Source organism: Medicago sativa, chromosome 3 (assembly GCF_051527215.1).
Source record: "Medicago sativa cultivar Bolivia chromosome 3, Bolivia_mono, whole genome shotgun sequence".
NCBI lineage: Eukaryota > Viridiplantae > Streptophyta > Magnoliopsida > Fabales > Fabaceae > Medicago > Medicago sativa.
This window is the reverse complement of record NC_140751.1, coordinates 13,687,391-13,831,569: the sequence shown is the minus strand read 5'-3', so window position 1 is coordinate 13,831,569 and position 144,179 is coordinate 13,687,391. Positions and strand designations below refer to the sequence as shown.

The window sequence follows — 144,179 nt, the reverse complement described above, 5'->3', positions numbered from 1 at the left end:
ATGCTTTAATTTAGATTCTTAAATACATTATAGGTGCTCCAGGAAAGGTCTTATTTATGATGATAAAGGACATACAATTATAGACAGAACAAACTCTATGAACTAAGAATTTCTATGATATGAACTTAAGAAAAAATTCTTAAGTGTTCTATGAGCTTTTGAATTTGATAGAGTAAGGACACATGTAAAAATAAGACAGTCTTGTTTTCATTTTTCAAGTCTTCAGCTCCTTATATATGCAAGAATTTGAGAGACGTCGCAGAAATGCTAGCGTATTAAGAGTCGCTGAGAAGTTTCAATTCAAAGATGTTGAATTGTTGCTTGATATGGTTAATGTCTGTGGAAGAGACATTCGAAATCCATTGTTGTAAACAGAATTATCAGCTTCATTCCTTTTGTCCTTGAATTTGACTAAGCACGTGATTCAGAAGAACACAAACTGTACTACTGAAAGTGACCCTTCCACGAAGAGGACAAACCTGACTAGGCTTCTGGGTCCCTTAGAGTCTGATGATCCAGAGTTTGGTCTTTACTAGCTTCTAAGTGCCTTCCTCTCTTCTGATTCAGCGCGTTTACTTCTGGTTGACCTTTCTTCAGATCTTCTACTAAGGGTCTGTTTGGTAAGACAAAAAAAGAGCTTATAGCGAATAACGAATGACGTATAAGCTCGTTTGACCAAAAAAGCTCTGTTTGGTAATGTTTTTTCACCACGAGCTTATAACTTATTTCACGAGCTTATAAGCTATTTTTCAGACGCTATTCCAAGTAAGGTTTGAACTTATAGCTTATAACTTATTATCTTTTGTTCCTTTTTTACCCTTATTATTTTATCTAAAATTCATATTTACCCTTTATAATTTATTATACTTTAAAACTAAAAGAACACTACTGTACGACGTATTTTTTTATATCTCAAGTATGCATGCTTCTCTTTAGCACTCGTTGAATACATTGCAGTGCAACAACGCCATTTCATTTCATGTAATGACACATACAATTTTTTATATTTCTAACTTATGAAAAAAGTTCCATTTTTAGGAGTATATGGCATATACTGCCTACTTATTATTTTATTTTTTTTAACACTTTTTATTTTAATCTTATTGATGATTATTTCTTACATTGTTTATAGAAAAAAATTATACTTTGATCATTCATAAATTATAAAAATTGAATAAAATAAACTTAAAATAATTTTTTAGAGAAAATATATATTGGTTATGTTAATAAATTTAAATGACTAAACATCTTAAATATTAATTGGTCTAGATTGTATTATAAACTCTTAAAAAAATTATTATGAATAAAAAATGTCCTTTTATGTAAATTTATCATTATCAGCTAGTCGAACCACTAATTTCACCAAACATTTTAGTTAGCTTATCAGCTATCAGTCAACAGTTATCAGCTATAAGCTATCAGTCATCAATCATCAGCTATCAGCTATAAGCTATAAGCTATCAGCTATCCGATATTTTTATTAAACAGAGCCTAAGTCTTCTAACTTCTCTTGTGTTTCTTATGCTCGTATATATGTTCAAACCTTATCAAATTTTAATCTATGGTCATGCATTCTTGAACATATATCAGCATATCCAATTGTTCTTTAATACTTTGTTATCATTAAAACTTTAGATGCATTGTACAAAGCCAATTTTGTTCCAACACACCAATTGATAGGTGATCCACTTATGAGTATTGTGTACTTGTTCGAGGAAACCGGGTATCCTGGAAGAGTTAGAAACAAAAATGTAGTTGAAAGATCAAAACCTGAGGCAGAATATAGGGTTGTGACACTAGTAACATGTGAACTCATTTGGTTGAAGCAGTTACTCAAGGAACTTCAATTTGAGTCTTTGAAGAAGCACGACCAATGACGTTTATATGTGATAATCAAGATGCGTAGCATATTGCCTCAAATCCAGTGTTCCATGCGAGGACTAGACATATTGAGATAGACTGTCACTTTGTTAGAGAGAAGATTGAATCATGGGACATCGTCACAAGTTTTTGTCAATTCAAATGATCAGTTGGCAGATGTTTTCACAAAATATATTCGATGTCCAAGAATAAGTTATATATTTGACAAGCTTGGCACATTTGACTTATATGTTCCAGCTTGAGGGGGAGTGTTAATATTTAAATAAATAGTAGATACTTATATTTACGCTGTAAATACATTCTACCTTACTCTCTAAGTTACTTAGCATAGAATATTATTTAGAATATTTTTTCTGTAATTATATTCTAGCTTAGTCTCTAAGCTACTTAACTCCTATATAATAAATCTTCTAACTATAATAAATTATTAAACAATTACAATATAAAATAAAAATCTTGAACAAATTATTATGCCAAAACAAGGCTATTTAATATTCAATTTTATATTCTAAAGTCATGAAACTAATATTAAAATGTTCAAAGTTGACGTCCTCGTGAGCTTAGCTCAGTTGGTTGGACAATGCATACAATATGCAAGGTCCGGGGTTCAAACCTCAACCACTACCAAAAAAAAAAATGTTCAAAGTTGACTATGATTGATTTTTGAAGTTATAAAGAAAGGCTTTAGTGTTGCTCATAGTTAGTGATCATAACTTTGAACCTTAATCATGGTTGATTTTAGTGACTATTTTGCACTGCTTCTTATATTGCTAGCTTCAATTCTCTTACTAAGAGTGATCTTCACCACCAAGTTCCACCAAAAATCACTCCTTCCACCAAGCCCTCGTGCCTTACCCGTTCTAGGACACCTTTACCTTCTAACCAAGCTCCCTCACCAAGCATTTCACAACATCTCATCACATTATGGCCCTTTGGTCTACCTTCTGTTTGGTTCCAAACCTTGTGTTCTTGTTTCTTCCCCTGAGATGGCAAAACAATGCCTCAAAACAAACGAAACTTGTTTCTTAAACCGACCAAAACAAACCAATTTGGAATACATCACATATGGTTCATCAGATTTTGCCATGGCTCCTTATGGAACTTATTGGAAATTCATGAAGAAGCTTTGCATGACCGAACTTCTCGGTGGACGCATACTTCACCAATACCTTCCTATTAGAGCTGAAGAAATATTGTTGTTCTTAAAGGGTATGAAGGAAAAAGCTGACTTGAGAAAAGAGGTTAATGTAGGGGAAGAACTTACTATGCTTTCTAATAACATCATAACAAGGATGGCTTTGAAAAGAAGGTGTAGTGATGTTGAAGGTGAAGGACACCAATTGATTGAGCTTGTGAAAGAAATGGCTGTGTTAGGTGGTAAGTTCAATTTGGGAGATATGTTATGGTTTGTTAGGAAGCTTGATTTGCAAGGGTTTGGTAAAAGGCTAGAGAATCTTAGAAGTAGATATGATGTTATAATGGAAAGGATCATGAAGGAACATGAAGATACAAAGAAGAAAAACAAGAAGGAAATAAATAGTAATGGAATTGAATCAGTGAGTGATTTGCTTGATATTTTACTTGATATCTATGCTGATGAAAACTCAGAGGTTAGATTAACCAGAGAAAATATCAAGGCCTTCATCATGGTAATTAATAATTATTTTATTTGTTCAAATTTTCTATTTATTAATTATTCAAATTTTTTACTCTCTCTATTCCTTTTTATTTATCATTTTTGTATGTAGAAGATTTTTTTTTATTTATTTGTTGTTTTTAAAGATCAGTATAATATGTCCCCTTGAACATAATTCAGTTGACAGGGACAATCCATTGTTAAATACAGGGGTTAGGGTTCGTACCCCAGACACACCACTTATTCACTTTAAAAAAGTGAATTCTAGCCACTAGATTACTTGATAAAAAAAATAGTATATATTAATGTTTTGTCAATAATATCTATAACAAATGTTTATGATATTATAGGAAATAAAGAAATAATTATATAAAACATGCATAACAAATTTATTGATTTCATTGTATTAACAAATGTTTGATACTAATTAGTGATGTAATTTGTAGAACATATTTGGTGCTGGAACTGAGTCATCAGCATCTACAATAGAATGGGCATTGGCTGAACTAATAAACCATAGAGATATGATGGAAAAAGCAAGGCAAGAGATTGATTCAATAGTTGGTAAGAAAAGGTTGGTGGAGGAATCAGATATTCCAAACTTACCATATATTCAATCAATAGTAAAAGAAACATTGAGGCTTCACCCAACTGGGCCTTTAATTGTGAGACAATCAACTGAAGATTGTAATATTGGTGGATATTATATTCCAGCAAAGACAACATTGTTTGTTAATTTATGGGCAATTGGTAGGGACTCAAATTATTGGGAAAATCCACTTGAGTTTCAACCACAAAGGTTTATAAATGAAGTGGGACAAAGTCCTTTGAATCTAAAGGGGCAGAATGTTGAATTGTTATCTTTTGGAGCTGGTAGAAGAAGCTGTCCAGGTTCTTCACTAGCTTTGCATATTGTTCATACAACACTGGCTGCCATGATTCAGTGTTTTGATTGGAAGGTTGGTGAAGATGGTAATGGAATTGTTGATATGGAGGAAGGGCCAGGATTGACCCTTCCTAGGGCACATCCGTTGGTATGTATACCTACGGTTAGGCTCCATCTTTTTAAGACATTTTGATTAATGTCAGACATATTCTCTGCAATGGTCCACCACATCCAATAAAATTTCGATGGTTGTATCATGATTGTATCTCGATTTAACCATTGAGATACGATGGATTAACCCTAGTCTGTATGGGATGTGAGTTTGATTTATGTTTGGTTTGTGTGCATAGGATGTGAGTTTGATTTATGTTTGGTTTATGCATTCAGTTCCTTTAGTCCCTTTACTTATTTAATGAATGTAAAAAGATAAATAAGTATTAATGAATGTAAAAAGATAAATAAGAAAAACATCTCTACTCTCTTGTGTGCAAAATTAGAATGAGATGTTTTTGTGAGGAAGTTCATGTTTGTATAGATTTTAGGGAAAATTGCACTAACCTCCCGAGTTTTCACTAAATAACATAGAGACCCCCGCTAGTTTTAAATAAAGCAATTGCCTCCCTTGGATTAACACCGTTAGTTATCTATCATTAGAAAAGAAATACAAATGACATTTCAGACTTGTTCTTTTATTCTCCTTATATGCTAATTCCAACCATGTCTAGCTTTATGCTTTCTCATGAAATCAACATCGATTCCTTGTTCTTTTGGATGTATACTTTTATGGCTTTTCCACTGTAACCTGCAACTTTCCTTGCTCATTTCCTATTGTGGTTAAATATATTTTTGGTCCTTATACAATTGGGGCTTTTTAAGTTTAGTCCTTACTTAATTTTAATAGTTCTTTTAGTCCCTAATTTTTTTTCTACACTCAGTATTAGTCCCTCCTCAATTCAAATTTGTTTAATTTATGCTTAAACTCTTGATTTTTTGAAGACGTGTTAAAAATATTACTAAAAGCTCCTCTGCAAAAAATTGTCGTAAAATTTTATTTCTATGTCCAGATTTTATTAATTTTATCTTTAACTTTTACTGTTTTAAAAAATTCATTAATTCGTTTCATGTTAAAAAATTCTAAATTTTAGTAAATGAACCTTTCATAGTGTTCTAAACGTGTCTCAAAAAAATTGTTCAAAAATTTAAGAGTTTAAGGATAATTAAACAAACTTTGTTGTAACAAGGACTAAAATCAGAAGTAATTTCTTTTTTTTGTAGGGACTAAAAAACCTATTAAAATTAAATAAGGACTAAACTTAGATGTTCCCAATTTTATAGGGACCAAAAACATATTTAACCCTTACTATTATCGCGGCCTTTATTTTATACATAATAGCTTTACATCATGTTGTTGGCTATAGTTTCGTAAAATGGATTATCACAAGCATGAACACTTCTCGGATTAGGTGTGTCTCGGTGTCGGATACGTGTTGTGGCCGACACCGACACTTGTAATCACACAAAATTATGTAATTTTTTCTGCTTGTCGGTGTCCGTGTCGTGTCCCGTGTCTGTTCCGTATCCGTGCTTCATATCACTGGTAAGTATCTTGAACTTGACTAATTGGCGAGACAAACTACAATGGTCAAATAATTTGTAGTTTTTAGTAGCAATTTACATTAGCGAGACAATGATTTTGGGCATGAATCTCCACTTAAAACAATTTACAAACCATCACTCCAATCTTGTTCCTATGACGTTACTCATTAATTTTTGAGAAAGCCACAATTGAACTTTCACAACAACACGCTCTTCATAAAAACGAAAACACGTCTTCCCAAACACAATATTGACAATGGATTCCCAACTCAATAAGGGAATTGAAATATAATAAAATAGAAGAAAAGGGGACAAATGAAATTATACGCCAGTTATAGACCCAAAAAAAAAGGAGAAATTACTACAAGATTTATAAATGAATATTAGCTTTTTGTCCTTCTTCTTCTATCAAGAACAACCTTTACTGAGTGGTTTATTTTTGAGGAGGTAGTTTTTTTTTTTTTATTGACGAGTAGCCTCTTAACTTAACATGGACAAATAGTGTTAAATAAAAAGGGTGGTTTGTGTCAATTAGAAAGTTAATTAAGGGAGGTGAGCGTTAAATTTAAAACCAGGGGGTGTTTGTTACATTCAATGAAAACTTAAGGGAGGACTTTTCCCTAGTTTTTATTGTCAAACAAAAAATGCGTTGTTTATATTTTTAGATGTACGGATTTATGTATTTTTAGAGGAGATGTACGGAACTTTGTTATGATAATATGTGTCTATTGCAAATAAAAACTACAATAAAGGATTAAAGAATGTGAATGATAACAATCATGCAAACATGTGAGGACAAGGAAGATCAAAAGTTACGTATACCCCATCCATGCATGGACCACCAAGAACGATATTATATCAATACCCCATGGACCACCAAGAACGATATTATCTCAATAATATGGTGGTAACAATAATATAAAGAAAACTTTCTATCAAAAATATAATAATATAAAAAACTAATCCATCATGTTGGCGTGGATTTGGCTTCTCTTGGGGAAAAATGTAAATTAGCCCAATCTATCTATAAAAAATGTTTAAAGAAAATAAATTTAGCGAAAATAATATAGGTTCAACTAAATGGATAACAAACGCTATAAGTTACTCAAAACAACCTTATGATTTCTTCCTTCTTAAGCAATCGTGATAATAGATGAAATTGAGAGGAAGAATGAGAGAATATGGAACGTTAGAGAAATATAAGAGTTTGTTATTCAATGCTTGATGAAAAATAGAACAATACAACTATATACACTTAAATTGTAGTGCAAGTTATTAGGTAACTAACTCAAATTAAAAACAAACTAATGTAACTACAAACTTATGAATAATTCATAATCTTTCCCCTCAAATTAAAAGCATCTAATACACCCCCTTTAATTCATAATCCTACAAACTTATGAGACCTAACTTGTCCCTTAAGTAAACAAATTTGTCTAGCTTAAGGGCTTTTGTAAAACCATTTGCAAGTTGAACTTCAGTGAGACCGTAGATGATTTCAATCTTTCCTTTCATCACTTGCTCTCTGATGAAGTGGAACCTAGTCTCTATAGCTTGCTTTTGCCATTTGCAATAAGGTTCTTTGCAAGAATGCAGGGCCGGCCTTGAGGGGGTGCAAACAGCTCAACCGAGCTGGGCCTCCCCCAAGGATGGGCCTCAAAAAAAAAATTATACCCAGTAGTATACTATCCTGCAATAAAGGGGGTGCAAACAGCGCATGACTTTTGATTGTTTTGTGCAGATTTAATTTTCCTCTTGCTTTTGGTGTTAGGTGGGGATTCCTCATGTATACGGTAGTTATTTTCACCTATGGGTGTACCGCATATATACGGCACGTTGTATTTATCTTTTAAAAAATATAAATAGAGCATTGCTCTTTTAAAAAAAATACGTTTTGATTTTATCACTGGCCTCTTTTCATTCCCAGAGCCGAGCCTCCGAATTCTCAGGGACGGCCCTGCAAGAATGGCCATTGATTTGTTATTAATCTTCAGCTTCAGTGATTTTACTACTTCACATTCAATTATTTTATCAATGAATCAAGCCAAACTGTAAAAGTGCCCGCAATATAATCAACTTCACAAGAAGATAACGTTGTAATTGGTTGCTTTTTGGTGCAGCAGGAAATTGCAGCATTGTTACATTTGAAAACATAACGATAAGTGTTTCTCCTATCACTTCAATCTCCAGACCAATCTGAGTCAAAATAGTCTATGAATTTAACTTTTGTCTCTTTGTTCTCAATAGGAAGTATAAAACCTAGCTTCATAGTTCCTTTTACTCATCTGAGAACCTTCTTGGTTGTAGTGAGGTGAGATTTCTTAGGATCATTCATGTATTTGCTGATGATACTTACTGCAAAGTATATGTCAGGTCCGCTATTGCATAATTATCTCATAGATCCAACTATCCGTTTGAACTTAGTAGCTTCTACTTTCTCCTATTTGCTGCATTCATACAACTAATTTTTTTTTTCTAATGGATATTTGTGACAATGTTGTAATTTGTCATGTCAAATCTCTCAACTCTCTGTTGATGCATAACTATTTTTGTCTTGATAGTTTTGGACTTAATTCATTCCCAGAAAATACGACAGTTTCCCTAGGTCAGTAGTCTCGAATTCAAAATGCATTGTGCATTTGAATTTATCAATCTCATTTTTGTTGCTTTTAGTTATCAGAAGATTATCAACATATAGGCATAGCATTGTGATATCAGTATCACTCAAATTCTGAACATACATACCATATTCAGCTGTGCATCTTTTGAATTCAAGTTGTATAAAAAATTGATCAATTCTATTTCTCTAGGAGCTTGCTTCGAGCCATATAGTGCTTTATGTAATTTGTACACCATATGCTCATTTCCTTTTATAACATAAGATGATAAAATACGTAAGCTTATAAATATGACTATATTCAAGTCTACAAAATACCATGTTTTTGAATCTGCAACATTGACAACAGCAGAGTCATTGATTGGATCTGCACTTGATCGAAAATGATTTGACAATGTAAACTGAACAGACGCCTGAACAAGACGAGAAAGACATATAACGCCACACGAAAACGACAAACCAAACAACTTCACACTAAGACGATGAAATCACTAAAGAAAAAACTAAATAGATGTGAAAATAACTTATTTAAATAAAAGGGAAGGAGAAACACAATTTATAGTGCTTAATTTGGGGTCAAATTTACACTAAATCATCTTTGGTGGATGAATGAGAAGAAACTAGAATTTCAAGTGAGAGATGACAAAAAAATTATGTTGTTTTATTTATGATGAGATGACAAAATACAAGGAACTAGACAAGTTGTATGGCGGCAAACAGTTACAAACCCGTTACATTTTTATTATAATGAAAAGAAAATATGTCAAATACTATTTTGGTCGTTTAAGTTTGACAAAAATATCAGATTAGTTTTTAAAATTTTTAAGTTTCAAATAGATTCTTATTTTAAGGACCTATTTGAATCTTAAAAAAACTTAAATGACCTATTGAAAACTTAAAAAAAACTTAAATAACTTATTTGAAACTTAACAAATTTAAAAAACTACGTTGATATTTTTGTGAAACTTAAAAATATAAAAATGTATTTTGCCAAAGAAAATATTACAAAACTGGATTCAGAAAAGGCACATTCAAGAAGTTCGCGAAATTGGACGCAAAGATTTGGAAAATGTCGAAGTTCGGTGAGCTTGTTGATAATAGCGAAATGTCCCTGGATTTCGGGACATATTGCAACGCTCTATTCAAGCGTTTCTCATAAAACGATAAGACAAGAAAAACTCTACTTTTTGACAACTTGAACAAATGTGATTTTGAGCGATTTGAACCAACTTAATTCAATCTTTATCACTTAATTTGTTTGATTTTGTTTTTGTAATGTATGTTGAATATAGAAAAGGTTCACGTCAAGGAATGATATTAATTTCTCTAGTCACTTAGGGACTGATCAATTCCCTAAGTTAGACTCAATTAGTCTCAATTCCAGATATTAGCATTTTAAACCATTGACGCCTTCCATGGAAGCATTCACCACATGTTTGGCAGCTAATATGGATCTAAAAATTACATAAGAATGGCACAACTTCCCCTTGTGGTTGGTACTTTTGCAAGATCAGAATTGGGCAACAACATTTGGATGATATTTGGGATAGGACTTGAAAAAATTTCAGCATTTATGCTATACTACAATGATTCGTATGCGCTGGAAATGCCATATACCTTAAGAAGTGGAAAGCAGTTTCGTCATGCCTAAAGTCTTCAATTGAAAATAACAACGTCTACATGTAATAGAAGTTAATATCAAAGAGAAAATAGAACTCTTGTTACTTTAATATGCAACTATATTTTTTAATGTGAGAGTAAGAGAAGATAGAGGAGTGTGAGAGTAAAGGTGGGCGTGTGAGAGTGAAAAGGAAGAAAGTTCGATTTGGTTGTGGATTGATGAAGAAGAAAGGGAATTGAGTGGAGTGATTTCCTCTTTCTTTTTTTGAATTTCTTAGAAAAAAAAATGTTGTTTTCCACTTTAGAGAATAGATAGAGGTGCCACATCATAAAAGTTAGTCAAATCAGCGTTTTTAGGTCAAAATTTGTCAAAATATGTATGGGGCTACTAGAGAATGCAAAATGGGGTAAATTTGGAGGGCATTGCTATTTGCAGCGAAAAAAATTCACAAGCCATTCGCGAATGCGTTATAGCCCTTGGATTTTGTATTTGATTGAAAACATGGGTAGGGTATGGTATAAAGAGGGTCCCTTTACAAACAGACTTCAATGTATCGTAATTCTCTTGCGAGATTGGTTGTCGTTAAATCTAGCACTATCCTATAAGGTCATTGCTATTTGCAGTGAAAAAAAAATGAAATACTTGAACAATTTAAAATTAAATAATTATGTTTGTTACTAATTGTTAACCATTTCATAAATTTATAGTAAAGCAAAGCATAATTTTCTTTGAAGGGATAAACTTCATGGTTGGGAGTCTGAAACACCTTTGTATTGGTTCTTCATTGATTTCGTTTGAAAAGATGAGTTATGTCATGTCCTCCTTTGGTCTTTTTTCTTTGAGTAGTGATATTTGAACATCTACTTGAGACAACTCTTGTGACAACTTCTTTTCTCTCTCTTTTCATTGGTCAAAAACAACGGAGACAGAAAAAAGAAGAGAGATAATAAGAGTATCATGTGAGTATGAGAGAGAAGGTTGTCAAAAAATTGTCATAAAGTGGTTGTACAAATATCATTTCTCTTTTTCTTTAGAGTGGGCCACATGGCGAGGCTTTGCTTTCGACTTCTGAACGGACAATGTTGTTGTAACTATTATCTCTACTTTGTCTATGAGGCATACAAGGTCGTTTTTTTTTTTTTTTGCACTTTCCATCTCACTTATTTTCATCTCACACTTTAACATCCCTTAAACTAGACATGGCAACGGGACGGACCCGCGACGAGTTTAAGCATCCCGGTTGCCGTTCCCGCTTCCATGCACCCGCCCCCGTGCCTGTTCCCGAACCTTATTGGGGTTAAAAATTGAACAGCCAACCCCGCCTCCAATGGGGACGGGTCTCCCGGCCCCGCCACCACCCCCTCCTGCGAAAACTCTAATTTTTATAAAATATTTAAAAAATGCATATTTTTTCATTTTTTTCATAGTAACAAAAAACAATAATTATATTAATAATTAAAGATCTAATAAACTTGTTTCAAAAGAGCAAAATAATTATAATAAATATGTTTCTAAAGAGTAATAATATATTAAAATATGTTTATGCTTATGGAAATAACATTATAAAATTTAATAAAATAAATTTCAAAAAGCGGGTGCGGGGCGGGGGTTGGTGCGGGGCGGGTGTAAGCATCCCCGACCTCGCACCCGTACTAAAAATCTAGATTTCCCCACACCCGCATCCAGTTAAATCGGCTTTTTCCCGTTAAATTCGGGGCGGGGCGGCCGGGTCTAGCGAGGACGGGTTCTGTTGCCATGTCTACTTAAACTTGCTCTTGTTCACCGTAAAAGTTATGTTAAGAGAGCATTATTTCCAAATTTTCTCAATTTTCCATCATTAACCACCTTGAGTCTACATTAATTGGCCGTTAGTGTCAACAATGATGGCCGCGCTGAGCCTTTGTTAATTGGCAATTTGGCATTAAACAAGTTAAACACTTAGATCATATTGATAAATGTGAAGTGTGGACACGCAAAAACCTCTGGATATCAAGCACCACGCTTGTCAGTTTAACAATAATAGCCACCCCTGATTATCCTCCTGATGACTAATGAAATCGAGTTATCTACTCCAAATCTTTGTAGCTCTACTTTTATTGGTTCTTCTTTTCACAAACTCTATGGGAGCAAGAACAATCTCTCTTCTATTGATGGCTAGTTCTGCGAAGTAGTCATTATTTCTACTCAACTGGATTATTTAGCTTACTTATATCAAGACCATAACGCTCTCTTCACCTACACTTCAGGTACTTTAGGGCATGTTTGGTTTGAGAACTGTTTCATTTTCAATATTCACATTTTAACTACAACTTTTTTCTCGACATGCTTACTTCTTTTTTATTGTATTTATAAATTTAGTCAAAAATATAATGGCTAGTTCTGCGAAGTAGTCATTATTTCTACTCAACTGGATTATTTAGCTTACTTATATCAAGACCATAACGCTCTCTTCACCTACACTTCAGGTACTTTAGGGCATGTTTGGTTTGAGAACTGTTTCATTTTCAATATTCACATTTTAACTACAACTTTTTTCTCGACATGCTTACTTCTTTTTTATTGTATTTATAAATTTAGTCAAAAATATAACTTGTATTAAACTAATAATAATTCTTGTAACTTATTTGGCAACAAAATAAATAAATAAAGAGATAAGGGTTTAGAGTTTTTCAATTTAATCTGTTTGCAACAGAGCAAAGTGGCGGTTAGGATTCTTTGAATCCCCACTATTCATTTGGTGGAATTGAATAACAGTCAAGTCAAGTTAAATTATTCTAATTACACTATCTAAGTGATGTATTTGTTGGGACGTGATAACATAAGCAGCTGTCAAGATGTTAATGGTTCCCTCATCTATGAATCTTAGAAGTACATAGCACACTCTCCCTCTTGGTAGTTCTACAAACGGACAGCCCTATCAGCTTCTACCTTACCAAGGTGCAAGTAGAATGGAGGAGTTACTGGGTTTATTTAAGTCGTGAAGTCACTTGTTTCCTTAATTACGAACTCGTTACTACCTGATTTCAGCAGATGTTAATCAATATTAGGTATGTCAACTCCCTAAATACTTACTATCAGAGTACGTTCACTTTCAGTTTGTTTCGCTACTTACTAATTAATTACTTCCTAGTTAGACATATATAAATATCATTTATGAATATCAATATTAGGTCATGTCACTACCTAAGTGCCTAAATAAGGGTTATGCTTCAGAGTAGACAAATCTTACGCATTACAGTAAAAGTAAATAGCGAACATAAAATAACTGAATAAAAGACTTTAAATTAAATAAAATTCCACCAAATAAAATAGAGGTTCATCTTAGAAGTCTGGCCTAAAAATATTTAGTTATCCATGGTAACTAAAAACAAATTACAAAAGAAATAAAACATACTATAGAAAAACCTTGAGTACGGAGAGAGACTCCTCCCTTGAAGCTCCTAGTGCTTGCCTTCCTCTTGAACCACTTCATTATAAATGAGATTTTATGAATGAGGAATGTGATATTTATAGGGAGAGTTTCAACCTAAACTTCGGCTAAAATCACGAGCTTTTTGCACCAAAAAGTTACAAAACAGCGCCTTAGGCCGCAAGGAACAGGAAAAAGGCGCCTAGAACCATACGCCGGGCGCATATGAGTAGAGGTTCAGTCCCCAAGCACCTACTTTTATACCCCAGGAGCCCCAGTGCAAATTCCTGGGATCCTGGCGCCCCACTATGTGCGCCTAGGTGCATGTGAGTGCGCGAGGTGCTGTGAATGCATGTTTCTTCTCCTACTTTGGTGTTTGCTTCTATGTAATATGTCCTGGAACATGGAAACATAATTCCTTACTCTGTAACATCTTCTAAGGCCTCTTGAATCTTTATTCTTTCATCTTTCCATGGATTTCACAAATCTTCAGCTGTCTTCCTTTGCTGATATGCATGATTTCTTCATGAATTTACAACAAAACATCCTAAAATTTCTATGTTTTGGGAAGAATATAATTATTGTTTTAAATATAGAAAACATTACAAATGTCCCGAAATCATAAGAAATTGATCTAATACTCCTCTATTGTGCTTGTAAAACCAATTGAAAATGACTAAAAAACATGCTAAGAATTACATAAGATGACCTATCATCAGTCGATATCATATATTAATGGGAATGTTTATTTATTTTGAACACACTAGATCAAATTTAGCATATGCAATGAGTGTAGTTAGCCAATTCACGCATGATCCGAGGGTGAGAGACATCCAAGTGGTAAACCGTGTTCTACAACATCTCAAAAGTAGTCTAGGGAGACGAATCTTGTTCTACTCATTCATGATCATAGTAGATAAGAGATTAAATTATAAAGGAATGTAAGTAAAACACTTAAAAGTAAATGACGAGAAATGTAAATAACAGAAAATAAAAGACAAGAATGTAAAGTGCAGAAAAATAAAGAACAAAATATAAACAACAAGAACTATATATGATTTCCGCTTTGTCGCAAGATTACAAGTGTAAAATATGATGTTGTTCCTCAGAAATGTGGTCTATTTATAGCCTAAAGCCTCAGACAATGCATTGAAAATGAGTTACAAGTCAATAACTAAAGAATTCTAAGAGTTTGTAACAACTATTTCTGACTACAGAAGGCTCACAATCGTGCTTGGAAGTGATGAGTCTTAGATAGTATTAATTATTGCCTTATTTAGTTTAGTTTTATTTTAGATTTGATTTAGTTTTATTGCATTTTATTTTATATTAGAATATTTTACTTCAAATTATGTTTTATTTTATTTTAGGAATAAATATATGGTGGAAGGTGTCTTGGAGCAAAAGAAAGAGGACTAGAGCAAATACAGCACAAGAATACGAAGATACGGGACAAAAATATGTTCCCACCAAGTCAGAAGCTTGGCACGGCCAGTGCCAACATGTGGCACGGCCGTGCCACCCTCCAGAGCCACTTTTGCTGCTTTTTCTTCAAGGCCAAGTTACCCTGTTGCAGCTTTACTGTTTTACCCTTTTAGTTGCTTAGTTTCTAAGTCGATTGTAAAGCTATAAATAGAGTAGCTCTCCACCATGAACAATGATGCTTTACTTTGTTTATTTCAATTGCAATTTTAATAAAAGTCTTTATTTTCCCTTTTACTTTCTTTGCAATTTATTTTACCGTATTTCTCTCTTCTTCCTCCATGTCTACAATGAACATGAGTGAGTAGACTTCTTAGTCTTAGGATTATTGGGGAGTCTAATGACTCAATCCTAAACAAAACATGTCTAAACCCTAATTTCTATGTAACCCTAATTTCTAATCTAGATTCACCGTCTTAACGTGGATTAACAATTATCAAACTGTGGAAGCGAAAGCGGAGGGTTTGATAATCGTTAATCCATCATCCCAAACATCAATTCATAAAGCGAGAGCGGAGCTTTGATGTTGGAACAAGTGAATCTAGACAATAGTTGCAAAATAGTGAAATAGTCTTTGCAACTATTGAGACAAAGAGTAGTTTCAATCCTCTATGCATCTTCTAGTAATCATGTCAGTGAAATAGGCTTGGTTGCTAGAAGTAAACTCTCACCGGACTTTCATCGGAAAGGTGAGGGGCTAAGGGAAACCGGTCTTTAGAAATTAGTGTGTAAACCATGAAATTAGAAGTTTAGGTTTTGTCAAGTGAAGGATTAGTTATTAAGATGAACCAATGATCCTAAGACCCTTTTATTATTATTGTTTTTACCTTCAGCAATCAAACCCTTTCTAACCAACTTTCTCTCCTCTAATCATTCATTGAAAGTTAATTAAATTGACCAACTCCCTAGCGGAACGATACTCTACTTACTACTATTACTTCGATAGGCCGTGCGCTTGCGGTTTGGCTCTATCAAGTTTTTGGCGCCGCTGCCGGGGAGTTAACTAATTTAATTAGCTTTTTCTTAGTGATTAGAATTCTCTCTTCTTCTTTCTCTTTTCTTTTTATTTTTAACTTTTTATTCTTTTCCTTCATCATTAACTTCTTGGAAAGCATAAAAATAATACCAAACATGGCTGAAAGACGTGCTCTTAAAGAATACGTGACTCCTTCAATGGAAGAGCCATATGCTATTATTGTGTATCCAACGGTTGAAGATGAAGATTTTGAAATTAAGCCTGCCCAACTTAAAATGGTGCAGCAAAATTATTTTTCGGGATCCCCCGATGAGGATCCCAATCTCCATATCTCAACTTTTTGGCGGCTCACCGTAACATATAAGAAAAACCAAGAAACCTTGAGACTACATCTCTTCCCTTTTTCTCTAAAAGATAAAGCTCTCAATTGGTTCCATTCCCTAAGAGTTGGTTCCATCACCTCATGGGACCAATTGAAGCGAGAATTTCTCATCCGTTTCCTTCCCCCATCAAGAATTGGCCAATTAAGGACAAAGCTTTTTCAATTTACTCAAAAAGAGGGGGAATCTCTTCACGATTCATGGGGACGTTTTAAGGATATGCTTAAACTTTGCCCCCTCCATGGACTAGAGGAATGGTTAATCATTCACACTTTTTACAATGGTTTATCCCATGCTACTAAAATCTTTGTTGATACAGCTGCAGGTGGTGCTCTAATGAACAAAGACTTCGAAACAGCCTATGCATTGATTGAAGACATGGCTCGAAATCTCTTTCTATGGACTGATGAAGAACTCGCTACAAAGTCTTCACCCTCCAAAAAGAGGGCAGGTATGTACGAAGTCTCTAATTATGACCACCTTGCTTCTAGGATTGATGCACTAACCCACAAATTTGAAAAACTTAATGTTAGTGATACTACTCCTACATCCCCTTGTAAAACATGTAGTGAATGCAAACTAGGTAGTGTTGAACAAATAAACTTTATTCAAAACAACCAAGGGGTAAGTTTTGACCAAAGCCCTAATGAAAATCCCTTGGTTCAAAGAACAACACCACCAAGTTATGCTAATGACCAAAAGGTTATTCAAAAGTCTAATCTTGAACTTTTAATGGAAAATTATCTTCTTAACCAATCCGAGCAGCTCAAAGAGCTTGCAAATCAAACTAGACTTTTGAATGACTCTTTGGTTTCACTTACATCAAAAGTTGACTCTATCTCCTCTCACAATAAGGTCTTAGAGGCTCAGCTCTCTCTAGTTGTTCAATTTTGCCAACCTAGAATGAACGCCGTTACACTTAGGAGTGGTAAGCAATTAGAAGACCCCTTAAGAGTCAAGCCTAGTGAGGAAGAGACTAGTGAACCGCAAGGCGAGATGGCTAAAGAAGAGAGTGAGAAACCACAAAGTGAGGAAGTTACACCACCTCCCTTCAAACCAAAGATTCCTTTCCCTCAAAGATTTGCCAAGTCTAAGCTTGATGAGCAATTTAAAAAGTTCATTGAAATGATGAATAAAATCTACATTGACGTTCCCTTCACCGATGTCCTAACTCAAATGCCCACCTATGCTAAATTTTTAAAAGAAATTCTTTCAAAAAAAAGAAAAATTGAGGAAAGTGAAACGGTGAACCTTACGGAGGAATGTAGTGCCATTATCCAAAATAAGTTGCCACCCAAGCTTAAGGATCCAGGAAGTTTCTCAATACCTTGTGTCATAGGGTCTGAAATAGTAAAGAGGGCAATGTGTGACTTAGGAGCTAGTGTCAGTTTAATGCCTTTATCTCTTTACGAGAGATTGGGATTGGGGGAGCTTAAGTCAACTAGGATGACCCTACAATTAGCAGACCGTTCCCTTAAGTATCCAGCTGGAATCATAGAGGATGTCCCTGTCAAGGTAGGAGAGATCTATGTCCCTACGGACTTTGTTGTGATGGAAATAGAGGAGGATAACCAAGTACCCATACTTTTGGGAAGGCCCTTCCTTGCTACCGCTGGGGCTATAATTGATGTTAAACATGGGAAATTGGAATTTAATGTTGGTGAAAATACTGTTGAATTTGAACTTGCTAAACTTATGAAAAATCGCTCCATTAAAGACTCTTGTTGCATGTTAGATATAATTGACCGTTGTGTGAAAGAATGCTCCTTAGCATCAACTACACATGATGGTTTGGAGGTATGCTTGGTTAGTGATGCAGGTACAAAGTTAGAGGGAGATGCCAAAGCCTACGAGGAGTTATTGAATGAAAACCCTCCCATGGAAGGTTTGGGCATGGAAGAATTAATGAAAGAAGAAGCAGCCCCTCTACCAAAAGAGGCACCGAAGGTGGAACTCAAACCACTCCCACCAAGCTTAAGGTATGAATTCTTGGGCCCTAACTCAACCTACCCTGTTATTGTGAATGCAAACTTGAATGAGGTAGAAACTGAAAAATTACTCTATGTCCTCAAGAAATACCCTAAGGCTATAAGTTATACCATTGATGACATCAAGGGAATAAACCCCTCATTGTGTACACATAGGATACTACTTGAAGAGGACTATAAGCCCTCCGTTGAGCACCAAAGAAGGATAAATCCTAACATGAAAGAAGTTGTGAAAAAGGAAGTCTTAAAACTCCTAGATGCAGGTGTTATTTATCCAATTTCTGATTCTAAATGGGTTAGTCCAGTTCAAGTTGTACCTAAAAAGGGTGGTCTCACTGTTATTAAAAATGATAAAAATGAATCCATTGCAACTAGAACCGTCACCGGTTGGAGGATGTGTATTGACTATAGGAAGCTTAACAAAGCAACCCGTAAAGATCACTTCCCACTCCCTTTTATAGACCAAATGTTAGAAAGGTTAGCGAAGCATTCACACTTTTGTTACTTAGATGGCTATTCCGGATTTTTCCAAATACCCATCCACCCTAATGACCAAGAGAAAACCACCTTCACTTGCCCTTTTGGTACTTTTGCCTATAGGAGAATGCCCTTTGGTCTTTGCAATGCTCCCGCTACTTTTCAAAGATGCATGATGTCTATCTTTTCTGATTTTATTGAAGATATAATGGAAGTTTTTATGGATGATTTTTCTGTGCATGGATCCAGTTTTGATAATTGCTTAACTAACCTGGAAAAAGTTTTAGAAAGATGTGAACAGGTAAACTTAGTGCTGAATTGGGAGAAATGCCACTTCATGGTAAGAGAAGGAATTGTCCTAGGACACTTAGTTTCTGAACGAGGTATAGAGGTAGACAAAGCAAAAATCGAAATTATTGAAAAAATGTCTCCTCCCACCTCAGTAAGGGAAGTAAGAAGTTTCCTAGGACATGCCGGATTTTACCGCCGCTTCATCAAAGACTTTTCTTTAATCACTAAGCCACTAACCAGTTTGCTCCTTAAAGATGCAGATTTTGAGTTTGATGATGCATGCCTAAAAGCATTTTGCAGGTTAAAAGAAGCTTTGGTCACTGCCCCAATCATACAACCGCCAGATTGGAACTTACCCTTTGAAATAATGTGTGATGCAAGTGACTATGCAGTTGGGGCCGTGTTGGGACAAAGAAAAGATAAGAAGATGCATGCCATTTATTATGCAAGTAAGACCCTTGATGAGGCACAGGTAAATTATGCTACAACTGAGAAGGAACTATTAGCAGTTGTCTATGCTATTGACAAATTCAGGCCATACTTGGTAGGATCAAAAATCATTATTTACACAGATCACTCGGCAATAAAATATTTGCTAAACAAGAAAGATGCCAAACCTAGATTGATCCGATGGATTTTGCTCCTCCAAGAATTTGACATTGAAATAAGGGATAAAAAGGGTACTGAAAATGTTGTAGCTGATCATCTGTCCCGCCTTAGGGAACCCAATGAGGATGAGTTGCCTTTGGATGATTCCTTCCCGGATGACCAACTCTTCTTATTGGCACAAACTAACACACCGTGGTATGCAGATTTTGTTAATTTTCTTGCAGCAGGAGTACTACCACCTAACTTGAACTACCAGCAAAAGAAAAAATTCTTCCATGATCTCAAGCACTACTATTGGGATGAGCCTTACCTCTTCAAAAGAGGCTCGGATGGAGTTTTTAGAAGATGCATCCCTGAAAGCGAGGTAAGTAATATTCTTCACCATTGTCATTCCTCCTCCTATGGTGGCCACGCCAGTAGTCAAAAAACTTCCTTTAAAATACTTCAATCTGGTTTCTGGTGGCCATCACTTTTTAAGGATGTGCATCTCTTTGTTTCTAAATGTGACAATTGTCAACGCACCGGTAATATTACTAAAAGGAATGAAATGCCCTTAAACAACATCCTTGAAGTTGAAATTTTCGATGTATGGGGTATTGATTTCATGGGGCCATTTCCTTCTTCTTTTGGTAATCAATACATATTGGTGGCTGTTGACTATGTGTCCAAATGGGTTGAGGCCATTGCTTCCCCCACCAACGATGCACATGTAGTTATGAAATTGTTCAAAAAGGTCATCTTTCCAAGGTTTGGGGTGCCAAGGGTTGTCATAAGCGATGGAGGGTCTCACTTCATTTCTAAACACTTTGAAAAACTTTTACAAAAATATGGAGTGAAACATAAAGTCGCAACACCCTATCACCCGCAAACTAGTGGACAAGTTGAGGTCTCCAATAGACAAATAAAGGCCATTCTTGAAAAGACAGTCTCTATCTCTAGGAAAGATTGGTCAAGTAAGCTTGATGATGCTCTTTGGGCCTATAGAACAGCTTACAAAACTCCCATTGGAATGACTCCTTTTAAGCTAATTTATGGGAAATCTTGTCACCTCCCGGTTGAACTTGAGCACAAAGCTTATTGGGCAATTAGGAACCTTAACTTGGACCCAAAACTAGCCGGTCAAAAAAGGAAACTTCAACTGAGTGAGTTAGAGGAACTTAGGTTAGATGCCTATGAGAATGCTCGCATTTACAAAGAAAGAACAAAAAAATGGCATGATAAACATATCCTTAAAAAGGACTTCAAAATTGGTGACCTTGTACTACTCTTTAATTCTAGGATGAAGCTCTTTCCAGGAAAACTAAGGTCTAGGTGGTCTGGTCCGTTTCAAGTCCGTAAGGTCTATCCCTATGGGGCTATTGAAATCTTTTCTGAAAAAACCGGACCATTCAAAGTTAACGGACATAGGCTAAAGGTTTATAATGTAGGGGAAGGGACTGAAGTAGTGGCTGCTTGGAGACTTATTGACCCGCCTTAAAGTTGTTTTTCTTTTTGTCAAGCTAATGACGGTAAAAGAGCGCTTCGTGGGAGGCAACCCACGCTTTTAACTGCTTTTGTTTTGTTTTTCTTTGTCCTAAGTTGTTTTGTAGGTAATTGTCCAAGTATGATTCGACAAGAATTCAAGAAATTGAAAATTTTTGAAGCCTCCTTATCAGAAGGTTGGCACGGCCCGTGCTACGATTGGCACGGCCGTGCCATGTTTTTCACACAAAATGGGGGCAAGGAAACAGAATGTTGGCACGGCCCGTGCTGAGGTTGGCACGGCCGTGCCAGCTTACAGATCCCAAAATTCATCAATTTTTGCTATTTACAGCACACTGTGAGCTTTCTGCACCCCTTTCATCTTCTTCTACTCCTTCTTCTTCTTCTTCTTTTAATTTCTTTTTCTTTTGAATCATTGAGGACAATGCTTCCCCTAAGTATGGGGGGGGGCCTAATAAAGTGTCTAGAGTCGTAGTGTCCAAACTCCCTTGAACTTTATTCTTTCGTTTTGTTTTTATAGCAAGAGGCATGACTAAGTAGCTTGTTTTTTTAATGTAAAAATGGCATGAAAATTTTTGTTTTATCTCTTCTTTAGGTCGCCTCTTGTACATGAAAATAGTTTCTTGTGTTTCTTGTGTTCTTGCTATACCCATATCATGTTTTATTGTGAAATTCTCCAATGAGAAAAGCACCCGGTTGCAATCCTTGAGTAAATGTATGAATAGGTATTTTAAGGAACACGTTCTATCTTTAGTGTTAACTTAGACCCTTTAAAGTCTTAAGAGTAAAAGTAGTATAAGTTTGTGTGGGAAATTAATTGTGCCTTATTGTTATATTCTAAATCGTTAAAGTTATAATGGGGCGGGAGAATGGCACCAACATGTGGGGGAAAGGACAATCCCTAACTTCCTAATTGTGGTGGTGACTCCCTAGTTTGAACCTAAAGTGAAACAAATTCATCAATGCTAGGGGGAAAGGACAATTACATCCAAAAAGACTTCCTACGCGGAGATGAAACAAACAATAATTTTGCAGCACTACTTAGGGTGATTTTGAATCTAGGGGGAAAGGACAATTACATCCGAGAAGACTCCCTACGAGGATAGATAGCCCCTAAGCATCTGCAGCCCCTTGTGCTTAATTGTTATATCTAATTTAATGTTTAACTCAAATTCCCATCACTCTTATATGAAATGAAGAAAGGACTTTTCTCGGTTACTTTAGCACTAAGGATAGAACCTATTCCTCATAATATCTGTCTTATACAGGAGCAAGAAAAGGGTTGGACTGCACACACACACTCACTTGAGACTTGATGTTGGGTAGAATAGGTTCATGAGAAGTATTTGAAATTGTAATTAGTGTACTTGAGGCAAGGCCCTTCTCTAGAGACATTTGTTCTTAATATTGCCATAATCAAATCTTTTGTTGCTACTATGTTTGCTGCCTTTTGCTTGAGGACAAGCAAAGATTCAAGTGTGGGGGAGTTTGATGAGTCTTAGATAGTATTAATTATTGCCTTATTTAGTTTAGTTTTATTTTAGATTTGATTTAGTTTTATTGCATTTTATTTTATATTAGAATATTTTACTTCAAATTATGTTTTATTTTATTTTAGGAATAAATATATGGTGGAAGGTGTCTTGGAGCAAAAGAAAGAGGACTAGAGCAAATACAGCACAAGAATACGAAGATACGGGACAAAAATATGTTCCCACCAAGTCAGAAGCTTGGCACGGCCAGTGCCAACATGTGGCACGGCCGTGCCACCCTCCAGAGCCACTTTTGCTGCTTTTTCTTCAAGGCCAAGTTACCCTGTTGCAGCTTTACTGTTTTACCCTTTTAGTTGCTTAGTTTCTAAGTCGATTGTAAAGCTATAAATAGAGTAGCTCTCCACCATGAACAATGATGCTTTACTTTGTTTATTTCAATTGCAATTTTAATAAAAGTCTTTATTTTCCCTTTTACTTTCTTTGCAATTTATTTTACCGTATTTCTCTCTTCTTCCTCCATGTCTATAATGAACATGAGTGAGTAGACTTCTTAGTCTTAGGATTATTGGGGAGTCTAATGACTCAATCCTAAACAAAACATGTCTAAACCCTAATTTCTATGTAACCCTAATTTCTAATCTAGATTCACCGTCTTAACGTGGATTAACAATTATCAAACTGTGGAAGCGAAAGCGGAGGGTTTGATAATCGTTAATCCATCATCCCAAACATCAATTCATAAAGCGAGAGCGGAGCTTTGATGTTGGAACAAGTGAATCTAGACAATAGTTGCAAAACAGTGAAATAGTCTTTGCAACTATTGAGACAAAGAGTAGTTTCAATCCTCTATGCATCTTCTAGTAATCATGTCAGTGAAATAGGCTTGGTTGCTAGAAGTAAACTCTCACCGGACTTTCATCGGAAAGGTGAGGGGCTAAGGGAAACCGGTCTTTAGAAATTAGTGTGTAAACCATGAAATTAGAAGTTTAGGTTTTGTCAAGTGAAGGATTAGTTATTAAGATGAACCAATGATCCTAAGACCCTTTTATTATTATTGTTTTTACCTTCAGCAATCAAACCCTTTCTAACCAACTTTCTCTCCTCTAATCATTCATTGAAAGTTAATTAAATTGACCAACTCCCTAGCGGAACGATACTCTACTTACTACTATTACTTCGATAGGCCGTGCGCTTGCGGTTTGGATCTATCAGGAAGGCGCACGGTCGTGCTTGCGTTCAAAACTATTGAACTTTTGAAGATTTGGAAGGGCGCACAGTCATGCTAGGTAGGCGCACGGGCCGTGCCTAAATTTCTACAATGTTGCCTTCAATTTCTTCAATTAGGGTGCACGGTCGTGGTCCATCAGTGCACATGTCGTGCTCATATTATGGTCTTGAAAACTAATATTACGTAGTAAAATAGTTCTAAAGTAACACTAAAGTTCCACAAATATTATTGAATTCAAATGCTAAAACACCCTAAATCAAGACTTATCACAAACCACATGTTCAATACCTTTCATTTGGTCACTTCCATTGAGCAACTTCCAACCTAGCTTTCTCTCTATCCTCTTTACGTAAATAATTCATCTTCTTTACGACTTCTAATATCGCCTTCCACTGTAACTGCCTCCCTGACTCCTCATTCATTCCTTATATGCTCACTTTCTTTTTTCCCTCGACACACTTACTTTTTCTCCCTCAAAATGCTTACTTTTTTCTCGCTCGAAAACCTAGAATAAATACCAAATTTTTCGAAACGTTCTGCATTAGCCCATACCCTTAACTAGCCAAAATAAACATTATTGAGAGCTCTACTACACTTTTTAACGTCATGAACTTTCACATATCTCACAAAAACATACATCAGAATATATAGTGTATATGTTCTAGAATGTTTGTGAAATAATAAGTTACCAGTGAAGCTTATTAAGGATTGTGTCTTAACTGTGAAAGAGTAGCCACCTTGTTGCGTGATGACGATCGTGATTGATTTCATCTCATAACTGATCTGACACACCTAACCGTAGTGGTCAAACACGTGTATGGCAGAAAAAACCCTTGTAGAATCGTGAATTGCAGAAACAGGATGTTGCATATACTGCTTGCGATTGGGAGAACCATGATCTCACCTGTAGAAGCCCCTCCAGTCGCATTATGCCTCTCCAACGGTGAAAAGGAGTTCCGGCGCGGTGGCCATAGGTTAAACCTAGGGCTGCCACACCTCTCTCTCTCTCTCTCATGTTTTTTTTCCTTAACGCTTGTTAAATGAAAAATATGAATGAGATTTAGTCATTTATAGTTATATATTTTTTTGCATTTAAATTTAAGATTGATTGTTATTTAACAAGTTATCAAAATAAATTAATGATAACTGTAAAAAAAAATCAAAAACAGATGTTTGAGACAGTTTGAATCGTCTCAAATGCTAATAAGATCCCTTCAAACAAAAAAAAATTTACACTTCACGACAGTTACAAACCCTCTCAATATCATTTATTATAGTTGTAACGATAGTTGCTTGAACCGTCGTAAAGTGACTCAGCGACACGTATATCTTCAAAGGTTACCCAACCGTCGCAAGTGCCCAATCGCGACCATAAGGAATTTAATATGGATGGGTATATGCATACAAATCTATGGAGTAGTGTTAAGTCCATATTGTCTACATTTTCTCTTTGTTTGATCTAGTCTATTATATTTATATTTGTTCCAATCAATCTGAAATAATCATAACTAAAATCTTATTCTTATTGTTTGAATATTTAGATTTCACATTCTTTTCATAATCCTAATAAATAATAAAATACGATAAATAACCTTATTAGTATTGATGACATGCCGTCATTACGTAATTTTTAGGACTTATTGTGACATTTTGATAGAGTTCTCATGCAAATTATACTGTTCTGGAGTCCAAAAAGCTGAAATATTAAAGTCTGTACAAAGCAAATCGCGCCACGCTAATTTACAGCCTTGCCGCGATTTTGGAAGCAAAATTACAACATCCCTGTTTAAGGCAAATCGCGGCACGCCAATATACAAGGAGCGGCGCGATTTTGATGGGTCAGGCCCAAGAATTCTATAAATACTGCACTCAATCTGAAGAACAAGGGTTACGATTTTGGAGAGCAAAGTGCGATTTTGAGACATCGGAGACGGCTAGAAGGGCGATTTCTTCAACCTTTTACCAATTCATGTATGTTTTAATTATTTCATTGATTATGCTATTTGTAAACTCGATTATGAGTAGCTAAATCTCTTAGAGATTAGATCCGAGATGAATCTTTGTAACCCTAATTGACACATGTTGCTGTGAAACTCTATTTTGTTTATGAATTCAATTCTAGTTTATTCAATTCAATTCTTCTTAATGATTTTTATATCTTGATCACATATAACTTGATTTCGTGAGAACGAATGACCACTGACCATGGCTTTCGACTTAGACCTAATTGAATTGTTCTAATAAACAGGGTTAGTCTAGGAATAGATAATCGTTTGTTAGTGATAATAGGTTAACGTTCGGTAAAACCTTCAAGAATTATTAGATCACTCAAGGGATTGGGGGCTGTAGTTTGAGAAGAGGGATCTAACTCAAGGGATTGATTAGAGCTATTTTGTTAATCATCGTAAATTAGAAAAGGATTCATAACAAATAGGTGCAGTAGACCAATTAGGGGAACTTAAAGGATTCGAAGGATCTGATCTCATCTCTCTCATATTTTCTTAATCAAATCTTTATTTTCTGTTACTTGATTTAATTAAAATCAAACCAAATCTACTGCCTAGTGGGAAAACAAAATAAACTTTACACATCCTATTTCTATAACGCAATTGAATTATTGAAGTTAAAAACAGTCCTCGTGGGATCGATATTTTTACTACTTCGATAGTATTTGGTGCACTTGCCAAACGTCTATCAAGTTTTTGGCACCGTTGCCGGGGACTGTTGATTTATTTCAACAAGGCAATTACGTTATAAATTAGGATTTCTGTCATTTATATTTTTGTATATATATTTATCTAAAAAAAATTAAAAAAAATTATGCTCTTTATTTTCTTCTCATACTGTGCTACTAAAAAGTTTATCCAAGTTTTGCAGCTATGATAGACAGGTTACGCCTCTATGACACAGAAGACATTTGGTCCTTCCAGTATGAAAAATATATGCTATCTTTGAAGATAAAATGTTTGGACAGTAAAATCTCGATACTAAATGAGAATTATGGTCGTTGTGAGGCAAATCAACTAGGTAGTAATTGTGAAGGGAAGAAAGAATTGATCAACATAGATTACAATACTCAACTTCAAAATATTTTGGATGATTTCTTGGTGTCAAATCAAGTTTCATTTGAGAAGTTTGATGTTCAGTGTGGTGATTGTTGAGAAAGCACATGAGTCTCAGAGGAAGCTGGTTCAGATGGAGATTGAGTGTCACAAGGTTGTGGTGGAAGAAAATCCAAAATTGAGGAGAGCTGACATTTTCCCAAAGTCTGAACAAACATGGGTTAAGGAAATCACTCGTGTGCAAATGGATGCATGTCCTTCTCTAAGGCGGGAGAGCTTAAATTCCAAAGGTTTAACTGTGAGCACATGGGAGCATCTACTTCTTTATGCCAAGTTCATGGATTTCCTGCCTAACAAGAGGAAGAAGAAGGGTGATGTGTTCTTTCTGACATATTTTCCACCCTAACAGTGGTTGAAGCGTCAAGCTCAATGACGTAAAAGAAATCACTTGGTGGGAGGCAACCCACTAGATTTAATTTTAGGTAGTATTTATTTTTATTGTTTTCAATATAAAAAAAAATATTTTCAACAACGAAACACAAAACAAGCAGGAATTTTTCTTTCAAAGTTTTAGTGTGCAAGCCCTGCCAAGAAGATTGTGATACAATACTGATGTTGTGTCACAATCTCCTCTTCAAAAACTCTTGTTTCTTAAAAGTGGAAGTCCAGGAAAAAATTGCAAACTTTAAATTTTTTTTATTATGTCTTCAAAGTCGCATTACGATTGTCAAATCGTAATACGATTTTGAAGTAAAACTGCCTGGACTTGACCGCTTAAATCGTATTACGATTGGGGGATCATGGTACGATTTCAGAAAAAATTTTGCACCTCTTTCTGCCTCAGCAAAATTGTGTCACGGTGGTGACAATCGTGATACGATCCTTGTGATAATTTGAAAAAGGTAACCGTTACAAACTGCCATCGCACCACGATTTCCCAATCGTAACGCGATTTTGCCAGAGCCTATTTTTGAACCAGCAGTTGCAGCATAAACCTCTTTCCATTTTCCTAGTTACTCTGCCCAATTTTCTCCAGGAACCCTAACCCACGAAAATCAACCCTTTTTCATCAATTTTTCATCTCCTTAGCAAACCCAACACCAATTCATCCAACATTCTTCATCTTCATCCATTTCAATTAACGAAAACAACCTAGCCTTTTTCACACACTCTCAAACTTTCACACAAATGGCACCCAAACCACAAAATGTTTCAAAACCACAAACTAGACAACAAATCAAGCCTAAGACAACTACCACCCAACCTTCATCTAGCCAAAACAAATGCAAAAGAAACGATGTCCCACCATCAAATGTTAACCGGTTTATTTCTGATGACGCAAGAGAATGGTTCGATTATTGCAAAAGTTTGAGGGTGATTTGGATACTCCTACTGTTCAGCCTATCATCGACAAGACCATCGATGTCTTTATGAAGAAGTATGAGGAGTTTATGAGGAAGAAAGGTGGTGCACCTGAAGCACCCCCACAGCAGCAGCCACCTCAAATGGAGAGAGGAGAAGGTAGTCAACATGGTTCTTATCCGCCGGTTCATCCTATGGTTCTGGAATACATGTGTACTTCTGCTAATTGGATGAATGAGACCTCTGATCTTATGTGGGTAAACCGTCCTAGGTTTTCCACTGAGTTTGCTGCAGAGGCACAAATGCATAGGAGGCCGATCACTGGCTCTTTTGAGAGATTTGACAAATCCCGCCAGCCTTCTTTGATGGCTTACCTGAGACTGGTGGTGATGAGGATGTGGACATGGGACTGGACCACTGAGGGTTCAGATTTGCTTGTTTTAGTGTTCTCGTTGTACTTTTCTTTTTAGTACTTTGTTTCTGTTTCATTCAGTTTTTATTTTCCCTTCAATGTCAAAAGTCCGTAAACAACTTATTTTCCCTATTGTAATTGCTCCTGCACTTGTTTTTTTTATTAATTAATTTGTTTTGTTTCATGTGACCTATTCCAGTTTAGTAACAACCATTTGATGAAACGGTATTCCAAAAGTTCTAAAGGAGGGGTGACTTGATTCATAGGCGAAGTGTACGGCGTTGCTAGGTAGTCACATACTCCCAGAAATCTCAGCCATAAGGTTCATTGCCAAATTTTATTTTTCAATTTACTTATATTTAGATTAGTTTTCCATGCATCTACATTTCTAGAACTTGCATTGTTTCTCTATTATTGATTGGTCTTTGTTAATTACACACTGAGGCAAAAGTGCTTGGTCCTGTGAGCCTTTTTGAAGCCTACCCTGTTTTCATTTGTTGAATTTATCCTTTCTTAACCAATTGTGAGCCGGTAGGATTAGAACTTTTTGTTCGGTGACAAACTACAAATGAAGCCTAGAGCCTTTTTAGGATGATTACCTTGAAATTTTAATTTGAGTTAGGCTATGTAGGATGTTGCTTGATAATAAGTTTGGGGTTGCCTTTGGAATTTGCAACCTACTAAGATTGGGGTGGGGGTACTAGAGAACAAGTGATCAAAAATGAAAAAGAATGAAAAACATACACACAAAAATAGGTGTATCAAAAAAAAAAAAAGATGAAAGAAATTGAAAAAGGGGCACACAATGTCATATCCGAGTAACTTCAAACTCGATGTGCCCCAAGCTTTTGATAAAGTTATTGAAAATGTTCTCTAGGTACCTAAGTTTTGTTTCAAATAGGGATTGGGGGATTGAATCTTGTTTTACACTTGTAGGAATGCCTAACTCAAATTTTGTGTAGCCTACTTATCCAAATATATCCCACCTTTCACCTAAGCCCCGTTATAACCCTAAAGACCTCAAAAGTGTGTAATGATATTGACTTTGATTGATGTTTAGAAACTTTTCAATCGTATGGTAATATGTAGACCTGCATGTCGACTGGTAGAACCCTATTTCAATTTGATGCGAGGAGTTGTGAATTGGTGGATGCGAACAAGTCAAACTAGCTCATCTTTAGCTAGAATGAGAATGAACTTTTGGGTACTATCGTTTTGTCAAGTAACTGTTATTTTACTGTCGTTTGTCACTGTTGCAAGCAAATTCCTTGAGGACAAGGAATGGTTTAAGTTTGGGGTTGTGATGACATGCCGTCATTACGTAATTTTTAGGACTTATTGTGACATTTTGATAGAGTTCTCATGCAAATTATACTATTCTGGAGTGCAAAAAGCTGAAATATTGAAGTATGTACAAAGCAAATCGCGCCACGTCAATTTACAGCCTTGCCGCGATTTTGGAAGCAAAATTACAACATCCCTGTTTAAGGCAAATCGCGGCACGCCAATATACAAGGCGCGGCGCGATTTTGATGGGTCAGGCCCAAGACTTCTATAAGTACTGCACTCAATCTGAAGAACAAGGGTTACGATTTTGGAGAGCAAAGTGCGATTTTGAGACATCGGAGACGGCTAGAAGGGCGATTTCTTCAACCTTTTACCAATTCATGTATGTTTTAATTATTTCATTGATTATGCTATTTGTAAACTCGATTATGAGTAGCTAAATCTCTTAGAGATTAGATCTGAGATGAATCTTTGTAACCCTAATTGACACATGTTGCTGTGAAACTCTATTTTGTTTATGAATTCAATTCTAGTTTATTCAATTCAATTGTTCTTAATGCTTTTTATATCTTGATCACATATAACTTGATTTCGTGAGAACGAATGACCACTGACCATGGCTTTCGACTTAGACCTAATTGAATTGTTCTAATAAACAGGGTTAGTCTAGGAATAGATAATCGTTTGTTAGTGATAATAGGTTAACGTTCGGTAAAACCTTCAAGAATTATTAGATCACTCAAGGGATTGGGGGCTGTAGTTTGAGAAGAGGGATCTAACTCAAGGGATTGATTAGAGCTATTTTGTTAATCATCGTAAATTAGAAAAGGATTCATAACAAATAGGTGCAGTAGACCAATTAGGGGAACTTAAAGGATTCGAAGGATCTGATCTCATCTCTCTCATATTTTCTTAATCAAATCTTTATTTTCAGTTACTTGATTTAATTAAAATCAAACCAAATCTACTGCCTAGTGGCAAAACAAAATAAACTTTACACATCCTATTTCTATAACGCAATTGAATTATTGAAGTTAAAAACAGTCCTCGTGGGATCGATATTTTTACTACTTCGATAGTATTTGGTGCACTTGCCAAACGTCTATCAAGTACTCCAAAAAATGAAATAATAAATCAATTAAGATATTATTTTTTAGTCAAAAGTAAATTCAAGTGTAAAAAATTAAAGATATAGAACAATTGTGTTCATTCATTGCAAAAGAAATAATAAATTAATTTACATATTATTCACAAACAAAACTATTCCTCGGCCATAGAATTTCAATCAATCAAATGTCTTATTGAAATAATTCACATCCTTACTAGCAGGATACCCATAAAAAAAATCCTTACTAGCAAGATAGCAAGACATCATTTGTTCAAAAAGAAAATGATAACTAGAAAGAAATCATTAATTTTTTTTGAATGACAATTGACTGAATTTAACACAGTTATTTTTTTAAAGGAAATATTTCAAATTATAAACATAAAGTTGGCAAACATAATTTGATATAAGGTTATAATCACATTCATAGCAGGTAAATAATGTTTTTTATTTCTTGTCCAAAAATAATATTATTATTTTTAAAATTTTTTGACTGCAATATTAATTAATATTTAATTTTTACTATATATTAATTATTTTCTTAAAATTTTTCCTATCTTATAATTGTTAATTACATAATAGTTACTACCAAGATTTTATTATTGTATATTATATGGTTTCCTTGAGACATTATATATAGCATAGTTGAGTCCACTTCACTCATCACAAACAAAAATACAAAGAGCAAGTTTTCTCACATATTATACATCAACCCTCTTCCTGGTATAACTCACTCCCTTACTAAGTAGATACCTAGAAATAATACATTTCGATTCTGGTTTAATTTATTTTCAATTTACTAATTTCAATTATGTTTTATGTTGTTGTTTCTTCAGATTTTACATCAAAAAATCTCATGGCGTTGACTACCTCAACCTTAACAGAAAAGAAGAAGGTTTTTTTTATATTGGGTGCAACTGGAACTGGGAAGACTAAACTTTCCATCAACTTAGGAACTCAATTCCCATCCGAGATCATAAACTCTGACAAAATTCAAGTCTATAAAGGCCTTGACATTGTCACCAATAAGGTACAGGAATCTGAACGTTGTTCAATTCCTCATCATATATCAGGCATCATTGATGATCCTGAATATGATTTCATTGTGGATGATTTTTGCAAGCACGTGCTTGAAGGACTACAAAAAATCTGGAGAATTCTGGCGGTTTTATTACGGCAGTCCCCCTTAACTGACGCTATAAGCGGTTTATTCTGGCTGTTTTGGTAGACGCCACTATTCACGGGATATTACGGCAGTTTTAGCCGCAGCAATGGGAAATATTATTTTTAACTATTTAAATTGTATACTAAGGCGGTTTCAACTGCCGCTTTTTACAATATTCTTTTTAGAGATTGGCTTACTTAAAATTTTAGTTTCCTTGTTTTATTTTCATTGAATTTTTAGTGAATGAAAATCCCTATCTGTTTTCCCCCTTTTTTATTCCTACATTGATTATATCACAAACCCTCCCCTCTCTCTCGAAAACCCTAGACACTCACCCTTTCAATCTTTTTCCTCAAATATCCACTCTCCGCCGATTCAAACCATGACCCTCTCTCTATTTTTTGTTCCTCTTCTCAGATCCACAATTTCCCCTCTCTCGTCTGCATGCCGTTAATTGCAGCACCATTGATTTCTCTACAGTCACATAGCAACGACAATAACAAGCTTCAAATCTGTTTGCTAATCATAATATTATTTGGACCTCTCTCTTGCCGGTTTGTTTTTCTATCTCCTTCTAGGGTTTTTGTTTTTAGTTTATGAAATATTAGGTTTGATTTGATTTTATAATATTTGGTTTTTGTAGTAGGTGGGTTCCTCGGCTTGAATTACCAGAACCATCAGCCTCTATATCTTTCTAAGCAGGTAAAAGCTTGAATATTTTTATTAATTTTGTATTGATGAAAATGGGTTTTAGTGTAAGTTGTATCTGTTGATTTGGTAAATGGAATGAGAGGGAACATCATTTTAATTTTTGATTTTTATTAGAATGGTGATAGTGTCCTGAACACTCTAGTGGTTATGATTTGTGAGGTTGGGTTGTAGCTGCAGCGCATCTTACATGTGATATATTTGTTGTTATGAGAATGTGATGTGTGGTACCTTTTAGTAATTTAAGTTTGATATTTAACATCTATGAAACACAAACACTAACATGAGATATAACACCAACACATGAACATTAGTAATAATTTGAGAAAATGGAATTATTGATTGTAACCTCATCTGTTGGTGTTGTACTTGTATTTGTGTCAACATGAACATATGTGTCATACATTGGGCATCCCTTCAATCCTGAGGCTTGATGTCTACATAGTTTGAAATTTGATTAATGAGCCAAAATTTATTCATTTTTTCAGTTTAATGAAGGGTCTCAATTTCTATTTGTGAAGAAGTACAAGACATACATCCTGGTGAGGTATAAATTTTACATCGACTTCTGAAAACTGGATGCATTTGATGTTTATTTAAAGTTGAATGAATGTTAACACTGTTACTTAATCTGTTCTACATTTGTTTTGGATATTTTACTGAGATTTTTATTCAATAATATGCTTTTAACTTGTTCATATGTTGGCTTCACTTGAATGGTTTCATTTTTTGCTGAATCTATATTTGTGTATTGAGTTAATGTTAATTTTATATGAACCTGATTAGACAATTGCTACAAAATTCCAAATAGTGGATACTTGCCAGAGTCAAGGCAGTAAGAAATTTGTTTAATTTCCTAAGTTCAAAATTTGTTTGATTGATCCTCTTATCTTTGTTTATGTGCTGGAACACTATAAAACTGAAGCACTGAACGAACATAGTGTTTTTGGTTTATACCTACATTGATGTGTGCTTAGAAGATTTTTGGCTTATCCTTTACTTTGAATATTCATTTAGAAAGGTTATAATAATGAATGTATTGCAGGTGTGACTAATAACTAACTACTAGAGAAGCCACATAAAAAAGTGATTTTTGCTATCATCTCTTTAGATAAATGGGCGCTTCTATGATGTCATGATGCACAAGTTTTGGTTGCTGCTAAACTTTATAAATTTTACTAATCCTTTCATTTTATACAGCTTGTTCATGAAATTGTTCATGTGGATCATTTGTGGAATCAACTTGGTTCACTCACGCATTACATAGTACTCCCTCATCTCATGTAATGATTCACTTCATATTTGTCATTGAATGATTAGTTGGAATGATAAATAGGAGTGTTTGCATTAGTATGCTTTTTTGTGATATGCTTTTATAAGGTAGTTAAATATGCTTGACATATCTAGGTACTCTGATTTCTTGTCTTATCTCTTGAATCTTGTAAGTGGTATATTTTTTCTTTTACTAAAAGTCATCCTTGTTTCTTAACCTAAAAAGTTTTAGGAGGGTATAAGTTTGAGCAATGTCATGTACTGATGGCAGTTCCTGTTCTGGTTTAGTAGTTGATGTTTTTCTGTTCTTCATATAGTTTTGTTTTTCAGTTATGTATTACAATCTATGTAGTTTTGTTTTAGTACTTTGGGAGAGTTGTTGATAGAAAGACAAGTGATCAATGGGGGATTCTTTTTGAAACTCAGGTTCCTCTTTCGCTTCCTCTTTTAATGCTTTTTTTATCAAGTTCTATTGTTTTGTGACTTAGCACTATGTTAACCTTATTTGATCTACGTGTACATGTGTGTGCATGTATCAGAGAAGTTCAAGAACAACATAACATTAAGGAGATAAGGAGGACCATACATATGCAGACGAGATCAAAAATAAACTCTACAACATAATTGAAGAGCTTAAGTTTAGTTTATGCACATTCATTTTTTTTGAAAGAACTTTATAAACATTCATGGTTGCTGGACTATATTACACATTGTAATATTACAATTTATGTACAAAAATTATTTATATTAGTATTAATAATTGCTATTTAGGTGTGTCATTCAGATATTATTTTTTGTTAAAAAAGTGACTATTACGGCGGTTCAAACTGCCACTATGTGCAGGATTTTTTTCTTAAAAAATGGGCATTACGGCAGTTGAAACTGCCACTATGCTCAACTTTTTTTGCTTAAAAAGTGTATATTGTGGCGGTTAAAACCGCCGGTTTTACCAAACGCGCATTTCGGCAGTTAACATGGCGGTCCTTCTTAAACCGCAGCTTTAAACTTTGTGGCAGACAAAATTTCAGCAGTTTTGAAACCGCCAAAATGTACATAGCGACGGCTAAAACCGCCGGAACATCCAAATTTTAGCCGCCAGAAAATACACATTTTTTTGTAGAGAAGCTTTAGATCTTATAATTGAAAATGGACACCTACCTATTATTGTAGGAGGGTCCAATTCTTACCTAAAAAAATTAGTTGACGACCCAGCCATTGCATTTCATTCAAAATATGATTGTTGTTTTATTTGGGTAGACGTGTCTCTGCCTATTCTCTTTCCATATTTGGAAAAAAGAGTGGATGAGATGGTTGAGGCAGGGATAGTAGATGAGATAAGAGAATTTTTTGTACCTGGAGCAGACAACACAAAAGGAATTCAAAGGGCTATTGGGGTTCCAGAGCTTGATTCTTACTTTGAAATAGAAATGAAAAAAGGTATAGATGATGCTGAAAAGGAAAAGATACTAAAGGAAGCGATAAGAAAAACCAAACAAAACACCTTGATATTGGCTGAAAATCAACACTCGAAGATCCAAAATATGGCTGATAAGCTTGGATCGATGGTTAACAAAATTAATTCTACAGAAGTGTTCGAGGCCATTCTACGGGGGGAAGACTATCAACATTTGTATCAAGAGATTGTAATTAAGCCAAGCATCAAAATAGTGAAGAGATTTTTAGACGAGGCAAACCCTAGATTTAAATATGAAAAATATTCAAATGGAATTGGGAAACACACACCTAATGGTGTTTGAAACATCTTTTTTCATGATTTTTTTTTCACTCGTATATGAAAAATGTATGAATTTCGTTGCCTTATTTCTATGTGGGAATAAATTTTAAGGTGGGTGAGAGTCTTCCATATTTTATCGTCTTATTATATTTAGTAATGCATAATATAAAATAAAATAAATGTAAAATTAGTTCTTCATTTTTTTCCCAACTAGTTCTTCATTTTGTCGTCTTATTATATTCTGTAATTTCTCATCTTGTAATGAATTGTAATCATTTTTTTAAGAGACTAAAGTGGATTATATTACCTAAAAGAAATACATAATTTTTCGAAACGTTCTGCATTTTCCAATACCCTTAAATGGTCGAAATACACATTATTGAGAGCCTTACTCAACTTTTTAGCATCATAAAGTTTCACATATCATAAAAAAACATACATCAGACCCCTAGCATTTCTATTTATTGAAACAAATAAATCTGTCATAATGCCACATACTTCAAAACCTTTCCTGAGATCACAATAATGTAGATGTTTTAACATGTTTGTGAAATAGTAAGTTCCAGTGAAGCTTCTAAAGGGTCTTGTCTTGACTAAGAAAGAGTAGAAACCCTGTTGCGTGATGATGACTATGATTGATTTCATCCCATAACATACCTAACACACCTAACCCTACTGGTCAAACTTGTGTATGGTTGTAACAACCTTGCAGAATTGCGACATGCAGAAACATAATGTTGCCTATACTGCTCGCGACTGACATAACCATGATCTCACCTGTAGTGCTAATGGCTAAAGCTAAAATCCTACCCCTGTTGAACATTTGTCAAAACCAGTTCGCATGTATCCTCTTTGCCATGAAAATTCCTAACATGTATAGTCCTCGATCATTTGGTCGGATAGCCTTCCAACGTCGACAACTAACCACAATCCACTCTTCTCAATCCCCGCCCTTCCCCCCACCCCCACCCATGGTTCCACCCTTGTATGAGCCCCTCCCATCCCATTATTCCTTTCCACCGGTGAAAAGGAGTTCCGGCGCTGTGGCCTTGGAGTAAACCTAGGGATGCCACACCCCTCTCTCTCTCTCTCTCTCTCTCTCTCTCTCTCTCTCTCTCTCTCTCTCTTTCTCTATCGTTGTTTCTTCTCCAAAACGCTTGATAAAATAAAATTAACTGAAGTTTCATGGTTACTTAGTGCAACTGACAAGTTAATTCCATGTATGTAAACATCGCTCTTAAAAAAAAATATGTTCATTGCATAGATGTTGCTACTCTTAAATGGATAATATGAATGAGATTTAGTCATTTATAGTTATATTTTTTGTTTTTTTGCATTTGAAGTACTTATTAATATTTTCATATAAATTTAAGATTGAATGTTATTTAAGAAGTTATCAAATTAATACGTGATAAATGTAAAAAAGAAATCAAAAACAGATGTTTGAGACAGTTTGAATTGTCGCAAATGCTAATAAGATCCCTTCAAACAAAAAAAAAATACACTTCATGATAGTTACAAACCCTCGCAATAACTTTTATCATAGTTGTAACGACGTTTGCTTGAATTGTCGTAACATGACTCATCGACACGTATATCCTTGAAGGTTACCCAACCGTCGCAAGTGCCCAATCGCGACCATAAGGAATTTAATATGGATGGGTATATGCATATAAATCTATGGAGTAGTGTTAATTCAAGTGTAAAAATTAAAGGTATAAAACAATTGAGTTCATTCATCGCAAAGGAAATTATAAATTGATTTACATATTATTCACGAACAAAATTATTTCGCGGCCATAGAATTTCAATCTATCAAGTGTCTATTGAAATAATTCACATCCATACTAGCAGGATATCCTTAAAAAAAAATCCTTACTAGCAAGATAGCATGACATCATTTGTTCAAAAAGAAAATGATACCTAGAAAGAAATAATTAATTTTTGTTGAATGACCATTGGCTGAATTTAACACAATTATTTTTTTAAAGGAAATATTTCAAATTATATACATAAAGTTGGTATACATAATTTGATATAAGGTTATAATAACATTTATAGCAGGTAGATAATTATTTTTCTTGTCCAAAATAAATATTATTATTTTTAAATTTTTTTGACTGCAATATTAATTAATATTTAATTTTTACTATATATTAATTATTTTCTTAAAAATTTATCTATCTTATAATTTTTAATTACAATAGTTACTACCAAGATTTTATTATTGTATATTATATGGTTTCCTTGAGACATTATATATAGCATAGTTGAGTCCATTTCACTCATCACAAACAAAAATACAAAGAGCAAGTTTTCTCACATATTATACATCAACACTCTTCTTGGTATAACTCACTCCCTTACTAAGTGGATACCTAGAAATAATACATTTTGATTCTAGTTTAATTCATTTTCAATTTACTAATTTTAATTATGTTTTATGTTGTTGTTTCTTCAGATTTTACATCAAAGAATCTCATGGCCTTGACTACCTCAACCTTAACAGAAAAGAAGAAGGTTTTATTTATATTGGGTGCAACAGGAACTGGGAAGACTAAACTTTCCATCAACTTAGGAACTCAATTCCCATCTGAGATCATCAATTCTGACAAAATTCAAGTCTATAAAGGCCTTGACATTGTCACCAATAAGGTACAGGAATCTGAACGTTGTTCAATTCCTCATCATATATTAGGCATCATTGATGATCCTGAATATGATTTCACTGTGGATGATTTTTGCAAGCACGTGCTTGAAGCTTTAGATCTTATAATTGAAAATGGACACCTACCTATTATTGTAGGAGGGTCCAATTCTTACCTAAAAAAGTTAGTTGACGACCCAGTCATTGCATTTCATTCAAAATATGATTGTTGTTTTATTTGGGTCGATGTGTCTCTGCCGATTCTCTTTCCATATTTGGACAAAAGAGTGGATGAGATGGTTGAGGCAGGGATGGTAGATGAGATAAGAGAATTTTTTGTGCCTGGAGCAGACAACACAAAAGGAATTAGAAGGGCTATTGGGGTCCCAGAGCTTGATTCTTACTTTGAAATAGAAATGAAAAAAGGTCTAGATGGTGCTGAAAAGGAAAAGATACTAAAGGAAGCCATTAGAAAAACCAAACAAAACACCTTGATATTGGCTGAAAATCAACACTCGAAGATCCAAAGTATGGCTGATAAGCTTGGATCGATGATTAACAAAATTAATTCAACAGAAGTCTTTGAGGCCATTCTAAGGGGGGAAGACTATCAACGATTGTATCAAGAGATTGTAATTAAGCCAAGCATGAAGATAGTGAAGAGATTTCTAGAGGAGGCAAACCCTAGATTTAAATATGAAAAATATTCAAATGGAATTGGGAGACACACACCTAATGGTGTTTGAAACATCTTTTTTCATGATTTTTTTCATTCGTATATGAAAAATGTATGAATTTCGTTGTCTTATTTCTATGTGGGAATAAATTTGAGGTGGGTGGAAGTCTTACAGATTTTGTCGTCTTATTATATTTAGTGATGCATAATATAAAATAAAATAAATGTAAAATTAGTTCTTCATTTTTTTCCCAATTCGTTCTTCATTTTGTCGTCTTATTTTATTTTGTAATATCTCGTCTTGTAATGAATTGTAATCATTTTTTAAAGAGACTAAAGTGGATTATATTACCTAAAAGAAATACATAATTTTTCGAAACGTTCTGCATTTTCCAATACCCTTAAATGGTCGAAATACACATTATTGAGAGCCTTACTCAACTTTTTAGCATCATAAAGTTTCACATATCATAAAAAAACATACATCAGACCCCTAGCATTTCTATTTATTGAAACAAATAAATCTGTCATAATGCCACATACTTCAAAACCTTTCCTGAGATCACAATAATGTAGATGTTTTAACATGTTTGTGAAATAGTAAGTTACCAGTGAAGCTTCTAAAGGGTCTTGTCTTGACTAAGAAAGAGTAGAAACCTTGTTGCGTGATGATGACTATGATTGATTTCATCCCATAACATACCTGACACACCTAACCCTACTGGTCAAACTTGTGTATGGTTGTAACAACCTTGCAGAATTGCGACATGCAGAAACATAATGTTGCCTATACTGCTCGCGACTGACATAACCATGATCTCACCTGTAGTGCTAATGGCTAAAGCTAAAATCCTACCCCTGTTGAACATTTGTCAAAACCAGTTCGCATGTATCCTCTTTGCCATGAAAATTCCTAACATGTATAGTCCTCGATCATTTGGTCGGATAGCCTTCCAACGTCGACAACTAACCACAATCCACTCTTCTCAATCCCCGCCCTTCCCCCCACCCCCACCCATGGTTCCACCCTTGTATGAGCCCCTCCCATCCCATTATTCCTTTCCACCGGTGAAAAGGAGTTCCGGCGCTGTGGCCTTGGAGTAAACCTAGGGATGCCACACCTCTCTCTCTCTCTCTCTCTCTCTCTCTCTCTCTCTCTCTCTATCGTTGTTTCTTCTCCAAAACGCTTGATAAAATAAAATTGACTGAAGTTTCATGGTTACTTAGTGCAACTGACAAGTTAATTCCATGTATGTAAACATTGCTCTTAAAAAAAAATATGTTCATTGCATAGATGTTGCTACTCTTAAATGGATAATATGAATGAGATTTAGTCATTTATAGTTATATTTTTTGTTTTTTTGCATTTGAAGTACTTATTAATATTTTCATATAAATTTAAGATTGAATGTTATTTAAGAAGTTATCAAAATTAATACGTGATAAATGTAAAAAAGAAATCAAAAACAGATGTTTGAGACAGTTTGAATTGTCGCAAATGCTAATAAGATCCCTTCAAACAAAAAAAAAATACACTTCATGATAGTTACAAACCCTCGCAATAACTTTTATCATAGTTGTAACGACGTTTGCTTGAATTGTCATAACATGACTCATCGACACGTATATCCTTGAAGGTTACCCAACCGTCGCAAGTGCCCAATCGCGACCATAAGGAATTTAATATGGATGGGTATATGCATATAAATCTATGGAGTAGTGTTAATTCAAGTGTAAAAATTAAAGGTATAGAACAATTGAGTTCATTCATCGCAAAGGAAATTATAAATTGATTTACATATTATTGACGAACAAAATTATTTCGCGGCCATAGAATTTCAATCAATCAAGTATCTATTGAAATAATTCACATCCATACTAGCAGGATATCCTTAAAAAAAAAAAAATCCTTACTAGCAAGATAGCATGACATCATTTGTTCAAAAAGAAAATGATACCTAGAAAGAAATAATTAATTTTTGTTGAATGACCATTGGCTGAATTTAACACAATTATTTTTTTAAAGGAAATATTTCAAATTATATACATAAAGTTGGTATACATAATTTGATATAAGGTTATAATAACATTTATAGCAGGTAGATAATTATTTTTCTTGTCCAAAAATAATATTATTATTTTTAAATTTTTTTGACTGCAATATTAATTAATATTTAATTTTTACTATATATTAATTGTTTTCTTAAAAATTTATCTATCTTATAATTTTTAATTACAATAGTTACTACCAAGATTTTATTATTGTATATTATATGGTTTCCTTGAGACATTATATATAGCATAGTTGAGTCCATTTCACTCATCACAAACAAAAATACAAAGAGCAAGTTTTCTCACATATTATACATCAACACTCTTCTTGGTATAACTCACTCCCTTACTAAGTGGATACCTAGAAATAATACATTTTGATTCTAGTTTAATTCATTTTCAATTTACTAATTTTAATTATGTTTTATGTTGTTGTTTCTTCAGATTTTACATAAAAGAATCTCATGGCCTTGACTACCTCAACCTTAACAGAAAAGAAGAAGGTTTTATTTATATTGGGTGCAACAGGAACTGGGAAGACTAAACTTTCCATCAACTTAGGAACTCAATTCCCATCTGAGATCATCAATTCTGACAAAATTCAAGTCTATAAAGGCCTTGACATTGTCACCAATAAGGTACAGGAACCTGAACGTTGTTCAATTCCTCATCATATATTAGGCATCATTGATGATCCTGAATATGATTTCACTGTGGATGATTTTTGCAAGCACGTGCTTGAAGCTTTAGATCTTATAATTGAAAATGGACACCTACCTATTATTGTAGGAGGGTCCAATTCTTACCTAAAAAAGTTAGTTGACGACCCAGTCATTGCATTTCATTCAAAATATGATTGTTGTTTTATTTGGGTCGATGTGTCTCTGCCGATTCTCTTTCCATATTTGGACAAAAGAGTGGATGAGATGGTTGAGGCAGGGATGGTAGATGAGATAAGAGAATTTTTTGTGCCTGGAGCAGACAACACAAAAGGAATTAGAAGGGCTATTGGGGTCCCAGAGCTTGATTCTTACTTTGAAATAGAAATGAAAAAAGGTCTATATGGTGCTGAAAAGGAAAAGATACTAAAGGAAGCCATTAGAAAAACCAAACAAAACACCTTGATATTGGCTGAAAATCAACACTCGAAGATCCAAAGTATGGCTGATAAGCTTGGATCGATGATTAACAAAATGAATTCTACAGAAGTCTTTGAGGCCATTCTAAGGGGGGAAGACTATCAACGATTGTATCAAGAGATTGTAATTAAGCCAAGCATGAAGATAGTGAAGAGATTTCTAGAGGAGGCAAACCCTAGATTTAAATATGAAAAATATTCAAATGGAATTGGGAGACACACACCTAATGGTGTTTGAAACATCTTTTTTCATGATTTTTTTCATTCGTATATGAAAAATGTATGAATTTCGTTGTCTTATTTCTATGTGGGAATAAATTTGAGGTGGGTGGAAGTCTTACAGATTTTGTCGTCTTATTATATTTAGTGATGCATAATATAAAATAAAATAAATGTAAAATTAGTTCTTCATTTTTTTCCCAACTAGTTCTTCATTTTGTCGTCTTATTTTATTTGTAATATCTCGTCTTGTAATGAATTGTAATCATTTTTTTAAGAGACTAAAGTGGATTATCTTACCTAAAAGAAATACATAATTTTTCGAAACGTTCTGCATTTTCCAATACCCTTAAATGGTCGAAATACACATTATTGAGAGCCTTACTCAACTTTTTAGCATCATAAAGTTTCACATATCATAAAAAACATACATCAGACCCCTAGCATTTCTATTTATTGAAACAAATAAATCTGTCATAATGCCACATACTTCAAAACCTTTCCTGAGATCACAATAATGTAGATGTTTTAACATGTTTGTGAAATAGTAAGTTACCAGTGAAGCTTCTAAAGGGTCTTGTCTTGACTAAGAAAGAGTAGAAACCTTGTTGCGTGATGATGACTATGATTGATTTCATCCCATAACATACCTGACACACCTAACCCTACTGGTCAAACTTGTGTATGGTTGTAACAACCTTGCAGAATTGCGACATGCAGAAACATAATGTTGCCTATACTGCTCGCGACTGACATAACCATGATCTCACCTGTAGTGCTAATGGCTAAAGCTAAAATCCTACCCCTGTTGAACATTTGTCAAAACCAGTTCGCATGTATCCTCTTTGCCATGAAAATTCCTAACATGTATAGTCCTCGATCATTTGGTCGGATAGCCTTCCAACGTCGACAACTAACCACAATCCACTCTTCTCAATCCCCGCCCTTCCCCCCACCCCCACCCATGGTTCCACCCTTGTATGAGCCCCTCCCATCCCATTATTCCTTTCCACCGGTGAAAAGGAGTTCCGGCGCTGTGGCCTTGGAGTAAACCTAGGGATGCCACACCTCTCTCTCTCTCTCTCTCTCTCTCTCTCTCTCTCTCTCTCTCTCTCTCTCTCTCTCTCTATCGTTGTTTCTTCTCCAAAACGCTTGATAAAATAAAATTGACTGAAGTTTCATGGTTACTTAGTGCAACTGACAAGTTAATTCCATGTCTGTAAACATTGCTCTTAAAAAAAAATATGTCCATTGCATAGATGTTGCTACTCTTAAATGGATAATATGAATGAGATTTAGTCATTTATAGTTATATTTTTTGTTTTTTTGCATTTGAAGTACTTATTAATATTTTCATATAAATTTAAGATTGAATGTTATTTAAGAAGTTATCAAAATTAATACGTGATAAATGTAAAAAAGAAATCAAAAACAGATGTTTGAGACAGTTTGAATTGTCGCAAATGCTAATAAGATCCCTTCAAACAAAAAAAAAATACACTTCATGATAGTTACAAACCCTCGCAATAACTTTTATCATAGTTGTAACGACGTTTGCTTGAATTGTCGTAACATGACTCATCGACACGTATATCCTTGAAGGTTACCCAACCGTCGCAAGTGCCCAATCGCGACCATAAGGAATTTAATATGGATGGGTATATGCATATAAATCTATGGAGTAGTGTTAATTCAAGTGTAAAAATTAAAGGTATAGAACAATTGAGTTCATTCATCGCAAAGGAAATTATAAATTGATTTACATATTATTCACGAACAAAATTATTTCGCGGCCATAGAATTTCAATCAATCAAGTATCTATTGAAATAATTCACATCCATACTAGCAGGATATCCTTAAAAAAAAAAAAATCCTTACTAGCAAGATAGCATGACATCATTTGTTCAAAAAGAAAATGATACCTAGAAAGAAATAATTAATTTTTGTTGAATGACCATTGGCTGAATTTAACACAATTATTTTTTTAAAGGAAATATTTCAAATTATATACATAAAGTTGGTATACATAATTTGATATAAGGTTATAATAACATTTATAGCAGGTAGATAATTATTTTTCTTGTCCAAAAATAATATTATTATTTTTTAAATTTTTTTGACTGCAATATTAATTAATATTTAATTTTTACTATATATTAATTATTTTCTTAAAAATTTATCTATCTTATAATTTTTAATTACAATAGTTACTACCAAGATTTTATTATTGTATATTATATGGTTTCCTTGAGACATTATATATAGCATAGTTGAGTCCATTTCACTCATCACAAACAAAAATACAAAGAGCAAGTTTTCTCACATATTATACATCAACACTCTTCTTGGTATAACTCACTCCCTCACTAAGTGGATACCTAGAAATAATACATTTTGATTCTAGTTTAATTCATTTTCAATTTACTAATTTTAATTATGTTTTATGTTGTTGTTTCTTCAGATTTTACATCAAAGAATCTCATGGCCTTGACTACCTCAACCTTAACAGAAAAGAAGAAGGTTTTATTTATATTGGGTGCAACAGGAACTGGGAAGACTAAACTTTCCATCAACTTAGGAACTCAATTCCCATCTGAGATCATCAATTCTGACAAAATTCAAGTCTATAAAGGCCTTGACATTGTCACCAATAAGGTACAGGAATCTGAACGTTGTTCAATTCCTCATCATATATTAGGCATCATTGATGATCCTGAATATGATTTCACTGTGGATGATTTTTGCAAGCACGTGCTTGAAGCTTTAGATCTTATAATCGAAAATGGACACCTACCTATTATTGTAGGAGGGTCCAATTCTTACCTAAAAAAGTTAGTTGACGACCCAGTCATTGCATTTCATTCAAAATATGATTGTTGTTTTATTTGGGTCGATGTGTCTCTGCCGATTCTCTTTCCATATTTGGACAAAAGAGTGGATGAGATGGTTGAGGCAGGGATGGTAGATGAGATAAGAGAATTTTTTGTGCCTGGAGCAGACAACACAAAAGGAATTAGAAGGGCTATTGGGGTCCCAGAGCTTGATTCTTACTTTGAAATAGAAATGAAAAAAGGTCTAGATAGTGCTGAAAAGGAAAAGATACTAAAGGAAGCCATTAGAAAAACCAAACAAAACACCTTGATATTGGCTGAAAATCAACACTCGAAGATCCAAAGTATGGCTGATAAGCTTGGATCGATGATTAACAAAATTAATTCTACAGAAGTCTTTGAGGCCATTCTAAGGGGGGAAGACTATCAACGATTGTATCAAGAGATTGTAATTAAGCCAAGCATGAAGATAGTGAAGAGATTTCTAGAGGAGGCAAACCCTAGATTTAAATATGAAAAATATTCAAATGGAATTGGGAAACACACACCTAATGGTGTTTGAAACATCTTTTTTCATGATTTTTTTCATTCGTATATGAAAAATGTATGAATTTCGTTGTCTTATTTCTATGTGGGAATAAATTTGAGGTGGGTGGAAGTCTTACAGATTTTGTCGTCTTATTATATTTAGTGATGCATAATATAAAATAAAATAAATGTAAAATTAGTTCTTCATTTTTTTCCCAATTCGTTCTTCATTTTGTCGTCTTATTTTATTTTGTAATATCTCGTCTTGTAATGAATTGTAATCATTTTTTAAAGAGACTAAAGTGGATTATATTACCTAAAAGAAATACATAATTTTTCGAAACGTTCTGCATTTTCCAATACCCTTAAATGGTCGAAATACACATTATTGAGAGCCTTACTCAACTTTTTAGCATCATAAAGTTTCACATATCATAAAAAAACATACATCAGACCCCTAGCATTTCTATTTATTGAAACAAATAAATCTGTCATAATGCCACATACTTCAAAACCTTTCCTGAGATCACAATAATGTAGATGTTTTAACATGTTTGTGAAATAGTAAGTTACCAGTGAAGCTTCTAAAGGGTCTTGTCTTGACTAAGAAAGAGTAGAAACCTTGTTGCGTGATGATGACTATGATTGATTTCATCCCATAACATACCTGACACACCTAACCCTACTGGTCAAACTTGTGTATGGTTGTAACAAACTTGCAGAATTGCGACATGCAGAAACATAATGTTGCCTATACTGCTCGCGACTGACATAACCATGATCTCACCTGTAGTGCTAATGGCTAAAGCTAAAATCCTACCCCTGTTGAACATTTGTCAAAACCAGTTCGCATGTATCCTCTTTGCCATGAAAATTCCTAACATGTATAGTCCTCGATAATTTGGTCGGATAGCCTTCCAACGTCGACAACTAACCACAATCCACTCTTCTCAATCCCCGCCCTTCCCCCCACCCCCACCCATGGTTCCACCCTTGTATGAGCCCCTCCCATCCCATTATTCCTTTCCACCGGTGAAAAGGAGTTCCGGCGCTGTGGCCTTGGAGTAAACCTAGGGATGCCACACCTCTCTCTCTCTCTCTCTCTCTCTCTCTCTCTCTCTCTATCGTTGTTTCTTCTCCAAAACGCTTGATAAAATAAAATTGACTGAAGTTTCATGGTTACTTAGTGCAACTGACAAGTTAATTCCATGTATGTAAACATTGCTCTTAAAAAAAAAATGTTCATTGCATAGATGTTGCTACTCTTAAATGGATAATATGAATGAGATTTAGTCATTTATAGTTATATTTTTTGTTTTTTTGCATTTGAAGTACTTATTAATATTTTCATATAAATTTAAGATTGAATGTTATTTAAGAAGTTATCAAAATTAATACGTGATAAAGGTAAAAAAGAAATCAAAAACAGATGTTTGAGACAGTTTGAATTGTCGCAAATGCTAATAAGATCCCTTCAAAAAAAAAAATACACTTCATGATAGTTACAAACCCTCGCAATAACTTTTATCATAGTTGTAACGACGTTTGCTTGAATTGTCGTAACATGACTCATCGACACGTATATCCTTGAAGGTTACCCAACCGTCGCAAGTGCCCAATCGCGACCATAAGGAATTTAATATGGATGGGTATATGCATATAAATCTATGGAGTAGTGTTAATTCAAGTGTAAAAATTAAAGGTATAGAACAATTGAGTTCATTCATCGCAAAGGAAATTATAAATTGATTTACATATTATTGACGAACAAAATTATTTCGCGGCCATAGAATTTCAATCAATCAAGTATCTATTGAAATAATTCACATCCATACTAGCAGGATATCCTTAAAAAAAAAAATCCTTACTAGCAAGATAGCATGACATCATTTGTTCAAAAAGAAAATGATACCTAGAAAGAAATAATTAATTTTTGTTGAATGACCATTGGCTGAATTTAACACAATTATTTTTTTAAAGGAAATATTTCAAATTATATACATAAAGTTGGTATACATAATTTGATATAAGGTTATAATAACATTTATAGCAGGTAGATAATTATTTTTCTTGTCCAAAAATAATATTATTATTTTTAAATTTTTTTGACTGCAATATTAATTAATATTTAATTTTTACTATATATTAATTGTTTTCTTAAAAATTTATCTATCTTATAATTTTTAATTACAATAGTTACTACCAAGATTTTATTATTGTATATTATATGGTTTCCTTGAGACATTATATATAGCATAGTTGAGTCCATTTCACTCATCGCAAACAAAAATACAAAGAGCAAGTTTTCTCACATATTATACATCAACACTCTTCTTGGTATAACTCACTCCCTTACTAAGTGGATACCTAGAAATAATACATTTTGATTCTAGTTTAATTCATTTTCAATTTACTAATTTTAATTATGTTTTATGTTGTTGTTTCTTCAGATTTTACATCAAAGAATCTCATGGCCTTGACTACCTCAACCTTAACAGAAAAGAAGAAGGTTTTATTTATATTGGGTGCAACAGGAACTGGGAAGACTAAACTTTCCATCAACTTAGGAACTCAATTCCCATCTGAGATCATCAATTCTGACAAAATTCAAGTCTATAAAGGCCTTGACATTGTCACCAATAAGGTACAGGAATCTGAACGTTGTTCAATTCCTCATCATATATTAGGCATCATTGATGATCCTGAATATGATTTCACTGTGGATGATTTTTGCAAGCACGTGCTTGAAGCTTTAGATCTTATAATTGAAAATGGACACCTACCTATTATTGTAGGAGGGTCCAATTCTTACCTAAAAAAGTTAGTTGACGACCCAGTCATTGCATTTCATTCAAAATATGATTGTTGTTTTATTTGGGTCGATGTGTCTCTGCCGATTCTCTTTCCATATTTGGACAAAAGAGTGGATGAGATGGTTGAGGCAGGGATGGTAGATGAGATAAGAGAATTTTTTGTGCCTGGAGCAGACAACACAAAAGGAATTAGAAGGGCTATTGGGGTCCCAGAGCTTGATTCTTACTTTGAAATAGAAATGAAAAAAGGTCTAGATGGTGCTGAAAAGGAAAAGATACTAAAGGAAGCCATTAGAAAAACCAAACAAAACACCTTGATATTGGCTGAAAATCAACACTCGAAGATCCAAAGTATGGCTGATAAGCTTGGATCGATGATTAACAAAATTAATTCTACAGAAGTCTTTGAGGCCATTCTAAGGGGGGAAGACTATCAACGATTGTATCAAGAGATTGTAATTAAGCCAAGCATGAAGATAGTGAAGAGATTTCTAGAGGAGGCAAACCCTAGATTTAAATATGAAAAATATTCAAATGGAATTGGGAAACACACACCTAATGGTGTTTGAAACATCTTTTTTCATGATTTTTTTCATTCGTATATGAAAAATGTATGAATTTCGTTGTCTTATTTCTATGTGGGAATAAATTTGAGGTGGGTGGAAGTCTTACAGATTTTGTCGTCTTATTATATTTAGTGATGCATAATATAAAATAAAATAAATGTAAAATTAGTTCTTCATTTTTTTCCCAATTCGTTCTTCATTTTGTCGTCTTATTGTATTTTGTAATATCTCGTCTTGTAATGAATTGTAATCATTTTTTTAAGAGACTAAAGTGGATTATATTACCTAAAAGAAATACATAATTTTTCGAAACGTTCTGCATTTTCCAATACCCTTAAATGGTCGAAATACACATTATTGAGAGCCTTACTCAACTTTTTAGCATCATAAAGTTTCACATATCATAAAAAAACATACATCAGACCCCTAGCATTTCTATTTATTGAAACAAATAAATCTGTCATAATGCCACATACTTCAAAACCTTTCCTGAGATCACAATAATGTAGATGTTTTAACATGTTTGTGAAATAGTAAGTTACCAGTGAAGCTTCTAAAGGGTCTTGTCTTGACTAAGAAAGAGTAGAAACCTTGTTGCGTGATGATGACTATGATTGATTTCATCCCATAACATACCTGACACACCTAACCCTACTGGTCAAACTTGTGTATGGTTGAAACGACCTTGCAGAATTGCGACATGCAGAAACATAATGTTGCCTATACTGCTCGCGACCGACATAACCATGATCTCACCTGTAGTGCTAATGGCTAAAGCTAAAATCCTACCCCTGTTGAACATTTGTCAAAACCAGTTCGCATGTATCCTCTTTGCCATGAAAATTCCTAACATGTATAGTCCTCGATCATTTGGTCGGATTGCCTTCCAACGTCGACAACTAACCACAATCCACTCTTCTCAATCCCCGCCCTTCCCCCCACCCCCACCCATGGTTCCACCCTTGTATGAGCCCCTCCCATCCCATTATTCCTCTCCACCGGTGAAAAGGAGTTCCGGCGCTGTGGCCTTGGAGTAAACCTAGGGATGCCACACCTCTCTCTCTCTCTCTCTCTCTCTCTCTCTCTCTCTCTCTCTCTCTATCGTTGTTTCTTCTCCAAAACGCTTGATAAAATAAAATTGACTGAAGTTTCATGGTTACTTAGTGCAACTGACAAGTTAATTCCATGTATGTAAACATTGCTCTTAAAAAAAATATGTTCATTGCATAGATATTGCTACTCTTAAATGGATAATATGAATGAGATTTAGTCATTTATAGTTATATTTTTTGTTTTTTTTGCATTTGAATTACTTATTAATATTTTCATTTAAATTTAAGATTGAATGTTATTTAAGAAGTTATCAAAATTAATAAGTGATAAATGTAAAAAAGAAATCAAAAACAGATGTTTGAGACAGTTTGAATTGTCGCAAATGCTAATAAGATCCCTTCAAACAAAAAAAAAATACACTTCATGATAGTTACAAACCCTCGCAATAACTTTTATCATAGTTGTAACGACGTTTGCTTGAATTGTCGTAACATGACTCATCGACACGTATATCCTTGAAGGTTACCCAACCGTCGCAAGTGCCCAATCGCGACCATAAGGAATTTAATATGGATGGGTATATGCATATAAATCTATGGAGTAGTGTTAATTCAAGTGTAAAAAATTAAAGGTATAGAAAAATTGAGTTCATTCATCGCAAAGGAAATTATAAATTGATTTACATATTATTCACGAACAAAATTATTCCGCGGCCATAGAATTTCAATCAATCAAGTATCTTATTGAAATAATTCACATCCATACTAGCAGGATACCCATAAAAAAAAATCCTTACTAGCAAGATAGCAAGACATCATTTGTTCAAAAAGAAAATGATACCTAGAAAGAAATAATTAATTTTTGTTGAATGACCATTGGCTGAATTTAACACAATTATTTTTTTAAAGGAAATATTTCAAATTATATACATAAAGTTGGTATACATAATTTGATATAAGGTTATAATAACATTTATAGCAGGTAGATAATTATTTTTCTTGTCCAAAAATAATATTATTATTTTTAAATTTTTTTGACTGCAATATTAATTAATATTTAATTTTTACTATATATTAATTGTTTTCTTAAAAATTTATCTATCTTATAATTTTTAATTACAATAGTTACTACCAAGATTTTATTATTGTATATTATATGGTTTCCTTGAGACATTATATATAGCATAGTTGAGTCCATTTCACTCATCACAAACAAAAATACAAAGAGCAAGTTTTCTCACATATTATACATCAACACTCTTCTTGGTATAACTCACTCCCTTACTAAGTGGATACCTAGAAATAATACATTTTGATTCTAGTTTAATTCATTTTCAATTTACTAATTTTAATTATGTTTTATGTTGTTGTTTCTTCAGATTTTACATCAAAGAATCTCATGGCCTTGACTACCTCAACCTTAACAGAAAAGAAGAAGGTTTTATTTATATTGGGTGCAACAGGAACTGGGAAGACTAAACTTTCCATCAACTTAGGAACTCAATTCCCATCTGAGATCATCAATTCTGACAAAATTCAAGTCTATAAAGGCCTTGACATTGTCACCAATAAGGTACAGGAATCTGAACGTTGTTCAATTCCTCATCATATATTAGGCATCATTGATGATCCTGAATATGATTTCACTGTGGATGATTTTTGCAAGCACGTGCTTGAAGCTTTAGATCTTATAATTGAAAATGGACACCTACCTATTATTGTAGGAGGGTCCAATTCTTACCTAAAAAAGTTAGTTGACGACCCAGTCATTGCATTTCATTCAAAATATGATTGTTGTTTTATTTGGGTCGATGTGTCTCTGCCGATTCTCTTTCCATATTTGGACAAAAGAGTGGATGAGATGGTTGAGGCAGGGATGGTAGATGAGATAAGAGAATTTTTTGTGCCTGGAGCAGACAACACAAAAGGAATTAGAAGGGCTATTGGGGTCCCAGAGCTTGATTCTTACTTTGAAATAGAAATGAAAAAAGGTCTAGATGGTGCTGAAAAGGAAAAGATACTAAAGGAAGCCATTAGAAAAACCAAACAAAACACCTTGATATTGGCTGAAAATCAACAATCGAAGATCCAAAGTATGGCTGATAAGCTTGGATCGATGATTAACAAAATTAATTCTACATAAGTCTTTGAGGCCATTCTAAGGGGGGAAGACTATCAACGATTGTATCAAGAGATTGTAATTAAGCCAAGCATGAAGATAGTGAAGAGATTTCTAGAGGAGGCAAACCCTAGATTTAAATATGAAAAATATTCAAATGGAATTGGGAAACACACACCTAATGGTGTTTGAAACATCTTTTTTCATGATTTTTTTCATTCGTATATGAAAAATGTATGAATTTCGTTGTCTTATTTCTATGTGGGAATAAATTTGAGGTGGGTGGAAGTCTTACAGATTTTGTCGTCTTATTATATTTAGTGATGCATAATATAAAATAAAATAAATGTAAAATTAGTTCTTCATTTTTTTCCCAATTCGTTCTTCATTTTGTCGTCTTATTTTATTTTGTAATATCTCGTCTTGTAATGAATTGTAATCATTTTTTAAAGAGACTAAAGTGGATTATATTACCTAAAAGAAATACATAATTTTTCGAAACGTTCTGCATTTTCCAATACCCTTAAATGGTCGAAATACACATTATTGAGAGCCTTACTCAACTTTTTAGCATCATAAAGTTTCACATATCATAAAAAAACATACATCAGACCCCTAGCATTTCTATTTATTGAAACAAATAAATCTGTCATAATGCCACATACTTCAAAACCTTTCCTGAGATCACAATAATGTAGATGTTTTAACATGTTTGTGAAATAGTAAGTTACCAGTGAAGCTTCTAAAGAGTCTTGTCTTGACTAAGAAAGAGTAGAAACCTTGTTGCGTGATGATGACTGTGATTGATTTCATCCCATAACATACCTGACACACCTAACCCTACTGGTCAAACTTGTGTATGGTTGAAACGACCTTGCAGAATTGCGACATGCAGAAACATAATGTTGCCTATACTGCTCGCGACCGACATAACCATGATCTCACCTGTAGTGCTAATGGCTAAAGCTAAAATCCTACCCCTGTTGAACATTTGTCAAAACCAGTTCGCATGTATCCTCTTTGCCATGAAAATTCCTAACATGTATAGTCCTCGATCATTTGGTCGGATTGCCTTCCAACGTCGACAACTAACCACAATCCACTCTTCTCAATCCCCGCCCTTCCCCCCACCCCCACCCATGGTTCCACCCTTGTATGAGCCCCTCCCATCCCATTATTCCTCTCCACCGGTGAAAAGGAGTTCCGGCACTGTGGCCTTGGAGTAAACCTAGGGATGCCACACCTCTCTCTCTCTCTCTCTCTCTCTCTCTCTCTCTCTCTCTATCGTTGTTTCTTCTCCAAAACGCTTGATAAAATAAAATTGACTGAAGTTTCATGGTTACTTAGTGCAACTGACAAGTTAATTCCATGTATGTAAACATTGCTCTTAAAAAAAATATGTTCATTGCATAGATATTGCTACTCTTAAATGGATAATATGAATGAGATTTAGTCATTTATAGTTATATTTTTTGTTTTTTTTGCATTTGAATTACTTATTAATATTTTCATTTAAATTTAAGATTGAATGTTATTTAAGAAGTTATCAAAATTAATACGTGATAAATGTAAAAAAGAAATCAAAAACAGATGTTTGAGACAGTTTGAATTGTCGCAAATGCTAATAAGATCCCTTCAAACAAAAAAAAATACACTTCATGATAGTTACAAACCCTCGCAATAACTTTTATCATAGTTGTAACGACGTTTGCTTGAATTGTCGTAACATGACTCATCGACACGTATATCCTTGAAGGTTACCCAACCGTCGCAAGTGCCCAATCGCGACCATAAGGAATTTAATATGGATGGGTATATGCATATAAATCTATGGAGTAGTGTTAATTCAAGTGTAAAAAATTAAAGGTATAGAAAAATTGAGTTCATTCATCGCAAAGGAAATTATAAATTGATTTACATATTATTCACGAACAAAATTATTCCGCGGCCATAGAATTTCAATCAATCAAGTATCTTATTGAAATAATTCACATCCATACTAGCAGGATACCCATAAAAAAAAATCCTTACTAGCAAGATAGCAAGACATCATTTGTTCAAAAAGAAAATGATACCTAGAAAGAAATAATTAATTTTTGTTGAATGACCATTGGCTGAATTTAACACAATTATTTTTTTAAAGGAAATATTTCAAATTATATACATAAAGTTGGTATACATAATTTGATATAAGGTTATAATAACATTTATAGCAGGTAGATAATTATTTTTCTTGTCCAAAAATAATATTATTATTTTTAAATTTTTTTGACTGCAATATTAATTAATATTTAATTTTTACTATATATTAATTGTTTTCTTAAAAATTTATCTATCTTATAATTTTTAATTACAATAGTTACTACCAAGATTTTATTATTGTATATTATATGGTTTCCTTGAGACATTATATATAGCATAGTTGAGTCCATTTCACTCATCACAAACAAAAATACAAAGAGCAAGTTTTCTCACATATTATACATCAACACTCTTCTTGGTATAACTCACTCCCTTACTAAGTGGATACCTAGAAATAATACATTTTGATTCTAGTTTAATTCATTTTCAATTTACTAATTTTAATTATGTTTTATGTTGTTGTTTCTTCAGATTTTACATCAAAGAATCTCATGGCCTTGACTACCTCAACCTTAACAGAAAAGAAGAAGGTTTTATTTATATTGGGTGCAACAGGAACTGGGAAGACTAAACTTTCCATCAACTTAGGAACTCAATTCCCATCTGAGATCATCAATTCTGACAAAATTCAAGTCTATAAAGGCCTTGACATTGTCACCAATAAGGTACAGGAATCTGAACGTTGTTCAATTCCTCATCATATATTAGGCATCATTGATGATCCTGAATATGATTTCACTGTGGATGATTTTTGCAAGCACGTGCTTGAAGCTTTAGATCTTATAATTGAAAATGGACACCTACCTATTATTGTAGGAGGGTCCAATTCTTACCTAAAAAAGTTAGTTGACGACCCAGTCATTGCATTTCATTCAAAATATGATTGTTGTTTTATTTGGGTCGATGTGTCTCTGCCGATTCTCTTTCCATATTTGGACAAAAGAGTGGATGAGATGGTTGAGGCAGGGATGGTAGATGAGATAAGAGAATTTTTTGTGCCTGGAGCAGACAACACAAAAGGAATTAGAAGGGCTATTGGGGTCCCAGAGCTTGATTCTTACTTTGAAATAGAAATGAAAAAAGGTCTAGATGGTGCTGAAAAGGAAAAGATACTAAAGGAAGCCATTAGAAAAACCAAACAAAACACCTTGATATTGGCTGAAAATCAACACTCGAAGATCCAAAGTATGGCTGATAAGCTTGGATCGATGATTAACAAAATTAATTCTACAGAAGTCTTTGAGGCCATTCTAAGGGGGGAAGACTATCAACGATTGTATCAAGAGATTGTAATTAAGCCAAGCATGAAGATAGTGAAGAGATTTCTAGAGGAGGCAAACCCTAGATTTAAATATGAAAAATATTCAAATGGAATTGGGAAACACACACCTAATGGTGTTTGAAACATCTTTTTTCATGATTTTTTTCATTCGTATATGAAAAATGTATGAATTTCGTTGTCTTATTTCTATGTGGGAATAAATTTGAGGTGGGTGGAAGTCTTACAGATTTTGTCGTCTTATTATATTTAGTGATGCATAATATAAAATAAAATAAATGTAAAATTAGTTCTTCATTTTTTTCCCAATTCGTTCTTCATTTTGTCGTCTTATTTTATTTTGTAATATCTCGTCTTGTAATGAATTGTAATCATTTTTTTAAGAGACTAAAGTGGATTATATTACCTAAAAGAAATACATAATTTTTCGAAACGTTCTGCATTTTCCAATACCCTTAAATGGTCGAAATACACATTATTGAGAGCCTTACTCAACTTTTTAGCATCATAAAGTTTCACATATCATAAAAAAACATACATCAGACCCCTAGCATTTCTATTTATTGAAACAAATAAATCTGTCATAATGCCACATACTTCAAAACCTTTCCTGAGATCACAATAATGTAGATGTTTTAACATGTTTGTGAAATAGTAAGTTACCAGTGAAGCTTCTAAAGGGTCTTGTCTTGACTAAGAAAGAGTAGAAACCTTGTTGCGTGATGATGACTATGATTGATTTCATCCCATAACATACCTGACACACCTAACCCTACTGGTCAAACTTGTGTATGGTTGTAACAACCTTGCAGAATTGCGACATGCAGAAACATAATGTTGCCTATACTGCTCGCGACTGACATAACCATGATCTCACCTGTAGTGCTAATGGCTAAAGCTAAAATCCTACCCCTGTTGAACATTTGTCAAAACCAGTTCGCATGTATCCTCTTTGCCATGAAAATTCCTAACATGTATAGTCCTCGATCATTTGGTCGGATAGCCTTCCAACGTCGACAACTAACCACAATCCACTCTTCTCAATCCCCGCCCTTCCCCCCACCCCCACCCATGGTTCCACCCTTGTATGAGCCCCTCCCATCCCATTATTCCTTTCCACCGGTGAAAAGGAGTTCCGGCGCTGTGGCCTTGGAGTAAACCTAGGGATGCCACACCTCTCTCTCTCTCTCTCTCTCTCTCTCTCTCTCTCTCTATCGTTGTTTCTTCTCCAAAACGCTTGATAAAATAAAATTGACTGAAGTTTCATGGTTACTTAGTGCAACTGACAAGTTAATTCCATGTATGTAAACATTGCTGTTAAAAAAAAATATGTTCATTGCATAGATGTTGCTACTCTTAAATGGATAATATGAATGAGATTTAGTCATTTATAGTTATATTTTTTGTTTTTTTGCATTTGAAGTACTTATTAATATTTTCATATAAATTTAAGATTGAATGTTATTTAAGAAGTTATCAAAATTAATACGTGATAAATGTAAAAAAGAAATCAAAAACAGATGTTTGAGACAGTTTGAATTGTCGCAAATGCTAATAAGATCCCTTCAAAAAAAAAAATACACTTCATGATAGTTACAAACCCTCGCAATAACTTTTATCATAGTTGTAACGACGTTTGCTTGAATTGTCGTAACATGACTCATCAACACGTATATCCTTGAAGGTTACCCAACCGTCGCAAGTGCCCAATCGCGACCATAAGGAATTTAATATGGATGGGTATATGCATATAAATCTATGGAGTAGTGTTAATTCAAGTGTAAAAATTAAAGGTATAGAACAATTGAGTTCATTCATCGCAAAGGAAATTATAAATTGATTTACATATTATTCACGAACAAAATTATTTCGCGGCCATAGAATTTCAATCAATCAAGTATCTATTGAAATAATTCACATCCATACTAGCAGGATATCCTTAAAAAAAAAAAAAATCCTTACTAGCAAGATAGCATGACATCATTTGTTCAAAAAGAAAATGATACCTAGAAAGAAATAATTAATTTTTGTTGAATGACCATTGGCTGAATTTAACACAATTATTTTTTTAAAGGAAATATTTCAAATTATATACATAAAGTTGGTATACATAATTTGATATAAGGTTATAATAACATTTATAGCAGGTAGATAATTATTTTTCTTGTCCAAAAATTATATTATTATTTTTAAAATTTTTTTGACTGCAATATTAATTAATATTTAATTTTTACTATATATTAATTATTTTCTTAAAAATTTATCTATCTTATAATTTTTAATTACAATAGTTACTACCAAGATTTTATTATTGTATATTATATGGTTTCCTTGAGACATTATATATAGCATAGTTGAGTCCATTTCACTCATCACAAACAAAAATACAAAGAGCAAGTTTTCTCACATATTATACATCAACACTCTTCTTGGTATAACTCACTCCCTTACTAAGTGGATACCTAGAAATAATACATTTTGATTCTAGTTTAATTCATTTTCAATTTACTAATTTTAATTATGTTTTATGTTGTTGTTTCTTCAGATTTTACATCAAAGAATCTCATGGCCTTGACTACCTCAACCTTAACAGAAAAGAAGGTTTTATTTATATTAGGTGCAACAGGAACTGGGAAGACTAAACTTTCCATCAACTTAGGAACTCAATTCCCATCTGAGATCATCAATTCTGACAAAATTCAAGTCTATAAAGGCCTTGACATTGTCACCAATAAGGTACAGGAATCTGAACGTTGTTCAATTCCTCATCATATATTAGGCATCATTGATGATCCTGAATATGATTTCACTGTGGATGATTTTTGCAAGCACGTGCTTGAAGCTTTAGATCTTATAATTGAAAATGGACACCTACCTATTATTGTAGGAGGGTCCAATTCTTACCTAAAAAAGTTAGTTGACGACCCAGTCATTGCATTTCATTCAAAATATGATTGTTGTTTTATTTGGGTCGATGTGTCTCTGCCGATTCTCTTTCCATATTTGGACAAAAGAGTGGATGAGATGGTTGAGGCAGGGATGGTAGATGAGATAAGAGAATTTTTTGTGCCTGGAGCAGACAACACAAAAGGAATTAGAAGGGCTATTGGGGTCCCAGAGCTTGATTCTTACTTTGAAATAGAAATGAAAAAAGGTCTAGATGGTGCTGAAAAGGAAAAGATACTAAAGGAAGCCATTAGAAAAACCAAACAAAACACCTTGATATTGGCTGAAAATCAACAATCGAAGATCCAAAGTATGGCTGATAAGCTTGGATCGATGATTAACAAAATTAATTCTACAGAAGTCTTTGAGGCCATTCTAAGGGGGGAAGACTATCAACGATTGTATCAAGAGATTGTAATTAAGCCAAGCATGAAGATAGTGAAGAGATTTCTAGAGGAGGCAAACCCTAGATTTAAATATGAAAAATATTCAAATGGAATTGGGAAACACACACCTAATGGTGTTTGAAACATCTTTTTTCATGATTTTTTTCATTCGTATATGAAAAATGTATGAATTTCGTTGTCTTATTTCTATGTGGGAATAAATTTGAGGTGGGTGGAAGTCTTACAGATTTTGTCGTCTTATTATATTTAGTGATGCATAATATAAAATAAAATAAATGTAAAATTAGTTCTTCATTTTTTTCCCAATTCGTTCTTCATTTTGTCGTCTTATTTTATTTTGTAATATCTCGTCTTGTAATGAATTGTAATCATTTTTTAAAGAGACTAAAGTGGATTATATTACCTAAAAGAAATACATAATTTTTCGAAACGTTCTGCATTTTCCAATACCCTTAAATGGTCGAAATACACATTATTGAGAGCCTTACTCAACTTTTTAGCATCATAAAGTTTCACATATCATAAAAAAACATACATCAGACCCCTAGCATTTCTATTTATTGAAACAAATAAATCTGTCATAATGCCACATACTTCAAAACCTTTCCTGAGATCACAATAATGTAGATGTTTTAACATGTTTGTGAAATAGTAAGTTACCAGTGAAGCTTCTAAAGAGTCTTGTCTTGACTAAGAAAGAGTAGAAACCTTGTTGCGTGATGATGACTGTGATTGATTGCATCCCATAACATACCTGACACACCTAACCCTACTGGTCAAACTTGTGTATGGTTGAAACGACCTTGCAGAATTGCGACATGCAGAAACATAATGTTGCCTATACTGCTCGCGACTGACATAACCATGATCTCACCTGTAGTGCTAATGGCTAAAGCTAAAATCCTACCCCTGTTGAACATTTGTGAAAACCAGTTCGCATGTATCCTCTTTGCCATGAAAATTCCTAACATGTATAGTCCTCGATCATTTGGTCGGATTGCCTTCCAACGTCGACAACTAACCACAATCCACTCTTCTCAATCCCCGCCCTTCCCCCCACCCCCACCCATGGTTCCACCCTTGTATGAGCCCCTCCCATCCCATTATTCCTCTCCACCGGTGAAAAGGAGTTCCGGCGCTGTGGCCTTGGAGTAAACCTAGGGATGCCACACCTCTCTCTCTCTCTCTCTCTCTCTCTCTCTCTCTCTCTATCGTTGTTTCTTCTCCAAAACGCTTGTAGACCAAGATTTTCGGGTGTCAAGCCATTAATTGAACTTGAACCTTCAATCTACCGGACTTGCTCGATTTTATTCTTGGGAAGGGAAAAAGAGATTGAAAAACCCTTTTTGGATCCGGGGGTTGGTTACGATTCGGGAAGGTGTTAGGCACCCGCGTCGTTCACGGTACTCCGTGAGAACCTCTTTCTAACTTTATTTTATTTGAAAAATTATTGATTAAAGTATGAGTGAAAGAATGGAGGGAGAAGAAGTAGGAGTTTTGGTTATTTTTGATTGATTGATTTGAAAGGAATAAAGCCTCTGCCTACGTACCCTTAAAAGGGATCAAAACCACCGTAGTTCACTCTTATAAAAAATATTTTTGTGGGTTAGGTTGATTTTAATTATTTTTGAAAAATGGTTTTCAAGAAGGAGATTGAGGGGCCTCAAGGCACTAGAAATAAAAATAGAAGTGAGGTTGTTTCATTTTATTTAAGAAATTGAGTCTAAGTTTAATTAAAGTTCAATTAGGATTTTGATTAAGAAAATAAAGGGAAAATCACTTGGATTTGGATCCAAAGTTTATTATGAAAATAATTTGACTTTTGCTTATTTAATTTTTTGGAATGAAAAAGGTTTTACTAAACTAACGGTAAATTGGCGTAACGATGCAAAAAGTAAAGCAAAGCATGGATAAAATGGTGTAGTGTCGGTGCTTGTGTCGGTGTGTGCGATTACTAAGCTATTACATACCATTCCTAAATGCAAAGCCCACAACAAATTACATCATTCCCCTAATTATACACACTAAAAAAATATGGGGCTTTGCAATAAGAAAAAAAAAACATGAATAGGTACCAAAATTAAAGCAATCATGATATAATGAGATAAATGAGAAATTTAAAGCATCAAATACTAGAGTAGAATGCATGATGTTAAAAGTTTTAAAGCAATGCATGAAGTAAAGCAAAATTAAGAAGAAAAATTATGGAGTAAAAAAACATTTAAAATGCATGAAATAACAATTACATCCTTAGATAAATTGAAGCAAATGCATGATGTAGAAAAAGATTAGAACACTAATTAAAACATTATGAGATCATAGCTAAAGATTAATATGTTAAACTAAAATGTTAAGAAAAAAAACGACAATGAAAATAATGAAGAAAAAATGATGCGCATAGGATTTTTCTTTAAGAAAACAGGGAGTGTCATGGTGAAAACAGTGGTGTTAGTTAGCAAAATAGTAGTGATTTAGAAAAGAAACCATGAGAATAGAGATGGGCCAGTGTGAAAACGTGTTGGGCCTGGATCGAATCAATTTGGAACATCTGATTCTGATCTGAGGCATCTGAGAGATGAGGGCATACGGCAGAGGGGTGGGTAGGCAAGCACCGGATTATTGAGGTATAAATACCCCAAAATCGACCCAGCAAGCCACAACCCAACTTCCTCTTCTCTATACTCCCTCTCTCACTTGTTCTCATTTCTCCCTATTTTCTGAAAAAAAAACAGTATGAACAGAGATGAATCTTCATCTCTTCCGGCGAGCATTGCCGCTCCGGTACGGTGGTCTGCCGACCCCACAGGGCGGCGCCGCCGTACCGGACCACAACCATCCCCGTTTTTTGAAAACAACCACAATTTTTGACATCCTTTTTCACATAGAGTTTGAATCCGGCATCGTTTTTTCCAAAATCGAAGTAAAAATCCATAGATCTACGTTTTAAAAAAAATCGGATTCAAACCTATGTAGATTTTTTTTTGCATTTTTGAACATACACTTAAATATGCATAGCTTTCTATCTATGAGATGAGTACAAAAAGAAAAGAGTGAGACGAAGTTGGTTACCTTTCGAGATCGGAGAAAAAATAAAAGTAGATAACCGACGGGAAAACTTCAAGCTCTTCCCCTCTTTGCTTGATTCTATCACTGGTCCGATTTGAGATGTTGTTATAAGATCCGAATCGCAGTTGTTGCAGTACAGATTCAAAGGAAACCGAAAACAAGTTTTGTGATGAACTTGTTAATGCATGATTCAAGGTTTGGTGATATATTGATGCAGATTCTAGCTCGAAAATAATTGTGTTGTGTTGGTAAGCTTGAAATCGAAGCTGGAATGAATTTAGGTGTTGTTTGAATTTGTTGATTTCGGTTTTGTTATGTTTCTGGAAAATTGTTCATAGTCTGTTCATATGATATTCATATTTTCTTCATGAATTTCTTGGTGTTTGATCTAAAAGAAAAGAGAGAGAAAATTGGGAATTGTTTATTGGTTTAAAAGCAGCTGCCAATCTCTGACTTCGTCTACAGTGAAGCAATAATGACAGTCTATTTATAGACTGTCATTTTCTAGGGTTAGCTGACAGATACAAAGGACGCAAATGCCCTCAACTGGGCCTGATGCCAGCATTTCATCTGATAATTGGGGACCAAGTCATTGAATGACCAATGACAGACTGACACTTGGACAAGACTAAAGGACTCAAGGACTAAAATGAAATGAGAATAATAATAAAAAGGCAAAAAGAAAATAAAAAGGATGGTGAGTTTTTAACTCACGTGACTAAAACAAAATATTAATAAAAATTGTAATAAAAATAATAATAATAATAATAATAATAATAATAATAATAATAATAATAATAATAATAATAATAAAAAATAAAGACTTTATCTTAAATGAGGTATTTTAAAATACCTCTCTGCCGAAGTTTTGACTGAAACGTCTAAAATAACGCGGCGTTTTAAAGCGCGAACAAAATTCTTTTGAAGCAATCTAAAGACGGACAAAGAGGAAAATTTGAATTAAAAGCTTCTTACAGGAAATAAAAATAGGACGCTAAACACTTAAAAAGAGCGCGTAAAATATTTTTTTAAAAAAAGCTGACGCGCAAAAGAAATAATTACTCGAAAGTTGGACAAAAAGAAATTCGCTTTGAACTGTAAAATAAAGCCTTAAAAAATTTTAAAAGACGACTAAAATACTTTAAATAAATAAAGCGAAAAGAGTTTGACGTTTTTAAAAAAATACGACTAAAAAGAAATGACTGGTCCAAAATTGGAGTATGACAGATGCCCCTATTTAAGTTTCTTCGTCACAAAGATTTAGAAGAAGACTTTTAAATCGATGGGTCGAAGAGACTTAAATACTTAAATACACCACTTTTGGACCAGTCGAGATGCTAAGAGTGTAATGTTCATGAGTGTTATGGTATGCATGTGTACAATGTTATTATGAATGCAATGACGACAAACATATACTGACTGAGGGGAACAAACTGATAAATAACACTGGGGAGATAAAGCCTGTCTAATACTGACTGCCATGGTAAAGGCGAAAATGCGGAGGATAAAGCTTGTCTTTTATCAACTGCCGTGATAAAGACGAAAGTACCGAAGATAAAGCTTGGAACGGGCAATAAAGCTTAAGACGGAAAATAAAGCTTGAGACGGGAAGTAAAGCTTGTCTATTACCAACAGCCCGTAGTAAAGACGGAGATACAGAAGATAAAGCTTGTCTATTACCAACAGCCGCGGTAAAGACGAAAATACAGATGATAAAGCTTGTCGGAATATAAAGCTTGAACAGACGGTAAAGCTTGGAATATAAAGCTCAGACAGCAAATAAAGCTTAAGACAGGACGTAAAGCTTGCGACAGACAATAAAGCTTAAGACGGAAAATAAAGCTTATGACGGAAAATAAAGCTTGAGATGGAAAGTAAAGCTTATCAATTACCAACAGCCCGTGGTAAACGATGCCAATGCGGAAGATAAAGCTTGGACTGAAAATAAAGCTCAGACGAGAGATAAAGCTTGAGACTGAACATAAAGCTTGAGACAAAAGTAAAACTTGAGGTGGAAAGTAATGCTTATCAATTACCAACAGCCCGTGGTAAATGATGAAAATGCGGAAGATAAAGCTTGTCTACTACCAACTGCCGTGGTAAAGACGAAAGTACTGATTAAAGCTTGTCTATTACCAACTGCCCGTGGTAAAGACGCAAGAACGGAAGATAAAGCTTGTCTAACAATAATACCGGAGTACTTTAAGCAGGGTACTGGGAAACTGATTAGCATTGGTAAAATGATCATTTGATGTGACCTGCCACTTGAGCATAAATTGATTGGTTAACACCTTGGGATTGACATTTTTAAGTATTGGAGTAAAGCATGGGAAAATAATGCAGTTATGCATGAATGATATTTGTATGCATGCTATCTATGCATGGATGAATGAATGCATATGAGACTTATATGACGGTTTAACAGAAAGATTATTGAGACGAGCATGGGCAGGTCCAAAGAAAGTGGCCCGACATCACATAGCCAACACTTAGTAATCTTCCACTACAAGAAAACTGCTTTTTAGAGTCGAAAATTAGCGTCGGCCCCCGACACCGACGCTACTAGCGTCGGCTTAGAGTCGGTTTAGCTTACGCTAAACCCTAGTTATTTTTCCTTTTTTTTTAGAAAAATATATAGCCTCGGCTAGGCCGACTCTATATTACTAAAACACTGATGGTACTTCTTTTAAATCATTTTTATATACTTATCATCGGCCCATCCGACTCTAAGTTTTAATCCATTTTTAATTTTTTAGAAAAATAGTATTTTTTAGAAAAATAGCATGTGTTTAGAAAAACTATTATAGAAAAAAATATTATGTGTGTGGTATGTGTGGGGGGATCGAACCTTGATCCCACAAGGCTTGTTCACAACTCTTTTACCACTATGGCAAGCTTTTTATTTGTGTTGATTTCATTTGTAATAATATATAAATCGTAATTACCACACACAAAAAAAAGGTATATAACTCAGCACAGTATTTTATATTTTAATTAACGTACTCAACTCAATTTCCCTCATAGTTCAAAAAAAAAACGCAATTACCCTCAGTTTCCAATCTCTTCTTCTCACACTCGGATCTCGTCATCCTTCCTCATCCATTCCGCTGCTAGAATAACTTTCCAATCACCACCAACAGCTCTCCTCCCTCACCATGGTTGTGCTACTCAATGTCTCTTGTCTCTATGTTTGTCTCTGGTAATTATTGTTCAATTTCTAGGGTTTATATCAAAGGGGTTTGGGATTTAGGGTTTTTTCATTGTCTATAAAAGTTCATTCTTTCTTCTGTCTTTGATTCGTTCACTTTCCTTTCACTTTCTCATTTGCTTCGATAAATCTCTTGGATTTCAATTTGATCTATTTAATTTGAAAATAATAATAATTTTAAATACTTTTTTGGAGTTCTTCATGCTACTTGTATATTTGAGGATATTATTGTATTTATAGTCTATTTTTTTATTTAAGAGTTTTAATTTTTTTTAATTTTTTAGAAGTGAAAGGTATAATAGATTGGTACATACCCAGAATTTGATTTTTAACCATTGCAACATCATTTAACAGTATACAAATTTTTATTATTTTATTTTTTATTTTAAATTAGATCCGTTGTGAATGAAGTTTGGCAATTATGAACTACTAATTGATAATATTCGTGTTGATTTTGGGTAGGCCGTATGCAATCTCTATTATGGTGGTCCTTTTTTACACTTTGGTACTTAGCTATTATGGAAAATATGAAATAGAAATAATGACAATAAAACATTTTCTACACTTTTGTTTTGAAGCTTTTCTTTTTTGTTTTTTGTGCTCTCTTATTATTGGGTTAATTTCATCTAAGCTGGTGTGTTTTGGTTTTTGTTGTTTATTTTGCTTTGTACTCTCTTGGTTTAATTTGTTTTCATCATTGCTTTGTTATTGTAGGATAGCTTTGAGACACATTAGCAAGTAGTTCTATTGGAAATTGATATAACTTGGATTTAGTTAGCTTATACAATTGAAGATGTAGGTATCTCAATCAATCATTTATGTTCATTTATCTCTTCACATTCATCAATCGAATCACAATTTGTTTCAGTTTCCGGTTTCAATCTTCATATGGTGATGATTGATGGGAAAGATCTCTTCTCTTCAAAACTCTCTACTGATTCACACTCTTCTTAGAAGATAAGTACGGCGTCAGGTCTGTTCCGTATGGTCAAAGTTTTCATCATTAAATTGTTTGAATTCAATTTAATTGTGTCAAAACTTCGCAATGTTTTATCACTTCCTATTCAGGTGTGTCGATGAGCTTGATGAAATGCTACTTAAAGTACACAAAACACAGGTACCGCCTCATTAGTTTTACTTGTGTTGCCTTAATGTTTACTTAATTGTCACACTCTTGTTGAACATGCTACTACTATAGGAGATGATTTAATTCCCAACCTTGTATTTGGAAAAGGTAATATGGCAGTAGCTTTTTTTACTTGTTAATCCATACTGTTTGATTTCCTTGCCTTCTTCCTCTCCGACTACAATTACTGAATGTTACAGTATGCCATCTGTTTTGTTAAAGATGAGCACAAACGAGTTATAAAAGTAGTAAATTTCAATCTGATATTTTTACCATGATTTACTTTATCTAAAGTAGTAAAGTTCAATCTGTTTGTGTGGTCACATGTTATTTTAGTAAAGGCTTGTTTACAAGTCTCTTGCTCCTCATATGATGAGTGTTTCTTAATGGATGTCTTCTGTACAATGATCTTCATAACAAGCATAGATGCCTTTTGTACAATGATCTTCATAACAAGCAAGGAAATATTGTTGTCAGATCTAGTAAACAGGTTTTGAAATTAGTGATGATAAGTATTGTTTTGAATGGTGATAATTTATGTGGTTCCACTTTTTTTTTTTTTTTTAAAAAAGTAGTATTGTTAAACAAGGTTTAATAGCCAAGCACAACTAATTACAAGAGTGTAAGTTAGGCACAAGCACAAGCACAACCAATTTCCCTTGTAAGATTTATATATTAGCCAAAGGAGTGTAAGTTAGGCTCTCTGTTTGTATACCAGATTTGAGTTTAGGCTAGTTAAATAATTATCCTAGATGGTTTTGTGAAAATGTATGAACTTTTTGTGACCTTTTATGGAGAACACATTTTAAAGTTGTGACTCTTGCTGCTATGTGCTCAGGTTTAAGCATATGAACAGCTAGAGAGCTTGAAATTGTAAGATTCTTAAACTTGTGAACTTAAATAGGCTGCCTACTTGTTTCTATTTTTCGTGTTTTGGTTTAAGTGTATTGTGTTCTTGATAATGCTAAATATGTTTTGGCCTTGCTAGTTTTACCACTATAGAACTTAGAATTTTATTTGTTTGCCTCGTTCATTAATTATAATAGATACTAGAATTACTTCCAAGTATGTAACTACATGGTGAGTTAATTGTAATGCTTCAAAGCCTTGAAAAAAATTAGTCACGTTTCAAGAACTGTAATATCCTGCGTAATTTTAAATAGATTGTTGTATCAGTTAAACAGATGAAAATAATTTTCGAAGGATTAATTATTTATTTAGAAATGTGTGACGATATTCGGTAAATATCTCACACACTACCTTAACGGACTTGAGGGATTAAGTGGTTATGAATTAAAGAATGATAATTGTGTGTTTTCCCTTGAAGGGCAAAATGACAAATTGTACATTAGACTTTTTAGGACCAAGCTAATGAGGTGGCATAGAAGAGAGAATATCTAAAATATCTTGATATGATATTAATTTAATATGATTGTGAGTAGTAAGAATGAATGGCTTAAATTAGAAGCACATGTTATTTAAGTTGATCCAAGGGCTATATTTTGTTTACGTGACCTATTCAAAGGACTAAGCAATCAAGATATTTTCCTTCCTTCTTTTTCCCTCACGTAAACATACTCCCTCCTTCTCCTTTTTCTCTCTCGGCTATCCATTCCAAACCACCAAAAATCCACTTACCTCACCAATCCTCCAAGATCAAACCAACATGCATTTACAAATTCATGATTCTTGTAACATTTAATCACGCTTAAGTACTTGGTTCCTCTTTCCCTTAGCCTTGGCTGTATCCCCTTTTCCACACTATCTTTTGGGAGATTTGATACACAAAGCTTGATAATGGTTTTGCATATGTGTTTAGCTAAGAAATTGTGGTTTGGATTGGCATTAGAAGCAAAGAGACAGCAGGAAAGTTTAGAAACTAAAGTTGGGTATGGAGCTGAAACAAGAAGAATTATAAGAAACAATGAGGTTTTGGAGAAAAGGGTAAAATTGGGAGTTTCTTTCAAAGGGTTTCCTTGAACTTTCAAGTGAAGGTGAGTTGCTCGTAAAGTTTGTTTGTTAATTATAAAACTTTGTTGGATTTAGATATCTGATTATATGATCACGTAAATGGGTATTTTTAGCCCATATGTCAACTACGATTATAAAAGTTTGATTGTTGAATTTTTAGAATGCTGACTCAATTCCCTTCGATTTCGGTACAAATTCGACATCGTTACGATTAATAATGAGTTCAGAAAACACGTTTGAAGTCGAAGGTACTGTTGCTGGAAATTGCAGGGTGTATCCTGCGGGTTTTGGTGTAAGTGAGCTATACGGAACGGTAGTGTGATGTTCGGAAGGTGGGGATTGTCGTCTCATGTTGCTCTGATTCATGGAGGCTTAGGAGAGTTTAAAGGAGCTGATTGTAAAGGCTTCGATTGGGTCTCTAGGAATCTTGGAAGAAAATAAGAAACTTGGCGGAACTTTGAACCGTGGAAACTCTTGGGCGAGACGATATTGCTATTGAGGTGAGTTCCTTTAGTTAGTTCCCACCTTTGGGGTTATTTTATGTGTGAATGTGTGAGATAACATGAATTTAGGTTGTTATGCATGATTAGTTATTTTCCCAAATGAATGCAATATATTGTTTGGATGTTACATGTTTGATTTCCATGCCTATAAGTTGTTTTCTGTTGGTTTTGAAATGAAAAGAAAATTATAAATGTGAGTTCTGTAGGAAAGGCAGTGATGTATATATTTATTCAGTCGAAATTTTTATTATTGTAATTTTAATGCACATTCTAAATATTCTAGATAAGTTTAGTATGGGTGTTACAAGAACCCATAACTGAATTATTCTTGTCATACATTGATATGATGAATAATTGAACTGATGGTTTTCTATTAATTATCTAAATTTTAAGAGAGTACACTTGTGAGTTGATATATCCAAGAGAGTACTTCAAGATTGGAATTCCTTTATGAGAAGATTGAGAAATTTAGTTGTAGGAGATTCTAAATCCCCACTTATAGTTTCATTTATGTTTGTTCTAAATTGACTATTGGTTGGTTTGTGTATGATTGACAAAAAACAACAGTTAAAGAAAGCTGTTTGCGTATGGTTGATTTAATTTTGTTTTTGTTAGGTTCATGCCCAACGGAGCTGGTGATGGTGCGAAGCAGTTAAAGAAAGCAGCTAATGATCTAAACTAGCCAAAGAGGCTGTCGAGTGCTTTTTTTTATTTCATGTAAGTTTCGGTGATAAAAATTGTTTGAATATATGCTAAGTGTTATTGTTTATCTTTTTTGCTTAACATATTGTGTTTAGTACAATTTGAATTTATGTTTACTTCTGTTATGAAAGGTGTGACTCTGCAATTTGAATGACATAATTGTTGTCATAGTCTCATAGATGCATGATATTGGTAGAGAAAGGGGCACTTGAATATCATATAACAAATACTCCAGAAGTGTTTAAACAAATTTGCAACCGAGTAGAGTAGCATCAACTAAGAGTTCTGTAGTCAAATATATAGTCTTTCCAAAAAGTTAAAGACTATATATTTGACTACAAAAGATAAATTATCAAGCAAACTTTCTATCAATGTATTAGTGTCCTACGTGGTCTATATTGAGTGAACTATGTGACCATATTTCATTCTAACTATTAACTAGTAGAGAATTACAACTGACTTCTTTTACTTAGTAGTGAAGTATAAATTACCTATAATAAATGCTTTTAATTTTATATCATTGAATTCTTAAGGAAATGACACCACCTGCTTACTTTCTCTTTTTCGTTGGAGACATGCTATTGAGCCACAACAACAACAAAAAATTCACCAATCATCAAGTATTAACACCTCCTTCTATGCTTTTCTCTTGGATCAATTGAGGGATGCCACGACAAAATCCTTTTGTCTCATCAATTTTTAAAACTAGTATAAATAGATGCTATGACCATACCACTTCCATTCATTCAACTATCGGAAACTCTCTTATCAATCTATATATGGTCTGAACGAATCTCTCTAAGTTTGTGTGAGCATGTTTCGGTTATGTTATTTTGGTTCAGTCATGAGCGAATAGTAGTGTATCATTGTAATGCCGATATATTTCGGAGCATTTAAATTTCGGTCCACAGCTAGTTTATCCTTCTTATCATATTTGCTTTTAATATTTGCTAAAACTTCATTCTAATAACTGCAATTATTATTTCAGGTTGGGGAAAACAAGTAATAAAGAAAAGCTTTCTACATTGTCTCTGGTGAAAGCAAGTAAAAAAGAAAATCTTAATACATTGCAAATTGGAACCAAAGGTAGGTCCTATCTTTTAATCTTTGTTCTTTCGAATGGAACATGAACTACAGGACTGTGTGGATACTGCAAATTGAAAACCAACAAGTGAAAATGTGGATTCTTACAAGTTACATGTGTGACTATTTCTAAAATTTCTGTCTTTATGCAATACGATATGTCATGTCTTCATTATGTACATTATTTAACTTTCTGTTAGATTAATGTAGTTGTTTGAAATTACATCTGCTCAAATAATCACTTGATATCTTTGATTTAGGATTATGATTGTGTATGTAGTAAACATTTGTTCAAACCCCTAGCACTGCACCTTTTACCGACAAACAGAAAAACGTGAATATAAAGAGTTTCCAGTGCTGAAATGCAAAACAGAAAAATGTGAGTATAAAAAGTTTCCCTAGCATGTGTTATTTTTGTGATAAAAAATTCTCTTCCCAAGTGCTCCAACAGACATTTGATTTTATGATATTACAATTGTTGGATAATGGTGTTAGCTCTGATGTGTTAACTGGTTTATTAGTACAATGAGGGAATAAAGTCAACGAAATTTTTAATTTTTCTATCAATCTTTTAGCGTCGGCCAAACCGACTCTATCAATTTTTATAGACTTTTGAAAATTGACTTTAGCATCGGTGTGGCCGACTCTATAAAATTTCGTTGACTACTTAAATGTTGACTTTAGAGTTTGCGTGTCTGACTCTAAATGAATCATTTAGCGTCGGTTTAGCTCACTCTACATGATTTGGTTAACTTTTCAAATGTTGAAAATATTAGCCTCGGATCGCTGTAGAGTCGGACTTTAACTCGGCTTAACCGACGCTACACTAGCCTCGGAGGTCAAACAGCGGACGCTATCCATTTGCTTCGAGTTTTTTAGCCTGCCCCCGACACCGACGCTAATCCGACTCTAAACCAGTGATAGCGTCGGTTTTCACCCACTTAGAGTGGGATTTAGGCCGACGCTAAAACACAGTTTTCTTGCAGTGTTCATTGGGGATAACATCGCTGGGGATGAACCAAAACAAAAGCCGGGGTACAACCCATCAAACGAATCATTGGCAGAGGTCGACATTTCTCAACCGCGGCACCTTCTCAAATTCATGCCCTACATAGTCATTGCTTTCTTTTGAATATTTTTCTTTCAAATCTTTTGAAATCCCTAACTTTTGCCTGGATCGCCCTTTCGGGTTTTCAATCCATCGGGAATATATTCTCTTTTCATTTTCTATGTCCTTAATTTTTGCCTGGACCGCCCTTTCGGGTTTTCGATCCACCAGGACGCTCATTCTTGCCTAATTCGCCCTTTCGGGTTTTCAACTTAGCGAGCTTTTCTTTTTTTCTTTTTTTTTTTTAGCAATGACTATGTCCAATTGTTGTATCCACCTGCTTTTAGATCGAATGTTGACACATGCTTCTATGATACATAATTGTAAAGATAATATGTTTGTCATTTTTTATTTTTTCAAAGAAAACATGAAAAAAAATTTTTAAAAAAAAGATTTTTCAAAGTTTTTGTTTCAAGTACTAATATTAAAAACGGAAGAAATTTTGCACATAGAATAAACAAGAATTCCAAATAAAAGCACTGGCTCAAATTAATGTATTAGAAATGGTAACCGGCCAAAGGCATGGCACCACGGATTACAAAATTTGGAAAATGGTAATTAATATATGGAAGGTACATTGAACACAATAACCGCTATATTCCCTAACAACTTTGAAATCCACTGCTATGATGCTCTGATATAGGAGAACTTCTGACAACTAAGGTGCCCCAAGTGAGTGATGCTTAGTCTGATGTAGTTACTTGTCATAAACCCTTAACTTTTGCATAGATCGCCCTTTCGGGTTTTCAATCTATCAGGGTAAACATTTTTTTTTCTTTTTCTTCTCTTTTTTTTTTTTTGTGTCTCTAATTTTTGCATGGACCGCCCTTTCGGGTTTTCAATCCATCGAGACGCTCATTTTTGGTTTAGGCCGCCCTTTCGGGTTTTCAACCTACCGAGCTGTTCTTTTATATATTTTCTAGACATAGTATTTATTGACTGCATCAGAATTCACAGGACGGGGTAACTCTTCTCCATCCATATTTGTAAGTATTAAAGCACCACCGGAGAAAGCTCTCTTGACAACATAGGGACCTTCATAGTTAGGTGTCCATTTGCCCCTTGGGTCTGGTTGAAAGGACTTGATACTCTTGACCACAAGGTCTCCTTCTTTAAATTGTCAAATGCCTGTTTCATTCTTGACTGATATAGCTGTCCACGACACAAAGCTGTCATACGCTTTTCTTCAATCAAATTCAACTGATCATACCTATCCTGACACCATTCAGCTTCAGACAATTCAGCTTCCTTCAAAACTCTTAAAGATGGGATTTCAACCTCCACCGGGAGTACAGCCTCCATACCATATACCAGGGAGAAAGGGGTTGCCCCTGTCGAAGTACGCACTGAGGTACGATAACCATACAAAGCATAAGGTAACATTTCATGCCAGTCCTTGTAAGTGACCACCATCTTTTGCACAATCTTCTTGATGTTCTTATTTGCAGCTTCAACTGCACCATTCATCTGTGGTCTATAAGGAGAGGAGTTATGATGTTCAATCTTGAAATCCTCGCACAATTCCTTCATCATCTTGTTATTCAGATTGGTACCATTATCTGTGATAATCTTGTTAGGGACACCATATCTGCAGATGATATTGTTCTTGATGAATCGGACCACCACTTGCTTGGTCACATTAGCATAAGATGCCGCTTCAACCCACTTGGTGAAGTAATCAATAGCCACTAGTATGAAACGATGTCCATTGGAAGCTTTTGGTTCAATCCGACCAATCATATCAATGCCCCACATAGAGAAAGGCCACGGGGAGGAGATAACATTGAGCAAAGTTGGCGGGACATGGATCTTATCCGCATAAATCTGACACTTGTGACACTTCTTGGCATGGTGATAACAGTCAGCATGCATCGTTATCCAGTAATAGCCTGCCCTCAACGCCTTCTTAGCCATTGCATAGCCATTAGCGTGAGTCCCGAACGTGCCTTCATGTATCTCATGCATTAACAAATCTGCCTCACGCCGATCTATACATCGGAGCAAAACCTCATCGAAGTTCCTTTTGTACAACACATCTCCATTCAAGAAAAAGTTACCAGACAATCTTCTTAGAGTCCTCTTATCTTTGCGAGATGCCCCAGGCGGATACTCTTGAGTTTGAAGGAAAACCTTGATATCGTGAAACCATGGTTTGTCATCAAAGACTGCTTCAGCAGCAAATACATAAGCTGGCCTGTCAAGGAACTTGACACTAATCAAAGGTACCATTTTGGGGCAATTTACCTTGATCATGGAGGATAAGGTAGCTAAAGCATCTGCCATTTGGTTCTCCTCCCTAGGAATGTGGTTCAATTCCACTTTGTTGAAGAAAGTTAACAGACGTCTAGCGTAATCTCTGTAAGGTATCAAACCGTCATGATGAGTTTCCCACTTTCCCTTAATTTGGTTAATCACCAGAGCTGAATCACCATATATCTTAATCTTCTTAATTCTCAAATCGATAGCTTCCTCAATACCCATAATACAAGCCTCATACTCTGCAATGTTATTTGTACAATCAAAACGTAACCTTGCAGTAAAAGGGATGTGCTCGCCATTGGGTTTGATGAGAATCGCCCCAATTCCTTTACCATAGACATTCACAGCTCCATCAAATATCAAACCCCATTCAGATTCAGGATCAGGACCTTCACCAAACAACGGTTCATCACAATCTTTCATCTTCAAATACATGATCTCTTCATCTGGGAAGTCAAACTTGATAGGCTGGTAATCTCCAATTGGTTGATGGGCCAAATGGTCAGCAATGGCACTTCCTTTGATAGCTTTCTGAGTGCGGTACACAATATCATACTCGGACAATAACATCTGCCAACGAGAGATTCTTCCGTTCAGAACAGGCTTCTCGAAGAGGTATTTGATGGGATCCATTCTGGAGATCAACCAAGTAGTGTGATTAATCATGTAGTGGCGGAGACGCCGGGCAGCCCAGACTAAGGCACAACAAGTTTTCTCCAGCGCGGAGTATCGAGTCTCACAATCAGTGAACTTCTTGCTTAAGTAGTAAATTGCATGCTCTTTCTTACCAGTTTCATCTTGCTGACCAAGTACACAACCCATAGAATCTTCCAATACAGTCAAATACATGATCAAAGGCCTTCCGTCTACTGGAGGGACAAGGATTGGAGGTTCTAACAAATACTCCTTGATACTATCGAAGGCTTTTTGGCATTCATCTGTCCACACAATCCCTTGATCCTTGCGAAGCAACTTGAATATCGGCCCACATGTAGCGGTCATCTGAGAAATGAATCGGGATATGTAGTTCAGCCTACCAAGGAAACCTCTGACTTGTTTCTCGGTTTTTGGAACAGGCATCTCTCTGATAGCTTTGACTTTGTCGGGATCTACTTCAATACCCTTCTGACTAACGATAAAACCAAGAAGTTTCCCGGATCTGACGCCGAAAGTACACTTATTGGGATTTAGACGGAGCTTATACTTTCTCAACCGCTGAAACATCTTCAATAAATACTCAACATGCTCTTCTTCAGTACTTGACTTGACAATCATATCATCCACATAAACCTCGACCTCTTTGTGCATCATATCATGGAAAATCTTAGTCATGCCCCTTTGGTAAGTGGCACCAGCATTTATCAATCCGAACGGCATCACCTTATAGCAAAAAGCGCCCCATGGCGTGATGAAAGATGTCTTCTCTCTATCTTCAGGAGCCATCTTGATCTGATTATACCCGGAGAAACCATCCATGAAGGAGAACACTTTGCATTTAGCAGTATTATCAACCAATACATCGATGTGAGGTAAAGGGAAATCATCTTTTGGGCTAGCTTTGTTCAAATCTCGGTAATCCACACACATTCTGACTTTACCATCTTTCTTTGGAACAGGTACTATATTAGCTAACCATTGAGGGTATTCAGATGTGATTAGGAAACCGGCGTCAATCTGCTTTCGCACTTCTTCCTTGATCTTGAGGGCCATCTCGGGATGAGATCTTCTCAACTTCTGTTTAACAGGAGGGCACTCAGGTTTCAAAGGCAGACGATGTTCCACAACTTCGGCATCTATCCCTGGCATATCCTTGTATGACCATGCGAAAATGTCAGCATACTCTCTGAGAAGCTCAATAACTCTTTCCTTAACCGTGGCATCCAACAATGCCCCTATCTTGATTTCTTTCTTGTCTTCCTCTGTACCCAGATTGACAATTTCTATCTCTTCCTGATGAGGTTGAATAGCCTTTCCTTCTCGCTCCAACATCCATCTAATCTCATCAGGAATCTCTTCATCACCTTCTACCATAGCCTCATATACGGGAACCTCAAAGTTGGGAGGAAGCATAGGGTTACTGTGTTCAACGGGCTCATTTATGTTCAGCCTGCATATGATTTATGATTGATTTTAAATGAGTAAATGCAGGACCTTTGAGTTTGATTTTTAAAAGAAAAAGAGAAACAACTTTGGTTTTATGTATTACCATTTTTTTCCAGAAAAAGCACTAAAATAAAATAAAGTAAAGTAAAATAAAGGCCGTGATAGAAACGACGATTTCATCAATAACTAAAAGTACTTGAATCAAAACATAAGGCCCTACAAAGTTTCACTTTCGTCTGGGGCAGGACGAAAGGAGTTTTCTTAAAGAAAAAACAAAAACAAAGACAAACATATTACTTAAAGCGAGGTATCACAGAAGGAACATCCACAGCGATCCAATTGCAGCAGACTCCCCCAGGTGTTACGAAGATAGGTGCCACCTCTTCAGATTGATCCTCAATGATCGCATTAGTCTCCGGTGGATCATTGATAAAACCAGCACTGTAAAAAGTACAACCAGTAGGGTTGAATGCCCCAGGCTTGCTATTCGGGAAACCAATTCCCTCTTTGCGTTTGTTCTCGTGCAGCTCCACCAATTGACCCCACGCTTCAGTCTTGCCTTCTTGAATAACCCTCTGAGCATCCTTCAAAGAAGCCATACTAGTCTCAGCTTTCTTTGCACTCCCTTCAACGGAGAGACCCTGGAATGACGACCCCTCTGAGCTACTACCCCCAATGTAAGAGAAAGCCGACAGATTACTGACCAACAAGGCCGTCTCACCACGTACGGTTATTAACTTTCCATGACTTATAAACTTCAGCTTCTGGTGGAGAGTGGATGTCACTGCCCCAGCATCATGGATCCAAGGCCGGCCAAGGAGGCAACTGAAAGAGGCCTGAATCTCCATAACTTGGAATTTAACTTCAAATTCATGCGGGCCCACTGAGATAGGCAACTTTATTTCCCCAAATACTGACCTTCTAGTTCCGTCAAATGCTCTCACCGTCACCGTGCTGGGCTGCAAGAGAGCTTTTGGATATGAAAGCTGGTCTAGAGTGGACTTAGGCATCACATTTAAAGCGGACCCAGTATCTATCAAGACGTTAGAGAGAGAATCTGATTTGCAGAGGACAGAGATAAGCAATGCCAGATTGTGATTCTTTCCTTCCACTGGGAGGTCTTCGTCACTGAAGCTCAGGTTGTTGCAGGCAGTCACATTCCCTACAATGCTTTCAAATTGTCCCAGAGTCACATCGTACTCCACATAGGCCTGATCTAGCACCTTCATCAAAGCATCTCTGTGGGCATCAGAGCTGGATAGGAGAGACATTATAGAGATTTTGGCAGGAGTTTGTAGCAACTGATCCACTACCTTATACTCGCTCCTCTTGATTAGTTTCAAGATCTCATCACTATCTTCATAGACAATCTCATTGGGCTGTCTGATAGCTTTACCCTTATCAAGATTTCGCCCTTTCACTGGTTCTTCGGCTGGAGCACTGACTTCCTTCTGATTAACAACCGGGAACACCCGTCCACTCTTCAAGATCTTGCTATTTTCCGCAATGTTGTCTACATGGACTGACGAATCAAGGGGTACCTTTTTTCCATCTTCCAGAATGGAGTATTCGTAGTTATACGGCACAGCTTTTTGAGATGAATAAGGCAACTGTTCTGGCGGGCAGATCACCAGGGGAGTACTGGCTGGTTTGGCACGATTGACCATTATCACAAGTGGCTCCCGAGTCTTGAAAACTGGAGTAACAACACAAACATTCTTATCTTTCTCCTTTCTAGTGACAACAAGTTCTTTCCTGTCCAGTAACCCCTGCACATCGTCCTGGACTTGCTTACACCCGCGAGAATCCACTGAACATACAACACAAGCCTCATGATTATGACTGAAGAGGGTGGCCTCACACATTTTTACATGGATCGGGACCAGAGGAGTCTTGATATCACTTGCATAGAGAACATAGTTGTCTCCTTGAATCATATTGACAGCAGGCCCATGTGGCGGCAGAGGGTTGTTTGGAACAACAGGGTCAGGGTTCGCGAAGGTTAGTTCCTTGTCATTGATTAACTTCTGGACCTCTTCTTTAAGGGCGCGACAATGTTCAATATCATGCCCCGGTGCCCCTTGATGGAATTCACAGGTGCGATCGGCACGGTACCAGGCTGGTAAAGGGTTTTGCATGCGGGGCTGAGGCCTAGTTTGCACCAAATTTCTGGCAAGGAGAGAAGGCAACAGATCCTTGTATGGCATAGGTATGGGAGGGAATTGATTTCTAGGAGGGCGAGGCTGCTGTTGAGCTTGAGGACGTTGTTGTTGTTGTTGTGGTGAGGGTGGTGGAGGATAATATGGGTATGGGTAGAATGGTTGAGGATTGTATGGTTGGTAAGGTTGTTGGTATAATGGTGGATAGTATGGTGGAGGAGCTTGAGGACGTTGTTGTTGTTGAGGTGGGTTTTGTGGGGCTGGCGTTTGTGGTGCGATATTGGCGACATATGGGTAGTTTGGGTATACAGGCTGAGATCCGCCATGGGCCACCATGCCGACCTCTTGAGTGTTCTTCCTTGGATACCCATTTCCAAACTTTTTACCATTAGACGATCCACTTGATGAGCCACCCGAAGAACCATTCGATGAACCATTATCCTTAGACACGTGACCTTTCCGGGCCCACTCTTCGATACGCACCCCTGTATCCACCATGTCAGTGAACTTTTGCGAAGCACATGCCACCATCTTCTCTGAGTAAAAAGGGCTCAAAGTTTCATAGAATAAGTCAGATAACTCTCTTTCATTCAGAGCTGGGCGGATCTGAGCAGACTTCTGGATGAACCGCTGAGCATATTCCTTGAATGACTCCTTTTCTCCTTGTGTCATAGATTGCAGCTCTTTTCGATTAGGTGCCAGATAGGAGTTGTACTTATATTGCTGAAGGAAAGCGTCGGCCAGTTCCCCAAAAGTGGTAATACTCTTCAAATTCATATACCACGTATGCGCGGGGCCAGCCAAACTGTCCTCGAAACAGTAAATAAGCAAAGGTTCATTATCTCTATGAGCTGTCATTTTTCTCACACACGTGGTTAAATGCATTTGCGGGCAAGTTTCTCCTGTATACTTCTCAAACACCGGCGTCTTAAACTTAGGCGGTATTACCACATTTGGAACCAAGCAGAGATCATGCACACTTTGACCGAATACCTCCTTACCCTTGATACTCCTCAACTCTTTTTGTACTGCATCAAACTTCTCTTCCAAGTTACCCACTCGATCATCCCCCATTACACTACCAGAGTGATAAACCTGTTCTTCCTCTTGCTGGGTCGCATGGACAATAGGCCCTGCCTGAGTCATAGTAGCCTGAGGAATTGGCTGGCCAGGCTGAACAAATGGTGGTGATTGTTGACCATAAGGAAATGGCATTTCCGTAGCACCAGGACGAACACCGTCATTGATCATTTGTGGCATGCCCCATGGATAACCGGGCGGCATGTAGTATTGGGAAGCAACACCATGAGGACCAGGAGGACGGAAATTCTGGTTGTTCATATCATCAGATGAGAAACCCACCATGAGAGGCTGTGTAGGCCCAGCAGATGTAACAACAGCAGGTATCAGATGTGAAGTACCATTAAGTGCAGCAGAAGCGACCACGGTAGGAGCTGGCTCGGAAACCGCTGCATGTTCTCTCTCAGTCATCAGGACTTCCATCATAAGTGCCATCTTCTCTAATTCTGCCTTGAGATTACTAACATCTGCTCTGAGTTGAACGTTTTCCTATTCCGCATTTGCCATCTTCTTCTTAATGTAAGCCCTTGTGTGATGAATGCGAGTAGGCTTGTATTGAATTCGTCGGGCCACTTTCAATTACTGCGGCAGAAAAGGAGTGAAGTGTGAGACTTGATTTTGACACTTGATGAATGCAAATGATGCATGATATGCAAGATGCGCAAGTATGCATTTTTTAATTTTTATCGAAGGACTTATAGAAGTAATTTTGTAAACATAACAACTTAAACATTACATTAATGATAAAAGAGTACTACAAGGTAATTCCCTTTCTAACAACCAAGCCAAGGGATAAGCTTACAAATATAAAATACTACAAGATAAATCCCTTTCTAACAGACTGAGCCAAAGGGTGGACTCCAAATATAAAAAGACTAGAAGGTAAATCCCTTTCTAACAGACTGAGCCAAAGGGTAGGCTCCAAATACAAAACACTTGCAAATCTAAAACAATACAAATATAAAACATAAAGCAGTAAACAACTCTCGGAAGAAACTTCAGGCACCCTAGGGAGACGGGTAAGAACATGTGCTGGCAAAGAAAGCGCTCCGCTTCTTCTTATGTCCCGGAATCTGGCCAATGATAGCCTCCTTTTCTTCATTCAATTTGACAATTTCCTTCTTCAGCTCACCGATATCCCAAGCCCTCTGTTCCAGTAGGCCCATCACACATGCATTCTCGCGTACTGCTTCTTTATACTCTTCCGTCACTCTTGCATTTTCTTTCATCAACTCGGCTATCTTTTCCTGATACTCCCTTTCAGTCTCCAAGGTCATGGGCATAGGTGGTGCTGGAGTTACTGCGGACACGGACCTTGTGAGTTTGTAAGGCATCCCGAAATCAATAGCTCGGTCGATAACCCACTGCGTATAGTCAGCATGGACGGCCCCCGTCCGCCTTCCTAACTGGCCTCTATCTTTCCACCGGATGGCGTGCCAAGCTCGTGCAATTTGGCGCCTCATTCCCGTAGGGTCAAACTCATTGTGGTAATATATGTTATCCAGGTGAATGCTGAGAGGCTTTCCTACCATGGGGAGCTTGAACTGACGTCTAGCGAGAACCGGATTGTAACTGATTCCTCCATACATGCCCATGAGTGGTACATTGTTGAACAACCCGCAACTATCAATGATGGTACCTTTGTCATAAGCTGGTTCATACCATACTACCTCATTTGGGGTAAGGGCCATGAGTCTGTCTGACCATCGGAGGCCATCTGGGTTGGTGGTGAAACGAGGAGTTCGGGGTAAATGAGAGGTAATCCATCTATAGAACAACGGTGCACAACATTTGATAAGTCCACGACCCGCTAAGGTACGCTCGTGGATGGAGTGATAGGTATCGGCTAACAAAGTAGGAGTAGGGTTTTTTGAAAGGAAAATTTTAATGGCATGGATGTCGACAAAGTTGTCAAGGTTGGGGAAGAGCACTAGACCATAAATGAGTAGGGCAAGGATGGCATCAAAGGCGTCAGCACTGGACATTCTGTAGAAATAATCGGCTTTTTCAAAAAGGAACTTGGTAGGGAAACCTAAGAGTTTGCTATTAGCGGTAATATGGTTTTTCACTTCGGTAGTCGGTAAATGGAGAGCTTCGGCAATGGTCGAGAACCTAGGAGGATCTTCGAGACCACTAAAAGGTATTTGGTTGAGCACTGGTCGACCAATCCAAAAAGCATATTCCTCCAAAGTGGGAACCAATTGAAACTCCGGGAAACCAAAGCAATGATACTCTGGGTCATAGAACTGAACAAATGTACCAAGGAGTCCCTCATCAACCTTCATCCTTACCATACCGAGTAGATTCCCATGGTCTCTACAGAAGCGGTCCGAGCATTTCACCTTATTTGTTAAATCCCTTAACCTTACAAGATCCAGCTTCCTGAAGCTGTACTGCTTAAGCTTCCTTGTTTTAAAAGTCATATCTACGATGTTTACAATAAAACTAATATAAGTCCTTCAATATTTTGATGAATGCGAAAAAAAAGTTTTATGAATGAATGCGTGGATGTATGATTATGCAAGGAAACATGATGAAGTGTAGGATATACAATGTTGGAGCTTAGGGATAACAACGCCATTTGGTAAGGACTATGGTTTCCATTTGCACTTGTAACAAGGGTTCTACCAAGGTTCCCAAAGTTTTCAACCACGTCCGAATATTTGTTAGGCGACGAGAGTACTCTCGTTCCAACAATATTCATCGGTTAGTCTCGTTTGGGTGTAGTATCGCGTGACGACCAATACGAGAGTACTCTCGACTAGCCACCGCACTACGTCCTAAAAGGCCAAGATGGGTTAAAGGTGACTAAAGGTTCTCAACTTCGACGGTCCCTTGAAAGTATCATGCCATACGCGAGTACTCGCGACAACAACGGTATACCTCCAAGGTCCCTCCATTGAGTGGGTTATCACATGTACCCATGCCGAAGAGTACTCTTGGCATGTATACTATGATTATACCCGATCCTATCTTAAGTTCACTCAAGCCCGGGTATAGAGCTTATCTCACCACTCCCGTATAAATACTTACAAAGTATATACAAATGATAAAGCATAAGAAATAAAGAAAGAAAGGTGGGCTTAACCCGCGTAGGATCCCCAGTGAAGTCGCCATTTTTGTAGACCAAGATTTTCGGGTGTCAAGCCATTAATTGAACTTGAACCTTCAATCTACCGGACTTGCTCGATTTTATTCTTGGGAAGGGAAAAAGAGATTGAAAAACCCTTTTTGGATCCGGGGGTTGGTTACGATTCGGGAAGGTGTTAGGCACCCGCGTCGTTCACGGTACTCCGTGAGAACCTCTTTCTAACTTTATTTTATTTGAAAAATTATTGATTAAAGTATGAGTGAAAGAATGGAGGGAGAAGAAGTAGGAGTTTTGGTTATTTTTGATTGATTGATTTGAAAGGAATAAAGCCTCTGCCTACGTACCCTTAAAAGGGATCAAAACCACCGTAGTTCACTCTTATAAAAAATATTTTTGTGGGTTAGGTTGATTTTAATTATTTTTGAAAAATGGTTTTCAAGAAGGAGATTGAGGGGCCTCAAGGCACTAGAAATAAAAATAGAAGTGAGGTTGTTTCATTTTATTTAAGAAATTGAGTCTAAGTTTAATTAAAGTTCAATTAGGATTTTGATTAAGAAAATAAAGGGAAAATCACTTGGATTTGGATCCAAAGTTTATTATGAAAATAATTTGACTTTTGCTTATTTAATTTTTTGGAATGAAAAAGGTTTTACTAAACTAACGGTAAATTGGCGTAACGATGCAAAAAGTAAAGCAAAGCATGGATAAAATGGTGTAGTGTCGGTGCTTGTGTCGGTGTGTGCGATTACTAAGCTATTACATACCATTCCTAAATGCAAAGCCCACAACAAATTACATCATTCCCCTAATTATACACACTAAAAAAATATGGGGCTTTGCAATAAGAAAAAAAAAACATGAATAGGTACCAAAATTAAAGCAATCATGATATAATGAGATAAATGAGAAATTTAAAGCATCAAATACTAGAGTAGAATGCATGATGTTAAAAGTTTTAAAGCAATGCATGAAGTAAAGCAAAATTAACAAGAAAAATTATGGAGTAAAAAAAACATTTAAAATGCATGAAATAACAATTACATCCTTAGATAAATTGAAGCAAATGCATGATGTAGAAAAAGATTAGAACACTAATTAAAACATTATGAGATCATAGCTAAAGATTAATATGTTAAACTAAAATGTTAAGAAAAAAAACGACAATGAAAATAATGAAGAAAAAATTATGCGCATAGGATTTTTCTTTAAGAAAACAGGGAGTGTCATGGTGAAAACAGTGGTGTTAGTTAGCAAAATAGTAGTGATTTAGAAAAGAAACCATGAGAATAGAGATGGGCCAGTGTGAAAACGTGTTGGGCCTGGATCGAATCAATTTGGAACATCTGATTCTGATCTGAGGAATCTGAGAGATGAGGGCATACGGCAGAGGGGTGGGTAGGCAAGCACCGGATTATTGAGGTATAAATACCCCAAAATCGACCCAGCAAGCCACAACCCAACTTCCTCTTCTCTATACTCCCTCTCTCACTTGTTCTCATTTCTCTCTATTTTCTGAAAAAAAACAGTATGAACAGAGATGAATCTTCATCTCTTCCGGCGAGCATTGCCGCTCCGGTACGGTGGTCTGCCGACCCCACAGGGCGGCGCCGCCGTACCGGACCACAACCATCCCCGTTTTTTGAAAACAACCACAATTTTTGACATCCTTTTTCACATAGAGTTTGAATCCGGCATCGTTTTTTCCAAAATCGAAGTAAAAATCCATAGATCTACGTTTTAAAAAAAATCGGATTCAAACCTATGTAGATTTTTTTTTGCATTTTTGAACATACACTTAAATATGCATAGCTTTCTATCTATGAGATGAGTACAAAAAGAAAAGAGTGAGACGAAGTTGGTTACCTTTCGAGATCGGAGAAAAAATAAAAGTAGATAACCGACGGGAAAACTTCAAGCTCTTCCCCTCTTTGCTTGATTCTATCACTGGTCCGATTTGAGATGTTGTTATAAGATCCGAATCGCAGTTTTTGCAGTACAGATTCAAAGGAAACCGAAAACAAGTTTTGTGATGAACTTGTTAATGCATGATTCAAGGTTTGGTGATATATTGATGCAGATTCTAGCTCGAAAATAATTGTGTTGTGTTGGTAAGCTTGAAATCGAAGCTGGAATGAATTTAGGTGTTGTTTGAATTTGTTGATTTCGGTTTTGTTATGTTTCTGGAAAATTGTTCATAGTCTGTTCATATGATATTCATATTTTCTTCATGAATTTCTTGGTGTTTGATCTAAAAGAAAAGAGAGAGAAAATTGGGAATTGTTTATTGGTTTAAAAGCAGCTGCCAATCTCTGACTTCGTCTACAGTGAAGCAATAATGACAGTCTATTTATAGACTGTCATTTTCTAGGGTTAGCTGACAGATACAAAGGACGCAAATGCCCTCAACTGGGCCTGATGCCAGCATTTCATCTGATAATTGGGGACCAAGTCATTGAATGACCAATGACAGACTGACACTTGGACAAGACTAAAGGACTCAAGGACTAAAATGAAATGAGAATAATAATAAAAAGGCAAAAAGAAAATAAAAAGGATGGTGAGTTTTTAACTCACGTGACTAAAACAAAATATTAATAAAAATTGTAATAAAAATAATAATAATAATAATAATAATAATAATAATAATAATAATAATAATAATAATAAAAAATAAAGACTTTATCTTAAATGAGGTATTTTAAAATACCTCTCTGCCGAAGTTTTGACTGAAACGTCTAAAATAACGCGGCGTTTTAAAGTGCGAACAAAATTCTTTTGAAGCAATCTAAAGACGGACAAAGAGGAAAATTTGAATTAAAAGCTTCTTACAGGAAATAAAAATAGGACGCTAAACACTTAAAAAGAGCGCGTAAAATATTTTTTTAAAAAAAGCTGACGCGCAAAAGAAATAATTACTCGAAAGTTGGACAAAAAGAAATTCGCTTTGAACTGTAAAATAAAGCCTTAAAAAATTTTAAAAGACGACTAAAATACTTTAAATAAATAAAGCGAAAAGAGTTTGACGTTTTTAAAAAAATACGACTAAAAAGAAATGACTGGTCCAAAATTGGAGTATGACAACGCTTGATAAAATAAAATTGACTGAAGTTTCATGGTTACTTAGTGCAACTGACAAGTTAATACCATGTATGTAAACATTTCTCTTAAAAAAAATATGTTCATTGCATAGATATTGCTACTCTTAAATGGATAATATGAATGAGATTTAGTCATTTATAGTTATATTTTTTGTTTTTTTTGCATTTGAATTACTTATTAATATTTTCATTTAAATTTAAGATTGAATGTTATTTAAGAAGTTATCAAAATTAATACGTGATAAATGTAAAAAAGAAATCAAAAAGAGATGTTTGAGACAGTTTGAATTGTCGCAAATGCTAACAAGATCCCTTCAAACAAAAAAAAAATACACTTCATGATAGTTACAAACCCTCGCAATAACTTTTATCATAGTTGTAACGACGTTTGCTTGAATTGTCGTAACATGACTCATCGACACGTATATCCTTGAAGGTTACCCAACCGTCGCAAGTGCCCAATCGCGACCATAAGGAATTTAATATGGATGGGTATATGCATATAAATCTATGGAGTAGTGTTAATTCAAGTGTAAAAAATTAAAGGTATAGAAAAATTGAGTTCATTCATCGCAAAGGAAATTATAAATTGATTTACATATTATTCACGAACAAAATTATTCCGCGGCCATAGAATTTCAATCAATCAAGTATCTTATTGAAATAATTCACATCCATACTAGCAGGATACCCATAAAAAAAAATCCTTACTAGCAAGATAGCAAGACATCATTTGTTCAAAAAGAAAATGATACCTAGAAAGAAATAATTAATTTTTGTTGAATGACCATTGGCTGAATTTAACACAATTATTTTTTTAAAGGAAATATTTCAAATTATATACATAAAGTTGGTATACATAATTTGATATAAGGTTATAATAACATTTATAGCAGGTAGATAATTTTTTTTCTTGTCCAAAAATAATATTATTATTTTTAAATTTTTTTGACTGCAATATTAATTAATATTTAATTTTTACTATATATTAATTATTTTCTTAAAAATTTATCTATATTATAATTTTTAATTACAATAGTTTCTACCAAGATTTTATTATTGTATATTATATGGTTTCCATGAGACATTATATATAGCATAGTTGAGTCCATTTCACTCATCACAAACAAAAATACAAAGAGCAAGTTTTCTCACATATTATACATCAACACTCTTCTTGGTATAACTCACTCCCTTACTAAGTGGATACCTAGAAATAATACATTTTGATTCTAGTTTAATTTATTTTCAATTTACTAATTTTAATTGTGTTTTATGTTGTTGTTTCTTCAGATTTTACATCAAAGAATCTCATGGCCTTGACTACCTCAACCTTAACAGAAAAGAAGAAGGTTTTGTTTATATTGGGTGCAACAGGAACTGGGAAGACTAAACTTTCCATCAACTTAGGAACACAATTCCCATCTGAGATCATCAATTATGACAAAATTCAAGTCTATAAAGGCCTTGACATTGTCACCAATAAGGTACAGGAATCTGAACGTTGTTCAATTCCTCATCATATATTAGGCATCATTGATGATCCTGAATATGATTTCACTGTGGATGATTTTTGCAAGCACGTGCTTGAAGCTTTAGATCTTATAATTGAAAATGGACACCTACCTATTATTGTAGGAGGGTCCAATTCTTACCTAAAAAAGTTAGTTGACGACCCAATCATTGCCTTTCATTCAAAATATGATTGTTGTTTTATTTGGGTCGATGTGTCTCTGCCGATTCTCTTTCCATATTTGGACAAAAGAGTGGATGAGATGGTTGAGGCAGGGATGGTAGATGAGATAAGAGAATTTTTTGTGCCTGGAGCAGACAACACAAAAGGAATTAGAATGGCTATTGGGGTCCCAGAGCTTGATTCTTACTTTGAAATAGAAATGAAAAAAGGTCTAGATGGTGCTGAAAAGGAAAAGATACTAAAGGAAGCCATTAGAAAAACCAAACAAAACACCTTGATATTGGCTGAAAATCAACACTCGGAGATCCAAAGTATGGCTGATAAGCTTGGATCGATGATTAACAAAATTAATTCTACAGAAGTCTTTGAGGCCATTCTAAGGGGGGAAGACTATCAACGATTGTATCAAGAGATTGTAATTAAGCCAAGCATGAAGATAGTGAAGAGATTTCTAGAGGAGGCAAACCCTAGATTTAAATATGAAAAATATTCAAATGGAATTGGGAAACACACACCTAATGGTGTTTGAAACATCTTTTTTCATGATTTTTTTCATTCGTATATGAAAAATGTATGAATTTCGTTGTCTTATTTCTATGTGGGAATAAATTTGAGGTGGGTGGAAGTCTTACAGATTTTGTCGTCTTATTATATTTAGTGATGCATAATATAAAATAAAATAAATGTAAAATTAGTTCTTCATTTTTTTTTCAATTCGTTCTTCATTTTGTCGTCTTATTCTATTTTGTAATTTCTCGTCTTGTAATGAATTGTAATCATTTTTTTAAGAGACTAAAGTGGATTTATTACCTAAAAGAAATACATAATTTTTCGAAACGTTCTGCATTTTCCAATACCCTTAAATGGTCGAAATACACATTATTGAGAGCCTTACTCAACTTTTTAGCATCATAAAGTTTCACATATCATAAAAAAACATACATCAGACCCCTAGCATTTCTATTTATTGAAACAAATAAATCTGTCATAATGCCACATACTTCAAAACCTTTCCTGAGATCACAATAATGTAGATGTTTTAACATGTTTGTGAAATAGTAAGTTACCAGTGAAGCTTCTAAAGGGTCTTGTCTTGACTAAGAAAGAGTAGAAACCTTGTTGCGTGATGATGACTGTGATTGATTTCATCCCATAACATACCTGACACACCTAACCCTACTGGTCAAACTTGTGTATGGTTGAAACGACCTTGCAGAATTGCGACATGCAGAAACATAATGTTGCCTATACTGCTCGCGACTGACATAACCATGATCTCACCTGTAGTGCTAATGGCTAAAGCTAAAATCCTACCCCTGTTGAACATTTGTCAAAACCAGTCCGCATGTATCCTCTTTGCCATGAAAATTCCTAACATGTATAGTCCTTGATCATTTGGTCGGATAGCCTTCCAACGTCGACAACTAACCACAATCCACTCTTCTCAATCCCCGCCCTTCCCCCCACCCCCACCCATGGTTCCACCCTTGTATGAGCCCCTCCCATCCCATTATTCCTCTCCACCGGTGAAAAGGAGTTCCGGCGCTGATGCCTTGGAGTAAACCTAGGGATGCCACACCTCCCTCTCTCTCTCTCTCTCTCTCTCTCTCTCTCTCTCTCTCTCTCTATCGTTGTTTCTTCTCCAAAACGCTTGATAAAATAAAATTGACTGAAGTTTCATGGTTACTTAGTGCAACTGACAAGTTAATTCCATGTATGTAAACATTGCTCTTAAAAAAAATATGTTCATTGCAGAGATATTGCTACTCTTAAATGGATAATATGAATGAGATTTAGTCATTTATAGTTATATTTTTTTGTTTTTTTTGCATTTGAAGTACTTATTAATATTTTCATTTAAATTTAAGATTGAATGTTATTTAAGAAGTTATCAAAATTAATACGTGATAAATGTAAAAAAGAAATCAAAAACAGATGTTTGAGACAGTTTGAATTGTCGCAAATGCTAATAAGATCCCTTCAAACAAAAAAAAATACACTTCATGATAGTTACAAACCCTCGCAATAACTTTTATCATAGTTGTAACGACGCTTGCTTGAATTGTCGTAACATGACTCATCGACACGTATATCCTTGAAAGTTACCCAACCGTCGCAAGTGCCCAATCGCGACCATAAGGAATTTAATATGGATGGGTATATGCATATAAATCTATGGAGTAGTGTTATTTCAAGTGTAAAAAATTAAAGGTATAGAACAATTGAGTTCATTCATCGCAAAGGAAATTATAAATTATTTTACATATTATTCACGAACAAAATTATTTCGCGGCCATAGAATTTCAATCAATCAAGTATCTATTGAAATAATTCACATCCATACTAGCAGGATATCCTTAAAAAAAAAATCCTTACTAGCAAGATAGCATGACATCATTTGTTCAAAAAGAAAATGATACCTAGAAAGAAATAATTAATTTTTGTTGAATGACCATTGGCTGAATTTAACACAATTATTTTTTTAAAGGAAATATTTCAAATTATATACATAAAGTTGGTATACATAATTTGATATAAGGTTATAATAACATTTATAGCAGGTAGATAATTTTTTTTCTTGTCCAAAAATAATATTATTATTTTTAAATTTTTTTGACTGCAATATTAATTAATATTTAATTTTTACTATATATTAATTATTTTCTTAAAAATTTATCTATCTTATAATTTTTAATTACAATAGTTACTACCAAGATTTTATTATTGTATATTATATGGTTTCCTTGAGACATTATATATAGCATAGTTGAGTCCATTTCACTCATCACAAACAAAAATACCAAGAGCAAGTTTTCTCACATATTATACATCAACACTCTTCTTGGTATAACTCACTCCCTTACTAAGTGGATACCTAGAAATAATACATTTTGATTCTAGTTTAATTTATTTTCAATTTACTAATTTTAATTATGTTTTATGTTGTTGTTTCTTCAGATTTTACATCAAAGAATCTCATGGCCTTGACTACGTCAACCTTAACAGAAAAGAAGAAGGTTTTATTTATATTGGGTGCAACAGGAACTGGGAAGACTAAACTTTCCATCAACTTAGGAACTCAATTCCCATCTGAGATCATCAATTCTGACAAAATTCAAGTCTATAAAGGCCTTGACATTGTCACCAATAAGGTACAGGAATCTGAACGTTGTTCAATTCCTCATCATATATTAGGCATCATTGATGATCCTGAATATGATTTCACTGTGGATGATTTTTGCAAGCACGTGCTTGAAGCTTTAGATCTTATAATTGAAAATGGACACCTACCTATTATTGTAGGAGGGTCCAATTCTTACCTAAAAAAGTTAGTTGACGACCCAGTCATTGCATTTCATTCAAAATATGATTGTTGTTTTATTTGGGTCGATGTGTCTCTGCCGATTCTCTTTCCATATTTGGACAAAAGAGTGGACGAGATGGTTGAGGCAGGGATGGTAGATGAGATAAGAGAATTTTTTGTGCCTGGAGCAGACAACACAAAAGGAATTAGAAGGGCTATTGGGGTCCCAGAGCTTGATTCTTACTTTGAAATAGAAATGAAAAAAGGTCTAGATGGTGCTGAAAAGGAAAAGATACTAAAGGAAGCCATTAGAAAATCCAAACAAAACACCTTGATATTGGCTGAAAATTAACACTCGAAGATCCAAAGTATGGCTGATAAGCTTGGATCGATGATTAACAAAATTAATTCTACAGAAGTCTTTGAGGCCATTCTAAGGGGGGGAGACTATCAACGATTGTATCAAGAGATTGTAATTAAGCCAAGCATGAAGATAGTGAAGAGATTTCTAGAGGAGGCAAACCCTAGATTTAAATATGAAAAATATTCAAATGGAATTGGGAAACACACACCTAATGGTGTTTGAAACATCTTTTTTCATGATTTTTTTCATTCGTATATGAAAAATGTATGAATTTCGTTGTCTTATTTCTATGTGGGAATAAATTTGAGGTGGGTGGAAGTCTTACAGATTTTGTCGTCTTATTATATTTAGTGATGCATAATATAAAATAAAATAAATGTAAAATTAGTTCTTCATTTTTTTCCCAATTCGTTCTTCATTTTGTCGTCTTATTCTATTTTGTAATTTCTCGTCTTGTAATGAATTGTAATCATTTTTTTAAGAGACTAAAGTGGATTTATTACCTAAAAGAAATACATAATTTTTCGAAACGTTCTGCATTTTCCAATACCCTTAAATGGTCGAAATACACATTATTGAGAGCCTTACTCAACTTTTTAGCATCATAAAGTTTCACATATCATAAAAAAACATACATCAGACCCCTAGCATTTCTATTTATTGAAACCAATAAATCTGTCATAATGCCACATACTTCAAAACCTTTCCTGAGATCACAATAATGTAGATGTTTTAACATGTTTGTGAAATAGTAAGTTACCAGTGAAGCTTCTAAAGGGTCTTGTCTTGACTAAGAAAGAGTAGAAACCTTGTTGCGTGATGATGACTGTGATTGATTTCATCCCATAACATACCTGACACACCTAACCCTACTGGTCAAACTTGTGTATGGTTGAAACGACCTTGCAGAATTGCGACATGCAGAAACATAATGTTGCCTATACTGCTCGCGACTGACATAACCATGATCTCACCTGTAGTGCTAATGGCTAAAGCTAAAATCCTACCCCTGTTGAACATTTGTCAAAACCAGTCCGCATGTATCCTCTTTGCCATGAAAATTCCTAACATGTATAGTCCTTGATCATTTGGTCGGATAGCCTTCCAACGTCGACAACTAACCACAATCCACTCTTCTCAATCCCCGCCCTTCCCCCCACCCCCACCCATGGTTCCACCCTTGTATGAGCCCCTCCCATCCCATTATTCCTCTCCACCGGTGAAAAGGAGTTCCGGCGCTGATGCCTTGGAGTAAACCTAGGGATGCCACACCTCTCTCTCTCTCTCTCTCTCTCTCTCTCTCTCTCTCTATCGTTGTTTCTTCTCCAAAACGCTTGATAAAATAAAATTGACTGAAGTTTCATGGTTACTTAGTGCAACTGACAAGTTAATTCCATGTATGTAAACATTGCTCTTAAAAAAAATATGTTCATTGCAGAGATATTGCTACTCTTAAATGGATAATATGAATGAGATTTAGTCATTTATAGTTATATTTTTTTGTTTTTTTTGCATTTGAAGTACTTATTAATATTTTCATTTAAATTTAAGATTGAATGTTATTTAAGAAGTTATCAAAATTAATACGTGATAAATGTAAAAAAGAAATCAAAAACAGATGTTTGAGACAGTTTGAATTGTCGCAAATGCTAATAAGATCCCTTCAAACAAAAAAAAATACACTTCATGATAGTTACAAACCCTCGCAATAACTTTTATCATAGTTGTAACGACGCTTGCTTGAATTGTCGTAACATGACTCATCGACACGTATATCCTTGAAAGTTACCCAACCGTCGCAAGTGCCCAATCGCGACCATAAGGAATTTAATATGGATGGGTATATGCATATAAATCTATGGAGTAGTGTTATTTCAAGTGTAAAAAATTAAAGGTATAGAACAATTGAGTTCATTCATCGCAAAGGAAATTATAAATTGTTTTACATATTATTCACGAACAAAATTATTTCGCGGCCATAGAATTTCAATCAATCAAGTATCTATTGAAATAATTCACATCCATACTAGCAGGATATCCTTAAAAAAAAAATCCTTACTAGCAAGATAGCATGACATCATTTGTTCAAAAAGAAAATGATACCTAGAAAGAAATAATTAATTTTTGTTGAATGACCATTGGCTGAATTTAACACAATTATTTTTTTAAAGGAAATATTTCAAATTATATACATAAAGTTGGTATACATAATTTGATATAAGGTTATAATAACATTTATAGCAGGTAGATAATTTTTTTTCTTGTCCAAAAATAATATTATTATTTTTAAATTTTTTTGACTGCAATATTAATTAATATTTAATTTTTACTATATATTAATTATTTTCTTAAAAATTTATCTATCTTATAATTTTTAATTACAATAGTTACTACCAAGATTTTATTATTGTATATTATATGGTTTCCTTGAGACATTATATATAGCATAGTTGAGTCCATTTCACTCATCACAAACAAAAATACCAAGAGCAAGTTTTCTCACATATTATACATCAACACTCTTCTTGGTATAACTCACTCCCTTACTAAGTGGATACCTAGAAATAATACATTTTGATTCTAGTTTAATTTATTTTCAATTTACTAATTTTAATTATGTTTTATGTTGTTGTTTCTTCAGATTTTACATCAAAGAATCTCATGGCCTTGACTACGTCAACCTTAACAGAAAAGAAGAAGGTTTTATTTATATTGGGTGCAACAGGAACTGGGAAGACTAAACTTTCCATCAACTTAGGAACTCAATTCCCATCTGAGATCATCAATTCTGACAAAATTCAAGTCTATAAAGGCCTTGACATTGTCACCAATAAGGTACAGGAATCTGAACGTTGTTCAATTCCTCATCATATATTAGGCATCATTGATGATCCTGAATATGATTTCACTGTGGATGATTTTTGCAAGCACGTGCTTGAAGCTTTAGATCTTATAATTGAAAATGGACACCTACCTATTATTGTAGGAGGGTCCAATTCTTACCTAAAAAAGTTAGTTGACGACCCAGTCATTGCATTTCATTCAAAATATGATTGTTGTTTTATTTGGGTCGATGTGTCTCTGCCGATTCTCTTTCCATATTTGGACAAAAGAGTGGATGAGATGGTTGAGGTAGGGATGGTAGATGAGATAAGAGAATTTTTTGTGCCTGGAGCAGACAACACAAAAGGAATTAGAAGGGCTATTGGGGTCCCAGAGCTTGATTCTTACTTTGAAATAGAAATGAAAAAAGGTCTAGATGGTGCTGAAAAGGAAAAGATACTAAAGGAAGCCATTAGAAAATCCAAACAAAACACCTTGATATTGGCTGAAAATCAACACTCGAAGATCCAAAGTATGGCTGATAAGCTTGGATCGATGATTAACAAAATTAATTCTACAGAAGTCTTTGAGGCCATTCTAAGGGGGGGAGACTATCAACGATTGTATCAAGAGATTGTAATTAAGCCAAGCATGAAGATAGTGAAGAGATTTCTAGAGGAGGCAAACCCTAGATTTAAATATGAAAAATATTCAAATGGAATTGGGAAACACACACCTAATGGTGTTTGAAACATCTTTTTTCATGATTTTTTTCATTCGTATATGAAAAATGTATGAATTTCGTTGTCTTATTTCTATGTGGGAATAAATTTGAGGTGGGTGGAAGTCTTACAGATTTTGTCGTCTTATTATATTTAGTGATGCATAATATAAAATAAAATAAATGTAAAATTAGTTCTTCATTTTTTTCCCAATTCGTTCTTCATTTTGTCGTCTTATTCTATTTTGTAATTTCTCGTCTTGTAATGAATTGTAATCATTTTTTTAAGAGACTAAAGTGGATTTATTACCTAAAAGAAATACATAATTTTTCGAAACGTTCTGCATTTTCCAATACCCTTAAATGGTCGAAATACACATTATTGAGAGCCTTACTCAACTTTTTAGCATCATAAAGTTTCACATATCATAAAAAAACATACATCAGACCCCTAGCATTTCTATTTATTGAAACCAATAAATCTGTCATAATGCCACATACTTCAAAACCTTTCCTGAGATCACAATAATGTAGATGTTTTAACATGTTTGTGAAATAGTAAGTTACCAGTGAAGCTTCTAAAGGGTCTTGTCTTGACTAAGAAAGAGTAGAAACCTTGTTGCGTGATGATGACTGTGATTGATTTCATCCCATAACATACCTGACACACCTAACCCTACTGGTCAAACTTGTGTATGGTTGAAACGACCTTGCAGAATTGCGACATGCAGAAACATAATGTTGCCTATACTGCTCGCGACTGACATAACCATGATCTCACCTGTAGTGCTAATGGCTAAAGCTAAAATCCTACCGCTGTTGAACATTTGTCAAAACCAGTTCGCATGTATCCTCTTTGCCATGAAAATTCCTAACATGTATAGTCCTCGATCATTTGGTTGGATAGCCTTCCAACGTCGACAACTAACCACAATCCACTCTTCTCAATCCCCGCCCTTCCCCCCACCCCCACCCATGGTTCCACCCTTGTATGAGCCCCTCCCATCCCATTATTCCTCTCCACCGGTGAAAAGGAGTTCCGGCACTGTGGCCTTGGAGTAAACCTAGGGATGCCACACCTCTCTCTCTCTCTCTCTCTCTGTCTCTCTCTATCGTTGTTTCTTCTCCAAAACGCTTGATAAAATAAAATTGACTGAAGTTTCATGGTTACTTAGTGCAACTGACAAGTTAATTCCATGTATGTAAACATTGCTCTTAAAAAAAATATGTTCATTGCAGAGATATTGCTACTCTTAAATAGATAATATGAATGAGATTTAGTAATTTATAGTTATATTTTTTTTTTTTTGCATTTGAAGTACTTATTAATATTTTCATTTAAATTTAAGATTGAATGTTATTTAAGAAGTTATCAAAATTAATACGTGATAAATGTAAAAAAGAAATCAAAAACAGATGTGTGAGACAGTTTGAATTGTCGCAAATGCTAATAAGATCCCTTCAAACAAAAAAAAATACACTTCATGATAGTTACAAACCCTCGCAATAACTTTTATCATAGTTGTAACGACGTTTGCTTGAATTGTCGTAACATGACTCATCGACACGTATATCCTTGAAGGTTACCCAACCGTCGCAAGTGCCCAATCGCGACCATAAGGAATTTAATATGGATGGGTATATGCATATAAATCTATGGAGTAGTGTTAATTCAAGTGTAAAAAGTTAGAGGTATAGAACAATTGAGTTCATTCATCGCAAAGGAAATTATAAATTGATTTACATATTATTCACGAACAAAATTATTCCGCGGCCATAGAATTTCAATCAATCAAGTATCTTATTGAAATAATTCACATCCATACTAGCAGGATACCCATAAAAAAAATCCTTACTAGCAAGATAGCAAGACATCATTTGTTCAAAAAGAAAATGATACCTAGAAACAAATAATTAATTTTTGTTGAATGACCATTGGCTGAATTTAACACAATTATTTTTTTAAAGGAAATATTTCAAATTATATACATAAAGTTGGTATACATAATTTGATATAAGGTTATAATAACATTTATAGCAGGTAGATAATGTTTTTTTTTCTTGTCCAAAAATAATATTATTATTTTTAAATTTTTTTGACTGCAATATTAATTAATACTTAATTTTTACTATATATTAATTATTTTCTTAAAAAATTTCCTATCTTATAATTTTTAATTACAATAGTTACTACCAAGATTTTATTATTGTATATTATATGGTTTCCTTGAGACATTATATATAGCATAGTTGAGTCGATTTCACTCATCACAAACAAAAATACAAATAGCAAGTTTTCTCACATATTATACAGCAACCCTCTTCTTGGTATAACTCACTCCCTTACTAAGTAGATACCTAGAAATAATACATTTTGATTCTAGTTTAATTTATTTTCAATTTACTAATTTTAATTATGTTTTATGTTGTTTTTTCTTCAGATTTTACATCAAAGAATCTCATGGCCTTGAGTACCTCAACCTTAACAGAAAAGAAGAAGGTTTTATTTATATTGGGTGCAATAGGAACTAGGAAGACTAAACTTTCCATCAACTTAGGAACTCAATTCCCATTCGAGATCATCAATTCTGACAAAATTCAAGTCTATAAAGGCCTTGACATTGTCACCAATAAGGTACAGGAATCTGAACGTTGTTCAATTCCTCATCATATATTAGGCATCATTGATGATCCTGAACATGATTTCACTGTGGATGATTTTTGCAAGCGCGTGCTTGAAGCTTTAGATCTTATAATTGAAAATGGACACCTACCTATTATTGTAGGAGGGTCCAATTCTTACCTAAAAAAATTAGTTGACGACCCAGTCATTGCATTTCATTCAAAATATGATTGTTGTTTTATCTGGGTCGACGTGTCTCTGCCTATTCTCTTTCCATATTTGGACAAAAGAGTGGATGAGATGGTTGAGGCAGGGATGGTAGATGAGATAAGAGTATTTTTTGTACCTGGGGCAGACAACACAAAAGGAATTAGAAGGGCTATTGGGGTCCCAGAGCTTGATTCTTACTTTGAAATAGAAATGAAAAAAGGTCTAGATGGTGCTGAAAAGGAAAAGATACTAAAGGAAGCCATTAAAAAAACCAAACAAAACACCTTGATATTGGCTGAAAATCAACACTCGAAGATCCAAAGTATGGCTGATAAGCTTGGATCGATGATTAACAAAATTAATTCTACAGAAGTCTTTGAGGCCATTCTAAGGGGGGAAGACTATCAACGATTGTATCAAGAGATTGTAATTAAGCCAAGCATAAAGATAGTGAAGAGATTTCTAGAGGAGGCAAACCCTAGATTTAGATATGAAAAATATTCAAATGGAATTGGGAATCACACATCTAATGGTGTTTGAAACATCTTTTTTTATGACTTTTTTCATTCGTATGAGAGAAATGTATGAATTTTGTGGCCTTATTTTTATGTGGGATATTTTTTTTGGTGGGTGGGAGTCTTACAGATTTTGTCGTCTTATTATATTTAGTAATGAATAAAATAAAATAAAATAATTGTAAAATTAGATCTTAATTTTTTTTCCCAATTAGTTCTTGATTTTGTCGTCTTATTAAGTGGATTATATTGCCCACAAGAAAAAGTCATCCGACACAAGACGTATTTAAATTTTTGAAAGAAATAGAAACAAACCAATAGTTTCATTTCCAATCTCACAAAGGACAGAAAAACTGTCAAGATCGAAGGCAATTTGTTTTGAATTATAGCTATACATCTTGCTTGACCTTTAGGTTAGTCATTTATATTAGATATTAAATTTAAATACGTTGAGAATAGATTAGCAAACAATTTCATAGAAAATAAAGCATAGACTTGAGTTTGTGCATGGATGAAATTATTTGATTATCCCTACAACCCCAAGAATAGAAGAATGTACTCACTCATGATCATAGTAGACAAAAGAATAAATTATAAAGGCATGAAATTAAAACACATAAAAGTAAATGACTGTAAATGTAAAGATCAGAAAATAAAGGACAAGAATGCAAACTGTAGCAAAATAAAGAACAAAACATAAACAAGAAGTAAGAACTTTGATTTCCACTTTGTAGCAAGATTACAATTGTAAAAGATGATGTTCTTCCTCACAAATGAGGTATATTTAGAGCCTAAAGCCTCAGACAATGCATTGAAAACGAGTTACAAGTAAATAACTAAAGAATTCTAAAAGTTTGTAACTATTATTTCTCATTGCAGAGGGCGCACTATCGTGCTTGGAATGCGCATTGTCGTGCTTAGAAGGCGCACGATCGTCCTGGCTTTGAATTTTGAAGACTATGAAGGGAGCACAATCATGCGAGGTAGGCGCAAGGACCGTGCCTAACTTTCGACAATGTTGCCTCCAATTTCTTCAAACAAGGTGCACAGTCGTGTGCTATGGGTGCACAGGCCGTGCTCATTTTCTGGTCTTGAAAATTCTTCCTTTTCTTCATTATTTTATCCTAAACATGAAAACTAATATTTTGTAGTAAAATATCTCTAAAGAAAGACTAAAGTTCCACAAATATTATTGAATTCAAATGCTAAAACATCCAAAATCAAGGCTTATCACAAACCACGTCTTCAATACCTTTCATTGGTCACTTCCCTTCAGCAACCTCCAACCTAGCTTTCTCTCTATCCTCTTCACGTAAATAAGTCATGTTCTTCATGACTTCTAATAGCGCCTTCCTCTTTGACTGCCTCCCTGACACCTCATTGATTCCTGAAATGCTCACTTTCTTTTCTCCCGCGACACACTAACTTTTTCTCCCTCAAAACGTTTTTTTTCTCCCTCGAAAACCTAAAAGAATACATAATTTTTCGAAACGTTCTGCATTAGCCCATACACTTCAATGGTCTAAATACACATTATTGAGAGCCCTACTCAACTTTTTAGCATCATGAACTTTCACATATCTTAAAAAAAAATACATCAGAGCCCTAGCATTTCTATTTATTGAAACAAATTAATCTGTCATAATGCCACATACTTCAAAACCTTTCCTGAGATCAGAATAATAATGTAGATGTTCTAACATGTTTGTGAAATAGTAAGTTACCAGTGAAGCTTCTAAAGGATCGTGTCTTGACTGATAAATAGTAGAAACCTTGTTGCGTGTTGATGACCGTGATTGATTTCATCCCATAACAAACCTGACACACCTAACCCTACTGGTCAAACACATGAATGGTTGAAAAACCCTTGCAGAATCGCGACATGCAGAAACATAATGTTGCCTATACTGCTCGCGACTGGCAGAACCATGATCTCACTTGTACTACTAATGGCTAAAGCCAAAATCCTATCCCTGTTGAACACTTGTCAGAACTAGTTCTCATGTATCCTCTTAGCCATGAAAATTCCTAACTTGTATTATCCTCAATTAATCATTCGGTTGGATTGCTTTCCAACGTCGAGAGCTAACCACAATCCACTCTTCTCAATCCCTGCCCTTCCCCCCAACCCCACCCACAGTTCCACCCTTGTAGGAGCCCCTCCCATCCTATTATTCCTCTCCACCGGTAAAAAGGAGTTCTGGCGATGTGGCCTTAGAGTAAACCTAGGGATGCCACACCTCTCTCCCTCATGTATTTTCTCCAAAACGCTTGTTAATAGAAAATTGACAGAAGTTTTACGGTTACTGAGTGCAACTGATATGTTAATTCCATGTATGTAAACATTGCTCTTAAAAAAATATGTTCATTGCATAGATGTTGCTACTCTTAAATGGATAATATGAATGAGATTTAGTCATTTATAGTTATATATTTTTTTTTGCATTTTGAGTATTTATTAATATTTTTCATTTAAATTTAAGACTGATTGTTATTTAAAAAGTTATCAAAATTAATTAGTGATAAATGTAAAAAAGAAATAAAAACAAGATGTTTGAGACAGTTTGAATCGTTGCAATTGCTAATAAGATCCCTTCAAACAAAAAATATACACTTCATGATAGATACAAACCCTCACAATAACTTTTATTATAGTTGTAATGATGGTAGCTTGAACCGTCTTGAAGTGACTCAGCGACACGTATATCCTCGAAGGATACCCAACCGTCGCAAGTGCCCAATCTTGACCTTAAGAAATTCAATATGGATGGGTATATGCATACAAATCTTTGGGGTAGTGTTAGTTCCATATAGTCTACATTTATTAGTGCTAGTCCATTATATTTGTATTCGTTCCAATCAATCTGAAATAATAAAATACGATAAATTATAAAATACGATTATTGTTAGATTTTACATTCTTTTCAGTTATCCAGATTTCAAATCTATGAAAAAATCAAAGTGGTCCGCCACGGCAGGGCAAACAAGCTCACCATCGGCCATTAAACACCACCCCATAAGGGAGGTTAAGGTGGTGACGTCGAAAGGAGGCCAGCGCACCACCGATAATGAAGCTACATCTCGTCGAAGCTGTTTGGATTGGTGGGGAAAAGGAAGAAGGATGGTGAAAGGGTTAGTGTTAAGTTTAGGTGGTGGTGGAAATCTAGAGAGAAGGTTGAGAACCTCTCTCTAGCTTTTCAGTCATTTACCATGGAGTGACACCATATTTATTAAACTTTATTAAAATCCAAATAATATATAATAATCCAAAAACAACAACATCGACAACAAAATCATCATTATCATCTAATCACTACACTACCACCATCAACAACACCACCTAATCTCATCATCAAAATCATTAAAAAAAATGAACATACATAAAATCATTTAAGAAACCCTCTTTAATCCAACACCTAACTTCACCCCATTTTTACTACCCCGCCATCAAAACCCCTAATTGTACACCTTCAAAAATATGATACTTAAAATTGATATTAAAAAAATTAAAGAAAAAAAATCAAATACACTTTCCAGTTTCTAGATGTTCATGCTTCTGCAACGACATCATTCGAGAACAACAAAAATTCTAGAAAAAAATTTCAAAACCAACAAATTCAAAATCTCAATACATGAATGTTACAACCCCAAGGGAAAAACTGAAAAAATATTTTTCCAAGTTGTGCAAATTTGGAAGAAAAAAAATTGATAATTTTTTGAAACAACACAAAAATTAATACCTCAAAAGCAACAAAGGAATCGAAAAAAGTTAGGTTTCAAATAGAGGTGCTATTGAAGATGATGATAGATGAAGGATGGAAACTAACATGTGTTTTGCTTTGGTTTTTGGTGTTTGACATTCTACTCAGCTGGTTTTGCTTTGGTTTAGGAAAGAAAACGAACGCTCTGCTAGGGTTTCCTAGCAAGAGCGTCGTTTTGCAATTCAATTAAATTCTTCACGCAACTTTTATTGAAGTAAGAAAACCAGAAAAATATTTCTGGGTAAAAACGGAAGGATCTTTTCATTGAATCAAAAGTAATATTGTTTTACAAATTGATTAATTAAATCTAAAGTACCTAGTGGGCTTATATAAGGCAAAAGGGGTCAAACTAATTAACTACAAATAGGAAAAAGCCTAACAAAGTAACAAACAACCCAACATAAAGGTAACAAAATACATCTAATACAATCAATAATCCTAATTTTGTATATTTGATACTCCCCCACAAGCTGGACTATGCAGGTTGATGAGGCCAAGCTTGGATACAAGAGAGTTTGAAAAGTGGTTTTGTGAGCATATCTGCAATCTGAGCAGTAGAAGATATTGGGAATAATTTGATGAGGCAACGTTCAATATTCTCTTGAATAAGGTGACAATCAATTTCTATGTGCTTGGTACGTTCATGGAAGGTTGTGGGCTAAATGTATTGCAGATTTGTCATCACAGGAAAGAGATGTGGGTTTGGTAAAAGTGATGCGAATGTCAGATATATTCACGTTGTCAGATATATGTAACTCTCCTTAAAACTAAAACAGAGAACGAAATAGAGCAGGGACTAAAAGAATCAACAAATTCCCATAAATTGGTATAGAACTTTCTACATTAAAGGAAGAAAAAATAACAAAAACATGTTACAAACACTTTATAATTATAAACCTAAAAGAACAATGTTAAATTCTAGGATTAAAACGATTGTTGGAGAATTCTTGTTGAGCAACACATGCAACCTTAAAATAATCTGGACTTGAAAATTTGCTAAAAACATCCATGCTTCCATCTCTACAAGTTTCATTGCACAATTTCATCATAACCTTAGCACAAGACCTTAACTTCTTCTCTGAGTATCTTGTGCAGATCTTCAAAGCCTTGCTCCAAAACGGGTACCTTTTAAGAACAATTCTTGCACAATACACAGCAGAAGCAGCAATTATAGAAGGTTTATAGTCACACACAATTGGATAATGCGTCAAACTGAGCTCAGAAAAGAACATAACCATATTCTCCATGATCTTGTCCTCGTCGGATAAAAGACACGCCTTAATGTTTCTGACAAGAAATACATAAGGCGTTGGAACTGTTAAAACCCAATCAAGCTTTTGCAGAATAACATGCTCTATATCACGTATTTCATCTGAAGTGCAAGAATATTGTGTTATGTATTCCAACTCATAAACACCAAGTTTACCTCTTTCTTCATACTTGGAAGCTAACAGCAACGAGGCGAGGCCGAGAAATTCAAATTTCTTCTTTGTTATTGCTTCAAAATTGGATTTGAAAAGAAACCGATCAAGAATGTTGACAGATAGATAAAGGGTTTCTGGTGCAAGTTCAAGACCATAGTGTGTGTCAATCAAAAAATCTACCACGTTTTTTCTCATTTCACAATCTACCTTACACCCTTTTGAGATGGTGTTAACTTGACACTCTTCAAGATGATGGAATTGGTAGAAATCATCTTCATAGCCACTCCAACTTAGTTTTTCTTCATCGTGGTTGTGATTTGTAGAGTGGTGAATACGGTAACAATCTTCCTTAACAGCTACGGAATAAGAGCGAAAACAAAGCATCTTGATTATTGAGATTGAGAGAAAGAATAATAGTGCTGGAAGAAACATGAAAAAGGGAGAATAAGAATGATGTTTCTGGTGTTCAAAGGTGAACAAGCATGTGTATTTATAATAAAGATTTAGGGTTTTTTTTACCGTTGGTACTTGGTTGTGGTATTTTAGGAACCTTCCTCGAAGAGAATGATTGAACACATATACGGTGGCATTAAACTCTCAACTAAATATTCCGAAAAAACCGTAAGACAGAGTTAGAAAAAAGTCATGTGATGTTATTTTTATAGAAAATATTTAGGGTTTTTTTTTACCGTTGGTTGTGGTGTGGTATTTCACGAACCTTTCTGGAAGCTAATGATTGAACCTATATACGTTGGCAATAAACACTCAGCTAAATATTCCGGAAAAACATGAGTTAGAAAAAGTCATGTGATGTTATTTTATTTTTTTAAAGATCAGGTTTTGGTTTAAAATTAAATTTATGCAATTAAAAATTAGATTTAAGTCATAGTTACATTAAAAAGCATACAAAAGATTAAAAGGCATACAAGAGATAATTTATGGACAATGTAAATTTTTCTTTCAAAAACAATGTAAATTTTCTCTTCACTAATAAAACAATAGATATTTTTTTGTCCCCGTCAACATAGAACAGTTGGTAGTAGGGATGTTCGTGATACGATTTAGATCGCTTTTAAAGTAAAAAATCATCTAATCCAAAATAAAAATTACAAGTGGTTCAGTTCGATTTTGATATATTAAAAAAAAAATTATCTGATCCAAATATATGTAGTTTTATTTGCAACGGTTTTTGGATATCCAAAATGTAGCATGTATTTTTGTATTAATATTAGCATTACACATACACACTAAGATAATAGGTTTGATGCACAATATATCATAAAATGTATTTAAAAAAATCACTTTGCAGAATAAAAATGATCGATTATGTTCGAAATATATGAAGTAGTGATAATATAGATTAATTAATACAATATATAAGATTAAAAACCAACAAGAAACAGAATAATGCAATATATAAACTACTAAAAGAATAAATAAGTATTAAAATTTACTTTTGCGGTTGATTTGGTTTTGAAAAGTGATATGTAATCTGATTTGATTCGAGCGATTTTTACAAAACACCCACACACAAGAAAACCAAACCAGCCGCAAAGTATATCGAAGAGATGTGGAATAAGCGTCTAACTGAACAAATTGAATCAAATGATATGAAATGCAAGGTGGGTCAGCTGAAGAGATACCTAACATTTTACGGATAAGAGACCAAATAATGCCAAAAAAAAAAAAAGATCACACTGCAAGAACAGAAGATCAATTGTTTCATCCATCCCGAACCCACTGATAAAAAAAAAGAAGAGAGATTGCTTAAAGAATTTTACACCAAATTAAATGGTCCTTCATTGGAAGCTGTAACACCCCAAATTTCCCATAATATATTTTGTGTGTGTATATATATATATATATATATATATATGTTCATGGTATAAATCTCTAGTTATTATTTTAAGTGATTTTATTTTTATATGTATGTTGCTTATTATTGTGACATTGTATGAATTAATAAGAATTGCGTGCATATTTTATTTTAATTATTTCTCACTATCATCTTATTTAATTATTTATTTTATAAATAAATATTTCTGTGTCTTAGTAATATTTTGATTATTTTTTCTTACATTTGTAGTTGTTATGGTGTAATAATTTTATACGCACTTTATTTGATTTGGAAGTAATATAAAAGGCTATATTTTATTTATTGATTTATTATTTTAATCATTTTAGAAAAATGATAGTAGTTTACTATAAGTATTTTTGGGATAATATTAGTTATGAGCGAGTAAAATAAAATTAGTTTATATTATTAGTGGGTGAAGAGAATAAATGGGTAGATGTATATAGTTGAGTGAGCGTAATTAATAGAAGAAAAGATATGAACCAATGATTGTTAGAATGGATTAGTACATGTGCAATGTATCTATACTATATATAAAGAAAACAACTCCTTTCAGTTCTTTTGGGTTGACTTTTTCTTTCCAAAAATGCCCTCAATTTTCAGTACAAACAATAGATGTAATAAATAGATAAGAATAAACTTAAATATTAAAATAAAAGTGTAACAAACACAAATGTCCAGTTTTTTCCTTTATCATTTAAAAAATGCAACAAACTAGATGAGTGTATATATACTTACTTTTTCATTATTCCAATTATACCTTTAAACAAAAACTTTTTCTATAATAAAGATTGTTGTTGCTGTCATTAAAAAAAATAAGAATTTAGATTACATTGTTTTGTTATATTGTTGGTTTCATTGACATAGATAATCATAGTTAGTTTGATTTGTTATAATCTGAAAGCAAAAAACATTTATATTTTTACTTTTAATCAAAATTAAAATTTCATAGAAAAAACACAGTTTATGATTTTCAAACGTTAGCGCAACTAAAATAGCGAAAAGACGGGCACGTCTTTTTGCTAGTTTGGAATAAGAAAGACTTAAAACCCTAACCTAAGAAGGAGAGAGAAAAAACTCACGGGAGAACAACAACAGCAGTGGCAGCGGCTTACATGAAGAGGGAAAACAGGTCTTGATGCTAATCAACTGTCCAGAAAACATTCTCCGATTATCCTCAAAATTTAGTATGTTGTTTCTTACGTTGTGCTGGTATATTAAAATCACTTTTACAAAATTTTAGCCTTCCCAATACCTTTTCAAAAACCTCTACTTTCTCCGTTTATGAATTTCGCTATTTTGGTATATTCTTCTTCATCGAAGGTCCGATTTTACTGAAATCTGTGTCAAAACGTTTGTGAGAATACTACTTATATTATCTGAAGGTTAATTATCTAATTTTGGATAAGTGTTTGTGACCTACTTTTGAAATTGACATTTTGAAACTGTCTGCGTCACACCAAAGCACTTTCCGCCACCGTTGCCACTCATCCATCCTAACCTGGAGTTGAGCATAATTTATCGTAGATAAGAATGTATGGTGAGTTAGGATATGACACTAGTATTGAGCATGGGATAATGCAAACTCTACGTAATGCAAAGAAAATAAGTAAAGGTTCCAAATTGTGTGGGTTATACATGTCAAATGGCTCTACTGATTTTTGCAATGTATCTAAAACAAGACAAAACATGCATGATAATTATGAGATATGTGGTTTTTATTTGTCGCATGTTGGTGACATGGGTTTAGTTGGACTTGATGAACAAGGTTTTCTAGGTGATTGAACTGAACTGAAAATGTTATAAATAGATATCAGCCTTGAAAGGCAATGGCAAGAATATACATTAAATATTAAACATCACTGTAATATCCCACTCGACGATTAATGGAGTATTACTAGTCAAACGTGTCAGATGACAAATGTTTAAGGAAAATAAGTATGATGGAAATTTTTATTACGTAATGACGGATAAACACGAGTTATGTAACAGTGCCAGTTAAACACATTTAAGGCAAGGGCGTAATGGTAATTTCATGCAAAAGGGGTATTTAAGTGAATTTGGCCCAAAAATATCTCATTAATCATATTCTTTCTCTCTCTAGGTTTTGGGAGAAGAAATTCTCTCCTCCTTCTCTCTAAACCCCACGCCCTCCTTCTCTTCTTCAATCCTTCCCAAATCTTTTTCCAAATCAAAAAGTATGTTGTACAAGATTCCCTCAAGATTTTATGGTACTTGGAAGCTTGGTTTGGGTTGTTTTCACTACTCCTCTTCCTCACCAAGAGAAGTTCATGAAGTTAGGGTTTGAATGATACTAAGAGAAGATGATGCTTGGAAGCTTGGAAATCAAGTGAACATCTTGGTAGCTCCATGGTCAAGAATCAAAGAGAAAGATGATTTGAAGTTGGATTGATGAGCTAAGGCTATGGATGCACGATGAATCAAGAGCTAGGGTTTGGTTGCCTGAGCTTGGAACTTGTAGCAATCACAAGAATCATGGTAGGTGAGTTCTATAGATAGTTTTCCACCCTTTGGATCATGTGATTTATCTTGTAAGGAAAATATGAATTCTAGGATTTTTATGTATGAGATTAGTTGCCCTTTTCATGCCATGCTTACTAAACACGTAAATACTTGCCATATGAATGTTTTACAAGTATTCTATGATCAATAAAGTTCAAATATGCTTTGGGTCACTTGGTTTTGAGGTTTTTGAGCCAAAAATGCCATTATTGCAAGTTCTCGACTGTCATAACTCGCCGGGCGAGCAAGTACTCGCCATGGCGAGCTAGACCACAGAACATAGGGTCTGCTCGCCACCAACTCGCCATGGCGAGCTGACAGCATCAAAACTTGTTGTTGGCTCGTTTCAGGCAGTTCTTTTTGGGCGGCTTCGTGTCGGGTTTTCTCTGTGATGTTTTTATAGAAGTAAACCCCTCAATCCAAGGTCCTATTTGATAATCTTTTAAAATGTTTTTGTGTGAATGAAGCAAGTATTTAACATAATTAGTAATGCACGGCATACGAGAGAATGATATAATATAAGTCGGGTAGCAAACTAATCCTTAGGGAAGGGAATGATGTAGAGCCTCGACATAGAGGGTCGAGAACTAGAAGGCTAAGCATGAGTCCTAGGTATGTTAAGACGCGAAGTGTTTAGTGTATTCTCTTCGCACGTGAATATGATTGACCATGCAAGCATGTTAAGCTGTGAATAGATAAGTTAATCCCTTCACTACGAATGAGAATGACTATGTAGGTAGTTTACCACTAATCGGGTAGATCACGGACCCATGGGAAACGAGTAAGCATGAATAGGTAGTTTACCACATATGGTGTATGATTATGTATGATTATGTATGATTAACACTATGATGTATGTGTAGTTTACCACATATGGGATCGTTTAAGGATCCGTGGTAAATGAGTATGTAAGACGTAGGTGTCGTGAGAACGGGATAATCTGTTGGAACAAAATGTGTTTAACAATGAACCTTAAAGAGTTTTGATGATAACAAGGTATTAAAAATTGTAAATTGGACTAGCTAATATTTGTTCAAGTGTACAGGACCATAATTATAAAGTTACATCATCATTGGTTCTGAATGAGCAAATAAAGAGCAAAAGAAAATGAAGCTTAGATGATTCTGAAGGCAAAGCGCTCCTGAAGTCAAGCTGCTCCTGAAGAAATAGCGCTCCTGAAGTAAGCTGCTCCTGAAGAATAGTGCTTCTGAAGACAAGAGGTCCAGAAGCCACATCATCAGAAGCTGCGTCATCAGAAGCTGCAGAAGTCATATCATCAGAAGCTGCATCATCAGAAGCTGCCTCATCAGAAGCTATTTCACCAGAAGCTGAATCTCAACTGGATTTGCAAAAGATTCAAGAATTGAAGAATTATCAATGCAAAAGCTGTCTATTGGATTCGAAAACACAAACAAAGGATTAGTGGAATTTTGCAACGGTCATTTCAAAGGTGTTTGAAGGCGTGTGCTTGCAATTTGGACGAAAGCGTTGACATTGTACTTTGTACGAATTGTACAACCACGTTCTCCACTACTCTGTTTTGTGTCCACGATACAAGACAAGAAAACAGCTCCAGAATACGGTCTCGCCTGCATATATGTTCCTTTGGATAAGGAATGGATTTCAAATTGGTTCTTCATAGGACAACAACCAAATCAGGCAAAAGATCATTGGTGAAAGATCAAGCTTCAATAACGACTCTTTGGTGTGCTGGCAATTTCACAACGTCTCTTTCACACCTCTATATAAAGGAGTGAAGACCTAGAGTTTTGGTAATGCAAGAACGCTGAACGAAAGACTCACAAGATTTTCACAAGTACCAAACCTCTGCTGAAATTGTTCTGCATTCACTTAGAATTTCTGTGTCTCAAAGTCATATCTTAGAAATTCTTAAGTCCATTGAGTCTGTATCTGATTTGTATTGTGAGCACCTCTGATTGTATATCAAGTGTTCAACCTTAAACAATTTTCTGTGTAATTTTGTTTAGTTAGGAAGTCTCTTGCAGTTGTGCTTGAGCAGGAAGTCTCTTGATTGTGTTCTTGAGCAAAGGAAGTCTCTTGCTTGTGTGCTTGAGCATTGGAAGTCTCTTGCTTGTGTGCTTGAGCATTTGTAATCAGATATTACTCATAGTGAAATCTCCTTGGAAGTGCAAGGGGGACTGGACTACTTCCGGATTGTGGAAGGAACCAGTATAATTGCTTTGTGTCGTTCTTCTTCTCTCTCTCTGTTTTATTCCGCTGCATTTCGATTCTGATTATCACTTCAGAAGCTGTCTCACCTAGCTTCTGATCAGTGTGTTCAGTTTTTAGGAGAAACGAAGAATTTTTCAAAACACAATTCAACCCCCCTTCTTGTGTTTTTCTCACCTTCAATTGGTATCTAGAGCCTTGGTCTGTTGTGTATCACTTAACCGTGCAACAGTCAAAGATCTGAGAAAAACATGTCTACTCCTCCTCCTACTGGTCCTAGTGATACTAGCTATAAACATGTCTCACATGATTATAGTGATAGTAAGAAAACCAGTGTTGGAAAAGTTCCAAAGTTCAATGGAGATGCTGAAGAGTTCTCTTGGTGGAAGACCAACTTTTACAGTTACATCATGAGCCTAGATGAAGAATTATGGGATATTCTGGAAGATGGTGTTGGTGATTTAGTCCTTGATGAAGAAGGAGCTGCTGTGGATAGAAAGAAACATACTCCAGAACTGAGGAAACTTTACAAGAAGCATCATATTATCAGAGGAGCTCTTGTCACTGCCATACCCAAAGCAGAATACATGAAGATGAGTGACAAATCCACTGCTAAAGCTATGTTTGCTTCTCTCTGTTCAAATTATGAAGGGAGCAAGAAGGTCAAAGAAGCAAAGGCTCTCCTGCTTGTACATCAGTATGAGTTATTCAAGATGAAGGATGATGAAACTATTGAAGAGATGTACTCAAGGTTTCAAACCTTAGTTTCTGGGCTACAGATTCTAAAGAAGAGCTATGTTGCTTCTGATCATGTAAGCAAGATACTCAGAAGCTTACCTGCCAGATGGAGACCAAAAGTGACTGCCATTGAGGAAGCTAAAGATTTAAACACTTTAAGTGTCGAAGATCTTGTTAGTTCTCTCAAAGTTCATGAGTTAAGTCTTAATGAACATGAGTCTACTAAGAAGAGTAAATCAATAGCTCTTCCATCCAAAGGCAAGTCATCAAAAGCTCTCAAAGTGGTTGAATCTGAAGAGGAAGAACAATCAAGTTCAGATTCTGAACCAGATGCTGCTGAAATGGCCATGCTCTCAAACAGACTTCAATATCTGGCCAAGAAGAACAGAAAGTTTCTCTCCAGAAGGGGTAACTCCAGAAGCTCAAAGAAAGAAGATCAGAAGGGATGCTTCAACTGTAAGAAGCCTGGACACTTCATTGCTGAATGCCCTGATCTTCAAAGAGAAAAGTCAAAGGACAAGTCAAAGAGGTCTACAATCAAACCAAGCAAACTCAAGAAGCAGATTAAGCAGAGTTTAATGGCAACCTGGGATGATTTGGGTAGTGAATCTGGATCTGATAAAGAGGAAGCTGATGAAGATGCAAAGGTAGCTGTTGGGTTGGTAGCAACAGCAACTTCAGAAGCTGGATCAGATTCAGACTCAGAAGATGAAAACGAGGTATATTCCAAAATTCCCAGAGATGAACTTGTTGAGTCACTTAAAGAACTTCTTACAGATTTTGAAGTAAGAACCAATGAGTTGAAGGATTTAAAAGAAAAATATGCTGATTTGGTACAACAGCAAAAATCAACTCTATTGGATCTGAAAGCTTCTGAACAAGGACTTAGGGGCTTTGACTTCATGTGTAAAACATATGAAGATCAGCTCAGGTTCTTATGTCAGAAGCTACAAGAAAAGTGTAATGAAAAACCTTTAAGTAACCATGAAATTGCTCTTGAAGATTTTATTATATCTGGCATTGACAGAAGCAGAGTGGCTTCTATGATTTATAGCATTTACAAGAACAACGGCAGAGGAATTGGTTTTCCAGAAGTGAAACTTGAGAAAACCAATCTAAAATCTTGTTGTGAATGCATCAAGGAAGGTCTGAAAACATTCTTTGTACCAGAAGGGGCTGAGTTGGAAACTGTTGTTCAATCAGAACCTGAAGCTTCTAGTCCTAAGGCTAAGATTATTTCAACGCCAAAGAACTCTAAGTCAAAGGCTATGATCAAATCTGATTCCAAGACTTCAAAGGTCAGGATCCTGAAAAGATCAGAACCTATTCCTCAGAGTCTGGTGAAACCAAAATCTGGGGTTCTGAAGTCTAAGTTTCAGAAGAAGATAGTTACTGCTTCTGAAGTACAAAACCTAAGGTTATGGTTAATCAGAAGCAACCCAACTCACAGCACAAGGTACAAGAAGTGAAGAGTAAAGCCTTAAGTACTAACCTTCCAGGACCCATAGAACAATGGGTACCTAAATCAAAAAATGTCAATGATGCAGGTATGTCTAAGAGCAGTGCCAAAGCAAAGATCATGGTACCTAGACAGCGGTTCCTCAAGACACATGACAGGAGACAAGTCCATGTTCCTCAGCCTAACAATGAAAGAGGGAGGAAATGTGAAATTTGGAGGCAACCAGTCAGGCAAGATCATAGGTACAGGAACTATTGGTAATTCCTCTACCTCAATTAATAATGTATGGTTGGTAGATGGTCTTGAACATAACCTTTTGAGCATTAGTCAATTTTGTGATAATGGTTATGATGTGTTTTTTGAAAAACCCAACTGTACAGTAATCAACAAGGAAGACAAATCCATTGTGTTCAAGGGAAAGAGAGTTGACAATGTGTATAAAATCAATTTTTCTGAACTGGCTGATCAGAAGGTGGTTTGCCTACTATCAGTGAATGATAAGAAATGGATGTGGCACAGAAGGTTGGGACATGCTAACTGGAGGTTAATCTCTAAGCTTAGTAAGTTACAACTTGTGAAAGGGCTACCAGACATTGACTATCATTCAGATGCACTCTGTGGTGCATGTCAGAGAGGGAAAATTGTGAAATCATCTTTCAAAACCAAAGACATTGTTTCAACCTCAAGACCTTTAGAATTACTCCATATTGATTTATTTGGACCAGTGAGTACTGCATCCTTATATGGAAGTAGATATGGATTAGTCATTGTTGATGATTACAGCAGATGGACTTGGGTGAAATTCATAAAGAGTAAAGATGTTGCGTGTGATGTATTCAGTAGCTTCTGCACTAAAATTCAATCTGAAAAAGAATCAAAAATTTTGAAAATCAGAAGTGATCATGGTGGAGAATTTGAAAATGAGCCATTTGAAGCTTTTTGTGAAAAACATGGAATTTTCCATGAATTCTCTTCTCCTAGAACACCACAACAAAATGGGGTTGTAGAGAGAAAGAATAGAACTTTACAAGAAATGGCCAGAACCATGATTCATGAAAACAATTTATCAAAACATTTTTGGGCAGAAGCAGTGAATACAGCATGCTATGTTCAAAACAGGATCTATATTAGACCTATTTTGGAGAAAACAGCATATGAACTCTTTAAAGGAAGAAAACCCAATATCTCTTACTTTCATCAATTTGGATGTACATGTTACATTCTGAACAACAAGCTCTACCTAAAGAAATTTGATGCCAAGGCCCAAAGAGGAATCTTTTTAGGTTACTCTGAAAGGTCAAAGGCATACAGAGTGTATAATTCAGAAACACTTTGTGTTGAAGAATCTATGCACGTTAAATTTGATGACAAGGAGCTTGAAGATAAAACTTCAAAGCAAGGTGAAAGTTTTGCAGAGATACAGGTTCCTGAAGCTACTCCAGAACCTGATCAGATAGCTGAGTCTGAAGATAGTCCAGAAGCTGAACCCACATCAGAAGCACAAGATGAAGCTGCTTCTGATGAAGCACAAGATGGCTCACATCAAGCAGATCCTCCCAGAAACACATTCAAACACAAGTCTTCACATCCTGAGGAGCTAATCATTGGAAACAAAGATAGTCCAAGAAGAACAAGATCACATTTCAGACAAGAGGAGTCAATGATTGGACTAATCTCAATGATTGAACCTACAACAGTTGATGAAGCACTTTCAGATGATGGATGGATCCTAGCTATGCAAGAAGAGTTGAATCAATTTCAAAGAAATGATGTGTGGGATCTGGTACCCAAACCTCAGCACAAGAACATTATTGGAACAAAATGGGTATTCAGAAACAAGCTGAATGAGCAAGGTGAAGTAACAAGAAACAAAGCCAGGCTTGTTGCACAAGGGTATAGTCAACAAGAAGGCATTGATTACACTGAAACGTTTGCTCCAGTTGCAAGATTGGAAGCAATCAGGTTACTTCTTTCCTATGCAGTTAATCATGGCATAATATTATATCAAATGGATGTCAAGAGTGCATTTCTAAATGGTGTCATAGAAGAAGAAGTGTATGTCAAGCAACCTCCTGGATTTGAGGATATTAAATATCCTGACCATGTTTTTAAACTGAAGAAATCACTATATGGCTTGAAACAAGCTCCCAGAGCTTGGTATGATAGACTAAGTAATTTTTTAATCAAAAATGATTTTAAAAGAGGACAGGTTGATACTACACTCTTCAGAAGGACCCTTGAGAAAGATATTCTTGTTGTGCAAATATATGTTGATGATATAATATTTGGTTCTACTAATGCATCTCTTTGCAAGGAATTTTCTGAGTTAATGCAGGATGAATTTGAAATGAGCATGATGGGAGAGCTGAAATTCTTCCTGGGCATTCAAATCAATCAATGCAAAGATGGAGTCTATGTTCATCAATCAAAGTACACAAAGGAGCTTTTGAAGAAGTTCAAACTTGAAGATTGTAAGGTGATGAACACTCCAATGCACCCTACGTGCACCTTAAGCAAAGAAGATGAAGGAGCTATAGTAGATCAGAAGCTGTATAGAGGTATGATTGGTTCTTTGTTATACCTCACTGCATCTAGGCCAGATATTTTATTCAGTGTATGCTTGTGTGCAAGATTCCAATCAGATCCTAGAGAATCTCATATGACTGCTGTCAAGAGAATCTTCAGGTATTTGAAAGGAACAACTAATCTTGGACTCCTTTATAGGAAATCCTTAGATTATAAGCTAATTGGATTCTGTGATGCTGATTATGCTGGTGATAGGATTGAAAGAAAGTCAACCAGTGGCAATTGTCAATTTCTGGGTGATAATCTTATATCCTGGGCTAGCAAAAGACAAACAACTATTGCTATGTCTACAGCAGAAGCAGAATACATTTCAGCTGCAAGTTGTTGTACACAACTACTCTGGATGAAACATCAGTGGAAGATTATCAGATAACTGCTAACAGTATTCCCATTTATTGTGATAATACTGCTGCTATTTGTTTGTCTAAAAATCCAATTTTGCATTCAAGAGCGAAGCACATTGAAATCAAACACCATTTTATCAGAGATTATGTTCAAAAAGGAATTTTAGATATACAATTCATTGATACTGAAAATCAATGGGCTGATATATTTACTAAGCCTTTAACTGTTGAAAGATTTGATTTTATAAAGAAAAATTTGAACATGCACTTTGTATCTGATTAAATGCTTGCTTGCTCCTGAATAGGATTTTAGGTTCTGAAGTTAGTTCAGAAGCGGTAGTCCATCAGAAGCTCTTTATTGAGGTTCTGAGGAAAACTCGCTTCTGATGATGACGTCAGCATCTGAAGTCCAGAAGCTGGATTTGTTGCTTCTGAATAGTTGAATTAGTGGAAACGTTGGAAGTTACCTTTTAAAAAGTAACTTCTGGCCCACTAACTTGGTAGTTACTCTGTGAACTTCTTACGTGGCCTGTATGTGTTGGTGTATAACTAAAAGGGCAATGATGATTTAATAGCTTTGAAAGTACTTTTCACGCGCCCCCAATTTTGTCATTAATGTTATGTTTGTTTGTCTCTTTTGAATTGCAATCGTTTTACTTTTAACACTTTGACAATTCACACACTACTCACTCACAACAAACACATTTGCTCTCAAACCTCTTGCGAAGTAAGCGCATTCTCTCAAACTTTAAACCCTAAAATCTTCATCTTCTTCAAATCTTCGTCAATCATCAAATGGCATCATCAAGCTCAAAAGTTTCAGAATCTACTTCACGGATGGTCCCTGAATTTGACTACAAAGGAAGAAGCATGAAATTGGAAGAATGGGAACTACAGGTTCAAATAGAAAATCCGGTGGATTTTGAATCACTCGCTTTCCATGAGTGTTGGATCAGAAGCTACTATGAAGAGCAGGAACTTATGCATTACTTCAAGATGTTGAATGGACCAACATACGAAGCATTGGTAAGACACTTCTGGGTAAGGGCTAAGGTTTATGACAAAGCTGCGTCTATAACTGAAGAAAGTCAAATGGTGTTGATTTATCCCGAACTGGAAGGGAAGACCAGAGAAGAAATGGGACTTGAGCCATTTACAGGTATTGAAATCAGGTCAAGTATTTATGGTATTCCAGTGAGAATTGCGGAATGGCAGATAGAAGCTGTACTCTGTAGAGAGGCCTCTGGAAAATACTCTGGAATTGATCTCTCAAATACAGCTGAAGAACGCTTCTGGAAAGAGAAAGTAAACTTGGCCCTGTACAACTCAACGCAAGCAGGAAAGTATGCTGATCTAAGCATGGATAAGAAGCTGCTTCTGAAGATTCAGAATGAGGACTTACTTCCATGTGGTGGTAGTGAGAAACCCAATTTGGCACAAAAAGTCTTTCTTCAACACTTCATTAAGAAGGAGAAAGTGAACGTGCCAAAATATATGTTCAAATACTTGATAGAGTGTCTGAAACAGAGTCAGCTGCAGAATAGAACCTGGGTACCTTATGGAAGACTCTTGTCAGAAATATTCTATCAAGGAGGAGTCTTGGACAAGCTAAGCAGTGCTAAAGCCTTCACAGATGAGCTGCTTGATACTAAAACTGGAAAGTTCATTAATGCACAAACCCTCAAGAATATGAAGTTGATCCCTGCTGTCACCAAGCTTCATACAGATTTGAGTGAATCACTTGTTAAGTCTGATCTTATGAAGGACTTTCCACCCATCTGCAAGAAGGATCCCATTGAAGTGCAGATGTACTATATCAAGGAACATTTTGAGGCAACAAATGAGAGAATCAGATTGGAAGATATTCCAGAGGAAATGTTTGGTGGTGCTCTGCCACGAGCCAGAGGCAGAAAGTCAAAAAGGAAGATGACTGCAGAGCAATATCTAGAGGTTGAACAATCTGCTAAAAAGGCAAAAGTTGCTACTGACAAGCTCAAAATTGGTAGTTCATCAGTACCTTCTATTGAAGAAGCCATTGAAGACATGGATTCCAGGATGATCATGGATGTTGGCATTACTCTTGATCAACCTGCAATACCAAAGAAGAAAAGGAAGCAAGCAGTAAGGAGGACCAAGAACTTCCCTCATGTTTCTAAGAAGACTGAAGCTGTTACTATTGTGTCAAAAGCTATTGGAAAAGCTATGGAGATTGCTGCTGAGCTACAAGAGTCTGTAGTTTCAGAAGCCAAGCAACTGTTGCTGATGACCAGTGAGTCTGTTAAAGAGGATTCTGATCCTGAACCAGAGAAGGTAATTAATATATCATCAGATTCCGCATCCACACCATTATCAGATTCTGATGATTCTGATGACGATATACCCTTAGCCCAATTCTTTCAAAAACCAGTAAAAAGCAAGTCAACATCAACCAAAACCAACAAAAAGCCCTCTCAGTCAACTACTTATGAGCCAGTTGGTCACATAATTAATGAGAAGTTGGCTGAAATGGCTGTGCAGAGAGAAAAAGTCATTGAGACTATCTTTCGCCTTAACCCTCAACCCCTTAACATTCAACCTCTCAACATGATTCCTCCAGAAAATGTTGAGTCTACTTCAGAAAAGGCCTCTGAAACAACTCCAGAAGCAGCTGCTTCTGAAAATGTTGTTTCAGAAAACCCCCATCAACAAACACCTGAACCACATAAACCCACAACACCCCCACAATCACCAACAGCTACCATTGAACCCCAACTCAACACTCAAACATCAACTTCACCACAACAACCACCAACTGAAATTGAACACTCCCCAGAACCAACTCCCATGGATGTTGATAACTCCCTAGTCAATGTTCAAGCCTCAACCTCTACCACACACATTGCTTCTGACCAGCCTTCATCTTCAAACACACAAACACACTTTACCATTCCAGTTCCTAACCCTGTTCAAGATTTGGAAATCAGTGATTCTGATCTTGAAATCCTTGAACAACCACCCTCAAACATCCTGGAATCTGGATATATTAATTCTGAGCTTCTCACAATCCTGAGTCAGATGCATAATCTTGTGGATCAACGAAGGACAATTGATCTCACAAGTGCATATGAAGACTCCTGGGCATCTCTTCAGAACCGGGCAACTGAGCTAATTGAAAGCATAAGGGCTAAGTGCATCAGAAGCAAGGAAGCTTCTGTCAGGAAATTAATGGAGCATCTGAATCAGAGTCTCAGAGTAAGAAGTTCTACACTGCTCCTGGCAAACCAAGCCTTTCTTCTTAGAAACGGATTACTTGACCAGAGAAGCAAGGTTGTGTAAGCTTCTGAAGAAACAGATGGCACAGCAGCAGCAAGAAGCTAAGGAAAGGGAACAGGCTCTTCTCCAGAGGCAACAACAGCTTGAAGAACTGTTGCAGAAGAAGATTGAAGAAATGGAGGAGATGAAGAAACAACATCAAACCAACCCTTAGTTGCACACCCTTGTGTTTTTCTTTTTATTTGTTGTTTGTTTTAAATTCCTAGTCCTTGCTTCTGAAACCATTCTGTTTTAATTCTCTTTGCTTCTGAATGCTTACTGATTCTGACTGTTTAGCTGCTTCTGATATTTTAGATCTTCATGTTCATATATTTTTGATCTGATTAATTTCTTGTATACTCTCTTTTGTTTGAGTTTTTTTCTCAAATATTTTTGTCTTTTATGCTTATTTTTTATCTTTTTTGATAACGACAAAAGGGGGAGTATATGTGACAAGTATTTAAAGGCTCTGAGCCCCATTAATGGCATTTGAAATTTTTTGAAAAACTTCTATCATCTTTACCTTATTGGTATAAGCTATGAACGAACGAAGGAGTATCAAAATTCAAGTAAAATTAATTGAACCATTCTTCCTATCTATAAGTTAATTCTTTCAATGATTCAATTTTGTTTTTAAGCCCTGATATTTTTTATTGTGCGAAAAATGAATTTAATTAACCTGGATAGAACTTAGGGGGAGCTTACAAACCTCACCTTAAATACTATCAGACTCAAGGGGAGTTAGAGCTTACAAACCTCAGACTCTGAGCTTACAAACCTCAGAACCCCAAGGTCAACTTGTTAATTAGATTAACAACAATTGATCAATTTTTAAATACTATTGTTTGTCATCATCAAAAAGGGGGAGATTGTTGGAACAAAATGTGTTTAACAATGAACCTTAAAGAGTTTTGATGATAACAAGGTATTAAAAATTGTAAATTGGACTAGCTAATATTTGTTCAAGTGTACAGGACCATAATTATAAAGTTACATCATCATTGGTTCTGAATGAGCAAATAAAGAGCAAAAGAAAATGAAGCTTAGATGATTCTGAAGGCAAAGCGCTCCTGAAGTCAAGCTGCTCCTGAAGAAATAGCGCTCCTGAAGTAAGCTGCTCCTGAAGAATAGTGCTTCTGAAGACAAGAGGTCCAGAAGCCACATCATCAGAAGCTGCGTCATCAGAAGCTGCAGAAGTCATATCATCAGAAGCTGCATCATCAGAAGCTGCCTCATCAGAAGCTATTTCACCAGAAGCTGAATCTCAACTGGATTTGCAAAAGATTCAAGAATTGAAGAATTATCAATGCAAAAGCTGTCTATTGGATTCGAAAACACAAACAAAGGATTAGTGGAATTTTGCAACGGTCATTTCAAAGGTGTTTGAAGGCGTGTGCTTGCAATTTGGACGAAAGCGTTGACATTGTACTTTGTACGAATTGTACAACCACGTTCTCCACTACTCTGTTTTGTGTCCACGATACAAGACAAGAAAACAGCTCCAGAATACGGTCTCGCCTGCATATATGTTCCTTTGGATAAGGAATGGATTTCAAATTGGTTCTTCATAGGACAACAACCAAATCAGGCAAAAGATCATTGGTGAAAGATCAAGCTTCAATAACGACTCTTTGGTGTGCTGGCAATTTCACAACGTCTCTTTCACACCTCTATATAAAGGAGTGAAGACCTAGAGTTTTGGTAATGCAAGAACGCTGAACGAAAGACTCACAAGATTTTCACAAGTACCAAACCTCTGCTGAAATTGTTCTGCATTCACTTAGAATTTCTGTGTCTCAAAGTCATATCTTAGAAATTCTTAAGTCCATTGAGTCTGTATCTGATTTGTATTGTGAGCACCTCTGATTGTATATCAAGTGTTCAACCTTAAACAATTTTCTGTGTAATTTGTTTAGTTAGGAAGTCTCTTGCAGTTGTGCTTGAGCAGGAAGTCTCTTGATTGTGTTCTTGAGCAAAGGAAGTCTCTTGCTTGTGTGCTTGAGCATTGGAAGTCTCTTGCTTGTGTGCTTGAGCATTTGTAATCAGATATTACTCATAGTGAAATCTCCTTGGAAGTGCAAGGGGGACTGGACTACTTCCGGATTGTGGAAGGAACCAGTATAATTGCTTTGTGTCGTTCTTCTTCTCTCTCTCTGTTTTATTCCGCTGCATTTCGATTCTGATTATCACTTCAGAAGCTGTCTCACCTAGCTTCTGATCAGTGTGTTCAGTTTTTAGGAGAAACGAAGAATTTTTCAATACACAATTCAACCCCCCTTCTTGTGTTTTTCTCACCTTCATAATCTCCGCAAGGGAGGCCAGCACGTCACTGAGGGAGTCCGAGGTGCCTTAGCTAGGTATTCATCGGTTATGTATGGGATTGTTCTCAGGGTTACTCCACCCGGGGCTCTCCGTCAAACGAATCAAGATAATAATGTTTGTTCAACGCTAACATTTATGCATGAATGATTATGATTATGTATGATTATGATATGACGTTAGATATGTATAGGAACCGTGTCATAAATAAGCATGTATAGTCTCGATGCGTATAGCGTATCTTGAGTTAGCGGTCTTAGGTTCCCTTTAACCGCCATGACACGTATGATGTAAGTAAAGACCTATGACAAGTTAAGATGAACCTACGACGGATCTAGTATGCACGACCGTCTAGGCAAGTATGACCACACACGTATAATCAACCGTCAGGTTGTATTGTAGACACGTGGTGACCATAGGTTTCCCCCGAGGTTACCTATAGCCTAGGGTTAGGTAGAACTCACTAAGACATTATGTCTCATCCCAATCCTTATTTGTTTCAGATAAACAGGTTGATATGGCAAACTAGTAGCCGAATGGATATTTCAGCAAGTGTTCGTTCGTACCCGCAGCAAGATGACATGGATTTCAAGGATGCATTTACTATGTTTTGGACAAGTTATGTTATATTCTTGTTGTACGAACACTTATGATTGTATAAGATATTCATTCAATTGCATTTAAGTTGTAAATTTTTAATGTATCCGGTATCAAATAAATGCGCATGCTAAACTTTCTAGATACGTTTAGTATGTGCGTTACAATCACTATAAAAAACAATGGTAAAAATATTCAGTTAGCTCTTGGAGATAGAACTTTTTTGAGTTGTACAATTTATAAGGTAAACGACATAGTGGATGTACACATTTTGAAGTTGCTGTGGATAATACTCAGTTTGATGTGGAGTCTTCAACTAGTGGGACTAGAATAAGATAAACAATAGTAACTTCAAGCTATTTGGTAAAAGATAGGGAAGCCGGGGATAATGTTACAAAAAAAGTGACACGGCTATGGAGACCATGTGTGTTATGCTTTAATTTTGGAGACCTTGAGCCTCTTAATGAATTTTACACCTTAGCATAAGTCAGAACAATGTTTCCTTTCTTAGCAAAGAGTAATTTCATGCATCATTCATACAACCTCAAGTCAATGATGGTACAGAGGATCTCAGTCCAAAGGCTCAAACCACAATGTTGACTTCCACGTACTTTACCTTCATCTTAATACAAGGGATTGTCTTTATCTATAACATAAGCTTCAGCAAGTTCCAAAGTGTTAACAAGTAGTAAAGAGCGTTGACTGGAGTCCATAGCTTTGGCTTAGTCCATAAGCAAAACTTCTCTTATACTTAGAATTTCCTGCACACTTAAACACATTTTCCTAAGTGTTCTCATACATTTTTTATTTTTTTATCATCAAAATGTAAGTGCTTTGTTCTTAAACAAATTTTGGTCTAACAAAACAACCATAACACGCATCAATAGTTCAAAATGATTAAATAACAATTAAAAATAAATTAGTTTCTAAAATCATAAATAGACACATATTAGATGATTTAGCTCATGCAATTTCCGAATACGTCATTATACTAAGGGGATAATTCAAAGATAATTGATGACAATCAGTCATTCACTATTTTTAGAGTCTTTTTAGTTAAGTTTTTAGTCTATTTTTATTAGCTTAGTATTTAATATAGAGTCGTATTGAATAAATTATTATCATTTTTATTTGTTGAGTCAAATTGATTGTTATTGTTATTATTGGTTAATTAGCATGGCCAGGAAAGTGAATAACACAAAAACATGGAATTATGAGTAAATGTGATTGGCCAAAGAAGTTGAAACAAAAGAAATAGAGACAACAAGTGGAGGGCGCAGGAATTAATAAGCAATTGGGCTTTTGACCAAATTTGTTTAGTGTTGACCAAGAATGAAAAACTTGTGTTACACTTAGGTCACTTGGATTAGGAAAAAAAACGGCAGAGAACAAGATAAAAAGGGAACCAGCATTCACGTTTTATTGGGAAAAAGAATTGCAGCCAAGGTATTCACGTTTTTGGAGAAAGAAGGAATTAGCCACGCATCACGAAACGGCTGGGAAAAGGCACATGGAAAAAGAACATCAACAGTAGCGATCGAGAGCCGACAACAACGGAACTTTATCGGTTTATCTTCTTTACTATGTTGTTTATTCCTTTAATCATATTTACCTAATTTCCTTTGATTAGGTTTGAGATGATTTTAATTTGAGTTGTTTGAACCATATGATTGTATAAACTCTTTTCAATACAATTATAATCCTAGTTTTATTCAGAATTGTTTGCTCTTAATGCTTTTTGTGTACTGATCACATATAAACTGAATTCAAATATCAATTGACTACTGACCCTAGCTATTGAATTGGATCTAATAATTCTGGTTAATCTAACGGGTCAGTCTAGGGATAGATGATTGTCAGGTTATGACATAAAAATTAACGTTCATAAAGCCTTCAACGGTTACGAACTCACCTAAGGGATTAGGGTGTTGTAGCTTTAGAAGTGTGTTCTGAGTCAAGTGATTGATCAAAACTATTTTCTTAATTTGTCGTGAGTCTAGGAGAATAATTGTAGAGACTAGGTGCAATTTACCAAACAGCGATAATTAATTGATTCGAAAGACCTGATCACTTTTTATCTCTATATTTTCCAAAACATTTATTTTTATTTTTATTTACTATTGAACACAATCAAATATATGTTCTACATACCCGCTATTTGTTAAATCATTTAATTTAACGCTTTTGCTGAGTAGAAATTGAAACAGTCTTTGTGAATACGAACTTATAAATTTTATTACTTCGATATATTTTTAGTACACTTGCTAAAAGTCTATCAATAATAAACAACATTTTTGTGGTTATCATTTATCTTTTGTGATTTTCCCTCTTTCAGCCATCAAAGGATATACAATTTTTTAAATTCATTAAAAATATAATGAAATCTTATGATCAGTAAATTTTTTAATCTTTCTTTTTACTAAGTATGTTGAAGGGACAACCACGACACATTGATATACATTTAGATTCTAATCTTTTAAAAGGGTTTTTTACAACTTAACAAGGGCTATTTAAAAATATATGAATTATGTAAGTAGACGTCGAGCTTTGGGGGAAAATATAAAGTGATTAAACCATTTGTTAAATATAAAGTGGGAAAATATATCCCCGTGAGCTTAGCTCAGTTGGTAAGTGTAATATCTCGCCTGACAGTATCAGAATATTACCAGTCGACCGTGTCAGAGGATTATGTTATGGAAAGAAAATTTGGCGGAAGTAATTATCATGAGATGTCAGCTTAATACGGATAAAGTATCAGTGTCGTATTTAACACGTTTAAGGCAAGGGCATAATGGTAATCTCACGGAAAAAGGATATTTATATGTTTTTTGTCAAGATATTTTCATTATTCCTATCCTTTTCTCTCTCTAAGTTGGGAAAGCAATTCTCTCTTCCTTCTTTCTTCTTCTCCACGCCCTCTCCCTCACTTCTCTCCACCAAACCTTTCCAAAACTTCTTTCTTCCATGGCAAGCCTTGAGATTATGTTTCCTCTTGATCTTTAAAGCATGTGGAAGCTTGTATTTGGTTTGATTTCTCTTTTCTCCTCTCAAGAAAAGATCCAAAAGTCTAGGGTTTGGATTGGAACAAGAAGCTAGGGTTTATGTTTGTTGTTTTGGAACTCTTGTTGATCTTACTACATGGAATTGGAGGGTTAAGCAAGAAACAACTTGAGTTGAGTTCATCTTGAAGTCAAGAGTTAGGGTTTAGTTCATGGTAAGATGGAAGATAATTCAAGCTAGGTTTTCTTCATGGTCAAGAATCATGGTGCTCAGATTGCAAGAGAGAGCAACAAGATGGAATGGTTTAAGTCAAAGAAGCAAGTGATCAAGAGCTAGAGTTTGGGCTTGTTTGAGCTTGGAACTTGGAGATGTCACAAGAATATTGTTTAGGTGAGTTCCTTAGATAGTTTACCACCCTTGGTTTATGTGTTTCTCTCTTGTAAGATAATTATGTTAACTTTAGGGTTTTAAGTATTAGTTTAGTTACCCCTTTTCTTGCCATGCTTCCAATACTTGCAAATACTTGCCATAAACATGTTTTACAGGTTTCCTATGACCACTAGAGTCATATTGTGCATAGAGACACTTGGTTTTGAGGCTTTTGGGTCAAAAACACCATTCTTACAAGTGCTGGACTGTCATAACTCGCCACAGCTAGCAGGTAGCTCGCTAGGCGAGCTAGAAGTCAGAACTGGGGGTGCTGCTCGCCTCCAACTCGCCACAGCGAATAGCAACTCACCATGGCGAGCAGGATCACTGGCCTTGCGAGTAGACAGTGTGACAGCACACTGTTTGCTCGATTCAGGCGGGGTTGGCACGCTCTGGTTCAGTTTTCTTCGAGTATTCTTTTATGAAAGTAAACCCCTCAAACCAAGGTCCTATTTTGATAATCTTTAGCAAAGTTTTCTTGAGAAAGTGGCAAGTACATAGCATAGATATCAAAGCATGGCAAATGAGAGAATAGTACCATAAGAATCGGGTAGCAAGTCAATCTTTTAAGGAAAGGGAAGAAACTAGAGCCTCAGTATAGTTATCAAGAACTAGATAGTTAAGCATAGATTTATTTTAAGCTAATATGTGGATGATTAAATAATATATACACGAAGAAAATAAGCAAGCATTAAGTTACCTCTAGTGGGATCGTTTAAAGATCCGAGGTAAAAGAGATAGCATGAATAGGTTTAACCTTCATACATGCATAAGACTAAGAATTAAATGATCAAGACCATTAAGAAAGTAAAGGTGTCGTGTCTTTTGTATTCCTTCCAAGGTTGGATATAAAAGGTTCTCAAAGGGGAACGGGGTAAGCCGTAAGGGACCCGCACGTCACTAAGGGAGTCCGGTACGCCCTTGCAAGGCATTTTACCGGGAGTAAAGGATTAACTTCCGGGGTTACTCCACCCGGGACTAATCCGTAAAATGAAATCAGATAATCATTGCTTGTTCGACGCTAACATAATGCATGAATGAATTTGACTATGCATAATTATTAGACAAGTTTATGTTATGCCATAGAGCCTTGATGTAGGTCGTCAAGAATAGTAAGATAGCAAGAATCACCTTTTGTGATAAGATAAGATATGTTGTTAGATGCAACATAATTAAGTACGTAGAAGCAAGTAAAGAAAGATATGCCGAAGACGATCTTAGGTTTCCCCTAATCATCTGGTTTAGAAGTGTGCCATGATTATGTTAGGTTTAGGCCTCGATACATAGAGTGTTTCTTGGCATTGCGGTTTTAGATTCCCCTTAACCTCCATGACACGTATAAGAAGAGAAACCTATAACAAGTTAAGATGAGACTAAGACGGCCCTAGTATGCACGACCGTCCAAGTAAGCAAGACCTCACACACGTATAATCAATCGACAGGTTGTATTGTAGACACGTGGTGACCGTAGGTTTCCCCCGTGGTTGCCTATAGCCTAGGATTAGGTGGAACTCACTGAGACATTATGTCTCATCCCAATCCTTATTTGTTTCAGATATCAGGATGGATTAGCAACTAGTAGCCGGTTGGATGTTTCAACAAGTGTTCGTTCGAACCAGCTGCAGCATGATATAGATGTTCAAGGATACATTTATCATATTTTAGAAAAGTTGAGTTGTAATCTTATTGTACGAACGCATTTGTTGTATAAGACTTTCATTCGAAGTTGTAATATTGTAATTGTTTAATGTATCTAGTACTAAACTACGCACATGCTAGACTTTCTAGATACGTCTAGTATGGGTGTTACAGTAAAGACATTGCATAAGTGGGAAAATATGGCTGCAATTCTCAAGTTTGTTTGTGTTCTGATTATATTTCTCTCCTCATTTATTGTTTCAAAAAGTTTTAATGGTAACAGCACGCCTTCTTTTTTTTCTTTTATCTTTTTAAATTTCCTTCTTTATTTCTAACAAAGTAATTTCATCTCAATTTAGCTACATTATTTTATTCTCTTTTTTCATTGAAGTGGGTGGTAAAGATAAATGCTTTAGAGATTCTGATTGTCCAAAACTTATGTGCCCATCTAATAAGGCTGTGAAGTGTATCAATCGTATCTGCAAGTGTCGTAGACCGGAGTTGCAAGTACAACTTAATCCCAAGTGATTTTGTATTTAGTGAAAGAACCAAGAGAGTACACAAGTCTTTAGAATATTACATAATCTATCATTTATTTATTTTGCTGGCATCCAATAATTGAATTTTTATCGTTCTAATTTTAAGAACCTTGTAGTAATGATAAATGTGTATATTTATATTTTAATTACTTCTAGCCATTGTTTCACTCTCATTATTTATTTTATAAATAAATGTATTGATGCATCTGTAAGTGATGAATTTTCCTTATATGCTATGAAGTTATGATTGTATACACATTTATTTGATTTAGTGATTACATTAACTATTGATATCATTATTATTTTTGTGCTATTTTATCTATCCTTTAAAATTAATAATATTTTCATGTGATTATTTTGGAGAATAATATTTTATTTATAATTGAATAAAATAAAGAGAAGAGAAGAAAGTAGGTGTGAGTGTGCTTGGATTAGTATTTCGATAACAAAACGAGAAAGGAAAAAAAAAGGGGGTAGTGCCATGTGTTATATGACTTAGTCTCAAGGACTAAATCAACCATTCTCCTCCCACCTTCTACGTAAACCCAGCAAACTCCCTCCTAAAGAAATGGAACATTGGGATAAGATCATGAGGTATGCCAGCCAAGTAACCCACTCCATACCCAACCTCTCCTTAATTTCTATTAACTATTATATATACATCCATGTTGTGTCCATCCCAAACCAAAATTCGGTGCACATCTTGAACTCTCTTTTCTAAGACAATTCAGCCTACTGCATTCTAAAGAAATGGAACAAACTCATTTGAGTTCTCTCATCATACAGTTAAACGATTTACTCTTAAACTCCCTAAATGTTCATCCACGTGAAAGAGAGTAAAGAGAACTCTAATTTTCATACTTTTGCAAACAGAGAAACATCAGAAAGAACCCATAGCCAACACTATTACATGTCTTACCTTAATTTCCTACTCATCAAGTGACCTTCCTAAGGCTACGTTCACGCTACTTATGTGTGAAATCTTAAGATCGTTTGTTGTTTCGGTGAGAACCGCTACGTGGCTTAGAGCTTGGCTAGGAAGAAAAGTTCTTGAGGTAAAATTTTCCCCATCATTTGTCACTTGTTCCTCTTGTCACCACTTTATCTCTAATACTAGGGTTTCCTTTTTGAAGTTTTAAGTCGTTTCTCTCTTGCAAGCTCTTTTGTGGAGCTAGAAGCCTAGTTAGGATGTGTGCAACTAAAAGCCTCATTTAGGAATAAAGCATACAAGGGAAGGGCTTTTTCCCCATACGTCCATACTAAGTGCTAGGGATGTGTTATTAAATAGTGGTAGCAATTCTTGTCTTTTAAAAAGAAAAATAATTAAAATGTATTTTCATGGTAAAATTTAATCCTTTCTAAAAGTGATTATTCTTAATTATGTTTTATATTAAAGTTGTGTATGATAATGTAATGTGAATTGATATATTTTATATTATTATGCTTTATATGTTTTTGTGATGTTGGGAAAGAAATGTTACATTTTTTGATGAATTAAAGAAAAGAGAAAGATGAAAGCCTGAATTGTGAAATGATTGACTTTTGGTTTGTGTGCTTGATGATGCGTTAATATTTGACTGTATTTGTCTTAGTGGTGGGTTAATATCATATTTCTTTGTTGTGCCTAAGTGGCGGGATTTAGTCTTCATTTTCATGATCATGCATGGCATATGCATGTGTGGTGCCTTAGTGGCGGGTTATAATTATATTCTGTGGTGCCTTAGTGGCGGGCTGATATATATCCGGATCATGGATCATGTAGTATTTCAGAGCATGCATTTTACACATAATTGCATTGCGTTGGGTTCGTTATACATTTGTGTGTTGATAATTGATTAAACTATTATAATGCAAAGGAAACGTGTGTGAACTTTACCTAAAAGCATATGACTTACATGTATTTTTCTTATTTCTTTTTGATCGAGAAGTTTTAATATTATCTATGTTATGACACTGTTTCTTGTGTTTTGAGTATGAACCAATTTGGAAATTGACCCCTTACACTAACATTTTAGGTATCAAAGAAGGCATGGTGTATGATTTGGTGTTTTGCTTGGGGACGAAATTGGGTTTTCGATTGAATTGTAATTTTAAAAGTAATTTTGAAGGATATTTAGTTTAAGAATTTTAATTAAATTATGTTAAGAATTTATTATTGATTGGAAAAAAAAATAATAGCAGTGTTTTTCGAAAATGAAAATGAGTTAGGCATAATATCTTGGATCAAAATTTGGGGTTTTACATTATGGTATCAGAGCAATAATCATCGGACAAATATTTTTAAGATGGAACAATCTTGTATGACGTATGTTTTGATTGATGTGTGCGAATATTTTGATCCATGTGTGTTTGGCTTGATATCTTTTTTTTTTCTTATTAAATTGCTGCTATAACGTTACTTGTATTCATATATTAAAGTTGCATTGATTCTACGTTTTTGTGAACCATGGTTACTCTTGACTCTTGAGATGATGTTCTTTTGAGGTGGTTTGGTGCATGTTGGATTATTCTCTATTTTGATGGTTATGTTTTCGTGTAGTAGAGGTATAGGCTTGTTTTATTATAGATTAGCCATGCAACATCTTTGTTTGCTGCTTTTTCTAGAGACTATTAGGCCAATTTTTTTTTCTTCTAGTTTTGCTTGTATGATGGTTTTTGATCTTAGTCCCCTTTTTTTTTTTGTTTGCTTTTCCTTTTGGTTTGATACTTTTCTTGGCTTTAGTAAATAAACAAATGATTTATAATAAACCTAGTTTTTATTATAAAAAAAATGAATTTTATGAAATAATGGTTTTTGTGCTATGTAAAGAGAAACAATTACATTTAGAATAAAATTATCAACTGTACCGTATATTATGAAAAATATAAAGCAAGTAATATATTCAAAGGTTCACCTACATTGCTTCATTTTGTACTTGTTGTGTAAAGCTCTCATTATTTTCTAGCATGTGCTAAATCTGCAATTCTTTTTGACATAACATTTTTTATTATGATTGTTATTATTGATTAAGATGTTCAATTTGCTTAAGAGAACACTATTATCCAAATCTTTGGTCTTTGATTGCTAGATTCGCTGTTTTTGATGTTTGTTAGCAAGACTGAGATTAGGGATGTTGGAATTGCTTTGACTAATCTACTATATGCATAGAGTTGTAGTGATATTTTGCAATCTAATCATATCTTGTAATTGGCTTTTCTTTTAACACTATTCCACCTTGTTAAAAAAAAATGTTTAATCTTGTAATTGGCTTTTCTTTTAACACTATTCCACCTTGTTAAAAAAAATGTTCATTTTTATTTAAAAATGTTCATTTTTATTTATATTATATAATAGAATTTATAACCTTTGTGTTGAAATTTGGGGCCTAACTCATCCTTACAAAACTGGCTTGTAAGGTGAGGATTGCCTCCTCTATATAAACTCTTATCAAGAGTCTTATCTATCCGATGTGGGACTTGAGTTTTTCCCAATACACCCCCCTCACGTCCAGCACTCTTTGGGCTTGGTGCGTGAATCGGTAGGTGGCCCTTGAATTCGACAAGCTCTGATACCATGTTAGAAATTTGGGGCCTAACTCATCCTAACAAAACTGGCTTATGAGGTGAGGATTGCCCCCACTTATAAACACATTGTCAGGCCATCACCTACCCGATGTGGGACTCTTAACACACCCCTCACGACCAGCACTATTGGGCTTGGTTCGTAGACATAAATGGTGGGTGGCCCGATAGCGGAAACCTGATAGCAGGTGGCCCAATGGATCTTGGAGAGGCTTTGATACCATCTTAGAAATCATGGTTGGGCCTAACACAACCCCACAAAACCGGCTTGTGAGGTGAGGATTGCCCCCACTTATAAACAAATTGGCGGGTGGCCCGATAACACCCAACGGATAAGAGTCCAACCACGATTGTGTTAGGGCCCAACCACGATTTCTAATATTGTATCAAAGCCTCTTCACGATTCTTTGGGCCACCTGTTATCAGGTTTCCGTTGTCGGGCCACCCATCATTTATGTTCACACTTCAGATGTGTAATCTTGAGCGTGAGGTGGTGTGTTAAAAGTCCCACATCGGTTAGGAGTTGGCCTGACAATTTGTTTATAAGTGGGGCAATCCTCACCTCACAAGCCGGTTTTGTGGGGTTATGTTAGGTCCAACCACGATTTCTAAGAGCTCTTAAGAGTCCAACCACGATTTCTAAGATGGTATGAGAGCCTCTTCACGATTATGGGCCACCTGTTGTTAGGTTTCCGTTATCTGGCCACCCGTCATTTATGTTCACGCTTCAGATGTCTAATCCTGAGCGTGAGGGGGTGTGTAGTATAAGTGTATTAATACTACTGCAGAAATGATTTTATATTTTATGTAGTATATGTGATTTTATGTAGTATAAGTGTATTAATACTACTGCAGAAATGATTTTTCACATCAGTGGGAAAGTATTTTTTTCACATCTGTTGCCAACCGATGTAAGGTGACATAATGTGGTAAGTCCACATCCTTTCACATCAGGTTTCGACTGATGTGAAATATTGATTTTCTACATCAGCTCCTCTTCCACTGTTGTAAAAGACGTACTTTAAAATTTAACAATAGAGTTTTCACATTTATACGATAGACACTGAAGTTAAATATGTATATTTCACATCAGTTTTCAAAACCACTTTAGTATAATAATTTTTTTTTGTGTTAATATTTTTTTTTAAATGGCTTATCAAATAAGCTTGACACCTGCTCTTTTCTTTCATATTAATAAAATGAAAACAAATTATGGATAATTTTAATGCCAAAAAAGAAGTTATATTATCTAATTGGAACTTACATAATCAATCTTTCCACGTCAATATTCAAATATATATAAAAGAGGCATATGAGTACAATATAGCTAGGAATATTCCAATAAAACATCTTTGGGCAGAAATTTCAAACAAAAAAAAATCCACAGCAGAATCATCATTGTAAATATAAGCTTCAGCTGCAAAAAGCATCTCATCTCATCTCAGTCATAAGCACCGGCAATATCTCATCTCAGCCACATCATAATCAATTTTCAGCTGCAAAAAACAAAATCAATTGAAAAAGTTATCTCAACTGCAGAAACGCATTTCACACACCAAAACCACCACGCATTAAGACATCTACAAGTCCGTTCAAAATTCTACCCTCTCTACAAATGTTAAATTCTGAGATTGGCTTTGAAACATACCATGTAAATCCTAAGGTTTATACAAGTCAAGAAAACAAGTTGCCCATTGGTTTCGCAAATCATATAAATCCTCTTCGGTTAATGTCGTTGGATCATTGAATACCTACAATGTGTAGGTTAATATAAGTAACTAATATTAGTAAGGATATGTTTAGTTGTGTAGGTTAATATAAGTAATTAATATTAATAAGGGTATGTTTAATCAAAGTTGTAGAAACACATTGTTTGGAAGATTTTGTTCAGCAAACTGTAGAAATTCTATCACTCCATTATCAAACTCATCACTTAATCGATTAGCTCTCATCCAACTATGATCCATAATGACGCACTGAAAATGAACACACACTGAACTGAACTAAAGTTAGAAAGAACACGCACTTAAAGGATCACCATAACACTGAACTAAAGGATCACCATCTCCCCCATATCAACGTGATCACCCATTGACCAGGTAAGTAAGTTCTTTAATATCACACACTTGTATTTTATATCTCATGCTTTATACTATTTATTCTAAATACTCAGAAAACATGGTTCATTCTAAAGAGGAACGCCATTCAAATTACATTGCAGCATACTTTTTGTGAAAGGCAATCATCATTATCATGGACCAGATTTTAACTGATTTAATTATGAGTGATTATTCTTAATTATGTTTTATATTAAAGTTGTGTATGATAATGTGATGTGAATTGACATATTTTATATTATCATTATGCTCTGTATGTTTTTGTAATGTTGGAAAAGAAATGTTACATTTTTAGATGAATTAAAGAAAAGAGAAAGATGAAAACCTTAGTTGTGAAATGATTGACTTTTGGTTTGTGTGCTTGACGATGCATTAATAATATTTGACTGTAATTGCCTTAGTGGCGGGTTAATATCATATTTCTTTGTGGTGCCTAAGTGGCGGGATTTAGTCTTCATTTTCATTATCATGCATGGCATATGCATATGTGTGATGCCTTAGTGGCGTGTTATAATTATATTCTGTGGTGCCTTAGTGGCAGGCTGATATATCCAGATCATGTAGTATTTAAGAGCATACATTTTACACATAATTGCATTGCATTGGGTCAGTTATACATTTCTGTGTTGATAATTGATTAAACTATTATAATGCAAAGGAAATTGGTGTGAACTTTACCTTAAAGCATATGACTTAGATGTATTTTTCTTATTTCTTTTTGATCGAGAAGTTTTGATATTATCTATTTTATGACATTGTTTCTTGTGTTTTGAGTATGAACCAATTTGGATAAGGAAATTGACCCCTTACACTAACATTTTAGGTATCAAAGAATGAATGGTGTATGATTTGGTGTTTTGCTTGAAGTGCGTAGGGGGCGAAATTGGGTTTTCGATTGAATTGTAATTTTAAAAGTAATTTTGAAGGATATTAGTTTAAGAATTTTAATTAAATCAAGTTAAGAATTTTGTATAGATTTTGTTAAGAATTTATTATTGATTGAAAAAAAATAATAGCAGTGTTTTTCGAAAATGAAAATGAGTTAGGCGTAATGTCTTGGATCAAAATCCGGGGTGTTACACCCTCCTCCTTCCTAGCCCTTCCTCCATTCTCAAAACCACCCTTCCTATCAAAATGAGCCACTGTGGCAAACATCCGAAACTCTCAAAAGAAAACATTGTTCAATGCTTTATTTAATTTCATAACATCCAGTACCTTACCCAAACATGCAAAACCAAACACCTAAACTTTAACATTTCTTCTTCTCAACACAAAAACATCCACCAGAATTTCACATACCTCTAAGCTCTTTCTTAATTCAATATACTGTAAATTTGCTAGAATGTTTGTGAAATAGAAAGACAACATCACTTGTTTCATGATCACACCGTTAATTGATATGTGTCTGCTCTCGGCTGCCGTGCACACGTCTGCTGGCATGCACACGTGAAATACGACATCTGACCTCTTTCCTAGAATTTGGTCGTCCCCTCTCCATCTGAATGTGATCGTGTTTTACCGTCACAACCTCGCATGAAATCCCCGCACATGTACTGATGTCGCGATCTTGCTCATAGTCGTTACTGAAATTAAGCTAAATAGTTGTTTTATTTTTTAAATAGTTTATTTTTATTTTTGAGGGAAAAATTTAAATGGTGATCTTTTATATGGTCAAGTAGTCTTTTAATGTGAATAAGTGGGGTCTCGGGGTTCAAGTGCATAGTCTCTGCCAACTGAGATATGCTCACGTGACAACAAATTAATTTTAATATTGATGAAATACGCATAATATATAATATATTAATATGTATTTAATAAAAACTTCCCCAAAAAGAAATGTATTTAATAAAAACTTAATGATTAAAAGATCAAGAAAATCACATATTATCTCAAAAGGCAATGAATAAGTTAATTAAATGTCTGCAAAGGATTTGTACCAAAAGGCAATCTGCTAGAACTATTAATTAATTATTTCTTGAGTATATGTCCATGGGTAAGAGAAAACGATGTATTCCCAATTGGTTCACTTGTGCCGATATTTCCTCTTTTTAAAGATTCACTTAAAAAATCACTTAGCAAATTTGTGACTGAGTTTTCTTTGATTTTTAATGATTTTTTTTCCGACTGTTCAATTATCTTTTTCCAGATTATACACGTTGTCAAATATATGTAACTTTCCTTAAAACTAAAACAGAGAACTAAATAGAGCAGGGACTAACAGAATCAACAAATTCCCATAAATTGGTACAGAACTTTCTACATTAAAAGGTGAAAATGTAACAAAAATATGCTACAAACACTTAATAAGCCTAAAAGAACAATGATAAAATTCTAGGATTAAAACGATTGTTGGAGAATTCTTGTTGAGCAACACATGCAACCTTAAAATAATCTGGACTTGAAAATTTGCTAAAAACATCCATGCTTCCATCTCTACAAGTTTCATTGCACAATTTCATCATAACCTTAGCACAAGACCTTAACTTCTTCTCTGAGTACCTTGTGCAGATCTTCAAAGCCTTGCTCCAAAACGGGTACCTTTTAAGAACAATTCTTGCACAATACACAGCAGAAGCAGCAATTATAGAAGGTTTATAGTCACATGCAATTGGATAATGCGTCAAACTGAGTTCAGAAAAGAACATAACCATATTCTCCATGATCTTGTCCTCGTCGGATAAAAGACACGCCTTAATGTTTCTGACAAGAAATACATAAGGCGTTGGAACTGTTAAAACCCAATCAAGCTTTTGCAGAATAACATGCTCTATATCACGTATTTCATCTGAAGTGCAAGAATATTGTGTTATGTATTCCAACTCATAAACACCAAGTTTACCTCTTTCTTCATACTTGGAAGCTAACAGCAACGAGGCGAGGCCGAGAAATTCAAATTTCTTCTTTGTTATTGCTTCAAAATTGGATTTGAAAAGAAACCGATCAAGAATGTTGACAGATAGATAAAGGGTTTCTGGTGCAAGTTCAAGACCATAGTGTGTGTCAATCAAAAAATCTACCACGTTTTTTCTCATTTCACAATCTACCTTACACCCTTTTGAGATGGTGTTAACTTGACACTCTTCAAGATGATGGAATTGGTAGAAATCATCTTCATAGCCACTCCAACTTAGTTTTTCTTCATCGTGGTTGTGATTTGTAGAGTGGTGAATACGGTAACAATCTTCCTTAACAGCTACGGAATAAGAGCGAAAACAAAGCATCTTGATTATTGAGATTGAGAGAAAGAATAATAGTGCTGGAAGAAACATGAAAAAGGGAGAATAAGAATGATGTTTCTGGTGTTCAAAGGTGAACAAGCATGTGTATTTATAATAAAGATTTAGGGTTTTTTTTACCGTTGGTACTTGGTTGTGGTATTTTAGGAACCTTCCTCGAAGAGAATGATTGAACACATATACGGTGGCATTAAACTCTCAACTAAATATTCCGAAAAAACCGTAAGACAGAGTTAGAAAAAAGTCATGTGATGTTATTTTTATAGAAAATATTTAGGGTTTTTTTTTACCGTTGGTTGTGGTGTGGTATTTCACGAACCTTTCTGGAAGCTAATGATTGAACCTATATACGTTGGCAATAAACACTCAGCTAAATATTCCGGAAAAACATGAGTTAGAAAAAGTCATGTGATGTTATTTTATTTTTTTAAAGATCAGGTTTTGGTTTAAAATTAAATTTATGCAATTAAAAATTAGATTTAAGTCATAGTTACATTAAAAAGCATACAAAAGATTAAAAGGCATACAAGAGATAATTTATGGACAATGTAAATTTTTCTTTCAAAAACAATGTAAATTTTCTCTTCACTAATAAAACAATAGATATTTTTTTGTCCCCGTCAACATAGAACAGTTGGTAGTAGGGATGTTCGTGATACGATTTAGATCGCTTTTAAAGTAAAAAATCATCTAATCCAAAATAAAAATTACAAGTGGTTCAGTTCGATTTTGATATATTAAAAAAAAAATTATCTGATCCAAATATATGTAGTTTTATTTGCAACGGTTTTTGGATATCCAAAATGTAGCATGTATTTTTGTATTAATATTAGCATTACACATACACACTAAGATAATAGGTTTGATGCACAATATATCATAAAATGTATTTAAAAAAATCACTTTGCAGAATAAAAATGATCGATTATGTTCGAAATATATGAAGTAGTGATAATATAGATTAATTAATACAATATATAAGATTAAAAACCAACAAGAAACAGAATAATGCAATATATAAACTACTAAAAGAATAAATAAGTATTAAAATTTACTTTTGCGGTTGATTTGGTTTTGAAAAGTGATCTGTAATCTGATTTGATTCGAGCGATTTTTACAAAACACCCACACACAAGAAAACCAAACCAGCCGCAAAGTATATCGAAGAGATGTGGAATAAGCGTCTAACTGAACAAATTGAATCAAATGATATGAAATGCAAGGTGGGTCAGCTGAAGAGATACCTAACATTTTACGGATAAGAGACCAAATAATGCCAAAAAAAAAAAAAAAGATCACACTGCAAGAACAGAAGATCAATTGTTTCATCCATCCCGAACCCACTGATAAAAAAAAAGAAGAGAGATTGCTTAAAGAATTTTACACCAAATTAAATGGTCCTTCATTGGAAGCTGTAACACCCCAAATTTCCCATAATATATTTTGTATATATATATATATATATATATATATGTTCATGGTATAAATCTCTAGTTATTATTTTAAGTGATTTTATTTTTATATGTATGTTGCTTATTATTGTGACATTGTATGAATTAATAAGAATTGCGTGCATATTTTATTTTAATTATTTCTCACTATCATCTTATTTAATTATTTATTTTATAAATAAATATTTCTGTGTCTTAGTAATATTTTGATTATTTTTTCTTACATTTGTAGTTGTTATGGTGTAATAATTTTATACGCACTTTATTTGATTTGGAAGTAATATAAAAGGCTATATTTTATTTATTGATTTATTATTTTAATCATTTTAGAAAAATGATAGTAGTTTACTATAAGTATTTTTGGGATAATATTAGTTATGAGCGAGTAAAATAAAATTAGTTTATATTATTAGTGGGTGAAGAGAATAAATGGGTAGATGTATATAGTTGAGTGAGCGTAATTAATAGAAGAAAAGATATGAACCAATGATTGTTAGAATGGATTAGTACATGTGCAATGTATCTATACTATATATAAAGAAAACAACTCCTTTCAGTTCTTTTGGGTTGACTTTTTCTTTCCAAAAATGCCCTCAATTTTCAGTACAAACAATAGATGTAATAAATAGATAAGAATAAACTTAAATATTAAAATAAAAGTGTAACAAACACAAATGTCCAGTTTTTTCCTTTATCATTTAAAAAATGCAACAAACTAGATGAGTGTATATATACTTACTTTTTCATTATTCCAATTATACCTTTAAACAAAAACTTTTTCTATAATAAAGATTGTTGTTGCTGTCATTAAAAAAAATAAGAATTTAGATTACATTGTTTTGTTATATTGTTGGTTTCATTGACATAGATAATCATAGTTAGTTTGATTTGTTATAATCTGAAAGCAAAAAACATTTATATTTTTACTTTTAATCAAAATTAAAATTTCATAGAAAAAACACAGTTTATGATTTTCAAACGTTAGCGCAACTAAAATAGCGAAAAGACGGGCACGTCTTTTTGCTAGTTTGGAATAAGAAAGACTTAAAACCCTAACCTAAGAAGGAGAGAGAAAAAACTCACGGGAGAACAACAACAGCAGTGGCAGCGGCTTACATGAAGAGGGAAAACAGGTCTTGATGCTAATCAACTGTCCAGAAAACATTCTCCGATTATCCTCAAAATTTAGTATGTTGTTTCTTACGTTGTGCTGGTATATTAAAATCACTTTTACAAAATTTTAGCCTTCCCAATACCTTTTCAAAAACCTCTACTTTCTCCGTTTATGAATTTCGCTATTTTGGTATATTCTTCTTCATCGAAGGTCCGATTTTACTGAAATCTGTGTCAAAACGTTTGTGAGAATATTACTTATATTATCTGAAGGTTAATTATCTAATTTTGGATAAGTGTTTGTGACCTACTTTTGAAATTGACATTTTGAAACTGTCTGCGTCACACCAAAGCACTTTCCGCCACCGTTGCCACTCATCCATCCTAACCTGGAGTTGAGCATAATTTATCGTAGATAAGAATGTATGGTGAGTTAGGATATGACACTAGTATTGAGCATGGGATAATGCAAACTCTACGTAATGCAAAGAAAATAAGTAAAGGTTCCAAATTGTGTGGGTTATACATGTCAAATGGCTCTACTGTTTTTTGCAATGTATCTAAAACAAGACAAAACATGCATGATAATTATGAGATATGTGGTTTTTATTTGTCGCATGTTGGTGACATGGGTTTAGTTGGACTTGATGAACAAGGTTTTCTAGGTGATTGAACTGAACTGAAAATGTTATAAATAGATATCAGCCTTGAAAGGCAATGGCAAGAATATACATTAAATATTAAACATCACTGTAATATCCCACTCGACGATTAATGGAGTATTACTAGTCAAACGTGTCAGATGACAAATGTTTATGGAAAATAAGTATGATGGAAATTTTTATTACGTAATGACGGATAAACACGAGTTATGTAACAGTGCCAGTTAAACACATTTAAGGCAAGGGCGTAATGGTAATTTCATGCAAAAGGGGTATTTAAGTGAATTTGGCCCAAAAATATCTCATTAATCATATTCTTTCTCTCTCTAGGTTTTGGGAGAAGAAATTCTCTCCTCCTTCTCTCTAAACCCCACGCCCTCCTTCTCTTCTTCAATCCTTCCCAAATCTTTTTCCAAATCAAAAAGTATGTTGTACAAGATTCCCTCAAGATTTTATGGTACTTGGAAGCTTGGTTTGGGTTGTTTTCACTACTCCTCTTCCTCACCAAGAGAAGTTCATGAAGTTAGGGTTTGAATGATACTAAGAGAAGATGATGCTTGGAAGCTTGGAAATCAAGTGAACATCTTGGTAGCTCCATGGTCAAGAATCAAAGAGAAAGATGATTTGAAGTTGGATTGATGAGCTAAGGCTATGGATGCACGATGAATCAAGAGCTAGGGTTTGGTTGCTTGAGCTTGGAACTTGTAGCAATCACAAGAATCATGGTAGGTGAGTTCTATAGATAGTTTTCCACCCTTTGGATCATGTGATTTATCTTGTAAGGAAAATATGAATTCTAGGATTTTTATGTATGAGATTAGTTGCCCTTTTCATGCCATGCTTACTAAACACGTAAATACTTGCCATATGAATGTTTTACAAGTATTCTATGATCAATAAAGTTCAAATATGCTTTGGGTCACTTGGTTTTGAGGTTTTTGAGCCAAAAATGCCATTATTGCAAGTTCTCGACTGTCATAACTCGCCGGGCGAGCAAGTACTCGCCATGGCGAGCTAGACCACAGAACATAGGGGTCTGCTCGCCACCAACTCGCCATGGCGAGCTGACAGCATCAAAACTTGTTGTTGGCTCGTTTCAGGCAGTTCTTTTTGGGCGGCTTCGTGTCGGGTTTTCTCTGTGATGTTTTTATAGAAGTAAACCCCTCAATCCAAGGTCCTATTTGATAATCTTTTAAAATGTTTTTGTGTGAATGAAGCAAGTATTTAACATAATTAGTAATGCACGGCATACGAGAGAATGATATAATATAAGTCGGGTAGCAAACTAATCCTTAGGGAAGGGAATGATGTAGAGCCTCAACATAGAGGGTCGAGAACTAGAAGGCTAAGCATGAGTCCTAGGTATGTTAAGACGCGAAGTGTTTAGTGTATTCTCTTCGCACGTGAATATGATTGACCATGCAAGCATGTTAAGCCGTGAATAGATAAGTTAATCCCTTCACTACGAATGAGAATGACTATGTAGGTAGTTTACCACTAATCGGGTAGATCACGGACCCATGGGAAACGAGTAAGCATGAATAGGTAGTTTACCACATATGGTGTATGATTATGTATGATTAACACTATGATGTATGTGTAGTTTACCACATATGGGATCGTTTAAGGATCCGTGGTAAATGAGTATGTAAGACGTAGGTGTCGTGAGAACGGGATAATCTGTTGGAACAAAATGTGTTTAACAATGAACCTTAAAGAGTTTTGATGATAACAAGGTATTAAAAATTGTAAATTGGACTAGCTAATATTTGTTCAAGTGTACAGGACCATAATTATAAAGTTACATCATCATTGGTTTTGAATGAGCAAATAAAGAGCAAAAGAAAATGAAGCTTAGATGATTCTGAAGGCAAAGCGCTCCTGAAGTCAAGCTGCTCCTGAAGAAATAGTGCTCCTGAAGTAAGCTGCTCCTGAAGAATAGTGCTTCTGAAGACAAGAGGTCCAGAAGCCACATCATCAGAAGCTGCGTCATCAGAAGCTGCAGAAGTCATATCATCAGAAGCTGCATCATCAGAAGCTGCCTCATCAGAAGCTATTTCACCAGAAGCTGAATCTCAACTGGATTTGCAAAAGATTCAAGAATTGAAGAATTATCAATGCAAAAGCTGTCTATTGGATTCGAAAACACAAACAAAGGATTAGTGGAATTTTGCAACGGTCATTTCAAAGGTGTTTGAAGGCGTGTGCTTGCAATTTGGACGAAAGCGTTGACATTGTACTTTGTACGAATTGTACAACCACGTTCTCCACTACTCTGTTTTGTGTCCACGATACAAGACAAGAAAACAGCTCCAGAATACGGTCTCGCCTGCATATATGTTCCTTTGGATAAGGAATGGATTTCAAATTGGTTCTTCATAGGACAACAACCAAATCAGGCAAAAGATCATTGGTGAAAGATCAAGCTTCAATAACGACTCTTTGGTGTGCTGGCAATTTCACAACGTCTCTTTCACACCTCTATATAAAGGAGTGAAGACCTAGAGTTTTGGTAATGCAAGAACGCTGAACGAAAGACTCACAAGATTTTCACAAGTACCAAACCTCTGCTGAAATTGTTCTGCATTCACTTAGAATTTCTGTGTCTCAAAGTCATATCTTAGAAATTCTTAAGTCCATTGAGTCTGTATCTGATTTGTATTGTGAGCACCTCTGATTGTATATCAAGTGTTCAACCTTAAACAATTTTTTGTGTAATTTTGTTTAGTTAGGAAGTCTCTTGCAGTTGTGCTTGAGCAGGAAGTCTCTTGATTGTGTTCTTGAGCAAAGGAAGTCTCTTGCTTGTGTGCTTGAGCATTGGAAGTCTCTTGCTTGTGTGCTTGAGCATTTGTAATCAGATATTACTCATAGTGAAATCTCCTTGGAAGTGCAAGGGGGACTGGACTACTTCCGGATTGTGGAAGGAACCAGTATAATTGCTTTGTGTCGTTCTTCTTCTCTCTCTCTGTTTTATTCCGCTGCATTTCGATTCTGATTATCACTTCAGAAGCTGTCTCACCTAGCTTCTGATCAGTGTGTTCAGTTTTTAGGAGAAACGAAGAATTTTTCAAAACACAATTCAACCCCCCTTCTTGTGTTTTTCTCACCTTCAATTGGTATCTAGAGCCTTGGTCTGTTGTGTATCACTTAACCGTGCAACAGTCAAAGATCTGAGAAAAACATGTCTACTCCTCCTCCTACTGGTCCTAGTGATACTAGCTATAAACATGTCTCACATGATTATAGTGATAGTAAGAAAACCAGTGTTGGAAAAGTTCCAAAGTTCAATGGAGATGCTGGAGAGTTCTCTTGGTGGAAGACCAACTTTTACAGTTACATCATGAGCCTAGATGAAGAATTATGGGATATTCTGGAAGATGGTGTTGGTGATTTAGTCCTTGATGAAGAAGGAGATGCTGTGGATAGAAAGAAACATACTCCAGAACTGAGGAAACTTTACAAGAAGCATCATATTATCAGAGGAGCTCTTGTCACTGCCATACCCAAAGCAGAATACATGAAGATGAGTGACAAATCCACTGCTAAAACTATGTTTGCTTCTCTCTGTTCAAATTATGAAGGGAGCAAGAAGGTCAAAGAAGTAAAGGCTCTCCTGCTTGTACATCAGTATGAGTTATTCAAGATGAAGGATGATGAAACTATTGAAGAGATGTACTCAAGGTTTCAAACCTTAGTTTCTGGGCTACAGATTCTAAAGAAGAGCTATGTTGCTTCTGATCATGTAAGCAAGATACTCAGAAGCTTACCTGCCAGATGGAGACCAAAAGTGACTGCCATTGAGGAGGCTAAAGATTTAAACACTTTAAGTGTCGAAGATCTTGTTAGTTCTCTCAAAGTTCATGAGTTAAGTCTTAATGAACATGAGTCTACTAAGAAGAGTAAATCAATAGCTCTTCCATCCAAAGGCAAGTCATCAAAAGCTCTCAAAGTGGTTGAATCTGAAGAGGAAGAACAATCAAGTTCAGATTCTGAACCAGATGCTGCTGAAATGGCCATGCTCTCAAACAGACTTCAATATCTGGCCAAGAAGAACAGAAAGTTTCTCTCCAGAAGGGGTAACTCCAGAAGCTCAAAGAAAGAAGATCAGAAGGGATGCTTCAACTGTAAGAAGCCTGGACACTTCATTGCTGAATGCCCTGATCTTCAAAGAGAAAAGTCAAAGGACAAGTCAAAGAGGTCTACAATCAAACCAAGCAAACTCAAGAAGCAGATTAAGCAGAGTTTAATGGCAACCTGGGATGATTTGGGTAGTGAATCTGGATCTGATAAAGAGGAAGCTGATGAAGATGCAAAGGTAGCTGTTGGGTTGGTAGCAACAGCAACTTCAGAAGCTGGATCAGATTCAGACTCAGAAGATGAAAACGAGGTATATTCCAAAATTCCCAGAGATGAACTTGTTGAGTCACTTAAAGAACTTCTTACAGATTTTGAAGTAAGAACCAATGAGTTGAAGGATTTAAAAGAAAAATATGCTGATTTGGTACAACAGCAAAAATCAACTCTATTGGATCTGAAAGCTTCTGAACAAGGACTTAGGGGCTTTGACTTCATGTGTAAAACATATGAAGATCAGCTCAGGTTCTTATGTCAGAAGCTACAAGAAAAGTGTAATGAAAAACCTTTAAGTAACCATGAAATTGCTCTTGAAGATTTTATTATATCTGGCATTGACAGAAGCAGAGTGGCTTCTATGATTTATAGCATTTACAAGAACAACGGCAGAGGAATTGGTTTTCCAGAAGTGAAACTTGAGAAAACCAATCTAAAATCTTGTTGTGAATGCATCAAGGAAGGTCTGAAAACATTCTTTGTACCAGAAGGGGCTGAGTTGGAAACTGTTGTTCAATCAGAACCTGAAGCTTCTAGTCCTAAGGCTAAGATTATTTCAACGCCAAAGAACTCTAAGTCAAAGGCTATGATCAAATCTGATTCCAAG

General features: G+C 34.9%; 6 protein-coding genes, 1 long non-coding RNA gene, 1 other non-coding gene and 11 pseudogenes across 8 annotated transcripts; 14 read left to right on the top strand and 5 right to left on the bottom strand.

Moving 5' to 3' along the window:
* The first annotated feature begins 2,583 nt into the window (after window positions 1-2,583).
* LOC146935932 (cytochrome P450 93A3-like) lies at window positions 2,584-4,871 on the top strand. Its single transcript, XM_085750955.1, has 2 exons — window positions 2,584-3,530; window positions 3,964-4,871. The coding sequence occupies exons 1-2, from the start codon at window positions 2,610-2,612 to the stop codon at window positions 4,594-4,596; spliced, it is 1,554 nt and encodes a 517-aa protein (XP_085607081.1). The 5' UTR covers window positions 2,584-2,609; the 3' UTR covers window positions 4,597-4,871.
* An 11,755-nt stretch (window positions 4,872-16,626) lies between these two features.
* On the bottom strand, window positions 16,627-16,732 carry LOC146935931 (small nucleolar RNA R71). The gene has a single exon (XR_015033806.1). It is a non-coding gene; the product is annotated as a small nucleolar RNA R71 (small nucleolar RNA).
* A 15,404-nt stretch (window positions 16,733-32,136) lies between these two features.
* LOC146935930 (adenylate isopentenyltransferase 5, chloroplastic-like) lies at window positions 32,137-36,182 on the top strand. Its single transcript, XM_085757657.1, has 2 exons — window positions 32,137-32,411; window positions 35,546-36,182. Exons 1-2 carry the CDS (start codon window positions 32,137-32,139, stop codon window positions 36,180-36,182), a joined length of 912 nt encoding a protein of 303 aa, XP_085613783.1.
* Window positions 36,183-38,641: 2,459 nt separating this feature from the next.
* LOC146935929 (adenylate isopentenyltransferase 5, chloroplastic pseudogene) lies at window positions 38,642-39,553 on the top strand (annotated as a pseudogene).
* Window positions 39,554-41,999: 2,446 nt separating this feature from the next.
* On the top strand, window positions 42,000-42,911 carry LOC146935928 (adenylate isopentenyltransferase 5, chloroplastic pseudogene; annotated as a pseudogene).
* Window positions 42,912-45,374: 2,463 nt separating this feature from the next.
* On the top strand, window positions 45,375-46,360 carry LOC146935927 (adenylate isopentenyltransferase 5, chloroplastic pseudogene; annotated as a pseudogene).
* A 2,362-nt stretch (window positions 46,361-48,722) lies between these two features.
* LOC146935926 (adenylate isopentenyltransferase 5, chloroplastic pseudogene) lies at window positions 48,723-49,708 on the top strand (annotated as a pseudogene).
* A 2,374-nt stretch (window positions 49,709-52,082) lies between these two features.
* Window positions 52,083-52,994, top strand: LOC146935925 (adenylate isopentenyltransferase 5, chloroplastic pseudogene; annotated as a pseudogene).
* A 2,441-nt stretch (window positions 52,995-55,435) lies between these two features.
* Window positions 55,436-56,448, top strand: LOC146935924 (adenylate isopentenyltransferase 5, chloroplastic pseudogene; annotated as a pseudogene).
* A 2,340-nt stretch (window positions 56,449-58,788) lies between these two features.
* On the top strand, window positions 58,789-59,697 carry LOC146935923 (adenylate isopentenyltransferase 5, chloroplastic pseudogene; annotated as a pseudogene).
* A 13,639-nt stretch (window positions 59,698-73,336) lies between these two features.
* On the bottom strand, window positions 73,337-80,379 carry LOC146935922 (uncharacterized). Its single transcript, XM_085749120.1, has 3 exons — window positions 77,003-80,379; window positions 74,092-76,709; window positions 73,337-73,689 (listed from the first exon to the last, which is right to left on the bottom strand). Exons 1-3 carry the CDS (start codon window positions 80,377-80,379, stop codon window positions 73,337-73,339), a joined length of 6,348 nt encoding a protein of 2,115 aa, XP_085605246.1.
* A 272-nt stretch (window positions 80,380-80,651) lies between these two features.
* On the bottom strand, window positions 80,652-84,858 carry LOC146935921 (uncharacterized). The gene has a single exon (XM_085750954.1). The coding sequence runs from the start codon at window positions 82,365-82,367 to the stop codon at window positions 80,952-80,954; it is 1,416 nt and encodes a 471-aa protein (XP_085607080.1). The 5' UTR covers window positions 82,368-84,858; the 3' UTR covers window positions 80,652-80,951.
* A 2,588-nt stretch (window positions 84,859-87,446) lies between these two features.
* Window positions 87,447-88,358, top strand: LOC146935920 (adenylate isopentenyltransferase 5, chloroplastic pseudogene; annotated as a pseudogene).
* A 2,449-nt stretch (window positions 88,359-90,807) lies between these two features.
* Window positions 90,808-91,719, top strand: LOC146935919 (adenylate isopentenyltransferase 5, chloroplastic pseudogene; annotated as a pseudogene).
* A 2,439-nt stretch (window positions 91,720-94,158) lies between these two features.
* LOC146935918 (adenylate isopentenyltransferase 5, chloroplastic pseudogene) lies at window positions 94,159-95,070 on the top strand (annotated as a pseudogene).
* Window positions 95,071-97,502: 2,432 nt separating this feature from the next.
* LOC146935917 (adenylate isopentenyltransferase 5, chloroplastic pseudogene) lies at window positions 97,503-98,414 on the top strand (annotated as a pseudogene).
* Window positions 98,415-103,061: 4,647 nt separating this feature from the next.
* LOC146935916 (G2/mitotic-specific cyclin S13-7-like) lies at window positions 103,062-104,000 on the bottom strand. Its single transcript, XM_085749119.1, has one exon. It carries the CDS (start codon window positions 103,956-103,958, stop codon window positions 103,062-103,064), a length of 897 nt encoding a protein of 298 aa, XP_085605245.1. The 5' UTR covers window positions 103,959-104,000.
* A 23,792-nt stretch (window positions 104,001-127,792) lies between these two features.
* LOC146935915 (uncharacterized) lies at window positions 127,793-129,257 on the top strand. The gene is made up of 2 exons (XR_015030397.1): window positions 127,793-128,137; window positions 129,098-129,257. It is a non-coding gene; the product is annotated as an uncharacterized LOC146935915 (long non-coding RNA).
* A 5,725-nt stretch (window positions 129,258-134,982) lies between these two features.
* On the bottom strand, window positions 134,983-136,023 carry LOC146935914 (G2/mitotic-specific cyclin S13-7-like). Its single transcript, XM_085750952.1, has one exon. It carries the CDS (start codon window positions 135,979-135,981, stop codon window positions 135,070-135,072), a length of 912 nt encoding a protein of 303 aa, XP_085607078.1. The 5' UTR covers window positions 135,982-136,023; the 3' UTR covers window positions 134,983-135,069.
* Window positions 136,024-144,179: the final 8,156 nt, after the last annotated feature.

Excerpts from the sequence above, each read along its gene's own strand:
- LOC146935932 (XM_085750955.1), top strand. The coding sequence starts at position 2,610 with ATGGTTGATTTTAGTGACTATTTTGCACTGCTTCTTATATTGCTAGCT. Across the intron at positions 3,531-3,963 it reads ATATCAAGGCCTTCATCATG|AACATATTTGGTGCTGGAAC; the intron begins GTAATTAATAAT and ends TGTAATTTGTAG.
- LOC146935930 (XM_085757657.1), top strand. The coding sequence starts at position 32,137 with ATGGCGTTGACTACCTCAACCTTAACAGAAAAGAAGAAGGTTTTTTTT. Across the intron at positions 32,412-35,545 it reads GATTTTTGCAAGCACGTGCT|AGAAGCTTTAGATCTTATAA; the intron begins TGAAGGACTACA and ends ATTTTTTTGTAG.
- LOC146935922 (XM_085749120.1), bottom strand. The coding sequence starts at position 80,379 with ATGGCACTTATGATGGAAGTCCTGATGACTGAGAGAGAACATGCAGCG. Across the intron at positions 76,710-77,002 it reads TCTGTGATACCTCGCTTTAA|GCTGAACATAAATGAGCCCG; the intron begins GTAATATGTTTG and ends AATCATATGCAG. Across the intron at positions 73,690-74,091 it reads GTGGCCTTTCTCTATGTGGG|TGCGTACTTCGACAGGGGCA; the intron begins GCATTGATATGA and ends ATCGTACCTCAG.
- LOC146935921 (XM_085750954.1), bottom strand. The coding sequence starts at position 82,367 with ATGACTTTTAAAACAAGGAAGCTTAAGCAGTACAGCTTCAGGAAGCTG.
- LOC146935916 (XM_085749119.1), bottom strand. The coding sequence starts at position 103,958 with ATGCTTTGTTTTCGCTCTTATTCCGTAGCTGTTAAGGAAGATTGTTAC.
- LOC146935914 (XM_085750952.1), bottom strand. The coding sequence starts at position 135,981 with ATGCTTTGTTTTCGCTCTTATTCCGTAGCTGTTAAGGAAGATTGTTAC.